At 39.4% G+C, this 119362-nt stretch overlaps 5 protein-coding genes and 1 pseudogene across 6 annotated transcripts; 4 read left to right on the top strand and 2 right to left on the bottom strand.

Moving 5' to 3' along the window:
• Window positions 1-19439: 19439 nt before the first annotated feature.
• Window positions 19440-34112, top strand: LOC309876206 (cysteine-rich venom protein-like; the record flags this gene model as incomplete). The annotated part of the gene is made up of 7 exons (XM_082756210.1): window positions 19440-19475; window positions 29797-30153; window positions 31340-31430; window positions 31962-32107; window positions 32269-32363; window positions 33063-33151; window positions 33871-34112. 7 exons carry the CDS (start codon window positions 19440-19442, stop codon window positions 33996-33998), a joined length of 942 nt encoding a protein of 313 aa, XP_082612336.1. The 3' UTR covers window positions 33999-34112.
• A 14891-nt stretch (window positions 34113-49003) lies between these two features.
• On the top strand, window positions 49004-66202 carry RHAG (Rh associated glycoprotein). The gene is made up of 10 exons (XM_082756711.1): window positions 49004-49200; window positions 54840-55023; window positions 56246-56396; window positions 56585-56732; window positions 57489-57649; window positions 58479-58616; window positions 59482-59603; window positions 60238-60323; window positions 61508-61581; window positions 63900-66202. Exons 1-10 carry the CDS (start codon window positions 49065-49067, stop codon window positions 63975-63977), a joined length of 1278 nt encoding a protein of 425 aa, XP_082612837.1. The 5' UTR covers window positions 49004-49064; the 3' UTR covers window positions 63978-66202.
• A 5724-nt stretch (window positions 66203-71926) lies between these two features.
• Window positions 71927-80612, top strand: LOC309876439 (cytochrome P450 2K1-like). The gene is made up of 9 exons (XM_082756705.1): window positions 71927-72267; window positions 73216-73378; window positions 74796-74945; window positions 76525-76685; window positions 77331-77504; window positions 78516-78657; window positions 78825-79009; window positions 79234-79375; window positions 79875-80612. Exons 1-9 carry the CDS (start codon window positions 72082-72084, stop codon window positions 80060-80062), a joined length of 1491 nt encoding a protein of 496 aa, XP_082612831.1. The 5' UTR covers window positions 71927-72081; the 3' UTR covers window positions 80063-80612.
• A 1618-nt stretch (window positions 80613-82230) lies between these two features.
• Window positions 82231-92207, top strand: LOC309876283 (cytochrome P450 2K1-like). The gene is made up of 9 exons (XM_082756379.1): window positions 82231-82640; window positions 84378-84540; window positions 85628-85777; window positions 86035-86195; window positions 88335-88508; window positions 89039-89180; window positions 89679-89863; window positions 90071-90212; window positions 91897-92207. Exons 1-9 carry the CDS (start codon window positions 82455-82457, stop codon window positions 92082-92084), a joined length of 1491 nt encoding a protein of 496 aa, XP_082612505.1. The 5' UTR covers window positions 82231-82454; the 3' UTR covers window positions 92085-92207.
• Window positions 92208-95662: 3455 nt separating this feature from the next.
• Window positions 95663-100315, bottom strand: LOC309876205 (glycine N-acyltransferase-like protein 3; the record flags this gene model as incomplete). The annotated part of the gene is made up of 4 exons (XM_082756209.1): window positions 95663-97393; window positions 98482-98640; window positions 99810-99979; window positions 100261-100315. The coding sequence occupies 4 exons, from the start codon at window positions 100313-100315 to the stop codon at window positions 97226-97228; spliced, it is 552 nt and encodes a 183-aa protein (XP_082612335.1). The 3' UTR covers window positions 95663-97225.
• A 962-nt stretch (window positions 100316-101277) lies between these two features.
• On the bottom strand, window positions 101278-106329 carry LOC309876203 (centromere protein Q-like; annotated as a pseudogene). The gene is made up of 7 exons: window positions 106312-106329; window positions 105800-105859; window positions 103866-104083; window positions 102704-102833; window positions 102141-102260; window positions 101862-101952; window positions 101278-101401 (listed from the first exon to the last, which is right to left on the bottom strand). The product of its transcript is annotated as a centromere protein Q-like (transcript).
• Between the last annotated feature and the right edge of the window lie 13033 nt (window positions 106330-119362).

Raw genomic sequence — 119362 nt, 5'->3', positions numbered from 1 at the left:
GGTGAGTAATCTCCCCAACCTTATTTCAGCCCTTGAGCCCTTCTTTTCTTTCCAGCATACTTTCTTCTCCCCCTCATCTTTCGAGGAGGTGAGAGAGCAGTTGTGGTGGAGTTTAGTTGCCCATCAGGGTAAAACTACCACATCACATTTAGTTGTGTTTGTGATTTTGTGGACAAATTGCCTCTCCATAACTCATGAACAACAGCTTGTCCCCCTAGAAAGATTTAAATGATTTTCTTTCTAAGTGATCTGCTGAAAGATCCTGTTTATTATCGATAAACCCACCAATACGTTTGTTTGCCTTTAATCAATTGGTAATAATCATAAACAGATGGTCACTACTGGAAAATGGTAATTCCTATACTGAAAACATAAGTCTATCTGCATTGCTTCCAATTTATATATAAATCTAATCACTTCCCAAATAATCCTTTGCCTCAGTAATCCCAGTTTTGATTGCTGAGAATTACAGGATTTAAATTCAGACTGAAGATCCATTTTATTCACAAGGAAGAGGAAGAATCCAACAGCTAATACATAACAGCAACATAATGCAGTACAATTTAGTGCTGGAAGTTGAAATAAAAGGTATTATAGGTGGGATTCACCTGTTTTAGATGTTGTAAGGATGTGTAGGGACAAAATTAGAAAGGTTGAGATGAGATTGAGCTCATCTCGAGCTCAATCTGGCTACTGCTCTTAAAGACAACAGAAAATGTTTTTATAAATACATTAACACAAAAAGGAGGACTAAGGAGAATCTCCATCCTTTACTGGATGCTGGGGGAAACTTAGTAACAAGAGATAAGGAAAAAGCGGAGGTGCTTAATGCCTTCTTTGCCTCAATCTTTAGCTTCAAGAGCCATTGTTCTCTGGATACCCAGCACCCTGAGGTGGTGGAAGGGGATGGAAAGCAGGATGTGGTCCTCACAATTCACGAGGAAATGGTTGGTGACCTTCTATAGCACTTAGATGTAAGTTGAACGCAAGTTGATGGGGCCAGATGAGATCCACCTGAGGGTGCTGCAAGAACTGGTGGAAGAACTGCCCAGGCCATTTTCGATCATTTATCAGCAATCCTGGCTATCAGGGGAGGTCCCAGTCGACTGGCGGCTAGCAAATGTGATGCCCATCTACAAGAAGGGACAGAAGGTAGGCATGGGAAACTATAGGCTTGTTGGTTTGACCTCAGTGCCAGGAAAGCTCATGGAGCAGATTATCTTGAGTGTCATCACACAGCACTTGCAGGGCAACCAGGCAATAGGCCCAGTCAGCATGGGCTTATGAAAGGCAGGTCCTGCTTGAGAAACCTGATCTCCTTCTATGACAAAGTGATGCACTTGGTGGATGAAAGAAAGTCTGTGGATATGATCTACCTTGACTTCAGTAAGGCTTCTGATGCCATTTCCCACAGCATTCTCCTCAAGAAACTGGCTGCTTGTGGCTTGGACTGGCATACACTTTGTTGGGTTATAAACTGGCTGGGTAGACAGGCCCAAAGAATCATGGTGAATGGATTTAAATCCAGTTGGATGCCAGTCACTAGTGGAGTCCCCCAGGGCTCGGTACTGGGGCCAGTTCTCTTTAATATCTTTATCAATGATCCAGATGAGGTGATCAAGTGCACCCTCAGTAAGTTCGCAGATGACACCAAGTTAGGTGTGTGTGTCGATCTGCTCAAGGGTAGAAAGGCTCTGCAGGAGGATCTGGATAGGCTGGACTGATGGGCTGAGGCCAACCGTATGAAGTTCAACAAGGCCAAGTGCTGGGTCCTGCACCTGGGGTGCAACAACCTCATGCAGCTCTACAGGTGGGGAGATGAGTGGTTAGAAAGCTGCCTGGCGGAGAAGGACCTGGGAGTGATGGTGGATAGTTGGCTGAATATGAGCCAGCAGTGTGCTCAGGTGGCCAAGAAGGCCAACAGCATCCTGGCTTGCATAAAAAACAGTGTGGCCAGCAGGGCTAGGGAAGTGATGAGAGACGTAGTATAAACAGTACCATTTATTCTCTTTCTGTTGTCAATGAAAAGCAAGGGAAGATGTCTAGAGGATGACTTGTCTTCCTAAAAGAGAGGCTGATGACAGATATAATGAATCATACACTGAATGTGCCTCAATTCACCAGACAACCATGTTAGGGGACTAATTTTAGACAGCTAAAAGCAATTGCAATGAGTCTTCATCCTTGTAATCAATTAAGTTGTTTGTCATACAGACTATTCAGTCTCTCATGTGAAAGACACCTGGTGAAGAGCAAATTTTTCATGCCATTGCTTCTGGAAGGTGTGTTATATGCATCAACTGGGTTGGTGTACAGCTGTTTGAAGTCAGTGTTAGGGAAGCAACAGGTGTGTTTCAAAGACAAAACAGCAGTTGTGAAGCATGCCTGGATATTCCACAAGACTGATATGTGTAGTATTGCTCATTCTCATGAACAGGTGTTGTGTGACTCTGCAACTGAGAAACAATACTAGAAATAACACACACATTAAATACAGCACTCAGATCTATTGCAGGAATAGGTGATGTGTCATACCAGGGCTATGAGGGCAGTTTTATTAGTCAAGTAGCTGAACGATAAGTGAAGAGCTGCAATTTTGTGTTGCTTCTAACAGAGGAAACATGACACATCCTAATTATGCCTACAGACCCTATAGAGCTATGGAGCAGGCTTAGAGTTACCAAGCAGGCTCCAAAAGAGATATACTTGACGAGAAGAATAAGCTGTGAGTAGGTTTTCTTCCAGGTGACTTTGCACTGCTATTTTCAATAAACATGAACTATTTTGTGTATCTCACACATTTACTACTGTCTAACACATATTTTAGAGAACCCACACACAATCAATCACTGATATCATTCTACAGTGGGAAAAGTAAATGCTGTCTCTACAGAGAGCTAGAACACTGAAGACAGTATTTACTTCCTTAGAGCTCCCTCTTACATCCTTTCCTGAAACTGTTGGTTTCCTCAACATTCCTAGAGATATAAAATTGTAAATGACTTGATCTACATGATAACTTTTTAAAAAGCCTTCATGACATCAAGACAGTCATTTAACTTTGCTACTCACCATCTTTTCTCAAACATCCACTGTAACAAGAGATGAGGCGTATCCCTCAAGTGCTTCCATTACCTCTAAAGGCACTATTAAGGAGAAAAGCTCTGAAGCAGACAACTAGCTTCTGGAGCTGGATGAGAAGACTCTCACCTGAGAGAGTCTTCACCTAGATGATACTATCACCTAGATGATACTTTTTCAGGGACAGGTATTTACCATTGTCTGAAAACTCTGGAGATTTGGGTGGAGACTAGCTAACAAAGGTGGCTCAAATGGCAGCAGGCTTGGCTATTAGTAGGTGCGTCCCCTGCAGGGAGTATAAGCGTTTGGCTGAAAAGCAAGAGACTGAATCATGGAGATCCTGGCAGGCAGTTAAATGCAGAGAGATTTTCTGAAGTTAGTCCAGAGAAGTTTAAGAAAAACATGAGGATAATTAGCCATGAAACACTCTAGAGAAGTGAAGAGACCAATCCCAACAAATGACCTAGCTACAGATTGCCTACATTCAAGTCCTGAAAGCACAGAGGTCATCCCCCTCACCCTGAAGTGCAACAGTACAAGTTTGCAGGAGACTGAACCTGTCTTGATTGAAAAACAAATACATACTTCTATTTCATTCTTACACCTGTGTTAGCTCATCTTGGCTCTCCCTTGTTGTCTTAACAGGGACCAGGTTAAGACAACCTTAAGCAAACCCCACCACCTCTGTAATTCCACTTACTATTTGACAGAGGAAGGGAAAAGTGTTTACTTTTTTGGTTTAAGAGCTGCTGTGAGAATTCATCACTTTTGATATAGTGCCAGAATGTTAACCATTTGATGTAGCATGCTTCCAATCTCTGCTGATTCTGTTCTTATACATTTTGGTAAAATTATCAGAAGGGTTTATTTCTTCATTATTTTGCTTTTGCCAACTATTTCAGTAACTAGAGGATGAGACTACTTTTAACAAATCATCCCAGAGCAGAGGAGGCCAAGGGGAGGCCTCATGGTGGCCTGCAGCAGCTCCCTGACAAGGAGCACTGTGCTCTGCTCTCTGGGGACAGTGACAGGACCTGAGGGAACGCCATGGAACTGGGACAGGGGAGGGTCAGGCTGGGGGTTGGTTGGGCTGCAGTGCACCAGAGGTGGTTGGGCACTGGGACAGGCTCCCCAGGGCAGTGGTCATGGCACCAAGCTGCCGGAGTTCAAGAAGCATTTGGACAATGCTCTCAGACATGGTCTGGTTTTGGGTGGTCCTGTGAGGAGACAGGAGCTGGACTCCATGATCCTTGTGTGTCCCTTCCAACTCAGGATATTCTGTGATTCTGTGAAATATTTAGGAGGTAGCTCCTTCTTTATAGAGCCTGTTAGGAAATGCATCTACATTTTGTATGCATAGATTTAAAAAATAATAATAATAATAATAATCCTCTAGTTTTTGCCAAAATTTTTCTTCTGAAAGCTTTGACATCCTTATGTATAAGCCTTAAAAAATATCCTTTCTCTTCTGTTATCAAAAAGCAGACTACTTATGAGTAATAAACATAAAATTGCTTAAAAAGTCCTTATAGTGGTAAACATTCCTTACAGTTCAGCTAAATAACAGGTTCTTCAATGTCTACAAATCTCACTGCATATATTCGCTTTTGTTTTTTATTGATACAAATTCTTAAGCACCAAAACCCAATCCAAGCTGCATCAGCTCCAAAATAGATTTGATTTTATAATTACATGTATTCCCATACACTAATATAAAAACACTAAGCAACCAAGGGAATGGAATATTCCATAAAAATGCTAAAATCTGGTGCTCACCATGGTGACCCTTTCTCCTTGGTCACATAGACACAGATCTCTTCAATCCCAGGTTAAGCTCAGTCATATCCTTGCTGCATGCACTGTGTATAATATTATTGACTATTTATTTTACGTACACAAACCCAAAACATCTGTCATACTGCAGACTTGCAGTGCCCATCAGCTGGGCAGTGGGAGGGTAGCAGATAACACATAATATTGACAGATGTGTGACAGGGTGTCTCTGATCCTGCAATTTTCTGCTTGCCACATTTCAGCTAGAATTGTACAGCACATGCCAAACTGTGCAAATCTGCTCAATGTTGTTCAGAAATTTGATTTCATTAAAAATAGAGGAGTGCCCTCTGGTGGAAAAATGAACATTGGAAGCTGAACTCTTGGTGTTACTGAAAATTAGCATTTTCAGTAACAACTGAACATTGACAACTCCAAAACAATAACAACAATAACAACAACAATTCAGTTTGCTGATAAAACAAAAGAAACTGTAAGGTTCAGGCCTGTTCTTAGTTACACAAAGAGAAATTTTCACCTAGAAATAAGAGAGTTTACTAAAAAATGCCTCTGTTCAGGTAACCTGGAGAATATTATTGTTATTATTGTTGTTGTTGTTGTTGTTATTAAATATTAATTTAGGTTTCATCTTCTTTACTACTTTAAGAAAAGTCTTGGGATAAAGCTTGCCTTGGTATACCAGGGATTCATATTTAATCTCCTGAAACTTAAAAATTAAGATGAAACTTGAAAAGATGACCTGCTTACCCAAGGTAACACACTTTATCCTGAATATATAATTTAGATGGGCTTGTAGAATATGGAGACCTGCATTAGATGACTAAATTTTCTCTACCAGTATGGGAGAGCTAGGCACAGCTAAAAGGGTATCCTTTATTGACAGTATACCACAAAAACTATTCTTGCAGCCAGGGGCTATCCTGCCCCTCTCCATGGCTCTTTTTTTGAGTTTAGTGAACATCCTGTGTATGAATACATAATCATAAAGCAAAAAATAATCTCCTGTACTGGCAAAATTGGGATGGGAAACAGTCTGTGTCTCTTTAACGGGTGTAAATTCCTCACATTCAAGCAAGAATGGAAAATAAATAAATAAATAAATAAATAAAATCTACCCACCACAACAGTAAATGCTGGTAGCTTAACCTTATGACAGAGAAATTTTTCACATCTAGCAGTATCCCTTTGTGTTCAAATTATATATATATATAAAGGTAATAGACATACATGCAGAGCTTAGTTTTCCAAGATGCTGAATCTTTTGGCTTGAATATAAAAACTCCTGGGCTTAAAATTGGATGTATGCTTAAGTATTTTTCTGGATCACGGACCAATGATATCAACTGTTTGTGCTGTAAAAATTTTAGTCAAAAACTAGTTCAGTTATGCCAAGAAGTTTTGCACAGTTAAGATCCTTCCTTCAGTCTTAGTCATCATTATCATAGAAGAGCAAAGTACTCAAATGTGTGCTATCATAGAGTCAAAAATATTTATTAAATATACTGCTAGTGTAGTCAGAACAGGATCGATTCGATAAAAGAAATATCACGTGTCTTTTAATATCTTGCAAATATTTGCAACAGGTCTTGCATCCTGAGGTAGAGCTAAGGCCACAAGCAGTTTGGAAAAATTCCAGCATGAACTTGTTTCCAATTTCTGAAGTTTAAGAAAGCAGAATTATTTTTGTGCTAATCTTTGCTAATCATTTGGCTGCATGCAAAAGCATAAAGACTGGTTTCAAAAGTGAGAAGGTTGTAAAACCTGATTCTTGGGTTCAGAAAGGGTTTGCCACCTGCTTTCTGTAGCTGCTAACAATACCTGCAGCACTACTGTAACAAGAGTTCACCCTGTCTTGTCGTCATATGAAATTTTCTACTTAAAACATATTGCATTATGCTTTGGGGGAAAAATATGTCATCATTTCAAAAATATATGCATGCAAAGTGATGTCAGCTCTGCCTTGTAAAGCAAAAAATATTGTTTGTCTATCTTGAGGGCTTTAAGGATTTTCTTGTAGACTTCCAAGGCTCCAGACCAGTTATAGGCCATATCTCTTGTGAGACAGATTTTTTTCTGTGGCCAGGATGTGCACCGAGACACTTGGTTTGGAGAAATTGCAGACCCTTCAAATTCAGAGAGCAGGACAGGAAGGCAGGCGCCATTCTCTTGCTGTGGGTCTATGTGTTTTATCAAATAATAAATAGATTTGGTGTTGTAAATAACAGAAGAGTATGAACAACAATAGCAGGTGGCATATGTACAGTGCAGCTTTTATAATGTCTATAGAGAATGATATAACTGGAAATTGGAGATAAGAAAATTCAGAAGAAATGAGTAAATTTTTTTTCGTAATAAATACAGCCCTACTATGAACCAGTTGCTGCTTACATAGAATAAGATAACTGTGTATTATCAGCAAACAAGAAGCAATATTAATGATATCCAATCAAATTCCACACATGAAAAAAACATCAATTAATGATAAAGAAATAAAACTAATATTTTGTGATCGTACACCTTCTGGCACTGAGCTTAACTTCAGGCATTAATTTCCATTCTCACATACCCTACTTTAAAAAAATATATATATCTCTGAATTAACATAATCTTAAGCATTATTCATATTTATATAAGATTATGTGGATAAATAATGACAAAAAGTATATCAAATAGCTCATCCTGCTGCAAGGAATGAATATCTGGGACTGTGTTGTTTTTTATTAAATATGCAGTTGTGTGTTTAAAGTTTGATTTTATTTTATTTTATTATATACTGTCAGAGACTAATTGCTTGGCAGTCCGAGCAGTGTGCAGTTGCTTCCCAGAGCCACATCAGCAGAGTATAAATTCAATATAGGTGAAACCATTTGAGGTAAGTGCTCTAGGTCTGTGAATTCTGCATTTGGACTTTTCAAAGTTCCTTACAGCTCTATTTTTGATTTAAGCAAGTATTCTGAAATTGAAGTGCAAACTGCTCTTCATTGCTCACCATTTGTTTATCAGCCATAAAGAAAAAATGAAAAGAATCAAGAAGGAAAAACATACAAGGCAGGGTACTCGAAATTAAAATAACAAATTTATAGAGACTTCTAGAAGGTGGTGTCACCATTTCAAGAAAAAACAAAGCAGCAGAAGCCAGTATTGGGATTTCAGCTGCAGTGATATTAACTTTATCCTATACAGCTTCTCATGTTGGAAGCAAGTCTGTATTAATATAATAAATTTGTGTTAATATAAAGCCTTTCTGTCTGAATGTCATTGCATACAGATTTTAAGCTGCAATCAGATATCAAACCCTGAGCAAATCTACTACACCAACACAAAATAAGTAAATAAATAAATTAATTAATTAATTAATAACCTTTCAGAGTTGGGCTTGCAAAGAGGTGAGGAAGCCCCTATAATGCCATCCACCTCTCTTATCCCCAGGATGGCCATCCTCTAGGGGCCAGCGATATCCCATTCCATGTTATGTCACACTTAGCAATGAAAGCTGGGAAGAAGAGGGAACTATGATTATGAAATTCTGTCCTCCCAAACACCTAATATGTGTATTGAGGCTCTGCTTCCCAAAACATGGCTGAACATGGCGCCCAGCTAAAGACTGTGTGTGCAGAGCAAGTCTGTAACAACACTTCTCTGCAGGGTATGGCTGCGCTCCATTAGAGGGCAATGCAACACCATGCTCATTAGAAGATTACTGTCTGGAACTGCTTTCCCGGTAGGAATATTCAACAGTGCACTTAGTGACCTCTGCTTGCTCCATGCTAAGAGGTTCGGCTGGGGTTTCATGCTGTATGCTTGGGCATTCCTGACTGCAAGGAAAGAGACGGAGAGGAAGCTGTGCAGGGAAAATGCTTCTCTGTGCTGGCTGCCCAGAGACAATATCCCACTGATGGTACCATCAATGATCAATCCAAAATCTCTGCGTAGACTGGAAGCAGTTTCCTAAGCCTTTCTGGAGGTGTCCACCACCGCAAATTGAAGGAGCTGGCACTGCTGGCTATGCCTTTGGCCAGGGTCCCCTATGGGATGGACCAGGGAAGGATGTCTGGTTTCGATGCTCCATGGCACACTGGTGAGCAACCTCTCTTCTCCAGAAGAAATCTGGTATGACTTGCTGGATATGCTAAGTACAGATGAAGTGAATCACCTTATTTCACAGAATCCCAGAAAGACTGCAGTTGGAAATAACCTCTGGAGGTCATATTATCCAAACTCTCTGCTCAAGTAGGGAAGCCTAGAGCAGGTTGTACTTCTTTAAGCTGAACAAGGGCAAGACAAAAGGGAAACCTTCAAACAATATTTGGACTGCACTGAGACCTTAGGGTGGAGATTTCTTTGAACCCCTTACCTAACTCTCCTGGATCTCCAGAAGCATAGTTTCTTGGTGTTTTAAGATTGTCTATCTCCTGCTTGATCAGTTTGTGCCTGAATAAAGATGCCAGAGCAAATAGACCCAAGAGAGGTGATAACATTAAAGGTGACAGAACAAGGAACTGGGAAGCTGGAGGCATCCCCTCTAAACTGCATAACCCTCACCGTGGTCCACACAGCTGATTGATATTATTGCTACTGTGCATGGTTTTTCCTGTGTTTTCCTGTGCCTTTCACACAGGAGAGAAAAAGAGAAGATTTAGGAAGGGAATTCAAGGAAAGCAACTGCTTTACTCTGAAACTTAGGCTTTCAGATGATGACGTTTTTTAAGGTAAATATACATTAACTGTTTATTTGATAAGCTGAACAGAGCTTGCAATTTGTTGCTTGGCACTTAACGTGTTCTTGTAATAAGTGAAAAAATGCTCTGGTTGTACAAGAGGGAATATTAAAGAAAAATTACTTCAGCAAACAGAAAGTTTCCTGGTAAACACTCTCTAGCTCCGTAGGAGTGGTACTTCAGTGATCTAAAGTGTTTGCTTTTTATAGAGCAAAGGACAAGCAAGACAAAAGTGTATGAGACTAATCTGCAGATCTATCTTATGAGAATGTCATGACGTGGAAGTTTTTTTCTCTCTCTCCTGAAGCTGCACAGATATGGGGATGCCCAAAGCAGTGTGGTGGTTTCAAACCAATGGCCAACTAAACTCCACCACACTGTTCTCTCACTTCCCCTCCTCAAACAAAGAAAGAGAAGGAGAAGGGGGGGGAGAAACCATAATGGAAAATAAAATGACTCATGGGCTGAGGTAAGGATAAATTAATTAAAAGAAAAAAAAAAAAAAAAAGAGGAAAAAGAAAAGCAAATGTTGCACAGAAGCAAAGCATGAAAACAGCTATTCTCTACTTCTCATTTGCAAGCAATGTTCAGCCATGTTTTGGGAAGCAGAGCCTCAATACACATATTAGGTGTTTGGGAGGACAGAATTTCATAATCATAGTTCCCTCTTCTTCCCAGCTTTCATTGCTAAGTGTGACATAACATGGAATGGGATATCCCTTTGGCTGTTTTAGGTCAGCTAGCCTGGTGAGGTCCCTTCCCCACATCTTGCCCACTCCCAGCCTACTGGCTTTGGGGGAGGTTGGATAGAGTCTTGATAAAATATTTGTGTTATACAAATGCTATTCTGGCTACAAGTGCAAATCACAACACTATGTGGACTGTTGTGAGGAAAGTCAACTCCATTCCAGCCAGACCCTGTAAATGTAGTTGTATACAGGGGAAATGCAATAAATCTTCACACACGTTGTCTTTCTTACAATAGAAAAAAAGACAAATCCATCTTCAAGATTAAAGATCAGAGAATCACAGAATTGTAGGGGTTGGAAGGGACCTCGAGAGATCATTGGGTCCAATCCACCTGCCAAAGCAGATTCCTTAGAGCAGGCTGCCCAGGTAGGTGTCCAGATGGGCCTTAAATATCTCCAGAGAAGGAGACTCCACAACCTCCCTGGGCAGCCTGTTCCAGTGCTCTGTCACCCTCACCGTGAAGAAGTTCTTTTGCATGTTGGTGCAGAACTTCTTGGGCTCCATTTTGTGGCCATTGCCCCTTGTCCTGTCCCCACAAACCACTGAAGAGAGGTTGGAAAAATCCCTCTGTCTCCCACACCTCAGGTATTTATACACATTGATGAGATCCCCTCTCAATCTTCTTTTCTCCAGGCTGAGCAGACCCAGGTCTCTCAGCCTTTCTTCACAGGGAAGACGCTCTAGGCCCCGTATCATCTTTGTGTCCCTCTGCTGGACTCTTTCCAGGAGAAACCTGTCTTTTTTGTACCAGGGAACCCAGAACTGGACACAGTACTCCAGGTGAGGCCTGAATATAGTACTGAATATAGTACTGAATATAGCACCGAAGATATCACTGAAGATAGCAGTGAGATGGCAGAGAGGTATTCAATTATGATGAAATTCACCACTGATACTTAAGAAACTAATCAAACAAATCTTTGAACTATGAAAGACCAACTTCATAAAAGCAACCCCCTGACTGAAGAGGTGGTTTAGAGCCTTGGGAAGAATGAATATGTAAATTCATTCTAAAAATGGAAATGAAGAATCATAGTAACTTTGGGCTTAACAGCCTGTTTTGATACAAAGAAAAATCCTGGATCAAATTATTGGAAAAACAAATAAATGCATAAATGCTTTGTTGAGAACAAAACACATGTAGGACGTCAAAGTTCCTGTCAGTCATCAAGAGAACCTGGCCCTACAGTGACTAAGTCCTTAAAAGGGAACCATGAGTGCACAAAGCAGAAGTGTGAAAAACAGGTTACCCTGCTGCTGTGGCATGCAGACTACCTGCACACAGGATAAGAGCCTTCTTGTGTTCAAGTGGAGCTAGGCAAAAGAAAGAAGACTAATACCAAATAATTAAGTCTAGTGACTGGATATGGTAAAGTAAATATAACCAATAAGAATTAGGCAAGGAGAGGGGTGGTTGGGGATGTAATGGCACTTATATCTATCATATCAGCAATGCCACATAAGTCCAAGATTGCATAGGGAATGGTATCAGAAATGTCATGTTTTCAATAGAATAGTGAAAGCCTAGGCTTGATGGAGAACATGTAATTAGGGAAGGACTGTTTATTTGAGAGGAGTTTGATCAAAGAAAAGAGAGTGCAAAGGCAGTTTGGGATGGTCCCAAACTCAGAAAAATTGAAAATAAGGAATAAAATCAAATCTTCTTTGAATCTTCTGGCAGTAAGAGAGTGGATACTTGCAGACATCAGTGATGCTATAGAATTTATAGAACTGTAATTTCATAGTGGCTCCATGTGATTCATTAGATTTAAGAGCTATAATTAACAGTTTCACAGCTGTGTATAATCACCTGCACAGCTACATATCAGTCAATTAATATTAGTAGCTTGTTCTTTGGTTAATTGTTATGGATTATTTTGACTACTTAAATTACTGATTTAGATTACTTACTGCTTTGTGTGTTACCTCAAGGCAATTTCACTGATCAATAAACAACTTAATCGGTTTGCATCAGGTACACCTGAAGTTTCCAGTCCAGCAAGGGTGTATCTGCTCTCATCTGATAGATGGATAATTGGTAAAATGAGTAAACTGAAAGCAATGGACAAGATGTACTTCAACTTTGATAAGACTTTTAATATTTTCCTATATGTCATCGCATATAAACAAAGAAAGGGACATGGTTTAATGGTTTAGGGACATGATTTAGTGATAGACTTGGCAGTGCTAGGTTAACAGTTGGATTTGATGACCTTAGAGGTCTTTTCCAACTTAAATGATTCTATGATAATCTGGTTTAGAGCTTAGATTAAATGTCCATGATGAGAACACACACTTAGCTGAAACTCAGAATGTTTCAATTTGCATATCACTTAGTTGTGAAAAATTCATATCAGGTAGTGGCCCTGAGGGCTCCCATGCTGTGTGAGGCAATCACTATTTTCATTGTTTACTTGAATAGTTGAACAAGGAGTTCAATCGTAAAAAGTTTTGCTGGCACCAAGCTGGTTGAGGTTCCATATTACGTAGAGGATTGGACTGGAATTCAAAAAGAGTCTAATAAATTGGAAATGTTGTCTGAGATGATAAAAGATGAGGCAAAAGAATAATAAAGCATATAAATGCAAGATGGAAGACAACAAGCTAGAACACAAAATGGCAGGAAATGACCTAGAGGTTTAAAAGCAGATCAAAGGTTTACAAGGGGAAGAGCAACTTTGGTCGTAGGCTTGCCAAGCTAGTGAAGAGGCCTTCAAATTAAAGTTGCCTGGGGGGAGGAACCTCAACCCATCCCACTCCTCCCAGTTTGATGTCAATGTCAGCAATGCCCAGAGCCTGGAGAAGGATCACAGGTGAGAAGGAGAGCACCTGAAAAGCTGCACAAATGAATTACATCCACCCCAGTAGCTTCATCAGGGGTCCAACTTAAATGTCTTTATTCTAATGCAGGTAGCATGGGCAATAAAAAAGAGGAGTTAGAGATGTGTGCACATCTGCAGGGCTATGACATCATTGGCATTACTGAGAGAAGGTGGGATGGCAGATCCTCCTGGAAACTATGCACATGGAAAACACAGAGGTGACTGGTGACATCCAACATGGCTTCTCTAAAGGCAGATTTTGCCTAACAAATCTGGTGGCTTTCTCCGATTGTTACAGCATTGGTGGACAGGGGAAGAGCAACTGACATCATCTACCTGGACATGTAAAAAACACTTGACACTCCCCCATGATATCCTTGTCTCTAAATTGGAGAGATATGGATTTCATGGAAGGACCCCTTGAATAAGGAATTTTCTGCATGGTTGCACTCAAAGCATTGTGGTCAATGGCTCAATATCCAAGTGAAAATCAGCAACAAGTGGTATTCCACAGGGGTCAGTATTAGGACCAGTGCTGTTTAACATCTTTGTCAGCAATATGGACAGTGGGATTGAGTGCACTCTCAGCAAATGTGCCAATGACACCAATCTTTGTTAGGAGGTTGACACACTAGAGGGAAGGGATACCATCCAGAGGGACCTGGATAAGCCTGAGATGTGGGCCTGTGCAAACTTCAGAAGGTTCAATAAGGCCAAGTGCAAGGTCCTGTATCTGAGCTGGGTCTATCCTGAGCACAAATACAGGCTGGGCAGAGAATGGATTGAGAGCAGCCCTACGGAGAAAGACTGGCGGTGTTGGTTGATGAAAAACTCAACATGACCCTACAGTGTATGTTTACAGCCCAAAAGGCCAACAGAATTTTGGGTTCCATCAAAAGCAATGTGGCCAACAGGTCAAGGGAGGTTGTTCTTCCTCTCTGTTCTGCTCTCCTGAGGCCCTACCTGGAGCACTTCATTTAACTCTGGTGCCCCCAGCAGCACAAGAAGGACATGAACCTAGTAGAGAAAGTCTAGAGGGGGACCACAAGGATGATCAGAGGCTGGAGTACCTCTCCTATGAAGACTGAGGGATTTGGGGTTGCTCAGCCTGGAGAAAAGAAGACTTCAGGGATACCTTACAGGAGCCTTCCAGTACTTAAAGGGAGCCTAAAGGAAAGCTGGGAAGGGACCCTTTGTCAGGGAGTGTAGGGATAGAACAAGGGATAATGGCTTTAAACTAAAAGAGGGTAGATTAAGATTAGATATATGGAAGAAATTCTTTACTCAGACAGTGGTGAGACCCTGGCACAGGCTGCCCAGAGATGCTGTGGGTGCCCCATTCCTGGCAGCGCCCAAGGCTTTGAGCAACCTGGTCTAGTGGGAGGTGTTGTGCCCATGGCGGGGGGGGGGGGTTGGAATTAGATGTTCTTTAAGGTCCCTTCCAACCCAAACCATTCTATGATTCTCTATTCTACAATGGATTAGAGATTTAAAAAAAAAAAAAATCATGTTTTTGCATTAACCACCATCCTGTTAGTAAGACCTCTAAGTTAATTGTTTTATTTTGTTCACGATCTGTAAGTCCTAAATTGACATATTGATATTGCAAGTAAATTCATAATATATTGCTCTGTAAATATTAGTACAGAGATACAGAGATGACTCAGTATGTAACAACTATACTGCACTTTGTGGAAATTCCTCGCATAGCTTTTTAGAACAGAGATTTGCAAGTTCAACCTTGTTGGGCTAAGTAATTTGCTTGATAGCTTAAAATACTGCACAAATGCAGTAAAAAAGAAAGTAGATTCTTTCCTGCAGATATTTGAAGTTTGCAGTTCTTTTGTACTAGAAGTTCAAAACTGTAATAATTCCAATAACATAATTTCCCCATCTTAAGCAATATGGCCCCTAAGGCAATGGAACCTTTAGTGAGGGTGCATTTGGCCACACATTACATCAACAGCTTTCAGAAGAAATATAAAAAGAAGCAGCCTGAGCAACAGGGACAGAGGGATTTATTTATTCTTCCTTTCTGAGGAAGAAGAAGGAACTTTACCAAGATGAATATATAGTCAGGAAAAAATAAAATAAAAATAAAAATAAAAATAAAAATAAAAATAAAAATAAAAATAAAAATAAAAATAAAAATAAAAATAAAAATAAAAATAAAAATAAAAATAAACTGCAATACTGCAATAAGACACAATCCAGAAATCAATACATCTCCTTTACAACATAAAAAACATTTTAAAATATAATAAGATAATAAGAATAATCACACCAGCAGAGAATATCAGAATGGATGAGGTTGGAAGGGCATCCAAAGATCATCTGGTCCAATGACACTGCCAACCAGGGTCATCCAGAACACATTGTGCAGGATGGCATCCAGGTGGCTTTTGAATACCTCCAGAGAAAGACTCCATAACCTCTCTGGGCAACCTGTTCCAGTGCTCTGTCACCCTCACAGTAAAGAAGTGCCCTGTCATAGTAAGCTGGAACATCCTGTATTTCAGTTTGTGCCTGTTGCCTCTCGTCCTGTTGCTGGGTACAACTGAGAAGAGTCTGGTTCCCTCCTCTTGACACCTTTCCCTCAGATATTTATATACATTGGTGAGGTCTTCTCTTTTCTAGACTAAATGGGCCCAGCTCTCTCAGCCTGTCCTCATATGACAGGTGCTCCAGTCCCCTCATCATCTTAGAAACCCTTCAATCAACAATCATCTATAGCAGAAATCTACAGACACAGTCTTAAGATTTCATCAAAATGCTATAAATGACAATATTAGAATTTTAGCTGCATTTAAAACAAGAAGTATGAAAAAGTCACCAGCCTGGGACTCCCACAGTTGTTAAGTACTTTCCCCAAACCAGTCCAATCTCTATTTTTTTCATGCAGTGCATTGTTTCCTCAAGATTATGAGGTCATACCTTGACAAAGTACTTAAATAAATAGCCAGAAGTTAGTTTTCAGATCTAGGTAGTGACTGTTCCATTCTACTACCAGATAAATGCTGACATCAATCCTACTCCTAAACCTCTCTCACCACAAACGAACTGAATGCTGCCCAGGGTTGCACTGTAATAAACCATTCTCAAAGAAAAATACAAATGTGAAGCATTATTGAAGAAGAGCACTAGGATCTGTAAATATGCAGTGCCCTAACTTGTTAATTACAGTGCCAAACTGTTCTGTAAAAACTAAATAAGCAAAGAAATATTTATTGAAGTGTCACTTTATGGGAGACAGTTTTAAAATTAAGGCTCAGACTTTGGAAATTAGGTTTTTGTTTTTGTTTGTTTGTTTTGCTTTGTTTTGTTTTCCTGGACAGATTATTAAAGTAATTGCTACTTTTGGGTGTTCTTTTTCTGTTGCTGAAACAGAGACCTAATTGTGGAATGTCGCTTGTGATAACTAGGTATGACATTCTCTTTGCCATTTCTCAAACAAATTAGAGAAGAAATAATTCACACTGGATCACCCCAATCATCAGGGAACAATGTGTTTAATTCAGTCTATTTACAGGGAAATTAAAGACAAAGAGAAGTGCACAACATTGTTAGATTTCCATCTCCTTCACCAATGTGAATAAAATACTTCACCCACAGTGTAGGAAACTCGGATCCCTGTCCTGCCTCAGTATGCTGAAGCACATATCCCTCTAGGAAGAGTGCCCTGATCACCAGGGATTAGAGGTAGTTTGCGCTCATGAACATTTTCTTTCCCTCCCCTGCAGCCTCTTTCTGTTGGAAGTGGCTAAGATGCCCAAACACAAGTGTCTCACACCATATCAGATGACACAGTGTCTATAGTACATCTGTGTGGATCTGGCAGACCACTTTTGAGAGACCCACACCCTTCTGGAATAGGAGGAAAAAGCAAGGCAAGACCTACATGGCACCCACAGACACTGCGGGCACCTGCATCTAAATGTATAGGGCCTGCAGTTTCTAAAGAAACACTGCAATATATCTGCCCTGCTTCCAAGGAAGTATTTAAGCTTACAGCTCCAGACTTGAGGTCAATAGGGGCGAACAGGTCCCCCAAAATAATGTATAGGCCACTTTTGGGGAACTCTATTAAGAATGGCTATGTCTTCTCTATTAAGACAGAGGGAATTAAGATGGATTTCATGTTGCGTCCTTGGGTGTTTTAATCCCATTCTAGTAGGAAAAAGGAATAGTGTCTAAACAGCTCTGAAAAATTATTTTCAGGCAAAACATGCCTGATGTGACCTAAACTACCAGTAGTTTCAGAGTAACTAAAAGAGTTCTTTTCATCTAGGTCACAATTTTACAAACAAGAATACAAAAGAAACACTCCTCTACCTCTAGCATTGAACATTCTGGACCAAAATAAGTAAAAATAAATAAATAAATAAAATATTCATAGATTTATAACCTGATCAAAAGAAGTGACATAAAATTAGACATTGTGTACCCAGCCTGAGAAATTGGTTTGTAGCTGTCTCATCGGCCAAAATACACTTCTGACCTCTCTACATGCAAGGTCATCCCGATTTTTTCTGTAATTGTTTTTTTTTGTATTTTGTCACTGGACTGAAAAGCTCAGATTCAAAGCAATGAAGACATATACCAAAATAATAATTTCTCTTTAGATTAAAGCATCCAGGTAAGGTATTCCCTTTCCTCTGAAGAGGTTACTCTACAGTTTCTGAGTCATCTAGCTGAGGAACGACTTCTTACAGCTTGCAAAGGGGACAGATTAAAATGTGTTTCATGACAACACCACAATATATCCTTTCTCTGTAGGCTTCACTGTCTTCAAAATCAGTGAATATCAGGCTAGCTAACTGCCCAACCCAAGCTGACATTAAAAAGTGGCATGCTTTCCATATCAGGGGAGGTTCAGGTTGGATGTTAGGTTCTTCATTGAAAAGACAGTACTGGCTCCCCAGGGCAGTCAGTGATCATGGCACCGAGCCTCCCAGAGTTCAAGAAGCATTTGGACAATGCTCTCATGCATAGTGTCTGATTTTGAGGTAGTCCAGCATGGAGACAGGTGTTCTACAACCTCTTCTTCATGTTTGGTGTCACAGATAGGACACGAAAGATCTACTACTTCCAACGTCAGAAATAATTTTTCAACTACAAGTTGACTCGCAGCTGGCATGCTTTCCTTCTGTGGGCCACAGTTTTTCTATTTGTTTGGCAAACACACTTAACTGCTTAGTTTGATCTGGATGGATCAGAAATTAAACCCTAAGAGCTTCAACCTGCAACAAATTCCCCAAGGCTCTTGCTGCACTGTTTGCAAAGTGCTGATCATAGACTTCTGCCCTTATGCTATGGGTTTTATGAACTGTTAGCCCTGTGTTTCCTACCCTATCCATTTCATCTCTGCACCCAGCTGCAGCCTCTGCAAACCCACATCCACAGCTGTTACAGCAAAACTGATATTTTCTACTGCTCTGCAGTTACATAAATGCAGTGAGGGACAGGATTCCCACCCCCAAAATCCTAAATGTAAAAAAGACACTAGCCAAAGGTATTGAGCTGTTAAGAGCTGAGGACAGTAAAAGAGTTAATACCTATTTCTTTTTGCACTTGCAAACTGCAAATCCAGTAACATTTTGCAGTAACTTCTCACTGCCAGCAGTAGACACGAGGAAAAGAAAGAGTAACAGCTGTTTTAAGAGCTGATTGCTAAATTACTTGTCTAGCTGTTAGCTGTGTAGTCAATGGACACAAGACAAGCAAAATTTTGTTCTAGTCACCTGAAAATCTCATTGTCATGCTTCCTCTACAAAGCATAACTGCATGTGGGTATGAATTCAACAGTCATGCTCAATGGTGTCCTGTTTCTTATCTGACCTTCCTTTTAGTATACTTGTATCTTACTTTTGCATGGTTCCCTTTTTATGTCTCCTTTCTTTTCCCTCCTTCTCAGTAGTTCCTATTCACTAAGTTTTGTGTGAAGGTTCCAACACGTCCCAACATGTACCTGGCAAACCGAATTAGAAGGAGTCACTGTTCCAGGTTTTAAAATAATAAAATACTGCAGAAAGTCAAAACACAGAACAAAGATGACAACTTAAACCAGCCATGGTCAGTAAATGCACTTGAATTTGTAATGGTAGGTGAAACAAAGCTATGAGACACACAACTCTGAACGCAGTTTTTCTGAATTAGATTAATTTTTTATATAGACATAATTTATGAGAAATCTGTCACAAAGAAAACAGAAGGATGGGAGTATTTATTTACTGTTTATGTAACAATTTCTGGCTGAAAAAAAAAAATAGGGACCATGTGGAACCATGTCAAAGGCCTTACAGAAATACAGGTAAATGGTATCGGTTGGTCTTCCCTTGTCAACGGGTGCAGCCACTCCATCATAGAAGACCACCAGACTGGTCAGGCACAATTTGCCCTTGGTGAAGCCATGTTGGCTGTCTTGGATCACCTCCTTATCCTACATGTGCCTTGACATCGCTTCCAGGAGGATATGTTCCAGGGGGAATCAGGTGCTACTGATCTCATCTGCCTTTCACCTAGAGATCCACTTGAATGTAGGTCAATGAAGACAACATGTACATATCTTAGCATAAGATAAGACTTTCCCAAGACACCCTTGATAGTCATGTCTAAGTATTTAATTCAGTTGGGAGCCCAGAACCTGCTGGGGTGTCTCAGAATATCCTGCCAGACCTCAAAGTACACTATGGAAGGGAGCAGGTCTTCTCCATGCCCTGTGCATCTTTAGCAGTGCACTGTGCTTTGCACATCTTGTTTCATATGAAATGGTGCCAAGAGTTTATATATAGGCTTCTACATTTAGATTTAGGTCTGCACAGACATAGATCTACAATGGGTGAACTATGCAGGCATCCACATACCCTTTTTAGTTAAATACAACTAACTTTCATGACTTCTTTCAAAAGAGTCTGTTCATCTGATTCATTTATTAAGAAATGGATTTGCTTTTCCCCACCTTGATCATAGAAAAGCACTAACGTAAGCACATGTACTTAGATATCATTGACATTAGTGTGAATAACTGGGTACTTTCCAATATCAGAAACTTGCAAAAGTGTATCGGTTTCAGCCAGGAAACTTTTTTTTTTTTTTTTTAACAATTATTTTTCTACAGCTCATTACAGCACTCAAGAAATCAGAGTGTTCCAAGCTCTGCTTCCTGCACTGTGTGTACATTTTCTATCAAATCATGCCTCTGCAAAAGGCAAAGGCATTACAGGATGCAGGAACCAGAACTATATGCCTCCCTTTACAGTGCTTTTTATCAGGACCTTTTTCATGCAATTGAATGCTCCCTCTTGCCTCTTTTCCATGATTTCTGCATGTCAGACCATGGAATGGATTAGTTTCAGTGAGGTGCATGGAAAGCCCTCTTAATTGAGTTGCACTGTGACAGGTCATGTAATGCATCCTCTGGTTATGTAGGTTTTATATGTCCTTTATGAAGCAGGTCCCCATTTCAAAGTGTCATTTCTATGCTGTTATGAACATGATGAGAAGCTGCGGTACAAATAAGCTTGGCTGTGGCCAAATACAGGACGTTCATTAATTATTACAAGTCAAACTGTGATTAATCAACAATATCATTTCCAGGTGATTCTTCATGCTGGTATACTGTGACTTTAGGTGGAGCATCTTTAATGCATCTTTTCACTGCTCCAAAAGTTTGTCATTTGTTTACTGTGGCCAGTCCAATGGAACAGTCTGTGTAGAATTCACTGACTTTTGAATCAGATTTTCCTGTTTTCTTCTACATTTTAACACACTTTCAGTCCTAACAAGTCCAAGATATTTTTTACCAACTGGACACTGTTACAGAAAGACCAGACCTCTTGTGTTTTCTCCAATATTGTTTTAGTATACTTTTACTTCAAGCACAAGAAAAAGTTAAAATGCTTATATGTGGTATGAATGGCTGAAACATTTTTCAAGAATTCATGGCAAAGGGCCACATGTTGCCCGTCATTATTATTATATTTAAGAAACACCTTTTCCCAGCAAACTCACGTAGCAAACAAAAAATGCATTCATGAAAACCTTCAGTTGTTTGTATAGCCTGTTTTAGGCAAAGGTAGCTGTAGCTGAAGTCATTAACTATGTAATCTGGAGCTGAGCCCTTATGGGAAGCAGTCACACTGCAGGTCTGCAGGCCTGTTTCTGAGGGTGGACCTGAAAAATCACTGATAGCCAATGGTGCCTGAAATATCTCCTTTGCAAAGGGAAAGCAAATTTCAGTCTGCAGTTGTGCCAGAGTGGGCAGCTTCTGCAGAGTTGGTGCATCTACTTGGACTGAAAGGTGGAGGAGAAAAGCCATGGTGAGTGGCTTTCTTCTCCAAAAGCTGGGGGCAGACATTACAGCATGTGTTACTGTGGGCAGGGTGGATTTACTCTACCTGTTCTCCACACTGGTTGAACACACAGCTCCTCCAGATCAAAGACAATGTAACAGTATTAGTAGAGTGCTAGAATCACAATTTTCAACACACAAGTTGTCAGTGCCCAGCATCTCAAACCTCTGGTAGTCCAACAGCTTTCAAAGAATCTCAGTGCTTCTACATTTCTGTACCTTGCCTTTGCCTTGGCTAGCTTTTAGGGGGGCATTTATGCCCATGTAAACATCTGTTAAAATTATTACCCCATTGTTTATCTCCTTGTTAATAGTTCTACTCTACATATGGAGTGGAAGGTGATTTGGGTTGTATTAATTAATAATGTTCCTTTTTGCAAAACAAAATTAGCTAAAATAATCAGTACTTCAAGGTGTTTTGTATGGCTAAGAAAAACATCTATACAAAACCTTAACACACAGAACAGAATGAATTTTAATCAAAGGCACTAAGCTGTCATTAATTTCAGTGTGATTGAAGAATTTAAGAAATTGGAATTTTGCCTGCATTGCTTGGGTTCAAATCAGTCTCTTATAGTTCAGATTTACATATGGGCTGGAAGAACTTCCACATCAAAAATCTCTCAAGCTGAATTTGTTTATGTTTTGAACTAACTAACTTTCCATAGATGTATCTATGTTAAAATAAAATAATAAATTTAAATATATATATATGTATATATATATTTGCAAAATCTTTTGGAATTAATCTTTTTTTTTTTCTTTTTTTTTTTTTAATTAAAGTGCTCCACCCTTTCAGGTAGTCCACTTAAGGGAGAGGGAATTGATATGTTAAATTACTCTTTGTACCATGGTTCCGGATGTCAGTTTTATTAATCTTTGTTTTCTTCCCAGTTATTTAACCCATAGACCATGATTTGTAGAGTAACTGACAGATATTCTTTATAAAATAAATGGATTTGACTATTTAAACAGGTGTGGCATGTTTTAAAGAAATGGTTGCAGTGGTATTATTTCATTTTAACAATACAAATAAAGCTCAGGTGATTGTAGCAAACTACTGAAAATTACTGAGTGCAATGGATGGGGTGATTCAGAAGGGAATGTGTGCTTCCAGTTAAAGTCTTCTACTCAAGCTTGGATAAACACTGTCTACATGGTATTGGGGGGAAAATGGAACAATCTTCCAAGACATTGAGTATCTGATGTTGCCAAACTCTGCCTTCCCTCACAGTCAATAGAGATGCAATCTTAATAGCAATGGTAGGCAATTTATTGGGTTTTCTTGAGATAATAACTGTAGTTATATATATTAATAACTATAGTCTCATCAAATTTATCACACACACACACACAAAATAAAATAAAATAAAATAAAATAAAATAAAATAAAATAAAATAAAATAAAATAAAATAAAATTGCCACAGAGAAAAAAGCCCCCTTGCCCTTATCTCAGAACTTTGAAGGATATGGAAGACCTTATCGCAAGTAATTTCCCATAGTACTGCCCGCTATACAAATACAGAACAAAAGCAGCTCTGTTACAAAGGAACTATAATCCAATATTAAAATGTTACCAACAGCAACAGCTGCAGAAATTCTGCAGAAAACAGGAAATATTGAAATAAAATTGAATTTATAATTTATAGACAGTAAACTCAACTGAGCATCAGCCAAGATGGTGCTCAGTGTAGAGACATCACAGCAAAGGCAAGGATGAGGAAGAGAACCGCATGTAAAGAATGACGAGATGTTTTTTGACCCCTGAAAGCCAACAGGTACCACAGAAGGAAGCAAGACAAATTGTATTTAAACAGAACAGAGCTGAGCATTGAGAATCTGCCAAAGCAGATTTTGTGATACTACTTCAGGGACAGTGGAAGTAAAGGTGCCATGAGGTGAGTTAAATGATACTGTCCTGGAGAGAAAAAATAAATACAAATAAAAATAAATCAAACACAATTCAAACATCTCTTCAGACTGAAGGGGAAGAGATACACATATGTAGTCAGTCTACAAGTAGGTTACTTTTGTGCAACACATGGGATGACAGTCTTCTATTGTGCATATAAGTAATGCCCAGTGCCACAGCTTTTTGGTCTCAGTGACATAATGCAATACACATTTTATTTAGTAAATGAAAGTTCAGGAACAACTTGGAAGAAAATATCACTGTGTTCCCCAGTTTGTAGGTCATTCTGTGCATGGCCACAAGGTGACTGGCTGACTTATGTTTCTGCCTCAAACAATTTATATCACTCTTTTGCTAGAGACAGAAAAAACAATTGCCAAGCAGCTAACCCAAAACTTGAGCTTTCATTTTGTGAACACAACTTCAGCACTACAGCCTGCTGATCAACCTACAAGCTTTTTTGGCAAAGTCATTTTGTGTTGCAAAATGGCTTCTTATCTTCCCTTTCCTTGCCCTGTAAACAAGAGAGAGAAAAAAAAATCCAGAGCAATGCAGTTAGATTGTTTCATTTTCAGTCACCTGTTTCTTAAGATAAGTTCATTCTTTTCAAATGTGCAACCCCAAAGCTGATGTCATTTATCTGCAATAAATATTGACAAAGAAAGAGAAGTGAATGTATATATATATATATACAACCCCAGAGTGAGGAAAGCCTCTGACTTCTACCACTCTTCCCAAGAGAGAAGTCTAGCTAGACAAAGGTAATGTATGGAGAATTTAATTTATTAGAAATTTTATCCATAGAGTCACTTGGTCAGCATTAATTGGGCATTGTGTTGTGCATGCTAACGTAGTTAATATCTAAGTCTTACCAAACCTGGTAATTAAAAGAAAATGCATGCTTCTATTAATTTTAAGAATTTTTTAAAAAACTACATTTTCTGCTTAGAAAACATTCTACTCATCTGGGTGAGAAACACTTCACATGAAGTCTAATTTGCGATTCTTTATATCAAAAAGTAGCACTTGGTCTTGCTTGCTTCATTCTTCAAATGTGAACATATATTAATCCATTTTGTATTTGATTATAGTCAATCACAAGAAATGTTTTTTTGTTTTTTTTTAATGAAACTTGAATTATTGTTATGTGGAATTTATTTATCTGGAATGTGGGTATATATCAGTACAGCTAGACTCAATATTTTGCTATCTATAGCTGTCAAGTACTTGTCCAAGCTTTCAGGTATATACTATTTTAAAATATCTATTATATCTTCTCATATACAATAAGATGATTGTGTCTTCTTAATGCAGAATGAAAATTTTGTTACAAAATGAAATTTATAGATGCAAACTCAAAGACAGTTAAAAATATATATATATCAAAGTAACTGAAGTGAAAAATATCCTTACTGTTGTAAACTTTCAGACCTGTTATACCCTGAAAGTTTTATCAGCTGGCAGGAAAAAGTCTCTTCTGAGGAGTGAAGTACCAAGATTAAACACACACACACACAAAAAAAAAAAAAAAAAAAAAAAAGTCTGCACTGTATTTTTCAAATATAATTTGTTCCTAGCTTTTTAACTAGAAGATTTTTAATATTGTTTTAACATTTGATGAAGTTGCATGAAACATACGAGTTTTCAAGCAGAGCTACATAAAAGTATGTTGCTGGTATTTGTCTCTTCAAAAGTGTAGAAGTGATTTAGCTGATCGACTAGTATAGTATTGGCATGGAAGTATCTGGGAACAGTCATCTTCTGATTTTGAAACTAATGCCAAATAAATTTGCTCTAAAAGATGAATTTGATTGTGTGGTCTGACAATTGAAGATGTGTGGTATTTTCATCAAATTTACTTCTGAAGCTAGAAATGTTTTATGTTTCCAGTTGCAGCACTTTTTTTGTAGTCACAGAAAGATCTTGTTTCTGTATGTTGAAGTTCTGCATAGCCAAGCATCAAAAAAAAAATTCTGATACACCGATTCATGCCTTATGTTTGTTCATGAATGTTTTCTTGTGACTATTAGCACAAGATATAATTTAGTATTAGCAAGATCTTTTGGCTAGGCATAGCCACATGGTACGTTTATGTTCTCTGGTTGAGTGAGCTCCAATCACAAGGGAAAGTGTTTCCTATGCTGTAAACTACTGTAGAATACTCATAAAATGTAAACATAAAAGGGATCTCAAGCATAAGGAAAACTTCATGTAGGCCATTACCATGCCCTCTGCCCAGTGCTGAATTTTGCTTAGAGATTTAGCTCCAAACTAGAATTATAAATGGATCTACATGTGCCCTGGCAGAGATCAGAATGCACCTCAGTGAAGATGAAAGTAATGGAGTTGATGCACTATTTAGAAATGGAAGAAAAAAAAAATAAATAAATAAATAAATAAATAAATAAGTCTGGACCCCAATCATTATTTATTATTTTTATTATTACTGTTATTACTATAATAAACATAAATTTCTCACACCACACATGTAGAGCTGACTCACACACAGAGGAGCAAGAAAATCCTCTGACTTCAGTAACATAAACCCAACATAAATGAAAGGGAAATTATATCATAAATCTAGAGACAATTTCAGATATTAAACAGTTAACAGGATATTAAAATTAATAAACAGCTAACAGGATATTAATAACAGTATTACTGCCATCTCTTCAAAATCATCATTCTAGGAATAAAAAATATTTACACCACTGATTAAAAGAAGAATTAAATATAAGTTGTTTTTACAGGACACTGGAAACTTGCTGTTAATTCTTTGTGATGTTAATCAATCTTTTGGTTCTTGACATAAGGAAAAGCTCTTTACAGTCTTTCTTAACTCATTCTTCTCACCTAACATAAACATGTTTGTTTAATCACTTAGCAGAGATGAATTGGTGAATCTACTGTATTTTCATAGTAGATTTACAGTTTTAACAGTTGTTATACCAATAGTTTCCCTGTCAAGCAGGATTTCCTAGATCTCTACCACTGAACTGTACTGCTCACACTGGATTTTCCTCAGAAGCCGGATTTAAGGTTTATTATGTTCAACTAATTTTATTACACATTTTCCCTACTTCCTTCATTCTGTTTTAAGATAAACTGTTGAGTTCAAAGTCTGTCTCACCAAGGACTTTGCCAAATCTTCATTCTTTAACAACTGAAAAGATGTAATTTCATGTATGTCTTCAGTAGCAAAAAGATATGTAATATTTGATTTGCTTCTTCTGACATGTAGAAAAAAATATTTCATGAATATGATTGGGTTTTAGACTGTGTGCATGCTGTGGTATTTGCTTCTAAAAAGTATCTTATCAGCTAGAGACCAATAGCAACAGTATTGGCTGAAGGTTTTGTTTATGTGCCAGATGCTGCTTGAGGGTGATCAGCACCATCTGATTGAGAGATTATGATGCTGATTTGATTGGGAAACAGGGAGAAGGAAAGAAATGGAGACAATTGTTGATGTGTGTAAACAGTACCCCACTCCAGAATAAAAGTTCCCAAAACAGATGATGCTTGCTTGAACAGCACATTGGTGTGGCCCCAAGTGAATGTATTAATCACAGAATCACAGAATCACAGAATTTCTAGGTTGGAAGAGACCTCAAGATCATAGAGTCCAACCTCTGACCTAACGCTAGCAGTCCCCACTAAACCATATCACTAAGCTCTACATCTAAAAGTCTTTTAAAGACTTCCAGGGATGGTGACTCCACCACTTCCCTGGGCAGCCTGTTCCAATGTCTAACAACCCTTTTGGTAAAGAAGTTCTTCCTAACATCCAACCTAAAACTCCCCTGGCACAACTTAAGCCCATTCCCCCTCATCCTGTCACCAGGCACGTGGGAGAATAGACCAACCTCGCTACAGCCTCCTTTAAGGTATCTATAGAGAGCAATAAGGTCACCCCGAGCCTCCTTTTCTCCAGGCTGAACAAGCCCAGCTCCCTCAGCCGCTCCTCGTAGCACTTTTTTTTTTATACGAGGAGGCAAAGATGAAAGAAATACTAAAAATTCAGGGCATTTTGAATAAAGAAATCAAGAGGAGGTTGATCTATCTGTTTTAAGAAACATGCAACTTTATACTACTTGTGGTCTCTGCCTCAGTACAAGGTGGAGCCTTCTCTCCATATGAGATAGCGGTGACCATTCACAAAAAAAAAAAAAAAAAAAAAAAAAAAAAAAAAAAAACACTCTGTGGTGTGTTTGATTTTGAGGCTGTTTTGCATTTTGCTTACATATCACAGAAAACCACAAGTTTTATGTAACAGATATTAATGGTTTTTTGTTTGTTTGTTTGTTTGCTTGTTTTTTCCTTTGTAGAAATGGGTCCAATAACTGCAGTCCTTTGCCTGGTTGCTTTGATACACCAAGCTGATGCAAAGGTAGGACCATTCATGTATGCAAAACAGTTATATTGCGTATTGCTGAGGACATTGTCTAGATATCTACATGAGCGGGTTGAGTGATCTCGAGCTCTGCAATTCAGGGTTGAAATTATTATTTGCACATCCTTTCCACAACAAAGATGAACTCCTGTTTTTCTAAGATTTATGTATTAAAATTCTGCCTATCAAAAAATGTTCTCCTATTTACAAAAATAATTTTTAAAATACATTTTCCTAAAAGAATATGAACTGATACTGCTCTAAAATAATTTACCTAAGTATCAGATATTTTATCTTCACTTCTCTTCAGAGAGGTGATCTTAACCTTGTAAGATGTAGTAAGATGTAAGGTGTACTACTATGTACACATTTGGATGTGAGCTATTTATCAAGATATGCTTAATAAGGGATGAAAAGAAATAGGTTCTTTAGGAATGCTAATCATCTCTTTCTTTAGGAAATAATTCTTTACTCTGAGGACGGTCAAAGACTGAAACAGGTTTCCTAGAGAGGCAGTTAATGTCCCATGATTGTCAGTGCTCAAGAGGAGTTTGGACAATGCCTTCATTAATATAATTTAACTTTTGGTTGGCCATGAAGTACCCAGATAGTTGAATTAGATTATCTTTGTAGGTCGTTTCCATCTGAAATATCCTATCCTTCTTTAACAAAGCTCAGGTGACCTATGTCTTAAATTGCTTGTTTAACTGATTATACCAAGAGCTTAAGATAACTGGCCAAGATGTAGTTTCTACTACTGTAAATGCCATAAATTGAACAAGATGTACAAAACCTCTTGAGGGAGGTTTAGTTGCTCAAGCAGAAATGTCTCAGTGCAGTTTGAGATTGCCTAAGGTGCCTGAGACATTCATGAGAGGCTCTACAGGCTGTACAAAGAGCTTTAACCTTCTGGAACAACAGTTAGGGCTCTCTGGGCATTTAAAATGGCATTAGGTGCCATTCTAGGTCACTGACAACAGCTTTTAAAACCTAGAATTGAGCTCTGAAGTCAAAGCAGGGGGAAGTGAGATTTATTCATATTATTGGGACATCTTAAAATTTAGTCTCTCTCATGTTGTGGTTTTCTCATTGACCATGAAGGCAAACTGAAATGACTTTTAGAAATTTACATCTATGGTATAGATGTCTAAAATTAAGTAAGATGAATTTGTTCCTAGCATGCAAATCATCACACTAATGGTGAAATTCATCTCACCAACCTAAGTATCAAAATATTAATCATCTAGATCTCTCCCAGGCTCTCACTATAAACAAAGGAAGGAGAAAGAGGTACTTCTAGGGAATAGCTTTTCCAGTCTGAAAAAGGAGTTTGGGTTTTGTTTGATGAGCTATGTCTGCCCTCTCCAGTAATGACTAAGAGTAAGGTGTCTAGCTTAGACTGAGAGGATTCATTTTCAGATATTAAGCAGGAAGAATCCCTTCCCAAGGAACATTCTAGTCTGAAAACTCTAATGTGGGCATTGCTACCATTGTTCTTTGCCAGGATTCAAAACCTGTCATCACTGGATAAGGGGCAATTTAAATTGTTCATTGCCTTCTTGATCTTATGTATTTCAGAAGATGGTCTGCAAAGGGCTTTAAATTCTGATCCAGCTTCACATATTTCCAAAGCCTGCAAGTGATGAGATCTAGGAATTTTTTAGTACTCACAGAAGGTCAAAACCAGTCGTGACATTTGGTTCCAGAGCTAAGCTTTCTCCATGAAGAGTAGAAATCTTTCTTTCTGAAGGTAGAAATACTAATCACAAATTTCACTTAGGGTCACATCTCTTTATTAAATATATGGTTCAAATGAAGGGAGGGAGAAAAAATAAATAAATCACCAGTTACAAGAATAGGAGAACCAATAAAGGAAAGTTAGAATTTCCATGCAGCTTTACTTTGACAAGAATTTCACAGTCTATCTTGCTTAGTAAACCTTGGATAACTGGAACAATCATTTACTGTTTTCCAGGTGTATCAGAGTAAACAAGTGGACACACCCCTCTTTCCACCTTTTCCCATTAAAAACTCAATACAGAAGCCAGTAAAGAAACCAATACAGAAACCAATACACATACCAGCACAAAAACCGATACACAAGCAGATAATCAGACCAATACAGAAACCAGTACAGCTACCACCAATAAAGAAACCTCAGCAACCTCAGCAACCAGCACAACAGAAATACAATGGTTTTCAGATGCAAAGCAAACAACAGATGCTTCAGCAACAAAATATTATTCAGCTGAAAAACAAGCAAGTCATCCTTAAAGAACACAATCAAATAAGAAGATCTGTAGTTCCAACAGCCAGGAACATGCTGAAGATGGTAAGCTATGCATATCCACTACCCTGCTTTCCAGATCATTAGCAGAAGATTGTAGCCTTCTAAAAAACCCACAGTCAGTGAGTAGATAGGGCAAGAAAGGTTCTCTGGGATTCAGATTAAGAAATCAGAATTTTATCCCTGTGTTTCTGCAGGCTTCATGCTTTAAGTCTGCACACTTCAGTGCTGTAAGCACTTGTAAAATTATTGCAAAGAACATGCCCCAAGCGCTGCTCAAAACCTCTCTCATAACCAACATGTCTTAGTTTCTGCAGTTAGAAAAACTCAGTTAAGCAACATGGCAAATCTCCCTTATCTAGGGACATCTGTCTAGAGAAAATATAAACACAGGCTTACTGCAACCATATCTTTAAACATATTTATTGTTGTTAAACCTGTATTAATATAGCCTGCAAAGTGAATCACAAATTCTTGCCTTATGTTTTCTCATTGCAATAGGCATAAACTGCAATCTTTTTCAGGGAAAGCTTTTACCTTGGAAGAAAAGAAACATACGCCCTGAATGAAGGAAAGTGGGCAAAGCAAGGGTGGAGCTGGGGTACCAGCAGCATTTTTCTGAATTAAACATAATGGGGAAGGCAAAAAAAGGCCTAGACCTGCATAGCTATCTGGCCTCAGATGAACTTGTTTTGCTCGTTGCTGTTACCATACACATCACTCTTGATATTTTTGTTATACCTATTCAATGGGCAGAGCTGCTCAGTGCTTTATGGTTAAGTCTGCATGGTAAGACTTGCAAACATTCCCCTGCTTCAAAGACTGGCTGGTGTCTATCACTACATCTCAGCTCCACCTAGGAGCTGAAGCTCAACTCTCCTAGGCTTGAAGCTCAATTTTGTACCGTTTGCACTGTACCTCACAAAGTTAATTCAGGCACAAAGGTAAAAGAAGGTAATAGTATGTTTTAACATTTCTATAAATCAGGATTTTCTGGAGATCTGGACTGTGATATTCTACAGAATTGCTCGATCTGCAGCCCTTAAGAGCTGAAGAAATATGGTGCCCATGCCCCATGCCCAGTAGTGTAAACTGGCACAGCTCCTTTGCTTTCTTTTAAGGAACCCAAAGCATTCAGCACTCCAAGTGCAAATAATTCCCCATGTTTTTCTTCTCCTTCATGGACTGCACAAATTTGCCTGTGACTTGTTTCTTCCTTTGTGTCTTTCAGGTTTGGAATGAGAGAGCTGCTAAAAATGCTCAGAAATGGGCAAAGAAGTGTGAAATGGAAATCAGTCCAACAGATCAGAGAGTTATTGACGGTACATAAACAACATCGATCCTAAGCTTATGGGTTAATGTTGATTTGCAGATGAACCTTGTTCATGTGAAGTAGAAATATGGATACATTTTAAGATGTCGTAGAATATCTTTTGAGAATTTTTAAACACAAAAACCTCATCTTTGTCAGAGAAGGTCCCTGAAAGACAAACTGTTGGAGCTTGAGAGAGGGAAGCTGTGTACTTGCCCTGTTCTTGTACCTGTCTTTAAGTACCCTCTTTTAGCTCCTAGCTCCTGCTGGAGACAAGATGACATAATAGAAGACTGTGGGTATGACTAAGTACAGACATTTTTGTGTAGCACATTGTAGTTAAAAGCTCACCAAAATCAAAGTAGCATTCCCTGACACTTTCATAAGATCAAGTGTACTGTCCTCTTTAAAATCACAGGGGAAATAGGTTGGCATTGTAGACCCTTTGTTTAGGATGTAATTACACTCTCCCCGTCATACCTTCCACCCTACAACTTGCTTCCTTGCTATGTAATAAAATATACCTACTTTATTTCTTCAGGCATCACCTGCGGTGAGAATATATTGCTCTCATCTCAACCAAAAACATGGGCTGAAACAATCCAAGTCTGGAACAGTCAGGGCTCCAATTTCAAGTATGGTTTTGGAGCAACTACAAAGAATGCCAATGTCAAGAGCTATGCTCAGGTATGGATAATTGAAGCAAACTGCAATGATACACTAGAATTACATGTGTACAATCAAGGTTGCTGAGAGGCGTTTATTATCAGAAGAAAAAAAAAATGTCATTGATGAGAATTCAAGAAAATATGTCTCTGAAAAAAAAATGTTTATTTTTGATTCTACAGCTAGTGTGGTATAACAGCTACCAGGTTGGATGTGCAGTTGCCTACTGTCCTAGAAACCAGTACAACTACTTTTATGTTTGCCATTACTGTCCTCCGTAAGTATTGCCTTTTTATTTTCTTAAGATGTGATAATTCTGGATATGTTTTCAAAAACTCCAGTAGTCCATTGGTGATTTGTAGGATCAAATGTCTATAGTTTCTTTTAGCCATTTGTAATTTTGAAAACACGCATATGAATTGTGTTTTTAACATTAGATTAAATGTTAATATTTATTTCATTTCACACTGAAACAGAAATTTGGGAAATTTTAGCATTTGAATAAAGAAAGGTCTGTGTAAGGATCAGGCATCATGCTATAAATTTGACCACAAAGAAGACAAACAAAAAGTGAAAGCCAGCAGCAAATAAATATTCACAGAGGTAAAGAGCATATCCCTGACTCCTTCATGTCAGAAGGTGGCTGCTGAGGTAATTTTCTTATGAGCCACAATGTACTTGAAAGCCATTAGAAAAGTACAGCCAGGAAGCACATAAGCATATAAGACTTTTTAAACTGATAATGTTACACAAAGGCAAATAGTCAATTAGTTTTCTTTCCCCAAACACCTATTTGATTTAAAATCAACATTCTTGTATTCTATGCATAGCTCAAACTGAAACATGAATATCTATGAAAATCGTCATTTTATCCAAAATGTGTGGATGTCTTTCATTGGGATAAAGAAAGTAAACTGTCAGTGGCTCAGACCTACATCTTGATCTCATTTTGTGTTGTGTTTCTTTCAAATTTCAGAGGAAATAACATAATGCAAGTGGCTGCACCTTACAAAAATGGACCAAGATGTGCAGATTGTCCCGGCCACTGCGACAATGGGCTTTGCAGTAAGTATTTGCCTCCTTACAACAAACATTGCACTACCTCAAATAATGACATTCCCTTTTCCTCCTTCATACTTACCTTTTGCCAATCTGCAGGTAGGACGTCATAGAATTGCTCCTTCGTTTTCCTTCTACACATAATATTGATTAAATAGAATAGCCTACCATAAGTGGCACGATTTTGAGCGGGGGGGGGGGGGGGGGGGGGGGGGGGGAGGAAAGGGAGTGGGGGCACCAGATGAGCTCCAGAAATCCCTTCCAGCCTCATCCATCCTATGCCGGTGGGTGCGTTGTGTTGCTGTCAAGCAATGACTATGACTGATCACATCGCCAGTCTTCTGCTGCCCTCTTCTGGAAAACTCAAGACAATGTCTTCATGTGCATGTGCATCTTCAGTGCACGTACATACAAATCGTGAAAGTTCATATGTTTATGCCCATGTATAGATAAAGAGCTCCACATGACCTATATTGTCGACTTCCACGTGGAGCAACTCCAAGCATAAAAATAGATAGGAACTGTAACATACCACCTTTCTGTCTGTTTTCCCTTTTACATAATATTCAAGCAATTTGAACAGCAGAGCAAAGGTATAAAGGCTAAGTAGGCAAGAAAATTAATGAGAAGATGCATGATGGAAAATGCAGAAGTATCAGACCAGCACTGTTTTTTTTTCAATCAATATTTCATGTTTTTTTTTTTTTCTATCTGTTCTATTTTAGCCAATCCTTGCAGGCATCGAGATGCATTTCCAAACTGCAAAAATATGAAAACCTTGTTTGGCTGCCGCCATTCGGTGGTGAGAGAGAAGTGTGCTGCTACCTGTAAATGCAACACTCAAATCGTCTAATATCCTGGTGGATGTCATTGTAGCTGCTTTGGGACTTACTTATTGGGAAAAAAAAAAAAAAAGTAGAACTAACCACGAAGCACATTCACGCTCAGTATCAGCTCAGATTGACTTGTATGTAAACTTTTTTTTTTTTTTTTATGAAATCGCACAATTATTTCAGTCCCAAATTAGTCTAGAAGCTCAGATAACCTCTGATGTTATTTTAGGCTTTATAGAAATCATGATTAAGCTACTAATGTGTTACTTTTTGGTTTTCCTTTTGGTGGATCTTCCACTGATTCATTTCCTTTTAATGGGAAATACACTTTTAAAACACGGAAATATGTTAAATTCCACTTAACTTTCTTCTGTTACCTTTTCTTCAATTATAAATGGAATACATTCCTGCTAAATAAAAATATGTTCACAAACAGAGCTTTTCATTGAAGTTGTTTATAATTTTTCCATTTGGAAAATACTTTATGAGTATTTCAAAGATCTGCAAAATTTTATGCAAATGAGGAAAAGAAAATAAGAGCCAAAAGCATTATTTTGCACAGCCAAAATAAGAGGAACTCCTCAAATCTGCCAGCTTTTGCCCTGTGGCCTTAACACAAATCTGATACATCTTAATATCCAAGTGATAAATTATATATATTTTTTCTCATATAGCACCAACAGTCAAGAAATTAGAATCTTTTTTAAACCATATATACAAAGAAAGAGATGACCTTTCCATACTCTCTATGAGTAAGTCCCTCTCTTGCTTGGAATTTACATTGAGATATATATATATATATTTCTATCTATCTATCTATCTATCTATATACACATATATATGTATATATATATATACATACACACATATATGTATAAATACAGCCTCAAAAAAATAAAAGGGAAAAAAAAAGTTCATGTGTCCTAAAATACTCATTAATAGGGGGATATTTCCTCCAGAACTTCCAGAAAATGCTTAGACCAGATTACACCAGCAACATGAATGTGAAACAGGCTGTGATTTTATCTTCATATCCAATACATAAACCCACACACATTTTTTTTTCTTTAATAAAAAGGTAGATATATAGGAAACAGAAGCTCTTCATGCTTCCAGTTTATAAATTATGACAGATATCAAAAAACGTGCAAAGAACTAAAAAGCATATTCTCAATAAACATAAGAGATCCTTCCCACTAATCTTCTTCCTGATGGCCCTCCCAAGCCTCTGCAGAGCAAACACCACATCCCAGTGCCAAGCAGGGTGCAATGCGGTGCCCCATCACACCTCCAGCTGCTCCTGAAGGTGATGCTGGTCTCCTACAGGTTCTGAGTCACATTTGCCAGCCCTGTGAAAGACGGATCCCTCTTACTAACTTCCCTTGCCGTTTTAGACCAGCAAAACTTTGGTCCATAGGACTGCAATTCTAGTTCAAAGCACAAGAGGGGGAACCATACCCAAACATTCAACTGTATCAGTTTTCCATTCTGTTACCTGTATGAAGGGTTCCTCCTTTTACTAGAAATTGAAGTTACAAATCTTCCCTGATTGTTTTTAACACTTTCCTGCATATCACTTATTACGTAACACTGAACAAAGAAATAACCACTACATATAAAAATACTTTGGAAGCAATTTCTTCCTCTTCATTGCTTCATCCTATTTCTGTTGGCCAAATTACTACCATATTAAAGCCATTTATATGACCAAATTAAGGCAATATTTTAATTTCTAGGATATCTCTTGACTAATTTTGGCAGCTTTGATTTTCTCCCTGTCTGAAGTTCTGCTCCAACTGTCAGTATTCAGGGTTCCTGCAGCCACAAAGATGTTTGTACAAACTGTATTTGAAACTGAAGCTTGGTGAAAATTTACTGAGACCTATGGTTTTCTCAGAAAACATTATTCTAAAATATATTTAATAAAAAAAAAAAAAAAAAAAAAAAAAAAGCTCTCTTACAGGCAGGCACATAATTTTGGCAGAAGTCTTAGGAGTTTTCTGGAATATTTTCAAGATTTAATTTCTCCTTACAATCAAGGTGATGGGAGATGAAAATCCTTCCATCCATACACTTTCCTCCCTCTCCATCCTAATGAATATTTATGGATGAATTATCAGAGATAATTGAGACAGCTCCCTCTCCAAAGAGACAACTGTTGTGCTCTGAATATTCAGTTAGGGCATCTGACCAAGGCAGCAGCAGGAGCTGGAAGAGGTCACCTGCATCAGGAATTGTCACCCTGGAGCATCAGGTATCCTGCTGGGCTACTGAAGGCATTATCCTTCTTACTTTCATAGGTAATTTTTAAAAATTCTAGTTCTTAATTGATGTGGAATAGGAGGAATAGCAGGTGAGATGAAATGCTACCAGGATGATTATTTTTCTCAAGACTGCAAAGAAAACTTGGGTGTCTGACTTAGATTTAGCTGTTCATGTCCCTGGAAAAGATGAGATGTTTCTGAATATGAGTTTCCCATAGACAGGTGAAGTAAGAGAAATATGACATTCACTGCTAGATCCAGCATGTCAAATAATGCATTTCTCCATTCTCTGACTATTTTCACAAACTTATTTTTTTAGTGATACTCTTGAGCGTTGTTTCCTTTCTGGTAGAAGCATAGATTTTTTGATATTTGCTGAGAACTCTAATGATTTTTCAATGTAATTCAGTTTTTGTAATTCAAAAAATAATAACATCAAAAATTTCTTACAATTTCTGTTCCAGCTTCAGACATACTCTCAAGACGTACATATGCTGAGAGGTGATAAGAACAACTACTATGGTACAAGCCTTATCTGTGGAGAATGATGTAAGAGCTCCTAAGCAGCTAACTTACATGACAAGGACTTTAAGCACAGTTTTAAACAAATATTACAAAGTGACATTTAACAGTCTTATGCTTTTGAAGAAAGAACACTTATGATATTTAAAATATGTCAACTGCAGTCATCATATTTTAGATGTCTGAGAATCAGCCTTGAGGCTAAGCAAAATGGAAGGTCTTTCTCCTCCGGTGTCTTAAAGTTTTGCTGAAAGCCTAAATCTTCCCTGTTTTTCTCCATCTGTCTGATAGAAACAATAGCTCTTTCCATAACTTTTGCCTTAATATTCCATACATATAATAACACCAGGTTTAAGAAACTATAGCTAAATCTTTCTACCAAATAGAAAACAAGGGTTGGAAACACCACAAGGTGATTCATGTCAAGATGCCAGAAATTGTCTAATCACTGAGAAAAGATAGATCCCACCAAAGACTACGTCTTTTCACTTACCAGAGAGAGAGCATAGATGACAAATTTGCACTGGATGCTTAGCTTTTAGATGGACACTCATAGGTGAAATGTGCACCATGTCAATTGTGCAACCCTCTACGTGCCCCCACACCATTATTATTCCTTAAGTCCCACCAAAAAAGATTGGGTTCTGGTGTTGCAAGTTGGTCATTTGATGATAATAAATATTTAGATTATAATCTGTAAATGAATATAAGAAATCTCAGGGACTGTGGGTAGAGATAGAGTTCAGAATTGAAAGATGAGAACTTGCTCAAAAAAACTGTGCAGAGACAAGATACTTGCCTGACCACCATGGTGGACCACCACAGCGCAGCTGTAACATCTCATACCTGATCAAATGTGGATGTGTTTACCTCAGGCATAACTTTCCTATAATGTCTGTATACTCTAGGCAAATTCACTTATTATTTGCTCTGAAATCCTTATCTAAATGTCCAAGGAAGCCCAGATCCCAAACTTGGCCTAAGCCCTCACCTCAAGTGTGCCCTGCAGCACGCTATACAAACACACTCCTGTCTGCAAATAAGTCCTTGACAAGCCACCAGAAATTCCTCTTGTCAGAAGACTCAACTGGTGCCCAAGACACAAAACTGTAGCAAGATCCTTGAGCGAGACCATGTGGCAAAAAGCCAGCAGAGCCAGGACAGGACGAGGGTGTTCCCCACCCCTGTTCCTGGCTCTTCTACACCAGGCTGCCAAAAAATGGATTCCTCTAAGTGCAAAGGCCACGGTTAAACTGTGAAAAACAAGAATTGGGACCTTCTCATTAAAAAGATATTTGACAGATCCTGTCTCCTCTCCAGGCTGCAGGAAAGACTTTTAACCTGTCTGCTTCAGTCTCTCCCAACTGCAGCACAGAGATAAACTGACATAGCCAGGGGTGAGAAAGATTAATTAGGGAACACTGAGAAAGCGCCTGCGAAGCACTAAGGCCCAGTAATTATAATATGGCATTCTGTAGCCACACCTCCAGTATAATTCTATCTCAGTTTAACCACAAGTCAAGGGGACATGGGAGCAAGGAGATAGAAGTGAGGAAATGCCACTCCCTCCCACGAGGCGACATCTACAAGTTCACGGGCTGGCCACTGGTCTTGATCTTCTGGTTTGGGGGCAGTGCAGTGCAGCCATCGGGCTGTTCCCTAGGATTTACAAAGCTCTTCTGAGTCTGGCATCTATAAGTCTTGTGGAAAAATAACTTTTAGAAGATGAGCTAAATTGGCACGGAAATAGTCTTGCATATATCAGTGAAATTGCACATTAACTATTTGTTGCATTTACTGGTGAGCAACCCAGTGCAATGTGTGAGAATAGCTCTCTAAAATGCTTATCGCAATTTATTTCTTTTTCCATAGTAACTGAAATGATCATTTCAAAGCAAATGACATTATTGCCTTTCAATTTGGCATCATCAACACTCCTTCTCTGCCTTCTTCTCTTCTCCTATTTCTGCATAAACTGTGGAAGTAAAAGATGAAAACCCAAGCTGATAAAGTGAAATAAAAATAAGGGTTTTGTTTATTTCATTGACAAACTTTGAATGAAACACAATTTTATTTTTTTTATTCAACGTAAAACAGATTTTTTTTTTATTGTTTTACTTTAGGACTTGCTTAACTATTCACTTCTCCAAAGGACCCTTGTTTTTAAAATAGGAGTGGAGCTTACAAGGGAAGTCGCTGACATTTTTCACACCAATTCTAGTTAAGATCATGAACTTTCTATTCAGATAGATGACAGGATGAGAAATTTGTTCTTGATCACAAAATTCAGAAACAATTTAGTCTCCATTTTACCCACAAATCTCACCAGTGTCGTGAGATATAAAAAGTTAATTTTTAGTCTACTAGAACTTGCACATGTGTATTAAGACAGGTTCAGAAGAAATAATAAATGAGATAAGGAATCTATATACAGAACTAATATGCAGTATTAAATGTGCTTATTTAATTGTACCAATTCATCTACTGATAATCCTGTTCCTATTCAAACCACTGCTTGTACTTACTTCACTTAGGACTTGATAGAACAGGGAAGTCATTTCCCAGTGTAAACATATTCCAGAAACCTACATTGAAGATAACAAAGTCAATGTAGGTTAAACCATGTTATTTTTGCTTACTGATATACAGCATTCTTCACACAGATATTTATGAAAACCACAATTTGAAAGAAAGCAATTCCTGGATGTTAAAAAATATGTTTATTTTGGCAGAGTTGAAATTTAGCTCTTGTGATTTTTGTGCAAGTTTGAAAGAAGGACAAGTAAGGGAGATTCTAAGCACTTCTGCTTCTAAAACACAGAAATTACATGAATCCAACAATTTCACAGCAAGAATGGATTCACCTCTTGTACAGAGGTGGCTGTGGAATTCTGGCTATATGATGTAATATCATCCAGCAACATATCAGAAAATGTGAAAGTGTCTCCTGTTTTGTTGAAGTAGAATCCTAACTTAATGCTTTAGGAGTGGTGCCCTGTGCAAGTTTCACTATTATGTGTGTCAGGAGATGTTTCTTGAAGTACTGGTTGCTGCAATTGAAAATATATGCATATATTTTTTTGTTTGTTTGTTTGTTTTTTTCCTTTTTTTTTTTTCTTTTGTATAGGGAGGGTATTGCATTAGTAATGAAAAACTGTGTTTTATTAAAAGAAATCTGGAAGAAAAATGAACTGTTTAATATTCTAGAAATTTATCAGGAGACCAATTAATCATTCAGTTTAATCACAAGTTCAAAATGTGCTTGGCATCATTCATTACCAATCTGTACCTTATCAGCAAGTCCCCTTTAAATTTTTTTCACTCTTGAGGTTGACTCCATATATATTTATTCATCCTGATGAGGAGCATAAAATACAGTACTGCTCAAGCACCATCTGAATGTTAGAAATGATTCATGAGAATATTTTTGTCAACTCAGAGGTGTGAAGAGTCGTTGCCTTTCAACATTTATGTTCTGGCAGGTGTTTTAGTGCACAGAAGCTTATAGCAGCAGAACACATCCTTCACGGATTTTTTTTCAGTGTTATCGAATGAACTTTTTTGCTACTAGAAGTTGTGTGTCCAGCTAGGAGGGATTTGGCAGGATGCTCCATTGGTATGTAAATAGACTTCTCATCTACAGGTAGACTAGCTCAAAGCCAAGTTCTATTTTCACCACTTAGACCTGCAAGGCAACGAGAGTCTAATTATACAAGAGTCTAACCATGAATATGTTCAGTAAGAGTCAGAGCCTACTAATTGGTTTTAACAACAGTGGATGTCAGAGAGAGTCAGCTTCGTTCGATAAGGTCCAAATGAAGATCTGGAGGCAGCTCCAACAGGCTCCAACTCTTCTGGGAAAGTAAGGTGCAGCTTTCATCCTTTTAGTTCAAGGCAAATTCTAGGTATTTGAGACAATGTCAGGAAATGAGGGAAACACCCTATGTCTGTAAGTTTGGTAAATCTGGATACATTTTACTGAGAAGTCTTTCCAGATCAAAATCTGGTTTTGAGTCTCCTCCCTGCTATTTTTTTCCAAAGCAAGCATTATTGTTCCAGCAGTGTGGTTATCTGGCAGGGTTTCCTGGAATTCTGTGGTTTGGTGACTGTCTAGAGAACTATTGTTGCAGGTTAATGAGTTTTATTTACCACTTTACTTACCTAGAGGAGGAAGCTGAACCCTTTATGATTTCTTATTCCTCATTCACCTATATTGACTGGATTGTTTACATGCAGAAATGGTGTTATCTAGTACATTGCTCTCTCAGCTATTCCTAGGAGAAATTAAAGTAGACCTTGTTTAAGATGCCAATTTATTTTCATTGCATATTTGACTTTAGCTATAAATTACAGGCACAGGATGGTGTGGACATCTTCAGGATGTGCTCAGAGTATTAGTGCCTAAAAAGTTTTTTTTTAAAGCCTATTGGAGACAATGGAATGAGTAGGTCTGATCAGTATCTTCCAGTCACAAAAAACATGGGACATTTAATATGCCAACACACACCCAAACTTCTCACTGCTGTTCACAGTGAATTTTCTGATAAGTCTCCTTACTATTTTATGAATGGCATTGGACATTGAAATCAGAGTAGTAACCTGACCAGGTGTCCTGAAGACTTCTCAAAACACAGACTGATGCTTTGACACATCTTCATAACACCCTCATCTCAGCAAACTAGATTTGCAGTCAAAGCACCGGAGCTGGAACACAACAAACAGGAGTCCTTTTGCCTAACTTTTTGAGGACACTGGAATAAGTCAGGGCCTGATCCTCAGACTGCTGGAGGTTAATATTTTAATTTGTTTCAGACACCTGAACACAGAAAACATGTTCTCTCAAATTAATAATAGACCACACAGCTAAACTAAGTTCTAAGTTCTGTGTGTATTTAAGGTGGGATTCATCTCGCCTGACTTTAAAAGTCTGAGGAGTTAGTCCTTTTTATAGCTGAGAAAAAGAGCAAGAAAGAGAAATTGAGAAAGAACTTCCACCAACTTTTTTGCATCTATATTAGGATAAATTTAGTTGCTCAAGTAGCTATTTCCCTGATAAAGGGAGCACCAACTTACTAGGATAAATGTAGATATTTACAGTGTAGACATTTATTTCTGGCATGTTGAGCTAGAAGCGAGGAACTACACATTTTCCCTGTTAATAATACAAGAGTTATTATTGCAGAAATCTCAAAGGCATTTGAAGTGTGCTAGTATGTCTTCTCTTAGTCTTTTCTTGTTATAAAGAAAAATAAAACTTTCAAATTTTCTTTCTAGGTCATTGAATAGAATGCAGATATGCTGCAGGTGGGTAATTACCCACTTTAGACAATGGTTATTTGTCCAGTTCTAAACAGCTGCATTTGCAGTCTTCTTGTGGTCAATAGGGAGAAGAAAAGTGAAAATGGTCCAGAACTTGTAGGATGAAGCATAGGCTTGGAGAAACTTCAGACCATAAAGGAGTCACTAGATGTTTAACATGTACTCAGTTTTCTGTGCTAATGTGGGAGGCAGTGCCCTGTAGCTTGAAGCAACTCTACAGGGGGAAAATCTGGATGTATTAATTATAGAGTGACTGCAAGCCTTCAAAGTGATGCTGTGGTAAAATGTTACTTTAGGATATATCGCACATTCTCCAAAACAGAAGTTTTAATGTTATATTACAAAACATTGGTGAGAATTGATTTGCAATCCTACTTACAATTCTGGTTATTTCTCATAAGGTGAACTGAACTTGAGCCCAATAAGAGATATTAACATATTCAGGAAAGCAGACAGTCTGCAAAATATCAAAAAGAAAATGGAAAAAAAAAAAAAAAAAGAAAAAAAAAGAAAATGAAAAAAAAAAAAAAGCGGGGTGATATGATTGCAGTCTACAGATATCAGAAAGGTGAAGAAAATGAGAGAGATACAAGCTACCAGGTATTTTTGTCACCAGAAATAGCTATGTACACTGTATGATGAAAATTAGTGCAGAAATAAGCTCCTAAGCATTAAAACTGGAAAGAACATCAGCAGCATCCCAGCATCCCAGAAGAAGGACATAAAACTTAACTTCACAAATAGAGCGCAAAACTGTTATGGAGGGGACTTTGTGATAAGCTACCCACAATTCCAGGAAGAGCCCTCAAAGACCTAAAAATTCCTTGTTCCTCAACAGGCAACTGCTGACTGATGGAAGAGATAGAAAATGCAATGACAATAAATAATGTGTTGTGGAAGCAGACACTGTGCTTCTTCCACAGATAAAATTGGCTGTTCATAAGAAAATAAGTTCATTAAAAGAAATGGGAAACAGAAATGGGTGAAAAGTTAGGATGGAAAAGTAAAGTGAGTCCAATAGAAGTGAGTCCAAAGAGTCATTAGAATGTGAAGGCAGGGAAAGAAATAAAGAAGTACATGTAAGAGGGAGTTCATCAAGATAAAAATGCAGAAAGTTCTCTGGAGAGGCAAAAATCATAAGAAATATGAATGAACATCCATCCAAACCTAGTATTTAATAACAGCTATCATTGAACCACCACCTGCCTGAGGGAACCCCATTTTGTCTCATTTTGTCCCATCAGTGTACCTGTTTCCAATCCTGCTTTATGTCCTGCCTCCTGGATGGTCCTTTTACACTTCCCCTTTTATGTATGTATGTTTTTATTTATTTATTTTGTAATCAATAAACATAAATACAGTTGCTTTTGAAAAACAGCAATAATCCAGATATTTTTTACAGAATATTGACCATAATATATCACAAACCAAGCTTACACCTTTGAAGGTCAGTTTATTCCTGTAGTCTCATACTGACTAACAGATGATTGCAGATCTAGCCAAGCAGATCAGTTAAACTAAAGAGAATGAAATATTTGTAACCAACCTTACAAGAGCTATTTAATGGTGGTAAGCGTTTATTTTAGATGCACCTGGAAAGTGCCTAAAAAGATCAAGGCATCTAGCTAGTTATGGCATGAAAACCTCGTATTTTCCACAGGTTGGCATGAGCATTTCAGAGACTGGACTTTTCCATTGAGATTATTTTATATACCTGTATTATATATATATAATATATATATATATATATATATATATATATATATATATATATATATATAAAATATATAATTCATTGTAGTACCTCCAGTGCTGGCTTGGCCCGGATGGGGCGTTGTATTTTAGATAGTAAGCTGGGTTGCAGTTGTTTATTGAAATATTGCTTGGCCCATTGCAAGGAAATAATAAATTCATGTCAGTTCAATAGCGCAGAGCTACTTCTGTGTATTTGGTGATTTAGTACCTACTTCCTGGTAACTAACAAAAAAAAAAAAAAAAAAAAAAAACAGTTATATAAAGTAATTATGAAGTTCACAAATAATTTTCTCCATTTGGTCTGCATTTATACTGCAAACAAAGAGGTCCCTATTTGCCTAGCATTAAGGGATCTGAAGAAGACGTTAGTTGTACACAGGAAGAAATAAACAATGTGTGATTTCTTGTAGGAATTTATTTTACGTGCAGACTGTTCTACCCACATTTGAAGCTTGTGCCAAAGTCATACTGACAAGAATTTGTGGATCAGTGTTAAAGTATGTGCAAAATACATAGTTTATGCTGTTTTCTAACGTTTGGTGTGATTCAAAGCTTAAAACACTCACTGAGCCATTGAAATCTGATATGGACTATCTCTCTCTTGACAAATCCTCATTTAGGTCAGACCAATTATTTCATGAGTGTCTGCTAAAAGGCATCTTACTGCTGTGCCACTAACATTATAACTCAGGCTCTGAGAGGCTGATGATTATATAAATGATGATAGTACCACACATAGCAGGAGGTCTTCTGGGATCAGCTCCCTGAAGCCTGTTTCCTACAGTCTCAGACTGCAGACACCCTCTCCGGGTCTGGCTGCCATGGATGGGCTGTTTTACAAAAGTAGCACTGGGAGCTATATTATCCAGGGAAATTGGAGCTAACACATCTTTTCATTGAAGAATATTCCCTAAGCACCCTCTTTGACTCTTCATGCATGCATTGCAATTACTGCTGCAAACTTCACATTATGTAGCTCACTTAAGATTGCTGTACCGTTTGTGTACTCTGCAAGATTTAGTGGAAAGAGGAGTACTTAACCTTCTCAATGGGAGGGCACGACGAAGTGGCAGAGACAGGAACAGCCGTCTTGCCGAAACGGAAAGCACGCGAAGTTGCTTGTAGTCATTGCTCCCATCACGTAGCCTTTCTGTATAGCAAATTGGAGCAGGTGGGAACTTTGCAGCAATAGCACAGCATTGTACTGAGCAAAACTGCAACCGTAAAAGACCGGGGGAGGGGGGGGAGGGGAATGGGGGGAGTGAGAATTTTTTAACCTGAAAAGGGTTGATCTAATTTTCAGTAAACATTAAAATGCAAATCTGAACTGCTATGTACAGGTCATGAAATGGAAAACTTAAAACTTAGAAACACAGAAAAATGGTAAAAATCTTGATATGAAAACACAAATTTCCTGGGCCACAAGACAGGAACTATAATGCAGCATGTCACAGACAATCTAAACAAATGAATATACATACAGTTGCAGCTACATCACTTAATATCTTAGCTTTGCAGATTCATTATTTCTCAAAAGCACTTTTCTTTGCTATTATTCCTCATAGGGAAACAGATCCACTCGCATATTTACAAATAGTATCCCAGACTTAAAGCTTTAATCTCATTTACACTGCTTTTCTTTGCTTCCTTGAGAAAGTAGATAAAGCTTTAAGGTGTATGTATAGCATCCACCTTCCTGTATTAGTCATTTATTTATTTATTTATCACAGGAGCAGTACAAACTAGCCCTTTTGTAAGGGAGCATGAACCCCTTTATTTCTTGTAAACATCGTTCCTGCAACTTTGGGATACACCTCAACCAAAAGCTTCTGCTTGTGCATTTCATTCCTTCTTCAGCATGCTCTTGCAGTAAAACATAAAACAGTGAACTCACTGTGATTTTAAATAGGAAAAATAAAAACCCAGTAATAACCTAACTGGCACATTAGTGAGTATAGGAAATCCCTTGTTTTCCCCACACTATATAAAAACTTGTGTTAGGGGCTAGTGTGAGTGATATGGATCCAGACAAGACAAATTTATTGTTGTTATCTGGGGAGTCAGAAAAATACATTCAATGTCACTTTCCCCTTCAAAGGTGAAGGAAACTACTTAAGGACTGCATATACAAACCTTGTTTATTGAGCTGAGCTTTCAACTTGAGATGGAGTACGTGTCAGGAGTTGGACTCTATCATTCTTGAGGGTCTCTTCCATTTCGGGATATTCTGACCTGTTGTGCTGACTCAAAACATTACAAAAGTTAATGAGTCATTAAATAACTCTTCTAATGTGACACCACAGAAATGGGATAAATGTTAATGTTCTCAAAAAAAAAAAAAAAAAAAAAAGTATTCAGCTCAAAGTTCAGGAGACCAAGAAATATTTTCTGTCACAACATGCAGACAAGATGTACCTTATCCTACCTTTCTGGTTGCAATGTCAACCCTAAAAGCATGTACCAAGAAGTAGTTTAGAGATTGGCATGCTCTCCAATTCATGGTCAAGGTATAAATCCATGCTCAGGGATACCTATAGCTCAGACTTAAATAAAATGAACTCGGTGTTTTAGCCACACCAGCTTCTTTATCAGGCTACACTGGGCCTCTTCTAGGAGACATCCTGAGACTGATTTGAGTCTGAGATACCCAAAAGACCTGATCAAAAGGGCATCAAGTGCTAGGTCCTTGCATTCATTTGGCCTATTTAACCTGTTTGAGATACTTTAAGATGAAATCAGTTTCTCTCAGAAGATCCTATTTCTCATTCCTCACTTATAGGCAAAGCATTATTAGGTTAGATACAGAAATCTATGGTGTATATCTGGTAAGATGAACACCACTCCTAATTGTGTTTGAGGAATAAACTTCCTGGTTTTTAGGAAGATTATTAAACACAGATTTTTTATTGTTTATGTTTATGTTTATGTTTATGTTTTTATTTAGGTAAGGATATTGCTCAAACTACTCCTTTATCTCTTGCTTTTATTAGTTTAGAAGATCGAAAGTTTACCATAACTTTTCACGCATTTATATTAAGGTTCTGATATCTCACCAGCACCACATTTTTCTGTGAGACAGAGAAGTAGGATGAAAAACCCTACATCCATTTAAGACAAATACTCAAAATTAGGTGATAGATCCAGACATGCAACAGTACTTAACAAAGAACATCCTCACTTTTTCCAGTTCCATAAGCAGTTATGATTGGGCTGAAGCTAATAGGGAGACACAAAGGAATTTTTTAACACTAAAGACTGGCTACTCAAGATGTGTACATTTCCAATTGCACCATGGAGCAGTTAAATGCACACGTAAGGACTGCTGGACTTTGAAATAAGATGTTGTATGTGGCTGCTTCCCATCAACTGGCAAGGCTGTGTCAGAAACAATACAATTATAAATAAATAAATAAATGCGGGAATGTTAGAAATGATAGAGACTGCCATTGGCAAGACTGTTGCTTCAGCTGTGAAAGAAATCAGGTCAAGCAGGATCTACTTTCTCCTGCAAAGCTTCCATTCTGATGTAGAGCTGCAGGATCAAGATTCATTTACTCAGCACAATAAATGAAATAAATATTGGAGTACATAAAAAGTACTTTTCCAAATAAGAATTCATCTAGGAGACTATTCTGCCTCCCTGAAAGAATTTAATCCCATATCACATGGGATTGCTCATATCATGTGAGATATTCACAGGGGAAAACATGAGGCAACAAACAATAAGAGATATTCGTCATTGAACTGTAAGTTTAAAAAAACAAAAACAAAAACAAAAACAAACAAACAAAAAAATATACTCGTGGTTTTGTTCTCATTTAATCACTTCCTGTGCAAATGAAGGAGCTTACAGCTTTTTATAATCAAATGCTACCGTCTGTTTTATCCTGTAGCACAGCAAGGATGATCAATAGCTTTTTAACAAAGCTCTGCTTCCTCTCTTTGATCTGTTCAAATTAAATACTTCTTGTTGAATAATTTATTTTCAATTCCAAAGCCACAGACATATTTCCAAAGAGAAAAGGCTGAGATCATTTTAAACTTTGTACAGACAATGGTTTAATTTTACCTTTATGCTAGAAATCTGAGCAGTGCCAGGACTTTTATCCTACCTGAGATGACAACACCAGTGACAAGCCAACACAGTCCAGAAATTAGCATGAACAGGACACCATACCTAAAAATCACCTTGAGCCTACCACCCAGTTTGGTGGGCTGAAGACTGCAAAATATGTAAATCAACCTCTTTTTCATGAGATAAATTTTCATGAGATAAAGTCCCCTACAATACAGTTTTGGCCTGTCTTCTGAATGTGGGATCATAGGAGGCCAAGGTATCAACATCACGTCAATAAAATGTTATCCCTAAACCCACAAAACTTTAAGATTCAACACAAAGTTTGACAACCAGTGTGGATCTCAAGGGTAAGTGATCATCCTCTCATAATTTTAGTGTAGTGAAATTTATTTAATTCTCTTATTCATGAGACAGTTTTAAAAATGAGCTTTTTTAAACCATGTAAGAAATTTGGTGTGAAAACTTTGGTTGTCTGAACTAAAAAAAATAATCAAAAAGCAGTAATTTAAATTGAAAAAATATAAGTGTTTTTTTCAAATTCTTCTTTTTAATATTCTACAGCTACAGAAATCCTTTTTTTTTTCTTTTGAGGAATTATAATTATTTTATTTTCAACAGCAGTTCACAATGAGAACTTGTGTCCTCTTTATGCATGCTTCATTCAATATGAATGAGATTCTCTTTGCTCATCTTACCTTATTATCCACAGATAAGAGATTGTCCATATTTCATATAACATGAGAAGTGATTTACCTCTCAAATGAAAGCTACAGTTTGGAGAAATGACTGACTACAGGAAATACAATTGACTGTAGCTGTGTTCCTCACTAAGTGCGACAAATCAGGCTATCTGAGTTTTTCTTCTAGGCTACTTCCTTTAATAAGACAATAAGAAACATATCTGTTGCTAAATGAGCTGTTTCGCATTACCAAGTGAGAAATATGTAAGCCAGCATTTCATACACAGAAATAGCCTTGGAAATAAGAAATTGCAATATTGGCCTGTAGTGTTTCCCTCCCATAGTGGGTGTGTCGCTTTTTTGCCTCTTTTTTTTTTTTTTCTATATCACCCAGATCCACTGAATTAGGCAGCTCTGCTGAAGGAGACCACCCTTTATCAGGCTCTTGCAGCCTCTGACTCTCCTGCAATGCCTTCAGCCCTTGACACCAACATGAGGTTCAAGTTCTCGATCTTCGCTCTTCTTCTACAAGTGGCCATCATTATTTTGTTTGGGATATTTGTTGAATATAAAACTGGCAGTCAATCGGAAATATTGCACCCACGTAAGTATTGCTGAGATTTATAGAAGTTAGAATTTCTTTAAACTAATCCTAACCAAAATTTCTGAATAACTTACAAGACTGACCATCATAGCTTGAAAAGGACAGCAATCCTTAGGGCAAACAAGCCTTTTTATGAGGTGTGAAAGCAGCAGACTTTAAAGATAAATTCAAATTGAGTGTATATAAAGTTCTAATAGTAACGAGGGACTGAGAAGTTAGATGTTTTGGGAGAGTCCTGAAAATAGTTTTAGTGTTTGCATAGCAGGTTAAAACTGGGAGAAATAAGAATTTCTTCAATGTATTTAAGCATTTTCCAGAGATGCATGATGATGTTCTTGCCAGTCCTTCAGTTCTGCTTACTGTATTAAATGGTGTAAAATAATAGAATATTTCATTACTATTATCCAGGTTTCAGAAGGTTGTCTTTTCAGAACATGTAAATTGGGCAGCATAGTCATCATCAGTACAAGATAAATTTGCAGAAACTGGACTCCATCGAAGGCAATAGTTTTTGTCACAAGGTGGCTAACTTACTCCTACCTTTCAAAGCACGCTAGTGTCTTGGCTGAACTTGGCAGTTCAGCCTGCAAATTTTTCTGTTGATTTGTTGTTCTGCAAAGGCTCAATAAATTTCAGGGAGAAAGCATTTAGTGTGAGAAGTAGTTGCTGACTTCTCCCATACTCCCTCCCTCTTCTGCAAAATGTTGACCATTGTAAATAAATAAGTTTGCAAACAAAACAAATTTGCAGAGGAGCATCCTGTGTCTTGCTTGTAGTAATGAATGTTTGTTGTTCTTCTTGGCTTGGACATCTTAAAGTTTGTGGTCCCAATTGCAGTTCTCTTAAGAATGATTAAAACGATACAGAAATTCTTGCCTGTATGTAGTACTCAGTTAATTTTGAAAGGCCTTTCTGTGACTTTTATGGGGAAGGTGGTCTTGGGGTCACTTCAATCCTCATTGGTCATACATTTTATATTCCCATAGCAAACACTGTCCAGTTAAGACAACAGTGAATGCCTGGCATAATTCAGATCCAGAGGCAAGTCAGCTGATGAACGAGGGACTAATTACTCACATTTCCTATACTGCAATGTAGCAGTATCTTTGATATTAATTTTGTGCAGTCGATTAAATTGCTTTTAGTCATATATATGCTAGCAACTTAGCCTATGCCAGAGCTCATTCTCTCCCCAAGATAACTTGCCTATGTCCACAACTATACCAGAAACCACACTAATAATTTAACAGTAACTGTTATACAATTGTACTGGTGCAGTATTAACAAAGCTATTTGCTAAAATTCCTCTCCACCTACCTCTTGTCTGGCTGTCCTCCAAAACATAACAGCAAATACAGCCACAGAACTGTAGTGCTTTGGACATCCTGGTAAAATTTAAGAAACCAGAAGGATATTTTATTGGTCTATGTTCAGACTCAGATTAAGGTCTATTTGCCCTGAAAGAACACGGAAAAATACCTTCTCCAGGCTGAATATCATACCTGCAATAGCTGGTACTAAATTGTTCAGCATTTTCTTGGCATTTGCTTTACCAAGGAAAATGAAGAAAGGTGCTCAGTATCCTTGTGCTTATTTCAGTAGTTTAACAGTCGTCCTTTGCAGTTGTGTAGTACATTTCTTGTTAAACCTCAGATCTTCTGGAGGAAGACTGCCTATGCCATTGTAACTGTCAGATATCCAGTTAGGGATAACATAAAATGTTTTCTAATACCAATGTGACAGAAAAATTGCCTCGTCTTCCTTTCTGTCTCTCATGCTTTTTGCTCAGAAAGTATACGACTGTGTTATACAGTCCCCCGGTTGTCCACACTATTGAACTGTCAGCAAGTTTCTGGAGTGGTTTTGGCCATTTGACCTTCACCTCCTCCTAGGTTTGACATTAAACATAGCATATAACAGGGACTATTCACAATAGGTTGTAAAGGTGGGAACAACCTTTTCTAGGAGGGAAAAACATGTATAGATGTGAGTTGAGCTATGCCATTTGCCCTTTGGCCAGAGGATAGACCTCAGGCTGTTCGGTTTACTAGTACAGACATAAACTAAGCAAACACCGCAGACTTAATGTTGGACTTGCAGATGCTGATATAAGAGTAGATAAATCTGATTTACTGTAAAAAAGTGGAAGAAAAACAGGATTCTCCAACATTTGTATTTTCATTTGTGGACCCTCTTCTAAAACATCCCTATCTGCAAAGTATGCACAAGAGCGTAATTTGCTGAAGGACCTGGCAGAAATTTAATGTTACCATTGTGTAGATATATTAAGACATATCCTGAATCAGGACTTCCACTGAGTTCCCAAAATAATGACTTCAAACTTCTTCTCACATTTCCCCAAGATGTTTTGAGATGGTAACATCATCTGTACCTCACAGATTTAGTTGCACCTCCCAGGCACCAATTTATACTCTCAGCATTGCAGTGCTGGGCCTGCTTTTGTACAACTTAAATACCTCAGCACCGTAAACCCAAGCTTTTCAGTATTTTTGGATTCATTCTTCAGAATGATGAAAACAATTGAAGACGACCATAATTTTGCATTCGGTTAAAGAAGGACTTAGCTGAAATCATTCCCAAAGCATAGCTTTGCATTTTCTCTATTTCTGGAGGATGTCAGTACAGGCATAGTGGATTGGATGCACAAATTTAGGTCTGCTGTGCCAGTAGAATGAGAAGACAAGGGGTTGTGAAGGTTTTGGAAGTACTCCTAGAGGATTTCTTTGTTGCTAGCAACCAGAATTTAATGTAATGTGATTGGTCTTTGACATGTAGCTTTAAAAAATAGTATTATACACATCTCTTGTTCAATATTCTAAGGTTTACTCCTTTCAGCAGAGCAAAATTGCACTTTAAGTATAAACTTAGCGGCCACAAGCATCTTTGCATTGAGACTGACCATAATGCAGAGACCTTGCAGTGAAATTAATATGTTGGTCTAGGACAGCCTTAGCAGAATCATGGGCAGTGGTTTTATTCAGGATATGCTTGAGTGTTTTTCCCACTCTTTCTCTTCCTGTCTCACAGAGCAGACGTGCTATGTTTTGTTAAACACAACTAGTTCCTGAAACAGCTAATTCTAAATTGTGTTGTTTCTACATCATTTCAAATCATTCCAGACCTTATATTCTTTAAAAGAAGGCATAAGAGGTAGTTCAAGCACAAGTTACAGGCTATATCAGTTGGAGATCTTCGCTCAGTTTGTGAAATATGTTGCTTTTAATCTTCAGAACTAGGGAAAAAAATATTTAAGTGCACTTCAAATGAGAGCTGAGCACACAGAAGCCTTGTTGAAGGGCTTTGAGAATTAAAAACCTCCATCAAGGTGCTTTTGAAGCCTGTTCTTTTGCTCATATGTAGTGTCAGGTTACTTAAACATCTTCTACTAATCTAGACATGATTTACTGAGATTTTATATATATGAATGGGATTGGTTTGATGAGAGCAATTTACCTGTTTTTTCTGTGATGATTATAAGCAGCAGATTAAAAACAAGAGCAAATAACATGCTGAATGTTAACAAACCATTATCTCCTCTGGAAGACTGGAAAGACTTGCTGATTGTCCTGTGAATATGTATACAATTCACTAGATTATTCCTTAAGCTTTTCTGGAAAGTCCATGGCATAGGCTAGTTCCAAGAACAAAAAGAGCAGCAATGGTTCGTTTCCAAATGTACCTCTCATTTTGTGTATGAAACTCAAGAGTGATATAATCTGAGAACTGTTGCAGTCATATATCACTTTGATTTATCATGCTAAGAGGTTATTTAATACATATCCATTTGTTTCTGCTAAAGCGAAATAAAACCACTACTTTTGTAAATGTTGCCATGCATCCTATAGATTTGCCCTCTAGTTCTGTATTTGTCCATTATCATTAAACAGCATCAACACACATATAAAGTAATTTTGCAAGAATCAGACAAACAACCTGAGCCATTTCTCACACATGAAGGTATTGGTCCCACAGGTTAGTAGCTAAAGGGTCACTCACAGAAAATTATTTAAAAAAAAAAAAAAAAATGTGAGAAGAAGGCTTTACAGAGGTTCACAGGCAGAAGTACCAGCCAACAAATATCCTTCAATAACCTTTCCTAAACATCTTCTACTGTCTCCCTCGGACACAGGAATATGAACAAATTAAGCTGTGTTTGTAGTCCTGCATAAGGAAACTAAAAACTTTGCTTCTGGTATTATCAGGAAGGTTGTATTAGTATGGTTTATACTGTTCTCTACCATATTTTTCCATCCCTTGCAAGGTCCCTTGAAGCAAAGAAATATGTTGGGCTCTAAGCCAGATATTCATTTTCACTCAACATTGCAATACAAAATTTCCACATGCATCAAAAGAGTAGAAGCCCAAATGGGAGACTTGATTGCGTATCTCTTAAAACAAGTAGTAAGCAAAACACAGGAGTTTGAAAAGTACTTCTGGAAACTGAGTAACACAGAGGAAAATGAGGAACTCCCAAAGGACTGTAGGAGCCTCAGAAATCCGTATCGCTTCAAATTAATGAAGACAGTAAATAAACATCAAAATGTCCAGCCTAAAGAAGAAACAAAATGATTGAGCATGTCTGAGAAACACCTGCATTTCCACACTAATCTCAGATATGTGTAGACCACTGTAAAGGATATTACTGTACGAATGCTTGCATTTCAGTACTAGGTCAGGAGTGGAATATGACAACGCAGTTTGAGTTTATTAAGAATCTCAGGTAACTTATTATACTTCTGGGCCCTCTTTTGGCTAAACGTGGTAATGCATATAGCAAAGCATGTTGAAAGTTGAATGTTGAAATGTTGAAATGGGAAATGTTACTTCAATCCAAATATTATACTAAAAAGGTCAATGTCTCAAGTTTTCAATATGTTTTCATGTAAGGAACAGCAAAATAGAAATGGAAAGAATAAGTTTCTCTCTGAAAATGTTCTTACCAATGGGAGAAAAAAAAAAAAAAAAGAAAGAAAGAAAGAAAAGAAAAATAACCAACAACTGGTATGTTCAGTGCTCATTAAATTACAAAAACAACTTCAGACTAACTATTTTTTTTAAATATCCCTATTGTGGTGATAAATTTATTTTCTATTTAAAAGCTTAAAAAATTATTTAAAAAAAAAAAAAGGCATAAAATCATAGTAAATTAAAAGTACCCAAGAAAAGAACTCAATCTTGTACAGAGCTACGTTAGGAATCACAACCATACTTTTGCACTGTGCCAACAAGCATTCTCACAAACAAAAGTCATGCACATTTTTGGAGTTAGCCAGAACCTGCTGGATGTAACAATCCTTATTTGGGGGGAAAGAGAAATTTTCTGTAAGGAAAGGAAGCTGTGATGTTCTGGGCAGCTTCAGGCCCAAGTGACAGTTCTAGGTACATTATGTTTGCCAGTAGATTGACCTAGTGCTCATTTTGTAGAGATATAGCAAGATATAAAATCAATAATTTTCCAAAAACTCAACTCATAGGCTGATCAGCAAAAATAGAAGGGTATGTCACATTGATGATATGAGTTTAAAACTCATTCTCTTTTCAATTAAATCTTCTTTTGTCCCTAGCTAGATTTGCCCCTTTTGTAGTCACTGTGTACACAGACAGTTTTCTTCTTTCAGTCTTTCAGGATGTCCATGTGATGATATTTGTTGGATTTGGCTTCCTGATGACCTTTCTGAAGAAATATGGATTCAGCAGTGTTGGTATCAACATGCTCATAGCAGCCTTCGGTCTTCAGTGGGGCACCCTGATGCAAGGATTTTGGCATATGGCAGATGGGAAAATTCGTGTTGATATTAATAGGTACATATGAATTTTCCTATAATTACATTTCTATCCCTTAAGATATGAAAGGAAGACATAAAACTATAACATCTGCGAGATCAGTCTTCTAAGCTCACTAAAATTGGATAGAGTATCACTATCCACCTCTCAACATTCATTTCCCAAGGGGGAACATCTGCTGCATTGAGCCAAGGGAACATGGGGTGAACTTTGAACTGCTAAGTTTTATATGAAACATAAGCCATATAGAGACACTGCTTTGAATCTCTGGAGCTGTGCAAGCTGGGAAATTTTCAGCAGTAGTACACAAGCTCTCCAGCTCTCTCCTGCATTCAGCAGGAGCAAAAGGATTTGTCCTTTTAGGACACATGGGGCCACAAAGGAAAGGCTGGCGCAATGTGTCAAGTCCACACATAAGGTGTTCTCCTACTTCTGGAGGAATTATTTGCACAAGCATCATACTCTAATAGGCTTTGGACCCCAACCATGGAATAGGAGATTTCACAAGTAACACCTCTAAACACTTTTAATCCTTCTCCCACTCATGTCTTGTTTCTACCAATGTCTCAGAGTGTTGTCCACATCTGCAGTTCTGCTTTTTGAGAACAACTGTAGACAATTTTAAAAGAAACATCATACAAAAACTACTGAGGCACATGCAGAAATAATACGAATAGCTCCTTGATGCTTTCAAATAGGCATTTGATGAAAGACTCATAGTTAGAGCTGGAAGTTTTGGTCAATTTGTGTTTTTATTGATCCCTATCATCCTCCATAACCCATTAACAGTGGTCCTTCCTGACAGTTAAAGCAAACATGACACAAAGTGACAGAAAGACCTGCCAAGCTCTTGAAATGAGCTAAACTATCTGACCAAAACTAAGAGTTCCCTCTTGTCTTTGAAGTTCAAGTAACAGTCAGACCTGGAAATATCCCTGCATATCTTCAATACACACGCTCTAAATTTTCACTGTAATTTCAACCAGCTGAGCACATGTAAGGTATAAGCAGGAGATAACTTTCCCACATTTATTCCTCAGTCATCTGTAAGAGGACAAAACCCCTCTAGGAAATTTTAGTTTACTTTTTATTCACAAAGATGATTTTATGTTTGAAGAGTTAAATCTCTATCATTTAGTGATATAACAGGTTTGAATACAGATTATTTCAGGTTCCATTAAACTGATTTTCCTTTCTGCCTTTCTTTTTTGTTTGTTTTTATTTGTTTGCTTAACTTCAGCATGATAAATGCAGACTTCAGTACAGCAACTGCTTTGATTTCATTTGGAGCTGTCCTGGGGAAAACAAGCCCTGTTCAGATGCTGATCTTGACAATTCTGGAGATCACAATTTTTGCATGCAATGAACATCTAGTTACAGAAATATTTCAGGTACAACTACTTAGCAGTAATTGTTTTCTGTTTAAAACATGATTTCACTTTGTAACACTTCCAGTTTCTATGTTCTTGCTTCCACCATAGAAAACAAGCTATTAAAAGTTATGCAGACTTCTCCTTCATCAAATCCTCACCTTTTTGTTGTATAAATTTCTTGGTATTATTTTGGGTCCTTGATACAGGCCACAGATGTTGGAGCCTCAATGACAATCCATGCTTTTGGAGCTTATTTTGGTTTGGCCGTAAGCCTAGTCTTATATCGTCCTGGTTTGAAAAACAAGCATGAAAATGAAGAATCTACCTATCACTCCGACTTACTTGCCATGATTGGTAAGTAAAAGAAGCACAGATAGAAATAGCAAAAACTGATCAGTTTTCCATCCCTTTTTAATCCATGCATTTTAATAATTTCCTATTATTACCTAGCATTCATTTTCTTAAGTACATTCCTAGAAGCATAGTCTTTTTTTTTTTTTTTTTCCTGAAACGTGCAGTTTTCAGGGAAACACGTATTTTTGCTTTTCTTTCCTAAGAAGATCAAATTAAAGATGAATGCTCATTGTACATTAGTGGTGACTCCCTTTTTTGTGGTATCTTCTGTTATAAGCAACATTTCCATAGAAATAGGCCATAATTAATGAAAGTATTTAGACCTCTGCTCTGTCCCTATGCCCATATGGTTTGCTGAATGGGACAGTCATCTATCTGTGCATGAGATCTGTTCATAGATCAATTTATCCACTAAAACTATCAGTTAAATCAATAAATGACAAAAGATTTTTATGCAAACTCTTTTGTTAATACGTCATATTCTTGCATTTTTACAGTGATTTTGAGTTCTAACAGCATGTGGACAAAGGGTTACAACAGTCTTCCAGTAAGATTCATCAAATGTCAAAATCCCAGTTGCCAGTGTCAAATGCATCTGCATATACTGTTACTTCTCCCAGCATTTTGGTTGTTTCATATTTCTTGTTGACCATCTCCCTTGTTTCTTGTAGTTAGTTCTGTTGTGTTGGATCTCTCACAGGGAAATGCCCCTGTGACTGAATAGTCTTTATTTTGTGTTGGCTTATGTCCATTCAGGTACCCTGTTCCTTTGGATTTTTTGGCCCAGTTTTAACTCCGCCATTGCACATGACAACAGGCCTAAAGCAATTATCAACACTTACTGCTCCTTGGCTGCAAGTACTGTTGTAACATTTGCCCTCTCCAGCCTGGTGGATCAAAGAGGCAAATTCAGCATGGTAAGAGTCACACCACAATCTGTCACCTCTCTACAAGTCACCCCTCTACAATAAGGATAATTAGGATGGTTCCCAACTGTTTACAAAATTAGGGCTATTATCCTTCTAAAAGCTACAATGTCAGATTGGACCCTGAGTCAACACACCCCACTTTAGGCATGTGATCTGGTTTCTCAGAGGGATCACTACATCTGAAGAGTAGAAAGCTCTTGGACATCATCATGATGGTCCCACTCCCTTGTTCTCTCTTGGCCACGCAACCTGCTAGACCACAGAGAATTTGGTCCAACATTCAAGTGGACTTTTGTGTCTTATTCCAAAGACAATCCTACATGGGTCATTGTTTTGCAATAGGCAAAATAGGTCTCTCGATGTCGTAGTGCAGCTGCACAACCAGGAAAACCAAACTGGGTTGGGTTGCCAGAGTCCCATATTTTTGTTACCTTACTGTAAAATTCAGCCCTAGGTTTTCACCCAGTTCTTTCAAGCAGTTGTAGTGCTCATCTAAGCCCAGTGTGAGCTGGCACAGTTCCATAACCTAGCAAAATATGTTCATATGCCGATGTAGGATGCAATTTTTGCTGGCCTTGCCTGGTTTCCTGGTAGGTCAAATGACTTTTAGTGACTTTGCAAAAAATGGACTGCATTGCACTTGCCCCAGTTAAACTGGCTTAGAGCAGCTTTGAACCAACACTCTCAGTATGTAAAAGGGAACTCCATTTGAAATTCCTGCTTATTCTTCATTGGAAAAATCCTTTGCAAGTCATTCAGCCCCAGAACAAGCCTCTATTCAATGTCTAGCATCTCCACTTCTATATACTCTGTGCAGGTTCTTGTTCAAAACGCCACCCTGGCAGGAGGAGTAGCAGTGGGTACCTGTGCAGATCTGTTAAACCATCCTTTTGCTGCTATGTGCATTGGGGCAATTGCTGGAATCATCTCTGTCCTCGGATTCCATTTTCTGACTGTGAGTACCTAGGACCTGCCTCTGCTCTCATTTATTTACTACTTCAGTGACTTTACTGAAACTCCCATAGTTTACTAGAAAGGAAGTTTAACAACCGGCTGATACACTACAGAAAGTAAGTTATAGTCAACTAATATTTTGAAGTGGATGTAACTTAAATACGTGCTTATGAGATAACTTCATTCCATCATCTAGCTAAAAACATAGAAAGATTGCATAGATATTAGAGTTGATTAAAGCTAGAATTTCTGTTCAAAGGAGCTGCTTGAATTTTGCTCCAAGACCATGTTTTATGAACAACCTCCCCCAGAAGAACTGTATTTCATATCAGAGAAATAGTACTAATTAAATTTCAGTCTTTTAAAGTATCTAAATAGTTCTGTAACTGAAAATGCTTTTGAAGTACAAAATGGGAGTCTTTCTTAAGTAAAACAAAATATTCTGACTAACACTCTCTAAACTGGCATTTCATACTGGAGAAACATTCTGGAAGAAAATACCTGACTAGTAGACTTACACCAGGTACATATGCATTACTTAGCCACCACTGTCAACCTTTACCAGAGTGGCTGAAAAGATTGGAAATATCACTGAAGTTTCATGTGTTCTATTTGTGTTGGTAACTTGGACATTTCTACCATTATCTGTACTCACCTGATTTTTTTCTCCATATATGACATCACAATCAATGAGAAGGTAGCAGGTTTTAAGGCTAAACTTTGTGTACATTTAAAAGGTTAAATTGTTTCTTGTTCTATGTTACTTTCTTATATCATTTTAAATATCTGATGACATTTCTAATACCATTCCATAGATAATGGAGACCATAAACTCACCATAAACTGTATTGTTCCCCTCATTTTAGCCTGTTTTGGCATCCAAGCTGAACATTCATGATACTTGTGGAGTCCATAATTTACATGGTTTACCTGGAGTACTGGGAGGTATTGCAGGCATCGTAGTAACCGCGATACAAAGGACAAATGGGTAAGTTATAGAAAGAAGAAAGAAGTTCCTTTTAGTAAAGGTTTATTCTAATGTTTCATTTTCGTTGGATCTCATTATGATTTATTTTCAGCAAATGCAGCTTTGATTTGGTGCTGGACATGGTGCTCTGGTTTAATTAGAACTCTTCTTGATATCCTGCCTTTAATGTACAGTTTATATGCAAACCTTGTTCCACACTAAAAGCTCAAATAAAAATTCTAACAGTCATTAAAGAAACACCATTCAAAAGTAGAAAAGTCATTACCATGCTTCTACAATTGTAGTTCAGGCAACTGTAAGATTTCCAAGAAAACCCCAATTGGCAAAATGGGCCATTTCCACTCTCTTAAAAAGACCACAAGAAGATGAAAAGGAGGTCTTTTTGACAAAGGGTAACTTTTTATAAAGGCTTAGAAGATATTAATAGCCTTTTCAAAGAACCAGCTATGCTTAAACTATAGCCTAAAACAAAACCAAAACATATTCAGTCCCATATTGTTTTGTCTTGGCCACAGCAATGACAGGTATCTTCCTATAAGTCATCCTATCCAGCAGAGAGCAAACAGAAAGTTGTAAAACCAAATCTCAGCCTCAGAGTTTAACAGTTGATGGTTTGCTTTTCTGTCCTTTTTAGGAAAAGTGCCCTGCATACCCCTGGCATGCAAGCTGCTGCCCTAGGCAGTACAATTGGAATTGCACTGGCTGGTGGTGCATTGACAGGTCAGTACAATACAATGATTGTACAATCATACAATGATTGAAATATGTGACATTAGAAGTGTGCTTATTGATAATTTCAACCTATCAATAATTTAACTAGAAAAACAGAAAATAGAAAAATAGAAATATTTCATGATAGTGCACTAGCAGAAGCTTAAATATGGAAAAGACAGTTTTCCAATCAGTCTTCAAATAAAACCAAGATCTCTTACCTTATACACAATTCAAATATATTGGGTAGTATATAGAAATCAAAATTATTATTCTGGATGAAGTTCTGTTCTAGATTCAGAAACTTCAGATTCTGAGCAGAAACTAGTTTGAGATGAAGACATCTACCTTTAGGGATCACATGTTCCCATGTGATTCTGTTATTAGGTGTCTTGTACTATTTGAGATGCCACAGGTTCTCTGAGACATCTATGGTGGACAGGTAAATATGACACAGGATTTACAGGAGATATATGTCTGGCCCAGGCCCAGAAGGAACTCAAAGAACACTAGATTTCTGCATGTATTTCCAATCCCTTCTGCCTTATAATATGGAGAAGAATCAGCTGAAATAATTTAGTGGTTTCTTTTATCTAAATATTGATAACTAAACCACTATAAGATATGTCATCCTAAAGCTGGACAGTGGTGGCTTCCTTAGTCTAACGTAGAACCTATGCAGATGTGTAGCCTGTTGTTGTGGTTTAACCCGGCCATTAGAACAGAGTTCTAACTGAAACCAGGACACCTGTGTAGAGCATTTATAGCATTTATAGCCTTCTGATCTCAGGAGCTACTGATCTCAGACAGACTTTCATCATGCAGTTGCAATATACGATGTCCGAACACTGGTAGCTTGACTATATGTGAGCTGTTTTCCTGAGGACATGGGGGGGGGGGGGGGGAAAGTTTATTTCCAAACAAAAATTCAGACTGAAACAAAACTCCTGTCTAAAACCTGGTGTGTGAGCAATTAAAGCCAAGTTGTTACTAAAGTCAACGTGAAAAAGCCAGTGTCACTTCTTATAATCAGAAACCTGGTAATGGGAGGCTTATAAGACTCCCCACAGCCCATCTGAAGAATATTTTTGTGGTTTTTTTTGCTTGTTTGTTTGTTTGTTTTTGTTGTTATTGTTGTCATTGTTGTTTGGTTGTTTGGTTGGTTTTGACTTTTAATGCTCTTTTACCTGTAGGTGCTATTCTAAAGCTGCCCTTCCTGGGACAAGCGTCTGACAAGAACTGCTTTGATGACTCTATTTATTGGGAGGTAAGATACAAAGCACTGTCAAAAGGAGCATTGTTTTCGTTATGTTGGAAGAGGTACAGCACACTTAGGTTTGCACAAGCCAGCTTTCAAAAATGTTGCCCTGCCTTAGGCCATGAATTTATCAAGTCCACCTTCATGATCTATTCTGGACTTGCTACCTGGTCATGCCTTTTACATGGGACAAACCTTGAACAAAAAGCAGAAAGTCAGCCAACAAACTGAGACCTGAGTGAAGCTCTTTATCCCTCTTTTAACCACTTACTGTGTCCAGTTTCCTCTTCCCTGTTGTAGTTTAAACACATGATATTTGCATTCTTGGCTAAATGGCGCTGCTTTTCTAATGTTATCTAATGTTAACTTCATACTGAGTTAAATTTAGAGTTAGTTAATTTCTTCAGTATTTGTAGAGACAGTCTGTCTTAGGCTGAGAAGAAGCTCTTCTGCTTTCTGGTTGAATGATCTGACCACTGAGGTTATTGCTCAGAACTGTCACTATTGTTTTATCATAGAATCATAGAATCATAGAATATCCTGAGTTGGAAGGGACCCTTAAGGATCATCAAGTCCAACTCTTGATACCGCACAGGTCTACCCAAAAGTTCAGACCATGTGACTAAGTGCACAGTCCAATCTCTTCTTAAATTCAGACAGGCTCGGTGCAGTGACCACTTCCCTGGGGAGCCTGTTCCAGTGTGCAACCACCCTCTCTGTGAAGAACCCCCTCCTGATGTCAAGCCTAAATTTCCCCTGCCTCAGCTTAACCCCGTTCCCGCGGGTCCTGTCACTGGTGTTAACGGAGAAAAGGTCTCCTGCCTCTCGACACCCCCTTACGAGGAAGTTGTAGACTGTGATGAGGTCTCCCCTCAGCCTCCTCTTCTCCAGGCTGAACAGGCCCAGTGACCTCAGCCGTTCTTCGTACGTCTTCCCCTCCAGGCCTTTCACCATCTTTGTAGCCCTCCTCTGGACACTTTCCAACAGTTTCATGTCCTTTTTATACTGTGGTGCCCAGAACTGCACACAGTACTCGAGGTGAGGCCGCACCAGCGCAGAGTAGAGCGGGACAATCACCTCCCTTGACCTACTAGCGATGCCGTGCTTGATGCACCCCAGGACACGATTGGCCCTCCTGGCTGCCAGGGCACACTGCTGGCTCATATTCAACTTGCTGTCTACCACGACCCCCAGATCCCTCTCTTCTAGGCTGCTCTCCAGCGTCTCATCGCCCAGTCTGTACGTGCAACCAGGGTTTCCCCGTCCCAGGTGCAGGACCTGGCACTTGCTCTTATTGAACTTCATGTGGTTGGTGATCACCCAGCTCTCCAACCTGTCCAGATCCCACTGCAAGGCCTTTACACCCTCATTTGAGTCCACAACTCCTCCAAGTTTGGTGTCATCAGCAAACTTGCTCAAAATACCTTCTATTCCTACATCCAGATCATTTATAAAAATATTGAAAAGTACCGGCCCTAAAATGGAGCCTTGAGGGACCCCACTGGTGACCGCCCGCCAGCCTGACGCAGCCCCATTTACCATAACCCTTTGGGCCCTGCCCGTTAGCCAATTGCTCACCCATTGTATGATGTTTTTATGAATGAAGACACACATGATGGGGCTAAAAAACAACTACACCTGAAGGAGCCCTGCTAGGATCCCTTTATACTCAATTAAGAGAGAGCTTCAGGCTGCAGTTCATTTGAATCATTCCAGATCTCTGTTAGGGTTACATGAATTAAAATCTAGAAAGTCTGTCTATTCCTCACTGACAATGAAGGACCCTTCATCACCTAACTCAGAGATAAAGGTCTACACTGTATATAAATTCAATGTAAATAAAATGTTGTGAACCTCAAATGACATTTTATTATTTTTAAATGAATTAAACTGCAGTACAAACTATGCATTTTGGCTTTTGGTCAGAGAAAGTTTGTGGTCCAACAGGAAGTTATAAGCCAAAATATCAACTGTAGGTATGACAATCAGGGGAAAAAAAATAAATAAGTAACTTTTAATGGCAGCTCTGTAACCTATTTGCTGTTGGACCTTGGAAACGACACAAGCAATGGTTTTATATAAATGATAAAAAATGACAGGAAAATTAGAATATTAAAATGCAATTGAATACTTCACAGTCTGTATTGACCAGTGATAGTAACACAACCCTGCTCACTTGAAGGTTCTTTAGTGTCAGTAAACTACTCACTGTTAACAGATACATAATATATACTAAGAGAATGACCTTCTCAGTGCACTTTAGTCTCCTCTTATAACAAAAGAAAATCTATCTCATCAACTGAACTGTTCTCTGTTTTTCATGACAGGTTCCAGAAGAAGAGAAACTGCATGTAGTTCACTCCAACAACTATGATGAGCAGAGCAGATTTGAAGCTACCATGTAGAAAAACAATTCATCTGTAGCATACATCCTAATGATCCCCATTTCAGTTTCTAAAGCTAAAAAACAACATTCAAGTACTGTCTTAACCATGCTTGTTTTTCTAGAAGGGGTTGTAAGTAGCTATATTTTTGTAACATAAAGCAAGCTTGATTTTAACATACATCGCCATTATGCCAAGTTCTAGTGAATCAATTAGATCTTTCCAACATATTTGTTCATCTAGAATGAAGAGAAGAATGAAGAGAAGAAAAAAAAAATTGCTTTACAGTTGTTTGTATTTTACCATTTGTTATCAAGTCAATATAGCCATTGAAAAAAAAAGCTTTGTTTCAAGCCTATAACAGGATGCCATATTTAACTGCAAGATTTCTGAATTACAGTCACATCTTTCAACTGCATACAGGTAATCAAGCAGATGGCAATGAAGAAATGAATTAATATTGTTTATTTGGATTCTAACAAGCTTTTCACTGGAGAATCCCAGATTAACATTTTAAGAAAGTGTCTTCTCCTATTGTTGGATAGGGGAGAGAATGTGCTGTATTTTGAAGATTGGTTGTGACAGGAAACAAAATATTGAAATAATTTGCATAGCGAAACATCAAATACAGTGATTGATAAGGTACACTAAGTAGTAAAATTCGTATCAAGGCTATTTGTTAATGTATTCATTGCAAGGAGAAAAAAAGTGAAATGGTGAAAAAAATCACTCTTCGCATGTATTTATTTAGACAGTTTGAAGGACAAAATAGGAGAATTGAGTAGGAATTGAGCTATGAAAAATAGGTAATTGTGTAACACTGTCTTACTAAGGTCCATAATAATGAGTGAATGGTAGCACTGCTAATATCAACAGACATAAACTGAACTAAATGTTAACTTCAAGAAAAAGTGTGAGTTGCTAGGAACTGGTCAGAAAGCAGCTATGAACCCACAGAAGACTCAGTGGAGAACTTTGCAGTCAATCACTACCTTTGAAGTCACCACCTCCTAAAAAAAAAAAAAAAAAAAGAGAGAGAGAGAGAGAGAGAGAGAGAGAGAGAGAGAAGAAAGGGAGAAAAGGAGAAAATTGAAACTAAATTAAGGTAAATTAACTCCGCCTGAGAAGTGAAGATAACGACTGCTCAGTTAAGAGATAGAAAGACTGAGGGAACTGAAAGAACTCTATGAAATGTTAGTATCCGGAAGCAGAATCACACATTTGTGCCTAATTACTTGAGGTAATCCACTGAGAGATGATTAAAATCTAGACGGATCACAGTGCCTCCGGACATCATTCAGACCACAAAAGCTACCAACATCTCAGAATGACAATCTACTGGGGATGAACTTTCTAGACTTCTTTATATTAGTATATTTCAAGAAAAAGAAATAATAGAAATAGAAATAAAATAGTTCAGTTGGAAGAGATCTTCAAAGATCAAGTCCGGCTGCCTGACCACTTCAGGGCTGCCCAAAAGTTAAAGTTTATTGCTGATGGTATTGTCCAAATGCCTGTTGAGCATTGACAGCTGTGGGGCATCAACCACCTCTCTAGGAAGCCTGTAGCCGTCTTCTTTGGCACCCTCACAGTAAAGAAATTTTTCCTAATGCCCAGCCTGAGCTTCCCCTGGCTCAGCTTTGTGCTGTTCCCTCATGGCCTGCCATCAGTGACCAGGAAGCAGAGGCCAGCATCTCCCTCTCCATTCCCCTCCTCAGGAGGCTGCAGAGAGTGCTGAGGCCACCTCTTAGCCTCCTCTTCTCCAGACTGGACAAACCACATGTACTAAGCCTCTCCTCATAAAATATGCCTTCCAGCCCTTTTACCAGCTCTGTTGTTCTCCTCTGGATGGTTTAAAGGACCTTAACCTCCTTTTTATAGGTCTGAGCTCCTTCTGTGGAGCCCAGAACTGCACACAATATTCAAGGTGAGAATGCACCAATACTAAATACAGTGGGAGGATCACAACTTATGACCGTCTGGCTCTGCTGTGTTTAATGCACCCCAAAATGCAGTTTGATCTTTTGGCTGCCAGGAACACTGCTGGCTCATGTTGAGCCTGCTGTTGACGAGCACCACCAAATCCCTTTCTGCTGAGGTGCTCTCCAGCCACTTGCCTCTCATGTTACAGAATCACAGAATCACAGAATTTCTAGGTTGGAAGAGACCTCAAGATCATCGAGTCCAACCTCTGACCTAACGCTAACAGTCCCCGCTAAACCATTTCCCTAAGCTCTACATCTAAACGTCTTTTGAAGACTTCCAGGGATGGTGACTCCACCACTTCCCTGGGCAGCCTGTTCCAATGCCTCACAACCCTTTCAGTGAAGAAGTTCTTCCTAACATCTAACCTAAAACTCCCCTGGCTCAACTTAAGCCCATTCCCCCTCGTCCTGTCACCAGGCACGTGGGAGAACAGACCAACCCCCACCTCACTACAGCCTCCCTTGAGGTACCTATAGAGAGCGATAAGGTCGCCCCTGAGCCTCCTCTTCTCCAGGCTGAACAAGCCCAGCTCCCTCAGCCGCTCCTCGTAGGACTTGTTCTCCAGGCCCCTCACCAGCTTTGTCGCCCTTCTCTGCACCCGCTCAAGCACCTCAATGTCCTTGTAGCGAGGGGCCCAAAACTGAACACAGGTTTTTTTCGAGGTGCGGCCTCACCAGAGCTGAGTACAGGGGGACGATCACCTCCCTAGCCCTGCTGGTCACACTGTTCCTGATACAAGCCAGAATGCCGTTGGCCTTCTTGGCCACCTGAGCACACTGCTGGCTCATATTCAGCCGACTATCCACCATCACTCCCAGGTCCTTCTCTGCCTGGCAGCTCTCCAACCATTCCTCTCCCAGCCTGTAGCTCTGCTTGGGGTTATTGCGCCCTAGGTGCAGGACCCGGCACTTGGCCTTGTTGAACTTCATGCAGTTGACCTCAGCCCATCGGTGCAGCCTATCCAGATCCTCCTGCAGAGCTTTCCTACCCTCAAGCAGATCGACACACGCACCTAACTTGGTGTCATCTGCAAACTTACTGAGGGTGCACTCAATGCCTTCGTCCAGATCATCTATGAAGATATTAAAGAGGACCGGCCTCAGCACCAAGCCCTGGGGGATGCCACTAGTGACTGGCCTCCAACTGGACTTGGCTCCATTCACCACGACTCTTTGGGCCCGGCTATCCAGCCAGTTTCTAACCCAACGAAGCGTGCACCAGTCCAAGCCAAGAGCAGCCAGTTTCTTGAGGAGAATGCTGTGGGAGACGGTGTCAAAAGCCTTGCTGAAGTCAAGGTAGACCACATCCACAGCCTTTCCCTCATCCACCCAGCGCGTCACTTTGTCATAGAAGGAGATCAGGTTCATCAAGCAGGATCTGCCTTTCATAAACCCATGCTGACTAGGCCTGATCGCCTGCTTGCCCTGCAAGAGCTGCGTGATGACTCTCAGGAGGATCTGCTCCATGAGCTTCCCTGGCACTGAGGTCAAACTGACAGGCCTGTAGTTTCCCGGGTCTGCCCTCCGGCCCTTCTTGTAGATGGGCGTCACATTTGCTAGCCGCCAGTCAACTGGGACCTCCCCCGATCACCAGGACTGCTGATAAATGATGGACAGTGGCTTGGCCAGCTCCTCTGCCAGTTCTCTCAGTACCCTTGGGTGGATCCCATCTGGCCCCATCGACTTGTGCACATCCAAGTGCCGTAGCAGGTCACCAACCAGTTCTTCATGGATAGTGAGGGCCACATCCTGCTCCCCATCCCCTTCCACCAGCTCAGGGTACTGAGTATCCAGAGAACAACCAGTAAATGTTGTTCCTGTGTCTGATATTACTCTGTCCCAGGTACAGAACCCAGCAGTTGCTTTTGCTGAACTTCATGCTGTTGCTGGTTGCCCAATGCTCCAGTCTATCTAGATCCCTCTGCAAGGCCTCTTGTCCCTCCAGGGTGTCAACAGCACCTCCCAGTTTTCTGTCATAAAAAATAGCTAACATTCCACTCCTGCATCCAGATCATCATCCAGATTGATAAAAACATTGAACGGGATTGGCCCTTTGAGAGACCTGAAGAACTCTGCTGGCGATTAGCTGCCAGCCAGATGTAGCCCCATTCACTACAGCCCTCTCTACCTTCAAACCAGTTCATCACCCAGCATAGCGTGAACTTGTTTACCTCACTGTAGGACTATTTGTCCAGAAGGATGCTGTAAGGGACAGTATCAAATGCCTTACTAATAAAAATAAAAATTAAAATTAAAATTAAAATTAGAAACATTCCCACTTTAGAACTAAACTGTGTCCAGCATTTTCTTCAAAGATGCAGAGATAATTACTATATTACGAGTGATGTAGCAACTGTGATCACTTCTAACAACATTACAGCAAGTTTGACCAATGATCCTTTTGCCTGACCTAATTTTCTCCTGGTTTGTTTGGTTTTTGTTTTTGTTTGTTTGTTTGTTTGTTTGGGTTTTTTGTTTGTTTGTTTTTTGTTTTTTGTTTTTTTTTTGCTGTTTGTTTGTTTGTTTTCCTTGAGTTCAAGTTAAGTGAGGAAGACTGGGGACAGTGAAAAGAATGAGTCTTGCTCTACCAAGTCTTGCTCACAAAGATAACAAAACACCACAATAATTTTGTCATGTTCCTAAAAGAACAAGTCCTTTTTATGCAATATATAAAATAGCACAAAGCAGTGCAGTATTTGACTGTCATAAACTTAACAAACATTCCAGAAACAACTCAGCTAATTAAAGACATCTGCTTAGAGACATTGCCTTTCAGACTTCAGAGGAGCCACAAATATTGGTCCAAAGCAGGACATTGGACAAACTTTTATTCAATCTGTACTTCAAAATGTTCCTGAGTAAGGAAGAAACACTCACAGCCTGTCACTCATGTCTGCAATTATTAAATCATGGAATCATTAAGGTTGGAAAAGCCCTCTGAGATATCTGGTCCAACCATCCCCTTACCACCAATGTCACCCACTAAACCATGTCCCTAAGCACCATGTCCAACCTTTCCTTGAACACCCTCAGGGATGGTAACACCACCATTTCCTTGGGCAACCTGTTCCAAAGCCTAACTGCTCTTTCTGAGCAGAAATGTCTCCTCATTTCCAACCTAAACCTCCCCTGGTACAACTTGAGGCCATTCCCTCTAGTCCTATCACTAGTTAGCTGTGGAAAGAGGCCGACCCCCAGCTCCCCACACCTTCCTTTCAGGCAGTTGCAGAGAGCATTAAGGTCTCCCCTGAGCCTCCTCTTCTCCAGACTAAACACCTCCAGTGCCTTCAGACGCTCCTCACAGGACTTGTGCTCCAGTCCCTTCACCAGCTTCATAGCCCTGCTCTGGGCACACACCAAAGCCTCGATGTCCTTCTTGTAGTGATGGGCCCAAAGCTGAGCACAGCGCTCAAGGTGCGGCCTCACCAGAGCAGAGTTCAGGGGGACAATCACCTCCCTGTCCCTGCTGACTACACTATTACTGACACAGGCCAGGATGCCCTTGGCTTTCTTAGCCACCTGGGCACACTGCTGGCTCATGTTTAGGAGACCATTCATTAGGAACACCCTACTCAGCTCACACACTCCCTGCTGGCACTGGAGCAACCAGACCTAATGGAAGAAACCAGCAGGGCTGAGCTGGCAAGGGCAACAGGGTTCGGGGGTTTGTTTGCTTCTCCCATTGCATTTCTGGAGACATCTCCAGCTCCCACAGCACCCTTCCAATAACCTGGCAAGTCTCATATGGGCAGGCAAATGCTGTACTTGTTCTGAAACTCTGCATGGGACCATGTCCTAGTAAACAACTCAGAACTGCCACTTCCTTTCATAACCTAAGAATTGTTATCTGACTTATCCCCTGTTAATAGTTAAATCCTAGCGATGTGTGGAAAGAATGACAGACACAGTGCCTTTTTACCTGCTTATGGAGGTATAGTAGAAACGTGCCAATTAGCACACAGCTGGCCATAAGCCCTGGACTTTTTCTGGGACACTGTCCAAGTAAGTGAAACGATCTGATCTTTCCTCCAGTGACCCTGGTGGCAGCAGCAGACTCAAGGCCAGACAGTATGAGAGCAGGTTTGCTTTAGCTCCTCTTCCAGGTTCTCAGCCAGGTTCTTATGTTCCTTTCCTCTAGGTCTCTGCATCTCCAGTCCTTGGGAGTCTGACTGCTCTCCCCTGCTTTTCAGCAAGTCTCTGCAGGGATCATGGCATTTTTAAGAGTCAAGGACAAAGGACTCAGACGGGGCACCTTAGGTCACATAGCCTCCACATTCTTGCTTCAAAGCCATGTACAAGTTTCTGCTAGAAAGCTCATCCAAACACTACCCTGAAGGGTGCAGGTTTTCTTCCCCAGTCAGTCTCAATGAAAGCCCTGGATGGTTTCTTCTGCATGGCTTCTCCTTTTAGCACTCTCTCAAATTCTGAGATGAACAAGTCAGACTGCACCTCAGCCATCTTTCCTCAACAAGCAGAGGCCATCTTTTCTCTATTTCCCCCTCAGCCTTGGCTCAACACTCAGAGATAATCCTACAATCTCTTCTTACAGTCTCCCTGCCTGAAATGATTACTGTTGGATGTCAAAAGCGAGTGCCACTGATAAAGATAAATGAATCCGGGCCCTAATGTGCAATGTTAGGTCAACCTGCCTGAGTAGGTGACCTCCAGAGGTCCCTTCCAACCTCAATACTCTGTGAAAATTAAGAACATGAGCTATCTGATCATTTTAAGCTTCTGATTTTTGAAGGTAAGTAAGGTGGCCTCCAGGTGCCCCTTGCCCTGCTCTCACTTTAAAGGAATGTTGGGCCCTCATATCAATACATCCTTTACCACTTGGTCAGATCAGTGTGACTCCACATTTCACTCTGAATACCACCTAGATCAAAGATGTATGTGCCTCAACATATTATTCAGCTAGCTCAGAGGACAGTGCATTGAGCTCTTCCTTTCTTACGCAATCCTGATTAAGGCAGCTTTACACTCTAGGAACCACAGCACATCAGGGCCATAAATCCACAGTCAGGTTACTCAAGAGAAATCTTCACAACAGTCCTAGCTCCCCTTTCAGCTAACCTTCTGTTCGTGGCAAAATCTGACATCCCTAATATCTTCCATAACAGAAAGGGAAAGCCTGAGCTTCTTCCCTCTTCTCCTACTTCATGCCAATTGGTCCAAAAAGAAATTTTGCTGTGGCTCTCTTGGGCTTAGAAACCCAAATTCCTCTGTGTTACTGCAGTGGTTATACCATTTACTTAGCAACTGAACACACACCAAATCTGAAAGTGAGAGCAAGAGATCTCTGCTTAATGCTAGGACCTGAATGTAATGTCCCTCACTTTGCAGTCTCATCTCCCCTGGCTGTTGGCATCAAAATGGATAAGGACAGATCTGATAATGTCAGAGTAAAGGCCTCTGAGGACTGATCTCACTGACCTCAGCATTAATAAGAAGGCAGCTTTAGGTTCCCTAACCTTCCTGTGGAGAAACAGTAATGGGTCAGCTATAAGTATAGCAACCTATAAGTAATAATAAGATCAGCTATAAGCACAGTATAGAAAGAGGGAAAATTGGGAGAGAACAAGAACTAGTGGACATAATCTGAATTAAGGGATGTGAATATAATTTTACAATGATAAAAAATAGAGAGCCTTGGGTTATATTGCCTGAGGAAAGTTTGGCAGTTTTAAAGAAGATGATGACACAGCAATGCTTAATACCATAGCATAAAGCATTTAAATGAAAAGGATGAGCCTTGCATCTCCTTTGTAGACACGCTTTACTAGTTCTCAGTGTCTCTCCTTTGTGGACTAATGCTTTCAGTTGCAAAGTTCAAGGCACTGTTTGAGTTGCTATTTCTAAATTTACACCCCCAGACATCTCTGCCAATGTATGAGACTCATTGTTAATTCTCTCATTAAACAGTAACCAGGATAGCGTAAAGTGAGTGTATATGTTGGTGAGAGTGCTAAGTAAGTATTCTTCAATGGTAAAATCCCAGAAGGGAGCTGAAACTTCTACCACTTCTTAGAGGTTAAGATCATACCTCTGTAAGCGTAGAAGTGCCATTACTGCTTGAAACAACTTCTGACAGGAGATTGCTTGAATTTTCATCTCCTCACCTAAGCTTTTACAGAAAGATAATGGATTGGGCCAGCATTGTTCCTGTGGGGTTACTGTTCGTCCTCATTCTCCTCCTGATTGTGAAAATACAATATTTCCAGAAGAGCCATGTGAATAAGAACCTTCCCCCAGGACCCAAGCCTTTACCCATCATTGGAAATCTGCACATCTTGGACTTGAAGAAACTTGACAGGACAATGATAAAGGTAACTTCTGTAGTTCTCTTTCTCAGAGCTCTCGCTCTAAGGCAGAGTTACAGATACAAAGTTTTCTCAAGGCATGGAAATCACAAACACAACAGGATTTATTCTCTGCAAAACTGCTATTCCTATTATACGATATTGTGTTGGTGCAGGGGAATTGGCTTCCAGCCATATTAACAAGAGAATTGACCAACTTCTGTTGAAGACAGGAAATGCCGGGGCTCTCCAGGTAAGAGTAACTAGAAAAGAGGGGCCATGGATCTCTTATTCTTAAAGGAAATTCCACCAGCAACTGCTGGAGAACAGAGCTTTTTGGAAGATGTTTGGAAGATGTTTGCTAGATTCAGACATCAGGGAACTGACAGCAAACAAATTCTTGATACTCTCCCTTGATGGAAAAATCTTCCTGGTTTCCCAGAGTGAACTAGGAAATGAACTAGCACTGCTTGTTCTTTCATAACTTATGCCAGTAAACTCCAGGAATTTGGGGAAGATAGTGTGTGACAGTCAGGGTATGATTTTTGGTGTAAACTCACTGTGCTATTCCTCAAAACCACAAACAGCAAATCTAAGTATTTCAGGGAGTTTCTGTATCCTACCATTTACTACCACCTTGGAAATCAGTCTCCTTTTGGGTAGGTGAACATTTGCAGCTGTCCTTTGTGAGTTCTCTGCTTCTAAATCAAAAGTTAGAGAGACAGTGCAGTGGACACAGCCTCCTGAAAGTCAAATATCTAGCAGAGAAATCAAATATCTGACAGAAGATTACAGACCCCATTGTGATTCTTTGTATTTATTAACAATAGCTCCAATATTTGTATGACAAATTCCCAATATTTTGGGCAGAGGATGAAAAGCCGGTGCCATGTGAAAAGAACATTGAACCCGATAAAAAACAAGTATTTTTAACCTTGCTGAAAATCATTTTCTTTCTTCCTTTCATCCCACTAGCTGTCTGAAACGTATGGCCCAGTGTTCAGAATTCAGATGGGACCAAAGACAGTGGTGGTGCTATCAGGATATGACACAGTGAAGGAAGCTCTGGTGAACCATGCAGATGCATTTGCAGGGAGACCTAAAATACAAATCGTCAAAGAAACAGGAAAAGGAAAAGGTGAGTGCACTGTTCTGTTCCCCACACACCTGCCTTCTACAAAGAAAGATAACAGGACGAGGTTTTCTCCATGAAAGGGGAATGCAGAACCTCTCACTTTGTTTTGCTAAGCGTATGAAGCAATTTGAGTGGTATGTGGTGATATCCATCAAGGATAACAAGAGATGATAACCTTAATTTACACACAAACACCTCATTTAGAGGTCTGAACCAGCTGCTGAGATTTAGAAATGTCATGTTGAGGAGCTGTGCAATGGGTTGACCTTCACTGGATGCCAGACAGACATTCACAATCCAGCTGCTCTCTCACTTCCCCTTCTCAGCAGGACAGGAGGAGAAAATACAGTGGAAAAGCCTTTGGGTCAAGATAAAGACATGGAGATCACTTACTAACTGCTGATATAGGCAAAACAGATTCAGCTTGGGGTGAATTAATGTATTTCCAATTAAAAAATAGAATTAAAAAATAAAAATTAAAAAATAGAATAGGATGATGAAAAACAAAGACAAAGCAAAAACACCTTCACCCAACCCATCCCTTCTTCATAAGCTCAACTTCACTCCTTGGCTTCTGAACACTCTCTGGCAGTCAAATGGAACTGGTCCTGACACCAGGACAGGCCCTGGCCTCTTCTTACAGAGCCACCCCTGCAACCCCTCTCTCTACAAAAACCTTGCCAAATAAACCCTAAACAAATTGGCAGAGAAGTGTCTGTTATATCAGTAGCACTACCTCAAAATACTCCTGTGAGACTGATGTTATTGAAGGCCTATTTAAAAAAAAAAAATAAGTAAATAAAATCAAGTTTAATTTATATTTTCCTCTTTAAGGGAAAGTAAACAATAATTCAAGACTTCAGTATTTTTTCCTAAGAGGTACCCCTCTCTTGCTCTGAGTTCTGGGCTCTACAGATATACCCTCTGTAGTATACCCTCTACAGATGTTAGACACTGAACAAGAGCTATTGATTCCCATAAATATTGATGGAATATGTGGAAATAGGGGCATGAGTAACTACTATGTCATTAATTGTCAACCTATCTGTAAATATTGTTTTTCCTCCCTTGAAACAGTTTCTTGAACAGGACTAAAAAAGAATAATGATAGGTGTAAGGAAAGTTAATAGTAGTGTCATCATGACCAAAACTTCTCTGAAGATGCTACTGAGAATTCTCTGAAGCTTTCTTTTCATTTACATGGAGACACAATCTGTTTTGAGAGCAGCAGAGTGATTTCCCTGTCCTTATCTCAACCCATGAGCCTTTCTTCATCTTATCTTCTCTCCCTGTTCTTTTCATGAAAGGGATTGAGATATCAGTGTGGTGGACCCTAGCTGTCCATCAGTGTGAAACCACCACAGGGTAGATTAGGAATCTGCTGAAATTTCTGTTTATGTGCTTTCATTTTCATTTTCAGGAGTTATATTTTCTTATGGAGAAAACTGGAAAGTGATGCGAAGATTCACTCTTACAACCTTGCGAGACTTTGGAATGGGAAAGAAGGCCATAGAGGATCGTGTTGTAGAAGAGTATGGATACCTGGCAGATGTTATAGAGTCACAGAAAGGTAGGGAGATTATTACCTCCATAACATGTCTCTGACTTTTCTCAGAAAACATTTTCAGGAATGCCAAGATTTAAGGCTTCAAACACTTTCAGAGATATACCTTTTTCCAGCATCTGTGCTGGATGATGAGTTTACATGAGTTCTGTCTTTCTCACAGTCTCTCTAACTGGCAATTGCCTGACATGCAAATGAAAACGATTATTGAGGCCCTGAAAGTCAAACATGGAGGCAAACAGCACTGTTGAGGAAAGGGATATGTTCCTCCATGTGCACTACAAATTACAGTCTTTGATTGATCAAAATGCATAGGGAGAAAAGCAGAAGCCAACTGCAAAGACTTGCATATCTAGACTGAAAAATTCATTGTCCCTAGAGGCACACATCTGTGAAATCCCTTCCAGTAGGAGAGAGAGCTATTTATAGATGCCACCATCATCATCCAGGATTGTTTCTCACTAGGCTCAGTTACCAAGAGCAGGAATTAGAATGGAATCATAGATTCATTGATTCGTATAACATTTTGGATTGGATCATCTAATTTTAAAGATAATCTAATCCAAACCCCCTGCCATAGACAGGGGAACCTCAAAGGGGTTGCTCAAAGCCCCATTCAACCCAATCTTGAACCCAGCCTTGACTTTCCCCCAAGGATGGGTCATCAACAACTCCTCTCGGCAACCTGTTCCAATGCCTCACCACCCTCTGAGTGAAGAATTTCTTCCTAATATCTAATCTAAAACTATCTTATTTGAGTTTTAAACCATTGTCCTATCACTACATACCCTTATAAAAATGAATAAATTAAAAGTCTCTCTCCATCTTTCTTATAAGCCTTCTTTAAGTACTGAAAGGCTGCAATAAGATCTCCATGGAACCTTCTCTTCTCCAAGCTAAGCAACCCCAGCTCTCTCAGCCTGTCTTCGCCGGAGAGGTGCTCCAGCCCTCTGATCATTCTGTAACTTCAGCAGGCAGCTGTTTCAACCAAGTAGACTTGCCATAAAAACAGATTTCTGTATCATCGTTCTATTTAGGCTTCAAGTCCCCACCTCAAAGCCCTGAAAGCAGCAGCTGTGTCCGGCTGCAAAGTTGCACCAGAGGGACATACTGTAGAACTGAGAGCCTCAGCAGGAAAGAATGTGTGACCAAGAGCTACTTCTTTAGGAAATTTGACTTAAATGTTCTAGACAAGCACAGTCCAATTCTCAAATATTGGTAGAAAGGGACTGCCCAGGATAGCACTAACAGGGGAAGTGGCAAGCGCTAAGTGTTTTCCTTATACTTGGAAACTTTAAGACCATGTATGACCAAGTAGAGCAGAACTGGGGAAGGGCCATAAAGACCAGGACCACAATGGTCTTGAAGAAAATGGAGAGGAGCACAAAAACTTGCTTTCAGTCTCAGGTCTGTCTTAAAAGCTTTTGGTGACTTGTGAACTAGGAGGTGGGGGAAACTTTCATCCTGACAACTCTGTGCCTATTGTATTCCGAACTTTCACAAAGCCTCTGCGTGCTATTGTAATATTTTAATTAATTACAATAACCATTGACTATGTTGTTTGCACCACCTTTTCCTGTGCTAGGGAAGCCCCTTGAGATGACTCTGATAATGAATGCTGCTGTTGCTAATATCATTGTATCCATATTGCTTGGAAAACGGTATGACTATGAAGACCCCACATTCAAAAGACTCCTGTCACTGATGAATGAAAATATCAGACTTTTTGGAAGGCCACCAGTTTCGGTAATTCATACTCTTTGAATGTTGCTCTTCAAAATCACACACTACACAAAGCATTAACAGTACACCTAGCTCACTTCTGATCATTGCAATTCATTTATCTGTACATGACAAATGCATTCTGAAATGGTGCTACTTATGAATTTCTCTGAGCAGCATAGCCTGGAGATTACAAGTTCCTCATTTCATGAAGAATTGAAGAATATGCAATAAAATACAAGGAGCATGTCCCCAAGTGATAGAAGTTGATCATTATTCCCCATCTCCCATACAAACAATATAAAAAAAAAAAAAATGAACATGTCTGTAACTGTCTCTAAAATAGTAACTTTCTTTTGATACATCCAATTTCAACAATGTGGAGAGGGAGGGATGAGTTCTCTAGGATAGGAGAGCTAGAAAACTGTGTCAAGGACATGCAAACATTGGATTTCTAGGCCACCATCAGCTAATGTGATTAATACATAGTGTAAGAGAGAATAAATTTAACCATTTTACATAGCTGGCCAGAGAAGGAGGACAAAGGGTGTTTTGCATCATGAATATACACCTTTTTTCCGTACGGGCTTTTGTTAATACATACTGTTGAACAGCAGTACATTTACTTAGCAGTTGCTTTTTCTTCCTCTTCATCTCTGCATCTTGTAGCTGTACAATATGTTCCCAGCCCTTGGATTCTTCCTGAAGGACCGCAAAGCTTTTCTTGAGAATGTGAAAGAAGTCAATGCTTTTATCAAGGTTACTTTCATAGAACACCTTAAAGTCCTGGACAGAAATGACCAGAGGAGCTTCATTGACGCTTTCCTGGTCAGACAACAAGAGGTAATTGAATTCCAGCAGCTCCTTCAAATCTCTTCACTTTCCTTTCGTCTTTACAGCTCAATAAGTATTCATCAGAAATCTGGCGTGTGCTAAAGTCCTACTAACAACTGTGCTAGAGTTGAAAGACTGTGCAATTATTTCAGCGAGAAGATAAAATGATCACAGGCAAGCATCTTCCCTGTGTCCCCATTAATTTATAAGGAAAATACAAAACCGAGCAAAGTATGAGAAGAAATCCTTATTTCTAATTTAAAATCCTGTTCTGTACCCCATCATTTCTGATTCTTTTTTTATAAACTATTGTTCCCCTTCATATACGCATACCCTGGGAAAGCTCTAGGACTCTTCAGCACGTTTGTTGTTTTCAGTTGGCATCTCACACAAAGTTTTATTTACCTGCTTCCACAAATAGTGGAACTTCCACTTTAGTTCTACAGGTCTTGTAAAAATGAAGCAGGGTTTGTACCCAGCCCTCAGCTCCAAGAGGCATGGACTGGTGATGTTTCAGCTCAAGCCTGTAGCAAATATTGGCCACTGGAACTCAGGGGAACAAGAACCATCTTCTAGGATCTTTTTTTGGTGCTAGTGGCAGGTAAAGGCAATATCACAATGAGCCAAGTCCCCAGTACCTCTTGAGCTCACATGAAAGCCCAGCCCTGACAGCAAATCTGTTTTTCCTAAGAAATTTCATTCTGTAATATGCTCTGCTCCATGACCCAGGAAAAGAAAAACTTGATTTAATTATTTGGGTGGCCCCAGTCATTCCTGTTATTACTGAAATTAACCTTGCTGACTCGACTCTGTGTTCTTGTGGGTAGCAGAGACAGTCCAAGCATTCGGTGCTTCAAGACTCAGCTTATTATAGATTTCTCAAGGCATCACTTCAAAACCTTCTCCTTTAAAATTTTAACTCCTCACTGAGGTTTGCATATGACTTTTTTTTCCCCATTCTCTGATGAAAAACCACTTGAATCTTTAACCAGATGATAAACTATTGTTTCATTTCTCCAGGAGAATGGAAAGGACAATGTGTTTTTTGATAATGAAAACTTAACTGAAGTTGTGAGAAATCTGTTTGCAGCTGGGACAGATACCACATCCACCACTTTGCGCTGGGGCCTTCTGCTCATGATGAAATATCCTGAAATTCAGAGTAAGTGGAAACTGGGCATTCAGTGGTTTCCTTCTCATCGGGTCACCTTGAATGTGACTTCAGACTAAACAGGGTAGAATAAAAATGTGAATTCTCCATATCCCATTATTCTAACAAGATAAAGAGATGTTCGAGAAGTCTATGTATGATCCATGTTTCTTTCACAGAAAAAGTCCAAGATGAGATAGAGCAAGTGCTAGGATCAAACCCCCCACGAATTGAGCATCGGACTCAAATGCCATATACAGATGCTGTTATCCATGAAGTTCAGAGGTTTGCTAATATCCTGCCATTGAGCCTGCCTCATGAGACTACTGAAGATGTCACTCTCAAAGGCTATTTCATTCCCAAGGTGAGATGCCAGCAGCACTCCTTTCCTTCTCTCCATCCCCAGTGCATCCCGCCTTCAAGTCTGGCATCCGGAGATGCTCACTTACTGCAGGGTTCTCACACACTCTTACCTTGTCAGGAGTTCCCCAGCTAAAGTGTGTTTCTTCAGCTCCAACACTCATCATCACTCTGATGGCCACACCACCGCCACTGTCAATGTAGTAACTGCTCTGCCTTGGCTTGCAGGGAACCTACATCATCCCCTTGCTGACTTCTGTCCTACGCGACAAATCCCAGTGGGAGAAACCAGACACCTTCTACCCTGAACACTTTCTCGACTCGGAGGGGAAGTTTGTAAAGAAAGATGCCTTCATGCCTTTTTCAGCAGGTACCTTCTATTCCATTTTTAGGGCTCTGAAAGGAACTGTGCATCCAGAAATCCTTCCTTCCCACTGGAGTTGATCTCTCCTCTCCTCTCCTCTCCTCTCCTCTCCTCTCCTCTCCTCTCCTCTCCTCTCCTCTCCTCTCCTCTCCTCTCCTCTCCTCTCCTCTCCTCTCCTCTCCTCTCCTCTCCTCTCCTCTCCTCTCCTCTCCTCTCCTCTCCTCTCCTCTCCTCTCCTCTCCTCTCCTCTCCTCTCCTCTCCTCTCCTCTCCTCTCCTCTCCTCCCCTCCCCTCCCCTCCCCTCCCCTTCCCTCCCCTCCTCTTCTCCCTTCTTTTCTCTCCTCTCTTCTTCTTCCACTTGCTAACTTTAATGGTCCAGCTTTACCAAAGGACCAGGACTTTTAATTCACCCCACTAGAGGGGTGAATTAAATTTAATTCACCCCCACAACTACAGAAGCATGTCCCACTGACTCTCTTACAGTCCATTCTGCATTTCATTTCAGGGCGGAGGATCTGTGCTGGTGAGACTCTTGCCAAAATGGAGCTCTTCCTCTTCTTCACCAGCCTCCTACAGAGGTTCACCTTCCACCCTCCCCCAGGAGTTTCCACCTCAGACCTGGATATCTCTCACACTACTGGGCTTACCGTTCCCCCAGTGACTCATGAGGTCTGTGCAGTGCCACGTTCCTAGGGGTTTTTTCATCTTCTTTCCCTGAAAAACCCAGGTGAAATATCTTAGTCTGTCTCTAGTCCCACGTGGGAAGTTTGCTACTTCTGAATCTGATAAGGGATGTTTAATCCAAGTACACCTTGAATCACAGCAAGAGGTATATCACTCACCATTATAGCAGGCAGCAGTTCTGCCATTCAGCCACTCCTTGAACAGGCAAATTGATGGTCTTTGTAAGGATGAATCCCATGATGAGATAGCAAAGTCCATTTCATTCAGTCCATTCCTACACCACTGCATGTTGCCCTCAAGGAAAGAGGCTGAGGTTGGACTCTGGGCCACAGCTCACAGGGTTTGGCACAGATCACACACACAAGTCCTCTCCCCTTCCACACCTCCATCGCAGCTTCACCCAAACTGCCCAGTGAAAATGATCCATTACACATTTTGTTGCGACACCAGTGTTCTGAATGAATGCACACACACACAGAAATGTAGAGAATTATATGTATGCTGATGAGAATGACAAAAACACAGAAAAACAATAAATCATTCTCCATTTCAAATCAAACCATTGCCAATGTCATTCTTCAAAGCTAGAAGATCTTCTTTTGCACATGAAATGGCTTCTGAGTAAGTACCTGTGTTTGGAACAGACAACCGGTGCTGTGCTTCCAGTGGGAACTGGGCAAACCAGTCCTTCCTTGGTGCCCTCCAGGCCCCTCCAGCTTCTTTATTAAAGAACCATTCTGTAGCTTTTTAGTCACAAGAATATCTGCAAATTTACATAATCTTCCTGGACTTCAGTAAAGCTTTTAACACTGTTTGCCATAAGATCTCCATAGAGGAGGTGATAAAGTAGGGGCTGGATGAGCAGACAGTGAGGTGGGCTGTGAACTGGCTGAATGGATGGACCTAGAAGGTAGTGTTACGAGGTGCAAATTCTAGTTGGAGGCCATAACAAGAAGAGCACCCAAGGATCAATAAGGGGTCCAGGCTTGTTTAACATAATCCTTAATGATATAGATGAGGGGGGAGAGTGTACCTTCGGAAAATTTGCTCTTGACACAAAACTGAGGAGTGACTGATATGCCAGAGGGTTGTGATGCCACCCAGAAGGACATGGGCAGGCTGGAGGAATGGGCTGACGAGAGCCTCATGAAGTTTGACAAGAGTTTGACCTCATGAAGTTAAACTTGAGACAGCAGTATGCCATTACAGCAAAGAATCATCGTATCCGTGGCTGCATCAGGCAAAGTATTACCAGCAGGTTGAGGGAGGAGACTCTGTCCCTGTACTCAGCACTGGTGAGGCCACACATGGAGTAGTGTGTCCAGTTCTGGGTTCATGTTGTGGTTTAACCCAGCAGGCAGTTAAGAATCACACAGCCATTCATTCACTGCTACTAGCTCTTCACTCAGAGTTCCAGAGACAGTTTGGGGACTGGAGTATCTTGTGAGGAAAGGCTGAGAGAGCTGGGCCTGCTTAGCCTGGAGAGGAGAAGACTGAGAGGAGATCTTACCAATGTATACAAATGTCTTGGAGGAGGGTGTCAGGACAATGGGGCAGACTCTTTTCGGTGTCTCCAGAGACAAGACAAGAGGCAAAGGGCACAGACGGAAACACATAGAATCATAGAATCATAGAATATCCTGAGTTGGAAGGGACCCTTAAGGATCATCAAGTCCAACACAGGATGTTCCAACTGAGCATGAGGAAAAACTTCTTTACTCTGAGAGTGACAGAGCACTGGAACAGGTTGTCCAGAGACATTATGGATGGTGTCCTCCTTTGACATCTCCAACAGCCACCTGGACATGGTGCTGGGCACCCTGATCTGGGTGGCCCTGCTGGAGCAAGTGGGTCGGACCCAATGAACCTTTCCAATCTCCCAGAAAGGACCCAATGGTCCTTTCCAATCTCAGTGACTCTGTGACTCTGTGATTTGAAATTCCCAATGAATCCAAGGGGAGCAAAGTTATGCCAATGAAAAAGCACTTAGAAATAATCTTTCTCTGATTTCAATGCTCAGGGTATCAAGGCCGTGCCTGAACTAATGACGAAAATCTAATTAATCAGTAACCTGCAGGGCATGCAGAATTTATGACTGTTATAGCAAACAGCAGGTTCATGACCTGTGGGCGTCCAAGGGCTTGGACTTTCATTCTTGAACACTGAAAGATACACACTCGCCCAGTCACACAAGCTTAGCATTTACCTGCCTCCGTACCATACCAACAATTCATTAACAAGCACAGGGGAAGAGAATAAACCAGTCACTAACCTCAAGAAATACCTTCCACTGAGAAAGAGGCTTATGGACTAGGGTTTCTCACAGCAAAATTTTGCAGGAAGACAGAGATCCAGAGTTCACATTTTCTCTTTTCTCTAGCAAATACTCAGCTGAATAGAGATGGACTGGAGCAGCAGCACTACCGTGGGTTTAGTGTTCATCCTGACTTTTCTGATCATTTTGAAAATTGGAAGTTTCTTGAATAGCAACCGGAGAAAGAATCTTCCCCCAGGACCAAGAGCATTACCTATCATTGGAAATCTTCATTTGTTTGACTTGAAGAGACCCTACAAGACTTATCTACAGGTAGCCATTATCTTTTCTACTGGTCACATAATTACATGTAGCCCCACAGTCCAAGATATCAGAGTTTTCCCTGATATGTTGCTTCAGAGGTGACCCATAGCAAGGGAAAGGAGACAGTTATTTGAGAAGGAAGCTCTGAATGCAGCAAGATTTGTTCTTTACTGTAACACCTTCTCCCTTCACTGCAACTTCATGCACTTCGGTTTCAGCTTTAAACTTCTCTCAAATTAACAGCAAGTCCTAACTTTATTTTTGTGGTAATTTTATGAAAAAAATGACAAAAATGATTTGGATAAATCCATCTACCTTCCATTGATCGATATGCCTAGGGTTGTGATTGTAGCCTCCTGTCTTCACTGATTTAACAGCCCCTGTCATGTTTCTTTCTTCCCTTCTTCCCCCCAAACCTTCCCCCAAACCAAAAGGGACTGTAGTTGCCAGAATATACAGAAAAGATCCAAGCAAACCAAAGAAAAAAAAAATCTCTTGCTTTTTTTCTAGTGCTTTGTTTAGTTTACTGTAGCTTAGTTTACTGTAGCCCCTCCTGATTTTGAGTCAGAAGACTTCTATGAACCTGGTTCTTTCTTTCTTTCTTTATTTATTTATTAGACATTGAAATTTCATATATCTCTTTGCTGATGACTTTAAAAGGGATATCTAACGTACAAGTCTGTATGTATGTCACAACCACAGATCAAAAGACCACTCAGATGCAGTATCTAGCAAATTATCTGTAGCTATTCAATGAAGCTTAACTGGGTTGGCAAAAGTCTCTTCTTTAATTCCAATGCATCTATTATAATGGGAAGTTTGTCCTCTAACTTGAGCTTAGCTCAAGGTTTAAATATTTCATATACTTAGTGTGTAAATGAATCTGAAGTCATTGAAATGAAACGTTCACCCAGAGCATCAACACTGCAAATCGTGGAAAGCTGTTAGAGAAAAACACCCTTTGAAAAAATCAATTTCTGCTACAGCTACATTAGTCTGGGATAACAATATTATCAAAGAAGCTACCCTTAATTCAGCCACATGTCACTGCTGCTGTGTCATTTCATATAGTTGGCTGCACTTGCTTACCAGCTGTTGATTACTTTGCATAGCAATGCTAAATAGTTGCCTTCTCTGTGAAAACACACCAAAAAATAAGTGCAGTCAGGAAAATCAAGAACATTGAGTCAAGTGAAAATAATCCAAGCTAAAAAGGTACCACCCTAGACAAAACAGGGTCTCTGAGACCCTCTTTGTAGACAGATTCATGTTGATTGTAATCATATGCTAAAAGTGAAAATTTATCTGATGCTAGATCGTGGCCCAGAAAGAGTTATTTTTTACACAGTAATGGTAACAAAGGTTTGCATAGGTTTAGTTTATGAGTGTGGAGCTGCCTAAATGAAAGAAACACAGTAACATAAAAATCAGTGTGAAAAACTGAGTCAAAAATTGAATTTACATGGGATTCAGAGGGAAGTCAGAGCTGTTGGCACAAAGGAAACTCTCAGTGGCTTTGATTGTTTGGAGGTTTCAGGTGTTAACACTAGGCTCCACTCCTAACTGTGCTATTCAGTCATTAATCATCATAATGTCTCTATTTACATTAATTCTCATTCTCTGTCCTAAAACATTTCACATTTTTGTAACTTAGGGGCTGGATGGGAAGATAAGTAGCACTGAAAAGGTGGTTAATTTGTTTGTAGGCCGTACAAGTTGTAAATCACTGTTATCTTCCTCTGTCAGCTGTCAGAAGAATATGGTCCTGTCTACAGTGTTCAGATGGGACAAAGGAAAATAGTAGTGCTTTCTGGGTATGAGACAGTGAAGGAAGCTCTTGTAAACCAGGCAGATGCATTTGCAGAGAGACCTAGAATCCCGATCTTTGAAGATTTGACCAAAGGATATGGTGAGTTGTTTTTATTTTTCCTATCCAACTTATTAAAAAAACATATTTCCTACAGAAAAATCAGAGGCTAGCATGCCACTTAGAATCAAAATCAATATAAGGCATTGGAAATACACGTGGAAAACTATAACCAAATAGTTATTCACACAGTAATAACAGAAAACAGATAATGCCCTACTTTCAGAATCTAGAGCAATGGCATGCATGACAGAGAAGGCATTTCTAGTTTTCCTGGTATGATTCTGTACTTTGGTTGTTTGTAGCTTACCATAGAACCTCTTTTTCCTGAAATCGCATGAGTGTTATACTTCTGCTTCTCATTTGAAGTGGTGAATAGTGTTCTTAAAATCTAAATGTGGCATTAGAATGGAACACAAGCAGAACTGAGGATTTATTTTAATAAGTGAAATATTGTATTCCAAGCTGGGTTTCCAAATAAGAATTTCATGTTCAAACAAATTTAATTTTGCATCAGAAAATAATATTTATCTCTCCAAAGACACTCAGACAAATTCAGGAATAATTCTCCAAGCATTTCCATAATTGCATCTTTTAATCACATTATTGCTTGCACGTAAGCTTGTATATGTATATATATATATATATTTTTTTTTTTTTTTTCAAAGAAAAATATAACTGAAGTAGTCAGTTAGCTAGTGTATAAAAACTCCAGTGAAAAACTGATTAGGAGGGTTTAAGACCTTGGCTAAATTTAAAACACATTTGTGCCTATTCAAGTGCTTACTGTAATCATCAGAGACACAGGATCTCAGTTCAGTAGTTCAGTCCCACTTTCAAAGGATGATGACTAGAAATTTGAACTTGAATTTCCAATACTCTCTCAGTGACAAGTGTCTCTCATAGATATATATTATTCTTGATTAAACATCTTTTAAACAGTTTTTGTTTTATTTCAATAAAACCTATTGTTGAAGTCTGAACATCCTGAAAGAAAAGTTGTTTTTCTTCCTCATCCAGATGTAATCTAACCTGTTTTAAAAGTTACTGTTATTACTATCTACATTATGTGTCTGCAAATTAGGTTTTTCAAATCTGCTACTGCATTGAAATCTTCTCTTTGTGTTAGGGGTTGTTTTTGCCCATGGTGAAAACTGGAAAGTGATGCGAAGATTTACTCTCACAACCTTACGAGACTTTGGAATGGGAAAAAGGGCCATTGAGGACCGCATCGTGGAGGAGTATGGGTATCTGTTAGACACCATTGGGTCACAAGAAGGTTGGTAGATGAGGCATTCTTCAGATCTCTAAAGTTTTGTTCAAGTACTTGGCTTGTACTTGTACTTGGCTCAAGTACAACGCTTGGCGTTAACCTCAAGTTCTTCATATGTTGTACAGCTCAGGCTGAGACATTTTTCTGTTGGTTTGGTATGGTTCTTTAATAACGAATAATAACAAAAATAAATAGCAATAGTTCGTATTAAATTTACATAGTCTTTTGACACAAGGTAATCTCTTTCTTTGTTCATTGTGTAGGAAAGCCCTTTGATGCTAGTAAAATAATTAATTCAGCAGTTGCTAACATAATTGTGTCAATATTACTGGGAAAACGATTCGACTACAAAGATTCCAGATTTATAAGACTTCTACAGTTGACCAATGAAAGTGTGAGGCTTGCTGGGAAACCTTTGGTTACGGTAATGTAAACATTTTTATGTTGTTGTTCTACTGGATGCCATGGGAACATAGTAACATGGGTAGTCTATTCTTTGTATTAAACAGAAAAATCTGAGATACTGAGAGATAATAGGTTTACAAGCACTTCCTGGGCCAAAACAAAGCTTAAGAGAAAATGTGGCAATCTTAAAACCCACAACCAAATCCCCAATCTCTCAAAGACCTACTTAAACTATAGTTTGATGAGTGCGAAATCTGGACTGATAAAATCAGACTATTCTCCCATCTTCCTTGCTTTGAGCCATTTTCTCCCTTGTGACTGAATTGTTTGCAGAGTACTAACATAAAATGGATGTAAGGAAAAAAAAATAGTAAAATAAAATAATATAAAATAAAAAGATAACGGGCAAGAGAGATTAGGGAGTTTAATTTTCTATGAGATCACTTTCCCAGTGCAGTGTATTGTTCTGAAATTTGGATGCTTGTGTTGGTACAGTCAAGTTTGATACGAGGAAAGGAACACCTGAGAAGGGAAGACAACAAGGCTCGTGGGTTTTGTTTGTTAGTTTGTTTGCTTGTTTTTTCTGGCAGCAATGCTGACTGAAATGCCCACTGAATTGGTCTTTAAGAAAAGCAATGAAATCCTGTAAGCTGTTGCTTCTGAGGGCAAGGGGAGCACTGGGTTGCCTCTCAGCTTGGTAAATGCAGCAGTCATGATACACCACCAGGGCAGGTGTCTAAACTTCCAGTATATATAGACCATAACAATTTTTCTAGACAGGAGACAGCAGTGACTTTTTAGCCTAGAGAAGACTTGGGGAGCGACTTTTTCAATGTCCGTAGATAGCTGAAGGGAGGTGCGGAGAGGCCAGCGCCCAACTCTGCTCAGCAGTGCCCAGGGCCAGGCCCAGAGGCCCCGGGCCCAGCCTGGAGCCCCGGTGGCTCCCCCTGTCCTTCAGGCAGCGCTTATCTAAGAAGCTCTTTAGAGCTGTTACTCCTCCCATGGTCCAATTCCAAAAATCATGGCAGAAAAGAACTGTCAGGACCATGGAACATAAATAGCTTTTGTCTCAGACACTCTTATCGCAGAAAGAAAACAGAGATCTGTCTCTACACACACACCTTGTAGCGCACGACCAGCAAGCCCAGCATTCTCCCAAAGTATGTTTCACACTTATATAGTGACATGACAACACAGGACACCTTCTCAGAGCATGGGACAGGGAGAAGCTACAGATTTCATGGCCTACCTGTACAAAAAGATACAGAATATATTTTTTGCATGCTTCTGCTACACAGAAATGTCTCAATGAGTAACAAATATGCTCAGCTAACTGCATGCAATGCTGCCACACACCAGATTCACTTCTCTCCCTTTGGGCTTTGAAACAGGAAAAACTGTTAAAATAAACTGGTAAAATAAAATAAAATAAAATAAAATAAAATAAAATAAAATAAAATAAAATAAAATAAAATAAAATAAAATAAAAATAAAAACTTGCTGGACAACATTTCAGTTAGCTTGTGGTATAGGTTCTTTTTTGTAAAAACTTGAAGTTTCACAAGTTTTAGACATTTCATCAGCTGCACAGATCCTACTGTATACATCTGTGCAGTTCTGGTTCCGTTCGCCAGACAGCAAGGATTTAACATACCACCATTTATACTGTTGTAACAGTGGCAAAACACAGCTTTTTACTCCAATTTCTTCCTTGTATTTTGAAATATGATCCATATATGCCTGTGTGGTGACACAGACAAAGAAAATGCATGTGAAATAACTGTGGTAGTCTGAATTATTGCTGTTACTTGCTGCTTTCAACTGATGGTAGAGGTGGTCTGCAAGGAGGGAAAAGTTGTCAAGAACATACAAGGAGCTACACAATCAGTCCAAAGATCTGTCCCACCACTGGCCAGCGGCAGATGTTTATGTCACATCTATGCTTCTCCTGCAAAATAGTCTCTCAGCTTCCAGTAACTTGAGGCTGAGAGGTTTCCTTTGTGGATTTTCATCCAGTCATGTTCTAAAGAAGAAAATATTAATCTTAAGCCTTTGTCTTTGTATCTGCAAAATGGGCACAATATCATTCATTTGTTCCTGTAAAATGTTTTCAGACCTTTGGCTGGTAAATTTTATCTAATGCTTTTCATTCTTGTAGATGTACAACATCTTCCCATACCTTGGATTCCTCCTAAGGGCTAACAAGACTCTTCTCAAAAATAAAGATGAATTCCAGGCTTATGTGAAAGTTACTTTTATAGAACATCTCAAAACTCTGGACAAAAATGATCTGAGAAGTTTTATTGATGCTTTCCTTGTTAAACAGCAGGAGGTAACTGAATCGTCTTTTCATTTCTTCAAACTTTTGTGGTTATATGAAGACATTTACAATTTCCTTTGAGTCCTAATAATTATGGCTATATGTCCTAACATAAATCCTTCTAAACTTAATTTCTTTCCTTTTATTTACTTGTACAGTTTACCAAGGCTTTCCATCCTTCTTTCCATCTGCTCTGACTGTTTTTCTAGCTTTTCTGACTATTTTAAAAACATAATGTATTAAAGCACTGCCTGGGCTCTAGTGGGATCCTTATTTGGGGGCTGTTATATATCTTACTTACCTTTTTCAGAGGAAAAAGAGCTCTCTTTGCAGCTGGCCCCAGTAAGGGCAGAGATCATGCAAAACATAAAACTTCTTTCAAAACTCTTCTCTGGGTACAAGCCCAAAGCACTTTGTCTTTCACACTTAAAAAAATAAATAAATAAATAAAAATACTTTTAGTAAAAGTTTAGCTATCTATATTGCTTTAAGTTTTTCCTTGCTTTAAGTTTTCATCTTTTTACCTCATACACTCCTTTCAGGAGAAATCCACTTCCAATGGGTATTTCCATAATGACAACTTGCTAAGCTTGGTGAGCAATTTGTTCACGGCTGGCCTTGAGACAATTTCCTCTACACTAAACTGGAGCCTTCTGCTGATGCTCAAGTACCCTGAAATTCAGAGTAAGTAGTTTTATGACAGATGCTCTTATACTCGGGAACTGAACAGGACCCTTGAAGGTCAACATATCTCTTAACACACCAAGTTTTAAAAAGCCAATACTTTCAGTTAATTATTATCCAAGTGTCACTATGCCCTGCGGTTGACACCCAGTGAGGGGCACATTGGTCAGCCTATCAGTAGATAGACAGGGAAATCAAAAAGAATCCTGGAAAACATTCACCAAAATATGATTAAAATGTAGCAAGTGAAGGAAAAGGAAATATGGTTTTCTTCTCTCTATCTCTCTCTTTTTCTTTTTTTATTAACCTTCTCTGGATTGGGAGCACTCTTAAATTATCCATTTAAATTAACCAAATCCAGGTTTCTTAGTGGCAAAGAAATAATCAGAATTTACGGTTTTCAGCTGAGGTCTTTTATACTTTTACATCAGTGAAGCCCAGTCTGTCTCGGGGATGAAAGAGTCCTTGTCTGTTTCTTATATTGTATTCCTTCATCAGGAAAGGTTCAAGAAGAGATAGAGCAAGTGATAGGGTCAAACCCTCCACGAATCGAGCATCGAACGCAAATGCCATATACAGATGCTGTTATCCATGAGGTTCAACGATTTGCTAGTATCCTGCCATTGGATTTGCCTCATGAGACTACTACAGATGTCATTCTTAAAGACTATTTCATTCCCAAGGTGAGATGCTTACAGGACTGCTTCTTTTAACATTTCTCCAATCTCAAACCTGGTTAATGTGATATATATGAACATTTCTGTGATGTCACACAATGGAAGCCAGAATAATCTCTTTGTCCAGGCTGATTTCTTCACATTAAAATCTTATTGTCATTACTGCCAACAAACTATTTTTGCACAGAATAACTCCACTGTCTTGTTTTGCAGGGAACCTACATCATCCCCTTGCTGATCTCTGTCCTGCAAGATAAATCCCAGTGGGAGAAACCAGAGATGTTCTATCCTGAACACTTTCTTGACTCCAAGGGAAAGTTTGTGAAGAAAGACGCTTTCATGCCATTTTCAGCAGGTACCTTCTGTTTTCCAGTTATACTGCTGCAAGTACCAGTCTTAGGCAATTCAGACTAGTGGTTCTTCATTATTGAAGCCTGACCTCCCCACACTGCCTTTGTCATGGGTCCATTTTCACAACTCATTTCTCAGGGTGCATTTCTGATAATAGAGAGAATGTCTACTAATTCTTTCAGCCTTTGGTAGTTATCAGTTCCCCTGTATTCAGTGATTATAAAATAGAATTTGTAGTGTCTTTTTAAATGTGAGAGAGGCTTTCAGAAAATTCCATGATAGTTTAGGTATGACATTTCTGCTCTATGACCTGGGCATCCTTGTTTCTGGCCATTTTTAAAAGACCCATTCAAAAAGTCCGCAGCAGTATCAGCCAAACAAATCTTCATATCCTGTGCCAAAAGAGAGGGGTTTTATTATATAAATACCCAAGTTCTCTTTAATATTAGTGAATGTAAAGGGGTTGCCTTTGAGTTTCCCACAGAGAGTGATGTTCACCTAAGCTTACACACCTGTATCATTTTCCAAAGCATGAGAGATTCCTACCTTCACAATGACTGCACCTTCTAAGGCATCTCTCCTGTTTTTCAGGCTCTGTCATTGTTAAGTTCCTATACATCAGTCCCTGGCCAACATATCCACAATACTCTGCACTTTTTATGGACCTTATTTGTGTTATTTTTAGTTGTTTGTGACATTTGAATATGTTTTTTCCTTATCATACTCAACATACACATATAGTAAAATCAATTTTTTTCATAAAATAATTTATGATATTGCCAATTCACAAGCCCTCTTTTTCAGATTTATGTCTAAATCTCCCAGCTGAAATCACGTCCAGGAAGCACCAGGTCTGGACATTCTCTGGAATGCTCAGTTCATAGTACGGCCATGCCTTAGTACCTTGTTTTCCACTTTCAGTCAAGCAAGGGAGTTAAAATCAAATTTCACTTCACGCCTGTGTTAGTTCTGGCCTTGAATTATCACGCTTTGATTAAGGAAGTTTATAAATGTATGAATTTGTCCAAGATTGAGAAATATATATATATATATATATGCATGGTGGTTTTGGAGAAAGGCTTATATCAGGGGTTCCATAGAATATCTCCACCACCTCCCTGCTCAGTCCTACCCTAGCTAACATATGTGTTTCCAAGGTCTTTTTTGATAAAGTGTAATAAAAATAAAAATTAAAAATAAAAATACAAAAATGCCTGTGACTAGGCTACACTAGACAAAGTCAAGACAAAAACAGCCAAAGTTGGCCTGGGAACCAAAAACTGAACCAAACCAAAATAGAGAGGGGAAAAAAGCATATTTTGTTGAAAACTGGAATTAAGAAATTCAGAAATTCAGATTGCATTTGCATATATTTATCACAAAATACAAACATACACAATACAAACATATAACCAGCCCATTTTTAGGAAAAGAAAATAAAATAATTATTTGGCTTTATAATCATATCTGTGAAGACTGAGTATCCTCTCTCTCAGGCTCTTGTGCACTTTTGAGTGCTACTTTTTTCTTTTATACTGGGGACATGACATTTCAAGGCACTGTTCTTCCTCAGAATAAAAGCTGCTTTTTTTAAGAAAAAAAAAAAAAAAAGCTGTTTTTTATTTCTTCCAGCCATGGAAGAAGCACGTCACACAGCCTCTTATTGTCCATTCTGCATTTCATTTCAGGGCGGAGGATCTGTGCTGGTGAGACTCTTGCCAAAATGGAGCTCTTCCTCTTCTTCACCAGCCTCCTACAGAGGTTCACCTTCCACCCTCCCCCAGGAGTTTCCGCCTCAGAACTGGACCTCAACCCTGCTATTTCATTTAACATTATCCCCAAGCCCTATAAAATCTGTGCTGTAGCACGTTCATAGAGCTCAAATCAGTATAAATTTGACTTGAAAAATATATGACATTTTCATGATTTCTTAATCCTTTGGCCAAAATCATTCACAACATTACGTCTTAATAAAGATCTTCAGTACCTCCAAATGAAAGTGGTGGTGTTTTATTTTTTATTTACTGAGGGAGGGCATTTCCTGTGGACCAGAAGCCCACGCTTAATTGATGACACAGGGATCAACCTAATAGATGACCTAAACTGGGCTAAATAATAGACTCTCTTTCTTTCTCTGCCCCTGAATTGTAAATGTTAACTTATGTATGAAAATATGGGGCAGGTTCCACCAAAGGCAAGGTTTGAAAAAGGAAAGCTCTACAGAAAAAGTATTAACAGTCAGTGAGCACATTTCATTCTCATTTCATCAAAGTACTCCAAACAAATCAGATGTTTGCATTTTTTTCTCATATTAGCTTTTAAATAAAACACATATACTTCTGTAATATAAGAAATCCAATGTAACAAGAAACCTTGCATTTATCTTATAACGATTCTGAAGGCATAGAAAGAAAGTGATAATTGAAGGCATGATCACAGTGCATGAAGAAGTGGAAGGTGATACAACTGCACTGGGTTTTCCTGAGAGTGCACTTTTTTATTTATGTAACAACCAATTTTATCTAACCACCTTTGTAGATACAGATAGACATGTCCTCCATAAACCTGTTAGCTCAGGCTTTTCCATGTATTTACCTTCAAAGATGGACTTCCAAGACTAATTTTCTTTTTCTATCTCTAACATTTCTGAAAGAAAAAAATAAAACACAACAACAACAACAACAAAACTCAGTTTAAACACTATTTCTTTCCATTTTGGAGATTGGAGACAAAATTATGATTTATTTTTTTTCATGAGCAAAACAGGCCCCTGTCCATTACACGACCAAGCACTGACTGAGGGTGCCCAACCTCCATTATTCAGACTTTTTATACACTCCCAGGGCACCAAAGTACCCTCATTTCACTGCATGGCCAACCCATGACGATCACAAGCCTTATTATTAACCCCTAAAAGGTACATTCTGATTTGCTCGCCCAACACATACATCTCACATGAAACCTCAGTAGGGCCCCTTAATGTCTTGCTGTGACATATTAGTACCAGCAAATGAGGGAGCTGGAGCTAGTTAGGAGAGGTGCTAAACACCCGAACTACAGCATGAAGTGCTCAGTTCAGCTTACAGCAACTGTCTTCATCTCACGACTGTGTCACGCCATCTGCTGGCAGCTCTAGCCCTAGATCAGCCTTCCAGTTCACCAACACACACGTGAAAGCTACCACCGTAACATTTAGCCCGTTGCATCCCAATATAACATCAAAGCCGACTAGTTTAATGTTTATTAAACTGATTTAATGGACTACATCATCTCTGAGATGTACGATGGCCATCATTTGACTGTTTATTTGAGGATGCTGAAGGCTTTTTGCCAGGTTTTGGCACCAGACATGGAGAAACTAAATCTCCATCTCTAGGTCTTTTCTAGTTTATAAGGTGGATGGGATCTGAAAGATGGAAATGCCAGACTGTTCCTGAATTATGGCAGAGTAGGTTGGTGTTTGCAAGATCATCATGATGAAAACTGTAGCAAGGGCTGTCATTCTTCCAGGCAAGACCCACACACTTCAGAGTAAGGGAGAAGTCAGTTGTACTCAAATCAGGGTATTCATCCCCATGCAATGTCCACCAAAAAGACCCACAGTTATAATCATGACAGTACTTACTCTGTTGGTCTGCCCAATCACCTTGGACTGTTTGGGTTCACTGCTTTCAAACACATGGGCTCTCTGACCACTGAGAAAAAATAGAAACTCTCCCTCCAGCACGTGACACTTGCATCTGTAAAGTGGAAATTTCTTCTTTAATTTACTCCCTCTCTCTTCCCTGTTGTTTTCTCTTTACAACAATGGAAGGCTTAAAATGCTAAGAGTAAATTAAACAGTCCCACAAATTTATTTCACAAATATAGATGTATCCTATAGGTCTGCCACAGACTACCATTTGCAAAGAAAACAGAGTTGTTTATTCCTTATGGCAGATTACTTCTAAGGAAAAACCTTAATCCAAGTTGACCCGAGTCCAGATGGCTGTAAAGGTTATTCCTGAATATTCCGTAACTGGATAACCTCAGTAAATAAAGCATGCAACCATAGCAAATATCTGTTGCTTTTGTAATACACCTTCTGACTTTCTATTAAACATTGCATAAACACGGTTTGCAAATTCCAGATGGCAGAGGGCTAACACCTCCTGGTGACAGCAAAAGGAAGTAAAAACTGACGGAGAGTCAGCACAACCCCAGGTCAATATTTCTCCAAGCCTCCCCTTCTGCTCTCTCCCAGGAGGCAGTTTGGGAGTTGAGAAGTACTCTTGGTCCAGTCTCAATGTCCTTCAGCTGCCATCCAGCAATGCCTGGGCACTTCAGCAAAGTGCTGGTGCAATGAACACCATTGTTTGTTGAATGATCACCATAGGGTGCATAGGGGATCTTTCCCTCACCAAATGTGAGTGAAACACAACTATCTGTGTGCTTATTGCTTTTCCTCCCTCTTCTATTGACAATGAAAAATAAAAAGGTTTTGGAATAGACACTGCAGAAAGAATTTTCCTCAAACCTACGTCTTTATACACCATTGGAAACCTGCTCATCACAGATCAGAAGGGACCCTACAACATATTGCTTGTGCAAACTTTTTTTCTTCCTGTTGTCCCACTGAGCAGACAATGAACATTTGTGGTGGTGCCTAAGCCAAGGGCAGAACAACATGTATTAAACTGAACACCACCTGAAAGTGCAATAGAAGGAAAACTTCAAATACTACACAGTACATGCACTTTACTATAGACACTCTTTTATTATACCACCATGTCATTTCTGATTTCTCTCAAAAATATTTTTGGCAATTAAAAGTGATCACTGCAGTTATAAAGAATACACATCACTTGGGGATTAATATACAAAGGTTGACCAAAAAAAGAAGGGGTTATGGAGAAGCAGAACATGTATGTCTCTGAGAATTTCTGGCAAGGACATCAAAATGCCTAAACTGTGGCCACAGCCTGCCCCAGTGCTGTGTCTGCAGGCTCAGGATGTTACTTTTTCTTTTCTAGAAGAAAAGCCATTGTCTCTTCACATACCAGATGGCTCCACATGCTATTCCTTCAATTGGAAATACTTCTAGGAGTAGACAGAGCAGATAAATCCACTTCCAGTAGAATTTCAAGTTCTTCTCATCAACACCTTTCTGAAGGCAAGAAGCAGCAAAGCTCATATTCATGTTTCAGTGACCTCCCTGCATCGGCTGTGCATTGAGGTTTTTCTATTGAAATGTCACCAGTCTTGTCTGCACTCACCCTTCTTTTTCCTCCATGACCTTTATTTCCCTAGGCAACCTGAAACTCTGCCTCTCATATGGCTGGGTCCTACATTGTATGACCACCTCAGGCTTTTTGCTGAGGTTTTGCTGTTGTTTATCAAATGCTTTGTTTCTGTCTTTGGATCAAACAAACACTGGATGTTGGTACCTGAAAACTATTCTCACTCTCTATAAGATCTCCAAAGCTTCTGTAAAAATGGTGTAATTGGGATGAACAAGGTAGAATCTAGAGGTAGAGACCTGGATCTATCAAATGCAATGGCAGAACTTCCCAGAACTTGAGAAAGATAAGAATTATAATATCATGTTAAAATATCCTGAAATACTAGGCTGCCTTAAGCCCCTATCTGCCTTTGAGTCAGGAGTATAAGCATCTGTGCACCTGCTCACACACTAACATAACACTATGGTTTCCTACAGTTCTTAATTTCCTATGGTCTGGTGGAAATTTTCTCGTATTCCAATAGGTCTCTCCAGCCAGGAATCACCCACTTTACTCAAAAAATATATTCAGTTTTAAAAAATTGATGAAGTACAGTCATAGCTGGGGTTTCTGAAATCGTATCTGCCAGCCACGTGTGTGAGTGACTCATGTACACTGTATGTTGTTTCAAATTGCACCGCACATACAAGTGACATTCTCATATTTAATGCAATATGAAATGCAAAAAGCTAAAATAGTAATGGAATATTTGAATTTTAGAAAAATGAAATGTCTCGATCCACTTTTTTCTTTTCATTTTAGAAAATCTCATAATTTTAGCCTAGGAACTGCTGGTATTTCAAAATCTCTCATGCAAAAGATCTGATCCAGACATAGATTTAGCAAGAAGAGGTAACTTCCATTAGTAGCATTCTGTCAGGTACACTGTAATTAACCCAAGGATATGCCTAAGCATTATCTCCTCTCTGACCTGCAGGCATCGATCCAGTATCAACTCTGACCCTTCCAAAGGTCTATGTACATTTTACCTTTACAAAGTATTTGCCTTTCCCAATTCACCTGCGTCCCTGTTAGTTAGCCCCTTGGACTACACTGTTAGTGATGCCAAAAGATGCGAGGAAGTAAAGCAGCAAGCCAACTAGTTGGGTAATGTGTGAAGCTTCATACCTAGAGAAGCCAAAGCTTATATTATTTGAACTTTTACCAGCTTCAGAGGCTCTCACCCAGCTGTTTCGGCTGACAAGTAGCCCCAGTGTCATACAGTTGGCACAGAGGAGTGGAAAGGATTTGATTTCCAATCTCTTGTCTTACAAGACCAATAGAGTCTCTCTGCATTTTGAATCCACTACTGAGAAATTTATCCCAGGAAAAAAAGGAGCCTCTGGTTCCCATGCTCTTCTGCTCTGATGTCAGACGAAGCTCACTGGCAGAGGAAATGTAAAGTTTCAAGCAGTTGTGAAAAGCACTCTTGTGAAAAACAAATTTTGTGGGAATCCCAGACCTATCTGCCAAATCTAAGGAGCTTTGACACAGGAAAGGAGGCCTGTGGAGCTCATGTATACATCCAGAGAGGAGTGGATGGGGACTACTCTGAAAAATAAACCTGCAAAAGTCATAGACATTAAAGAATGACGTTGGTAAGTTTTAAGTTTTGAATTACTTCCTTATCAAGTAATTCCCTGGTCAGATTTTTAACCCAGTCACAGAGAAAGCCTAGCAGTGTTCCTATTATTTGTTATGTAAATATACTTTCTATAAATATATTGTAAGGACATTGATAAATGATATGGTGTCCTTAGACATACTGAAGTTTGACATCTGGCAGCGTGTCTGGGTCTGAGTGGATAACCATCTGGAAGGAGGATGCTTTCACATCTACCTGCTTAGATAAAGCAACAGCTCTGGATATTCCACAGATTCCATTCTGTAGCCCTGTGTTTACAAAGATAAACACTAAGGTACTTTAAAAAGATTTTTTTTTATTATTATTTTTTTTTTTTATAAATGAAGTCCACTATTACACTTTTTACAGAACTAACCAGGTACCTGAGATCTCCAAAATTATAGAACACATATATTTGTGTAATACATAATATAGATATTCTAAAGAAATCACAGAATCACAGAATTTTCTAGGTTGGAAGAGACCTCAAGATCATCGAAAATATAGAGTTGTAGAATCATACAATATCCTGAGTTGGAAGGGACCCACAAAGATCATCAGGTCCAACTCCTGGCTCCACACAGCATCACCCAAAACCAGACCCTATGTCTGAGAGCACTGTCCCAATGCTTCTTGAACTCCAGCAGGCTCAGTGCTGTGACCACTGCCCTGGGGATCCTGTCCCAGTGCCCGACCACCTCTGGGTGCAGAACCTTTCCCTCACCCCCAGCCTGACCCTGCCCTGTCCCAGCTCCATGCCATCCCCTCGGGTCCTGTCGCTGTCCCCAGAGAGCAGAGCTCAGCGCCTGCCCCTCCGCTCCCCTCGTGAGGGAGCTGCAGGCCGCCATGAGGCCTCCCCTCGGCCTGCTCTGCTCTGGGCTGAACAAACTAATGCACCTCAGTCACTCCTCAGGAATCTTCCCCTCCAGACACTTCACCATCTTTGTAGCCCTCCCTTGGACCCTAATAGTTTTATGCCTTTCTGATACCGTGCTGCCTAAAACTGCGCAAAGTGCTTGAGGTGAGGCTTCAGCAGGCAGCAGTATCTGGGTTCAACTTCCAAGCACAGGCTCTCATTGGACTTCTAATTACTGCTCAGCTCAGTCTGTTTGTTGCCTACAGAATCTATGACAAGTGGCAAAAAATAAATAAATACATCCTCCTGCCAGTGAAATATCTCAACATAATTGAAAGCAGAACTTGAAATGGCGACATAGGATAAAATATGGATGGAATTAAAACACAAACAAAAATCCTACAAAAGCCATAGCTTAGAACTTGTGTTTTGTATAAGTACAAAACACCTTTATGCAGAGCACAATGGCAGGGTCTACACTCCATTAAGACTTTTTAAACCAACAAGTTCATCTATTCTGTTTCCTTTAAACCAAGTTAAGGACTATACCTTGAACCTGAAAAATTTGTCCCCAGTTGATGGCATTTGTGTTTTCCAGTAGCTCCTGGTAAGCCTGTGGCTCCTTGTAGAAAACTGCATGTGCGTTAGTATAATGGTCAAGGTCATCTGTCTTATTATGGGGAGAAAAAATACAGAATTAAACATCCCTCCCTTTCCACACACACACCTTTCACACTGGAATCAAAACTCAATGAAAGGTAACCCCCGAGATCCACCAAATGGTTGGAGCTTCAGGGTGGATATTTTTAGGACATCTTACTTGGCAGTTTCAGTCGTAGAAACATCTATTGCTCTCCAGAGTGTCAAAAGTAGCAGAAAGCAGCAATGGAAGTAAGCCTTCATATAAGCAAGGCACAATAACCTAGGCCTGGTGGCAGTTTCTTGAAGCTCTTGCTGAATTCATTGTTCAATAACCACCTTTTCTACCAGTTGTCCCAACACCCACACTGTGTTATTTGGTAACCAACATCAACATGTTTAGACTGCACGTGTTCTGGTAAACAAAATAGCAGCAATGCCTGTTCTCTGCCCTGAGTTGAAATAGCACAGTCAGTTCCTGTCAATACTGTTAAATCCTCTTAGACAGGATGGCAACAACATCGGGGATCATCCTTGTCCTGTGCTGACTCCTGCATTGCTGGCCTAGGAGCACTGGCTGTCCCAGGCAGCATGCCAAGAATCTAGCACAGGCAGCACTCATAGTACCTGATGCGAGACCACACCAACAGGAGCCTGTCTCCTAGCCTGGGGTTGGGGAGGCACCCACAAATGAATGCAATTCGGAGACTGTTTTATAATGGTGGACAGAGGGGACTAAGGCAAAGCTTCTCCCAGCTTCATTTTAGCACTGCCTGTTCTGGACTCCAGGAGGACCCATCCTTCACCTTGTAGCTGTATCTGCCCCATCACAGGCTCATTAAGGCTCTTTCTTACTGTCTGCCTGTACAAAGGCTAGAGAGACAAAAGAATCCTGATAAGGCTCAGTCAAGTGCCATAAGTGCAGGTAAAATATGTCTCTGCATAAGCTGTGCAAGTTATTCTGCAGTCAGTGTGATCAGGATGCTTACAATCAATTATAGCATATACTTCACAGATAAGTTTGGTTAGGCTATAGTCACTAGTCAGCTTGCTTCAGGATAGAGCAGTGCTCCCTAGAGTGGGCTTTGCTCTCGCATCCACCTGGGTTGCCCTGCTGCGCTGTATGGTTTTCACACGCTCCAGCTACACGCTTCCCAGATAAAGCTCGCCCCATTCACAAAGCTCTCAGAAACAAAGACAATAACATGTATATGTATGTACCTGCCTCTGAGGACGGGTGATAACAGCTTTGAAGTCTGACCATGAATCTACCACCACCTCCTTCCTGAAATGATTCCCTTGGTTCATCACAGCTCCATAAACCCGTAGGATGAAGATCCAAGAGAAGTAAGACAGCTTAAGACACACTAACGTGGCACCTGTGTTATAAACTGGAGAATGAACCAGCAACACAGAGATGAAGAGACACCATGTGCCTGTCTGCCTTTCTTCAAACTCCCACACATCTTCTCACCATATTGAAGCAGAAGCTTGCCTCTGTGTCACAACAATGCTTTGTCAGTACATGTATAGCTATACATAAAGGCAGCACTGACACGTTTGAGTACATGGCTATATTTACATAAGGGCAGTTCCTATAGCACTATGCCTGGAAATACTTTCATGTTGAAAATAAATATTGCACAGGTAGACCACCTGATCACATACCTGCCTTCAGTCATAGAACCATAGAATAACCCAAGGTGGAAGGGACCCATAAGGATCATCGAGTCCAACTCCTAGCACCGCACAGGTCTACCCAAAAGTTTAGACCACGTGACTAAGCGCACAGTCCGAACACTTCTTAAACTCCAACAGGCTTGGTGCAATGACTACTTCACCGGGGAGCCTGTTCCAGTGTGCAACCACCCTCTCAGTGAAGAACCTCTTCCTGATGTCCAGCCTAAACTTCCCCTGCCTCAGCTTGACACCATTTCTGTGGGTCCTATCACTGGTGACTAAAGAGAATAGACTGGTGCCTTGCCCTCCACCCTCTCATGAAGAAGCTGTAGACTGCAATGAGGTCTCCCCTCAGCTTCCTCTTTTCTAGGCTGAATAGACCAAGTCTTGTAGCACTTTCTCCAATCATCTAGATAAATAACATTTGAATGTCTTTTTGAGAAGCAGCAAATATGAAAATGTAAGAATAAAACAAAATTCCTGGAGATAGGATAAAAATTATACAATCTCCTGTATTTCTTTTTTTATTAAAAAGGTGTGAAAGTTGAAACAGAGATTTACAACTGAGCACTAGATAAACATTTTTATTACATGCTTCAGGTTTAAAGAGGATTTAATTCCAAAATAAATGTTAGTTTAAGAGGTTCTGCTTTCACCAACTTACAGATGCAATATAAAAGCCAAAATATAATGGGTTAACTTACTATATAAAAATACACAAATAAACCCAAGTTCCACCTCCCTCCCTTCTCCTAAGGCAGTATATACCAACATTAGAAGCCATCACAGCTCAAAAAAATATTCTTGATCAATATTGATTATTGATCTCTTATATCATTAGAGTCCCAGAATGCAGATGCAGATTTATGTTCAGCAGTCAAAACAGTAAAGCCATTAGGAACAAAGTGCCATTTCTGTGATCAGCATCCCACTGCTCTACATTAACATAGAGTGAGTGCACTGGCATGCATCGTTTTGCTTCATATGAGACTCCATATATTTTGGTCTCTCAAAGGAAGTCCACCTTCTCATGTGACTTTCAATGAGGGTTAACATGTTCTCCATATCAGCTGACTGCTGAACAGCACTCATATCCTTTAAAAGACCCTTCTGACTTTTTATCTTCAGAATTTCTTCAAAAAAAAAAAAAAAAAAAAAAAAAGACAACAAATCAAAAAAATGATTACACTGAGTTCAACGGAAGTTTCACTCCATCAGACATTCATGCAGACTCATTTAGATTCAGCTCATTTAGATCATGCAGACTATTTAGATTCAGCTAAAAATAAAAGATTCAAAGGCACAGAAAGAAACAAAGTTCCTTCCATCAGAGCTACACAGAGGTATACTTCAGAAATGATTACATGCTCTCTAGAACCATAGGGCTCATAAGAAAAGACAAGTGTTCCTTTAAGTGGCATGTTTTCTAGGTTTTGTTTTGTTTTTTTAAAGCACAAGCTCATTACATAGCCCTGAATGAAGAGAAAGAAAAGGGAAAAAAAGTTTCAGATAAACTTCTCTCTGGGACTGTTTAAGTTATAAAAGCACTTGCTGTTGCCTTCCCTCTCATACTCAAGCTGCCTCTGAAAATACATTCCATGCTCACCTGCAAAGTGGGTGCCTGTAAACTGCGCTTGGGGAGTTCTGGAAGGTGGAGTGCCCCAGTGCCACCTTCCTGGAACACCTAGATAGAAAAAATAAATAAACCTGAACTTTTAAATTTTGCAACTGAACTTGAAAAAATAAAAAGACACATTCTCAAGGGCTGATGAGTCCTTCTTTATACAACACTCTCTGCAGAAACAGCTCACATGCGCTAGCTCGTGAAACACCTTCTCCTTAGAGGAATGCATCAAGACCTAGTGCCAATACTTTCTGAGCCCTTTTTTCATCTTCCTCTAACTGTTTCTTGAGCGTCTGGATTTTGAATTGCAGTCTCTTTATAGTTTCTGCCATGTGTTCTGCTGATTGCTCAGCTTTAGTTATTTCTTCTTCAGATAAAATATAAACAAAAACAGAACAAAATCTGCTTGAGAAATGGTGAGTCTTTTGTGTTTAATATACAGCATAAAAGTCCCTACACAAACAGTCCTGAAGAATGGAAAAAAAAAAAAAAAAAAAAAAAAAAAACATATAAAAAGAACTATAAGAAATTAACTTAAAGAATTAACATCTGTTCCATCTCTCCTGATAGTACTTTAAAAAGTATTGAGAGCTTAGTGTCTCTTCTCCACAGCATCAGTCAAGTCACTGAAAAAAAAGAAAAAGAAGAAAAAAAATACTCTGCTCTGTAGCTAAAATGGGTGATGGTGGACACTGGACTACTCTTCCACAGAAGCACAGACATAGCCAGCAGTCCTTCTAATAAAAAGTTACAATGCACTGAGCAGCAGCATCACAAAACCTATTTTCTTCCTTTCATATGTCTTTCATACCTGCAGTTGTATCAAAGTCTTTTCATTTGTCTCAAGCATTTGTTTCTCTGCCAGCTGAAGGCTCAGGACATTCTTCAGCTCGCCCAGCTTCCCTGGGGGCACCTTTAAGGTCTTGAAAAGTCTCAGCATCCTTTATAAAAGAGAACACAACCATGACTTGTTTGGAGTTCTTTAGAAAAAAAAAAAAAAAAAAAAAAAATACTAATGGGGAGAAACTGGGGAGAAACTAAACTCAGTTTAGCCCAATTGCTATCAGTGAAGTAAAAGTATCAAGACAGGAAGAAAAGCTGTCCCAGATTCTTTTCCAAAACGGAATTCCAAAATTTACTAACTGAAGGTTAGTAAACATGATGCCCATCTACAAAAAGCGCAAGAAGAAAGATCCAGGGAATTACAGGCCTGTCAGTTGTTTACCGTAGGAAACAATATCAAATACTTTGCTAAAGTCCAAGTATCTTCCTGTTGTATACATCAAACTGTCACAGTTTAACACACATTTGATATGGAGGTGCAGGAGGATTTTGGCAAGTCAGGAATCAGACCTGACACATCACAAGTGAAGCATAAAAAAATAAGTTACAAAAAACTAGCTGCTCGTGTTCATATCTTGATATACTGGAAGACCAAAAAAGCAGCATACAGGTTTAGGCCCGATATTCATAAGTGTATGGTATACCAACACACACAAAAATTCTCAGTCACAAACAACTGTTTCCATGACATAAAAAGACTCCAAGTTATGGCCTAACAATTTTTTTCCCCTTTGACTTCTCTTTGAATTAACTTAAATTCTAATTCATTTTGTGACTGTTAAAGAAAATTTAGCTCACTGCTCCTGCCTCTATCATAAAATAATAACAAAATAAATAGCTGCCAACAAACATAAACCCTTCTAAATAAGTATAACTCTTATTAAAGTAGCTGTTAAGAATACCTCCTTAGTCCTGCTACTTCTGTAGAAGTAGCTAAAATGGGTCTGGATACTTTCAACAACACTTGCTTGTCCACTGTCAATATCTCCCTCTTTGATTTTGCATCCACGCTCTCTTCCAAGTTTTTCTAAGTGTGATGCTCCCTGGTGCAATCCTCCAACAATGGCACAGAACAACTGGGTAAACCAAATTCCTTTTCCTCTTTTTCTCTCAAAAAGTTTATTTCTTACCTCTCTTTCAACAAGTTCAGGTATTTCTGAAAATCTCCTTTTCCCCCACTTTGTTTGGGCAAAATAGATCTGAAACGAAAATAAAGGCAAAGTTTGTTTTTTGTTTGGTTTGTTTGTTTGTTTTTTAAATCAGAAAGCCTCCAAGCACAGAAGGAATCAAGTGAAGTAAACATAGCCAGAACTTCCTTATTTTTCCTTTTGACTGTCTGAGTGACTCCCTGAAAAAAAAGATATACTAAAAATGTTGCAATTTTGAGACATTCTCTGCTGTGCAACAATTTATTTACTACCATTAACCCACCATAAGAAGCACTTGAAAGCACTTCAATGCTTGACGTTCATCTGTTACTACTGACTATAAAAAAGGCTTTCTGAACTGTGACACTGTAATTCATCTCAAGCAGGTTAAGGAAAGCGATTCATTCTTCTTAGTTCCTCCCATTCCAAGAATGGGTCACGTAATAAGAAACACACAAGATGTTTGCCTAACCAGCACTGAACTCATGCTGCTCATAAGATAAGCTGTTAAGGAAACTCTTTCGAACAGTGAGCTGCCCAAGCCAATCCTGAGATATGGGCAGAATATTTTCCAGGACTGAAGAAATGTCACCTGAGCCAAAGGAGCTTAGATTTCATCACTCTGTTCATATATGTGAACAAGTCCTACGAGGAGTGGCTGAGGGAGCTGGGCTTGTTCAGCCTGGAGAAGAGGAGGCTCAGGGGCGACCTTATTGCTCTCTATGGGTACCTCAAGGGAGGCTGTAGCGAGGTGGGGGTTGGCCTGTTCTCCCACGTGCCTGGTGACAGGACGAGGGGGAATGGGCTTAAGTTGAGCCAGGGGAGTTTTTAGGTTAGATGTTAGGAAGAACTTCTTCACTGAAAGGGTTGTTAGGCACTGGAACAGGCTGCCCAGGGAAGTGGTGGAGTCACCATCCCTGGAAGTCTTCAAAAGACGTTTAGATGTAGAGCTCAGGGAAATGGTTTAGTGGGGACTGTTAGCGTTAGGTCAGAGGTTGGACTCGATGATCTTGAGGTCTCTTCCAACCTAGAAAATTCTGTGATTCTGTGATTCTATAGACTCTATGCATGTCTTCAAAACTACAGCCAGCTTGTCTTCTTGTTAACCATCAGGCAACACTTCCCTCTGCTGACCAAACACGGTAGCACGCACCTGCTCCCTGGTTTCCACAGTTCCTAGTTAAGGCAGGGGGTCTCTATTATGGTTTTGGCTGGGACAGTGTTAGTTTTCTTCCCAGCAGCTTGTATAGCACCATATTTTAAATTTCTAACCAAGATATTGCGGATAACACTGGGTTTTAGCTGTTGTTGAAGACTGCTTACACAGCATCAAGGCCTTTTCTGCTTCTCACACTGCCCTGCCAGCAAGGCTGGGGGTACGCAAGAGGCTGGGAGGGGACACAGCCAGGACAGATGACTCCAGCTGACCAAACAGGTAATCCATACCACATGACATCGTGCTCAGCAATAATAGCTGGGGGAAATAAGATGGGGTGTTTGAGGGTATGGCATTTGTCTTACCAAGAAACTCTTATGCATGATGGAGCTGTCCTGGACACAGCTCAACATCTGCTGGCCAATGGGAAGCTGTGAGTGAATTCCTTATTTTCCTTTGGGTGTTTAGCTTTTGATTTACCTTTTACCCTATATTTATCTCAACTCACAAGTTTTCTTGCTTTCACCTTTATATCATCCCCATCCCACTGTGGGGGAATGAGCAAGCAGCTGTGTGTGGCTGAGCTGCCTACCAAGGTTAAACCACAACGGTCTCAAAGGAACTGTCCACGCTGGACATTTCCTCAAGAGGACTGCCTTTAATGAAAGGTATGAAATACACGAAATCCAGCAGAAAAACGGGCAAATCCCTTTCTTTCATTGGTTATGTTTTAACTTACTTGACCCAAAAGAATGATTACCTTTCTTTTTTGAGCTTGTTTTCTTCTTTCTCCATCCGTTCCTTTTTTTTTTTTTTTTTGCTACTAGGTTTTCTTGCTGTTCCCTCATTAGCAGTCTACCTTCTTCTACTGGAAGATGCAGGGTGATGTTTCATTGTCTGTAAACCAAACAGCAAAGAAGGAAACAAATAATCCAGCAATTATAATCCATCCGATACAAAGTGCACGTTAACAAGCAAAAGGAAAGAAATGCCAGGATACATGTATACAGGATGCATGTAGAGCACTACAACTCCCAGCATGCAACGCTGCGAGCCCCAACAGCGCAACAGGCGCTCCAGCCAAAAAGCCTGCTGGGAGTTGTAGTCCTTACAACCAACACCGCCTTCCCCTAACCCCCTGCTCCTAGCAGCCAACACAGCGGCAGCTCCCACAACAACTCCCCGCGCACAGACTCACCCCGCTGCTGCCGCTTCCTCACAACTCCCACCGGCTCCATGTCCCAGCCCCGAGCCGTTACCGACCCGTTTTACCCGCGCAACCGAGGCCATGCGCATAGCAGGGAGGGGATAACATTAGATTCTTAACGATGAGGCCATCAGGAATATAAAAGAGTTTAGAGGGAACAAGGGTGATTCAGGAGACTCCATGCAGTCTCCAGTTTCTTGTTCTCCAGCTGGTTCCATGTTAAGGCATGGATGTTTCTGGGTGTTTGCTGTTGTCTTTACATTCAAAGTTGTTTGACCAATGAAAAGTTGTTTGGAAAAGAACTGCTGTGGAGAGAAGGGTATAAGAGGGGAGCCTGCCCTCAAGAAAGAAGAAGAAAAAGAAAAAAAAAAAAAAGAAAAAAAGAAAAAAAGGCAACACGATGAAGTTACATCAATAAAGAAGTAGGAAAAAGGAGTGAAGAGGAACAGGGTGGCAGAATGGAGACCAGGACGGGAACAGGCATTTTGATTGCCTCGTGAAGATAGGTTCGGCCAAACTCAGCAAACTGCTCAGAGAAGCTCATACAGAAAGTCACTGGAAATGGGCACACTGGAGCTGGAGAGAAGCTTGAGCTGAGAGAAGTGGAGCCGTGCACACAACTGCCTCTCGCTGGTAAGCAGTTGTGCATTATGGGGAATCATACATGTATGTCCTTAGAAACAAAGACTGTCCTGGTAACCTTGCAACTTATTCTCCTTATTGACAATCGGACAGTTTATGAGCCTGAAATATGGGACCAAACTGAGGTCAAGGTGTGGGACTCTGCAACTAAAAACGACAAGGTTGCAGTGGGATTGCTCGGCACCTGGCAAGCAATCTCTGAGATTAAAGAGCCATGTAGAGCCACGATCACAAACGTGTGGCTTGCCAGATAGTGAGGGAGCTGCGGGCTCCTTTACTGATCCGACTGCTACGCCATGGGCCCCTCTGCTGCTACAGCCATCGAAGGCTTTTGCTGTTACGCCCCCTGTGACCTGAACGTGCCTTTTGATCCAGGCCTATTGGCCTTGAAAAGGAGATGAATGTGCTTTTTCTTCGATCTGGGAAGAACGGGATACATAAGGCCTGAAGACCGAGTTGCTTGACAACTTAAACCGAGACATATTGTTCAGAAGGAATGGAAAAGGGAGACTGTTAAGTCATGGAAATTAAAGGATTGTTTGTTACCTTTCCTGATTGTACGTATGTATAGGCATATTCGGGTTTAGTATGTAAATCAATTTTCTGTATATTTAGAATGTTTGATGTTTGTGTGTGCGTGTTGGTGGAGCGTAGAGTCCCCGCACACCCAGCGCTGTTTACTTGCCTTTTATACCTTTTAGAAATATTTGTTTTATAAATATTACAAAATTCAGATTGAATTCAGACCTCATTTATAACACTTTGGAGACTCAGGAGCTGGACTCAGCAATCCTCGCAGGTCCCTTCCAACTCAGGACATTCTGTGAGTCTATGACCCCAGTGGAGAAGTGGTGAAAGGTGACAACCAGACCAAGATACGGTAGGTTTGCCAGGATGTATTTCAGTGAAGAAGTTTCCTCCTCAAGTCTACTTCAGCGAAGAGCTAGGGACGGCCCTCTTTGTGGTAACAGGCCCTGGTGGTGATGTCACAGCGTATCCCTCCTGTATCCCTTCTATATCCCTCTGCCGTGGGTGCCAGCTGTGGCCCAGTTGCTTGTGGGGCCTGTAGGAGGAGGACCCAGAGAGAGCATTGTGTCTATCTGGGGACATCCTGCTGTAATGGAGAGGGTGAGAGCCCTTAGCGGTGAGGGGCAGCGGGAGGGAGGTTGGGGGCTGAAGCAGGACCCTTCCCAGCAGGCTGCTCGGGGCTGTGTCTCCTGCGGAGATTTCTCTCCAAACTGGCCAAGATCCTCATCCCTACCAGCTCCAGCCCCCTGCAGATTTCATTTTTGTATTTTAAGATTGTTTGTATTTAAACCATAGCTATTTGGAGAGTAGTTTGTCCAAAATTTCTATTTGGAAAAATCTCCAAATGAGTTGTAAGGACATGTGTTACTGGATCCTGTAATGCTATGCAGATGTGGAGTCAGAAGCTATGAAATCCTAGCTGAGCAAAAGATTGGGAATAGAACACGAAAATTAAATACATATAAAAATACAAACATTGCTTTACACATTTTCTTGCAGTGTTTAAAAGTACACAAACATGTCTGAAGATATATGCCTTTACACCACATATTCATAACCTAAGCCATATGTATTTGCATCCACTCTTAACTCTGTGAGGCTAAACAGATTATGCTGTTTCTGTGCCTTCTCACAATACAGGCCTTCTTTTCTGCTGATCATCCTGATATTTTTTTCTCTTCTTCTATTGCATGTTCACTGTTTTTGATCATAAATTATGAAAAATGTATAACAATTTAGATGAGCTCCCACCAGTACTTTCATAACTGCATTACTACTTACATAGTATAACTGGAAATATCTTTTCTCATGCTTGTTAATCACAGAATACATGATTTAGTTAGCCTTTTTTACTTTGTTATCATTGTGGACACCCTGCTATTCCTGACAGGTAATTAGAGGCCTTTTTCCTGTTCAAAGAAAGACAGAGAAATATGTATGAGAAATTACTCAACATAGGAATTAGTTGCAATTGAGTTTCTGCTATTTTCAGTGTAAAAATAATGAGAAAATAATGGGAAATTATAGTACTGATCCGATGCCAGTGCTAAAAATCTAGTCACACTCGTATCAGCCTCCCGGCTAAGTCGCAATAGCCTGTGTCAATCCTGCTACCAAACTGTTTGAAAGTAACCTTCCCTAAACTGTGCTATTTGAAACAGCTGCTGCAGGGATCACAGGACATTAAAAATGCTGCTTGTAAGGGATCGCTGCAGGTCATTCAGTTCTCCTCCTCCTTGAAACAGGACTTCTGCCAAGCAGGTTGCCTGTGATTTTATTCAACTGAGCCTTAAAGGTAGTTTTTTCCCTCATTTGCTCTAACAAGCATTCTGTAGTGCTGTATCACTGTCCTAATGAAGAATATTTTCCTAAATGTCTATTCCGAACCTTCCAATCTGCAATTTGCTTTCATTTACCTTGTGATTTACCATCAGTTATTTACCGAGCAGAGGTTGACTCTCTTGGCTGTAACTGCCCTTCAGGCAACTGCAGCTCACCTTTTTAGGCTCCCTTGGGCTGCAAGCTCACCTCTTGGTCTCCTTGCTGTCAGAAAGAACAAGCACTGCTCGGTCAATGGCTGTCTTTATTTCCAAGGGTGTGAATAACAGTCCAAATAACGAAGATTAATGAAATCATAAGGCTGGAAGTGACCTCATTTAGCTTGTCCATTCTGCCCCAAGTGAGATCAATTGCATCTGTACCATTCTCGACAGAAAATTTCTCTAATCTAAACATTTCCAATGGTGGAGGCTCTATGTCCTCTCTGGCTTGGAGACAAGCTGAGCTTTCCAGTACAGTTAGTTAGAGATAGCTGAATCCAGTAGGTTTCTGGTCCCAGGGGAATTTCTTCTGTCCCAGCCCAATAGTTGCAAGGCTGCTGCATTTTCATGCCCCCATCTCCAGCCAGCAGTGAGTCTAAACAAAGTGGCTCTCAGTTTTGTCCCTGCCTTCCTGCTGATCAGGGCTAAAGCTTGCTAGTGGAATACACTACACACACAACAGGATCTCTCCTGTCTTACACAATCAGTCCATCCAGTTGCTGTCCAGTGCAAGGAATGCTTTTTGCAGTCCACTATTTTTTTTTCAATTTCAAGAGTTTAATGATTTGAGGGTAAAAGATCCATTTATAGTTATGAGAAAAAAAAGATAAAACTGTACAAAACTCAGTGCATGCATTGTAAACAAGGATTGCTTTCAACTTTTGTATCCACTTAATTCACTTGAAAGAAGGTAAAAAATATCCATAAATCAGACTCTTAAAAAAGAAATCCTAGCTTATTTAAATTTTGTTTAAAATGTTCACAATCTCCGAAGCCATTGAAATTCCTCACAAATGAGAACTCAGCTCTAGAGCATAGATAGACAACAACTTTGTGTCTGAAATAGGCTATACACAGATCTTCCGTTCCTGAGAAATAGGCAAATTGTGTGCCCTGAAAGTTTAGATACTACTCTTTTTGGTTAGAATTAAGAATACTTTTCTCCTATGTGTTATCATAATGTATTAACATTCAAATATCAGCAGGGTATTAATTACAAAACTGTCCATGCACAGGACAAAAATAGAGATCAATTAATTCCAAATTCATTATTTTTTAAAAAAAAGTGAAAAATAAAATTAATAAAAATAAAAGATTCCCATCCCACCTCCCCTCCCTCCCTCCTACCTTCCTCTCTTCCCATCCCCAAACCTGCAAATAAAAAAAAAAAGGAATAAAATTGTCAGAACTATTGGGGTATTTAAAATTGCATACTGTAGTTAATGCTCCTCTTTTGGATTGTTTTGACAAGACAAATCTGCTTAGCTATTTTTAAAATGACCTAAGTTCTTTTGTTGTTGTTGTTGTGTTGTTGTTGTTTAATTTTATTTAGGAATTAGGTATTTCCTGCAACATTTTTTAAAGATATATTTTAAATATTTAGGGATCCAATTTTAGACCCTCTTAGATTTTAATGCAAATTTTTAAATGCAAATTTAGGTTCCAGCTGAAGGAAGATTAACTCCATCTCAGCTCATGAAAATGTGCAACTGCAAGTCTAATTTGAATCATGTATTTAAACCTCATTAATTTTAATAACATTTATGCATACTTGTGTGCTTCTGGATGTAGTTTCAAAGTGTAATTTCTACTGGATACATAAAAATAATCTCCTAATATCTTTCCTTTTCCAAGTTTATATTCTCTTGTGTGAGCAATTTCATTGGGAAAAAAAAAAAAAAAAAAAAAAAAAAAAAAAAAAGTAGACAGATGAATGTGTATATACATTGTATATCTATATGTATATATACTTAAAACAAGTTTGCAATACACATAATTTGTCTTTAAAATGATTTTGTTATTTATACTTCCAGTATAGGCAAAGCTTGCATACTGTTGGATACTGTCTGGAATATTGAGCTCAAAGCTGGGTAGAACGGTTATCAGACTGGAATGAGTACACAAAGTTCAAAAAGAGAAAAGCTAGGACTTGATACAGCATCTGCTAGACCTGATTCTGTTCCCAGACAATATTCTGTCAAACATTGTAAATACATGTGGATTATGTCTGCCTTTTACCAAATATAGGCAATATTTTTTTCCTTTTGCCTATTCAATTGGAAAATATGTGGTATACAGTAGAGACAGATTTTCAGCATCATGTAGAAGCCATGTAGCTCAATCCCTGCTTTTCTCTGATAATAGTAACAATTTAAATTGTAATGGCTTATAAAGAATAAATCAGAAACTAGATTGTGTGCCCTACTAAACAAGTTTTGGTTGGTTTGATTTCTCTAGGGCATACTAAAAATTAAGCATCAGGATTTAAATATCAGCCCTGTAAATATGTAGTTTAAATGCTAAAATATGATATATATTTTTAATGCAGCTTGAATGGACTTTCACCAAATGAACAATGTTTGAAAATATATAAATAATTTAAATGAAATTATTTTTTTGAATCTGAAGGTCCATAAACTTATAAAACTTACATTTTGACCTCAGTACAATGTATCCTCATGCTATTTTTATAATACTGAAGTCAGGAAATTAGAGCTCTGATGAAACTCACAGTCCTGTAAAGGGGAACATCAAAACTCTGCAGTTTCCAGCCCATCAGCCATGGTTTCCAGACCATCAGCTATAGCATCACAATGAGCAACTAGTTAATCTGGAGTAAATTCTTTGCTATCAATAAAACCTTACTGCTTGGACATTGCAATTTTTAATCCTAGTAAATACCTGTGTATTTCTGAAATGATTAGGTAAGAAATTTCTGAAATGATTAGGTAAGAAATCATCCTTAATAAGGCAGGAAAATAGGAATACAATTTTCTGACAACTTTGGTAGTTGAATTCTCATCCCGTGCTTGCTAATAAGGTAACAGTGAGACATTTCCAAATGTTTTATGGAGGCCTTTGTGGAACAAAGACAAGAAAAGAAAGAAATTTTTACTCCCCAAAATGACCAATCTAGAATTAAAAACAAACACAGAGCAAAGGGCTTAAGTATAAATCCTACCTGTGCTGTTTTTTTGTTTGTTTGTTTGTTTGTTTTTATGTGTGTGTGGTTTTTGTTTGTTTGTTTGTTTTGCCTTTAAATCAAATTTCCACTTTGGATATAAGGAACACTCTTTATGAAATTTTCATGGAATCCAATTCACTTCAAAAAACAACAACAACAAAAAAATGTAAGAGTTAACTGCAAATTTTATGAGTAAAAGCCTAGTCCCTTTTTTCTCTTTTTTTTATTTATTTTTTAATTAACTCCAATCTTAATGGCCCTTCACCATAAATGAAGCTTGAAATAAATATGGACATCAGATACCCAGTTCATGATCTTTGCAAATTGTCACATTGTCGTAAGAGCATGTATTAACCATAATCACTGAAGCATAAGTTTTTAATGAAATATAAAGTCAGTGCTGTTGCTTATCCCAGTTTTATATTAAGGTTTTGTACAAGTTCCAGTCTATTGACTTTACTGAAGGTTCTCCAAGTTTACACCAATACAAATGATGACAAGTAAGACCAATAGCCAAGGATATCTATTCCTTTTACAGTTCGGCAAAATATATGTATTTCAAACAAGAATGTTTTGGAAGTGTACTGCACCTAGGCCTGGATTATTCTCAATAAGTTTAACATTTATTCAGAAATGACATATTTAGAGTGTGCATTATTTGGAAACATTCCATGTAGTTCTATCATTAAAATAATAAGAATAAGAATAAAAAACATATAAAACTTAAATTCTAGGTACTAGATCATACTTACAATTTAAAATATGTTTTAGAAACAATTGACATACTAGACATTTCTATTCTAGATTGGCAGTTAACTGTCGTGCATCATGTTTCTGTATAAAGTAGTTCTAAAGTAATTCCTAAGAGGTTGCTAGTCAGAGAGAAAAAGAAAGTGCAACACTTTAAATAAACAGTCCCAGCAGCTGCAATTTACAGCTACTGGCTATTCTTTATGCAGTGTAAGCACACTGAATATATTGTGTGAGTGAGTGTGATTTCTTTTCCATAAGTAGTAGACAGATCAGCATCAAGGACATAGCTTTAATTCAAAAAAGTGTAGTAATGTTCATATACTGATTAGATCAAAGTCCTGAATAAATGTCTTTTAAAGGATACATTTTTGATGTTTAGCTTGAAGCGTATCAATGTTTTCTAAATTATTCTGGTGACTTTATTATATTATTTATTATATTTGGATATCCTATCTCCACTGATTCTTCATCTTAGAGGATTCCCAAGCACAAACCAGATGTGGCTTTATGCTTGTGCCCGTGTGTTTTGGAGTAGGGCTACTATAGATTACGCAACCTACAATTGAAAATATATAATATCTGAATAGGAATATTTCAGATTTCACTCATTTCTTGTTGCCTGAATATCTGAGCAGTTATTACAGGGTTTTCCTTTCCCCTAATCCCACAGGTTATGCTAGCTGTAGTCAACTGAACAGTTGGGTCAATGGCTCACGGTATTTTTATTCTCTGTTCTGTAAAATTGCTGAAATGATGCCTGGTTCAGTTTTGGCTTGATACATCCAAAATTTGTTCATACGATTCCCATGCACAGCTTTGGAGTTAGCACTGGACAGGTGCCATGTCTCTCAAGCAGTGTGGATGCAGTTTCCCTGATTTAGAGGATTAAGGGCTATTCTGTGTTAGCAATTCAAACACACCACATAGTTGACCTCAGGAGTACAGAACAGAACCTGTTGCTAGTTTACCTGCAGAGATTTAGCCGCAACGTCCACCCCACTTTGGAGAGTATCATAACTCAGATCCCCACTACAGCAGTGGCATAGGCTTCTCTGTGGAAAATGTCCTCTCCTGCGCACAGCGTGCTGATTCTTCCTGTTGGGAAAGGTGATCAAAATTTTTGTGACCTAAAAATAAACCAGAAAGCTCATGTAAATAACAGCACAAACTGCAGGAGAGATTTATAATTCAAGTTCAGTATGATTACTGAATTACCATTCTCAATTTCCAGACATCCTTCCGTTAGACTTTTAAAGACAATTAATTTGTTAAAATCATTATAATCATTATTTTTGCAAAGGAATTACACTGGCATTTTTAGCCACTTTCAGTAAAACAATTATATGGGATTGTTTCAGATTCCCTGATAACTACCTGCTTTGGTACCTTTGCTGACATTCTCAGTGATGCTGTAGACTGAATGACTATGAAGACTAGTGTGTACTTTATCCCCTGCAGGAAAAATTTAGGTAGGCAGAATATAATTATGCTAATCTAAATTTGGCCTAGACAGCAGAGTTAACATTAGTTTTCCTGGTGGGATTTTTTACTCCATAAGAATGAAATAATCTTTCATTAGATACTCTGGCAATATCTACATATTCAGCAAGAAGCACGGGTATGTACTGAGGTGTAGTACAAAAGTTTCAAAAGGAAAAATAAGAAAATTAGAAACACCCTTAATAGTCTCAGTGGAACAGATTCCTAAGGGAACTCCATTCAAACTGGCCTGTCTACAAATATTTGTTAAAAAATCCAACAGTTCAAAACACTCATATACATTACTAAAAACTATCAAACAAATGAATAATTTAGAATTAATAACCAATTAGTAAAGAGCTTTAACAGTTCAGTACCCTATCCTCCTCTCCTCTCCTCTCCTCTCCTCTCCTCTCCTCTCCTCTCCTCTCCTCTCCTCTCCTCTCCTCTCCTCTCCTCTCCTCTCCTCTCCTCTCTTCTCCTCTCCTCTCCTCTCCTCTCCTCTCCTCTCCTCTCCTCTCCTCTCCCCTCCTCTCTTGGAGAGCTGTTGAAACAGCTTGTTCTGGATGCCATCTCCAAGCAATTGTTAAGATAAGAAGGTTATGAGGAGTAGTCAGCATGGATTCACCAAGGGGAAGTCATGCTCGACCAACCTCAATGATAGCTTCACCAGCCGGGTAGACAGGGGTAGAGCAGTGGATGTCATCTACCTTGACTTCAGCAAGGCTTTTGATACTGTCTTCCATGACATTCTGCTAAAAAGCTGAGGAAGTGTGGGATAGAGGAGTGGACAGTGAGGTGGGTTGAGAACTGGCTGACTGGCCAAGCTCAGAGGGTGGTGATCGGCAGAGCAGAGTCTGGCTGGAGGCCTGTGACTGGCGGTGTTCCCCAAGGGTTGGTGCTGGGTCCGGTCTTGTTCAACATCTTCATCAACGACCTTGATGAGGGAATAGTGTCTGCCCTCAGCAAGTACGCCAATGACACAAAGCTGGGAGGAGTGGCTGACATGCCAGAAGGCTGTGCTGCCATTCAGCGAGATCTGGACAGGCTGGAGAGAAGGGCAGGAAGAAACCAAATGAGATTTAATAAGAGCAAGTGTAGAGTCCTGCACCTGGGAAGGAACAACCACATGTATCAGTACAGGCTGGGGGACAACCTGAGGGAGAGAAGCTCTGAGAAGGACCTTGGGGTCCTGGTGGATGACAGATTGGCCATGAGCCAGCAGCATGCCCTGGTGGCCAAGAAGGCCAATGGGATCCTGGTGTGCATTAAACGGAGTGTTGCCAGCAGGTCAAGGGAGGTGATCCTCCCCCTCTACTCTGCCCTGGAGTACTGTGTCCAGTTCTGGGCTTCCTAGTACCAAAAAAAAAAAAAAAAAGACAGGGATCTCCTGGAAAGAGTCCAGCAGAGGGCCACAAAGATAATAAATGAACCACAAGGTTCATAGGGAATTATACAACTAGCAACTGAACAAAACGTGGAATAGGACAGAATTAATAAGGGAGGAAATGACCCTGTGTGTGAATGGGGAACTAAAACCAGTCAGTGCTCAGATTACGTCAGTTTTGAAATATGCTCACTTCAGCCCCCTGTGTTTCCACAGGAGATGCTGGCAGGTGTAAATTTTGGTATGTTTCAGCAGCACAAGTTTATTGTATAACTGCAGAAATTAATAAAATAATTTCCAAAACAATACACCATACCAAATCTTGGCCTTGTTTCCCCCCACAATAAGTAATTTCACAAGACTCATTCATCATTTGAAAAAAATTACAATATATCTGTGTAATATTTTGGAAAAAGTCTGCATGAGTTTTTCTACAGCCAAATATTTGACATTTCTGTCATAGGGGATGACACACTAGTAAAATCTCTCATTTAGGGATCAGGTGATGTGAAAAATAAACATCTATTATTCTATTATACATCTACATATGCCACTGTTGTGGAGAGATTTGAGCAATGCTGACAGCTGATGGTAAAGTTTGCATCAAATACGTTTTTAGTGTAATTGCTGGCATGTACTAATACGCTACTAGAAATCCGATATTATGAGTTCGTGTCATTTTGAAATCTTTTTTCTAACATATATCTTCTGGTATAATTTTAGTCAATCAAAATTGGAAGATGGTGAATATCAAAAGAGCATGAAAAAGGTTTTTTTTCTTTTAATCAAATTTACAACAAAATTTTTACCACTCAGAACCATTTAATAAGCTCATACCAAAGACTAAAGTTCACAGAGAACATTTACTTTTGAAATGAAACCTTTTTAGCTATCATCCAGCAACATATAACTAACACTGACATGCAGAACCCATAGCAAACCACAACATTTTTACAGATCCTGATGATAGGCCAACAAGGCAAGCATCCTGGTGGGGGTCTGTTATAGACCACCAAACCAGGATGAGGAGACAGATGAAGAATTCTACAGGCAGCTGGCAGAAGTTACGAAATCATCAGTGCTTGTTCTCATGAGGGACTTCAACTTCCCAGACATATCCTGGAAGCACAACACAGCCCAGAGAAAACAGTCTAGGAGGTTTCTGGAGAGCGTGGGAGATAGCTTCCTGACGCAGCTGGTTAGTGAGCCTACCCGGGGAGATGCCCAACTAGACCTAAGCATTCTTATACATAGATAAGAATATATTCTTATAATACAATTCTTATACAATTTGGTGAGAAGTTGCAGTTTGATATGATGGGCAGAACTGAGGCTCTTTTGAGAGGATGTAGCATGGTATTTTACACATGGCAGGGTTTAGGGTTTGGAGTTGTTGTCATTTTTTGAGAGAGAATTTGCATGCTTATTGTTTATGTAATGTATAAGACCTGGTTGTTCCTATCAGGGTTCCTATGTTTGCACTATACTAACACAGAACTGAAATGTTTATTTGCTTTATATGAGTTGGCCACTGCCCATCTAAGTGTAGATATGCTAATATGAAAGCCAGTTTCCATGAACTATAAAAACAGGGCCAGATTCGATTATTTCTAGCATCCGTGCTGCTCTGAAGGTAACTACTCTGAAGGTGGCCTCTGGTCAGGGAGATTCTCCCTACAGTGTTAAAGGCAGCTGAATATCAATACTGACAGTGAAAGAAACCCTAAGAAACAGTGCTGCCCATGTTAGAGTTCCTGCTTTTTCCCTCCCTGCCCTTAACCTCTTCCAAGCAAGACCAGGAGGTCAGACGTGTGCTCTGTGCCTTGGGCAGCCTTTGAGGCAGGGACACCACGATCCCATGTCCTCCTTTCTGTGTGAGCTAGCCAGCACGCAGCACTCTGCCACCCTGCCCCACTCTGAAAGCCAAAAGCAACATGAATATCCAGCTCTCTCAGCTGCCTTCCTTCTAAAAGCTTTCCCCTTCTCCCCTGATCCTCAGGGAATGCCCGTCACAGCCATTAACTTCTTGGGCCTGCTTGTTCTTTGTTCCATCTTCATTTCTGACATCATTTCACCTCCACCAGAGCATCACAGTGTGAATCCCCAGCAGTTCTCCACGCTGTGAAGCCCGGGCCCTGCTAGGAAGGAGGCTTTTAAGTGCAGGTGGACACAGGGCACTGGCAGCAGAAGGCGGCTGGAAGCAGCAGGAGCAGGGATGAGATGGGTGACCTGCAGACGTGCTGCTGGGGCAGGACTGGGGCAGTCACCAGCGTGGCAGCCATCGCCTCTCAAACCATCTGCTAATGAAGGCAGCCACATTTTGCCACCAAAGCAGACCAAGGGAATAGATGATGAAACTCAGCTGTGGTCAGAAGCTCCATTTCATGAAGGTCTTTGCATCCTGAAGTTTGGCCTCTTTTGCTATCTCCAGTTTTCCTGGGGGGATAAAAAATTCACTTCTTTCAGGTACTGCCAAGCCATGCATGTCATTCTACTCTTACCTTTCTTTGAGACAGGAAACCAAATAAAATGTTTTTTTGGAAATATAGTGTTCTCTACCACTACTGAAGTGTGGTAGAGATCAAGAGATTTATTTCTAGATCACTGAAAATACTTCTTTCCACAAAACTTCAGCCCTGCAAATCTAAGTAGCTCAGCATCTGTTTATATTTTCAAAGAAAAGGTATGTTTCTACCCCAAAGGCATGGAGCGCTTTGAAAACACGTATTGTACCTAACTTAAACCCACCACTCACACACTTGTGCCCAACCAAATAAGTTGGTGCTGCTGTAGAATAAACACAGCCTGTTTTACAGGCTCAGGTCAGGCAGAAGCTGTGTGTGTTCACATCCACACAAACTCTAGCATAAAACAGAAGTGTTGGGGCTTGGACATGTTCCCAGCTGCCTGTGAAGGATCAGACCCGGCAGAGCAGGGCCTGCACAGAAGGAAACTTTGCTCCAAGAAACATCGCCATTGCATGGACAAGGTTGGGAAAAACTATGCTTTTAGGGGAAAAAAAAAAAAAAAAAAAAAGAAAAAAAAAAAAAATCCCTTGTCCTGCATCTCTCTGTCAGTAGATGGCTCTGCAAGCCATGGTGTTGCCTGGTTAACCATTGCATCGTGGGTAGAGCTAGGGTGGAGGTTTGTGTCCTTGTTCAGTTCTTGCTTTCTGCTTGGGGAAATTTGGGGTGCCCCAAAAGCACAAAATACCCCAGGTTTTGCCCAAGCCTTGTTCTTCCTGACATCTTTCCCACTCCGGCCTTGGTTCTTTGCAGACATCCTACCCATCCACTCCTCCCTGGCCATCCAGCTTGCAACCA

This window comes from Aythya marila (assembly GCF_965140915.1).
Source record: "Aythya marila genome assembly, chromosome: 3".
Classification (NCBI taxonomy): Eukaryota; Metazoa; Chordata; class Aves; order Anseriformes; family Anatidae; genus Aythya; species Aythya marila.
The sequence above is the reverse complement of the archived record's forward strand: the minus strand, read 5'-3'. Positions and strand labels throughout refer to the sequence as shown.

Coding starts and splice junctions, on each gene's coding strand:
- LOC309876439 (XM_082756705.1), top strand. CDS start 72,082: ATGGATTGGGCCAGCATTGTTCCTGTGGGGTTACTGTTCGTCCTCATT. Junction 77,505..78,515: donor TCCTGGTCAGACAACAAGAG/GTAATTGAATTC, acceptor TCATTTCTCCAG/GAGAATGGAAAGGACAATGT. Junction 79,010..79,233: donor AAGGCTATTTCATTCCCAAG/GTGAGATGCCAG, acceptor CTTGGCTTGCAG/GGAACCTACATCATCCCCTT.
- LOC309876283 (XM_082756379.1), top strand. CDS start 82,455: ATGGACTGGAGCAGCAGCACTACCGTGGGTTTAGTGTTCATCCTGACT. Junction 85,778..86,034: donor CACCATTGGGTCACAAGAAG/GTTGGTAGATGA, acceptor TTCATTGTGTAG/GAAAGCCCTTTGATGCTAGT. Junction 89,181..89,678: donor CAAGTACCCTGAAATTCAGA/GTAAGTAGTTTT, acceptor TTCCTTCATCAG/GAAAGGTTCAAGAAGAGATA.
- RHAG (XM_082756711.1), top strand. CDS start 49,065: ATGCCTTCAGCCCTTGACACCAACATGAGGTTCAAGTTCTCGATCTTC. Junction 58,617..59,481: donor TCGGATTCCATTTTCTGACT/GTGAGTACCTAG, acceptor CCCTCATTTTAG/CCTGTTTTGGCATCCAAGCT. Junction 59,604..60,237: donor GCGATACAAAGGACAAATGG/GTAAGTTATAGA, acceptor TGTCCTTTTTAG/GAAAAGTGCCCTGCATACCC.